At 34.2% G+C, this 144,179-nt stretch overlaps 1 pseudogene; it reads right to left on the minus strand.

Moving 5' to 3' along the window:
• Positions 1 to 40,206: 40,206 nt before the first annotated feature.
• On the minus strand, positions 40,207 to 108,613 carry LOC123608604 (annotated as a pseudogene).
• Between the last annotated feature and the right edge of the window lie 35,566 nt (positions 108,614 to 144,179).

A 144,179-nucleotide genomic window follows, 5' to 3' on the forward strand; every position in this document is an offset into this window, starting at 1 on the left:
AATGCAGAAAAAGCACTTGACAAAGTACAGCATCCATTCTTGATAAAAAAAACCCTCAACAAAGTAGGTATAGATAGAACATACTCAAGATCATAAAGGTCTTATCCGAAAGACCCACGGCTGATATCCTCAATGGGGAAAAACTCAGAGCATTTTCTTCATAGTCAGGAACAAGACAATGATGACCACTCTCACCATTACTATTTAATATAGTGCTGGAAATTTTAGCTTCAGCAATCAGAAAAAATAAATAAAGGGCATACAAATAGGCAAAGAAGAAGTCAAACTTTCACTATTTGCAGATGACATGATATTCTATGTAGAAAACTCAAAAGACTCCACCAAAAAATCGCTACCCAATGAATTCAGCCAAGTCACAGGATATAAAATCAACGTGCAGAAATCTGTTGCATTTCTATACACCAATAACGAAGCAGCAGAAAAAGAAAGCAAGGAATCAATTCCATTTACAATTTCACCAAAAACAATAAGATACCTAGGAATAAACCTAATCAAAGAGGTGAAATATCTGTACTTTGAAAACTGTAGAAGACTTATGAATATATTGAAGAGGACACAAGGAAATGGGAAAAAAATTCATGCTCATGGGTTGGAACTATAAACATTGTTAAAATGTCTATACTACCCAAAGGAATCTATACATTTAATGCAGTCCCTATCAAAACACCACCAGCATTCTTCACAAAGCTAGATCAAACAATCCTAAAATATGTATAGAACCACAAAAGACCCCAAATAGCCAAAGCAATCCTGGAAAAGAAAAACAAACGTGGAGGCGTCATGATTCCAGAATTCAAGCTATATTACAAAGCTGTAGTTATCAAGATAGCATGGTACTGGCACAAAAGCAACTACACAGATCAATGGCACAGAACAGAAAACCCAGAAATGGATGCACAGCTATATGGACAACTAATCTTTGACAAAGCAGGAAAGAATATGCAATGGAAAAAAGACAGTCTCTTTAACAACTGGTGTTGGGAAACTGGACAGTGACATATAGAATAATGAAATTGGACCGCTTTCTTACACCATACACAAAATAAATTCCAAATGGATGAAAGACCTATATGTAAAACAGGAAATCATCAAAATACTAAAGGAGAACACAGGCAGAAACCTGTTTGACCTCAGCTAGAGCAACTTTTTACTAGACTTGTCACTGAGGGCAAGGGAAATGAAAGCAAACATGAACTATTCGGACCTCATCAAGATAAAAATCTTTTGCACAATGTAGGAAACAATCCCAAAACTCAAAGGCAACCTACGGAATGGGAGAAGATATTAGCAAATGACATATCCGATAAAAGGTTAGTATTCAAAATTTATGAAGAACTTATCAAACTCAACACCCAGAAATCAAACAACCTAGCTAAGAAATGGGCAGAAGATATGAATAGACACTTTTACCAAGAAAACATCCAGATGGCTAACAGACACATGAAAAGATGCTCAACATCACTCATCATCAGGGAAATACAAATCAAAACCACAATGAGATACTACTTCACACCTGTCAGAATGGTAAAAAATAACAACACAAGAAACAACAGGTGTTGATGAGGATGTGGAGAAAGGGGAACCCTCTTGCACTGCTGGTAGGAATGCAAACTGGTGCAGCCACTCTGGAGGACACTATGGTTGTTCCTCAAAAAACTAAAAATAGAAGTACCCTATGATCCAGCATTTGCACTATTAGGTATTTACCCAAAGGATACAGAAATACAGACTCATAGGTATACATGCACCCCAATAATTATAGCAGCATTATCAATAATAGCCAAACTATGGAGAGAACCCAAATATCCATCGACTGATAAGTGGATAAGGAGAGGTGGTATATATATCCAATGGAATATTACTCAGACATTCAAAAAACAAAATGAAAGCTTGCCATTTGCAATAACGTGAATGGAGCTAAAATGTATCATGCTAAGCAAAATATGTCAATGAGAGAAAGACAAAGATCATACGATTTCACTCCTATGTGGAATTTAAGAAACAAAACTGATGAATATATGGGAGGGTGGGGATGAGAGCGGAAAGGGAAACAAACCACAAGAGACTCTTAAAGATAGAGAACAGTGTTGATGTAGGGAAGTAGGTGGGAGATTGGCTAGATGGGTGATGGGTAGTAAGAAGGGCACTGGTTGTGATGAGCACTGGGTGTTGCGTGTTAAGTGATGAATCGCCAAATCCTACTAAAACCAATGTTACATTGTATATTAACTAAGATATAAAAATAAAATGAAATGTGTTTCCAGGAAATGTTTTCTTTTGAATATGATTATGTTTTCTATTAGGTATCAATAATTTGGATCATTAAATAAGATGTTTAAGAACAAATCTTCTTTGTAAGTAAATAACTTCTATAACATAATAAAAATTTACAATTTCTGTTACATATAGTATATTCTTATAGTTCAATATGGAAGTTTTACTTAAAGGAAATTAACATGTACATCTTTTTCTTAATATACCTTATTGTCAAACTGGCTAACATACAGTGTGTAAAGTGTGCTCTTGGTTTTTGGGGTAGATTCCCATGGTTCATTGCTTACATACAACACCCAGTGCTCATCCCAACAAGTGCCCTTCTCAATGCCCATCACCCATTTTCCTCTCTCCCCGACCCCTCCATCCCTCAGTTTGTTCTCTGTGTTTAAGAGTCTCTTATGGTTTACCTCCCTCCCTCTCTGTAATTATTTCTTTCCCCTTCCCTTCCCCCCATGGTCTTCTGTGAAGTAACTTTATTGACAAAGCACACCATTTTCGATTAATCTGATTTTTAAAAATTATTTTACAGTAGGCTAGCAATAAACAAACTCTTGCTTAAATTATGTATACCACCGTTTTCCAAGAAGGCAAACAGCAGATGGGTAATTAACACTCTTTGCAATGAAAAATATATTTCAAAAATTATTGGCTTGTTCTGTATAGAACACTGCAAGTGGCAAGGATCTCCAATTATTCTGAAGTGCCTGGCTTATTGCTACTTCATGAACATGATAGTTATGAAAACGGTTGATGCATACTTACTCCCCACTTCCTGTTATTCGTAATATAGTTCTAAATAGTACTGTATGCTTTTCAATTTAAAATAATTTTTTACTGTTTTATGATATAAATCATATGCTTCATTCTAATGTTTTAGAGATATGTAGCTAAAACACATAAAACCATTTCTATGTAGGGCAGTTAGCAATACAGTGAATAACCACATGGTGCCCTCATAGACATAAAGTGCAATTTATGTCAATTTAATTTTAATAATACCAAAAATTGTTCTAGAGGAGGAACACACATAAAAATTAAAAATTACCAATTAATTCTGTGATGCTTAAAGTTATTTGAAATGCATACTGTGGACTTTAATAGTGCCTGTAGTTCTAGAAAAAGACATGAAGCAGCACAATCTGTTCATCTATATTATTGTCTCCTACAATGTGGAGTGGGAAAGAGTGCTTCTTGGGAACTTCTATTGAATGCCCCAACTTCGGATTTTGTTGACCTCACGTCATATTGGTTACTATACCATAAAATCGTGTCAAATTTTATTAGTTACCTTCTATGCAGTAATTATTCAAGACCCCAGTGTATGTGTGTAGATATAGATGGTCGACAGGTGATTGATAGATATAGAGATACACAGACAAATGTTATTTTTTTAAGTTTTCAGTTAGATTCTGTTTAGTTATCATACAGTGTAATATCCAATTTCAGATGTACAGTATAATGATTCATCATTTCCATGCTAGCTTTTAAATGGGATAAGGCTTTATTAGATTCAAACATGAAAATACAAATTTTGAGATACCTCTTTTTTGTGCTGTTTGCCCTCTGACCCCGCTGCACTTCTTTTTTTTTTTTTTTTTTCAACGTTTATTTATTTTTGGGACAGAGAGAGACAGAGCATGAATGGGGGAGGGTCAGAGAGAGAGGGAGACACAGAATCGGAAACAGGCTCCAGGCTCTGAGCCATCAGCCCAGAGCCCGACGCGGGGCTCGAACTCACGGACCGCGAGATCGTCACCTGGCTGAAATCGGACGCTTAACCGACTGTGCCACCCAGGCGCCCCTGACCCCGCTGCACTTCTTAATTTCTTAGGTATTTTATATCAGCATCCTGATAGTACGTATCCCTAAGAGGTACTTGTATGCTGTCTAAGTGTAGGTCCTATTTTTTTTTTTCTGTATTATATACACAATATCTGTGTGTTGACCAATTATTTTTACACTTTGAATATATAAAAGTGAGAAAGACTCACATCTGCTATCAAAGGGCTTTTGCCATATTTTGTTGGGATTTGCTCCTTACTTTTAGGCCCTTGTGTATATCCTTTTTCCTTTTATTGCGCAATATAAACATTTCCTTTAAAATGCACTCATTCCTATAAAATTTAAGGTACCCAATGGTACATATGAAGGACTATCAGTAGACTAACATATTTAGAGTTTCCTCACTATACAATAGCTTAGTGGTGGTCAAGATAAAGACGTTAAACAGAAGATGAGTCTACAAACTGATATTTTATAACTTTCCTATTGTATGTCATAAGTTTATTTAACTTGTTTCTTCCTGAAGCTAAGTACTCATTTTTCAATGCATCTGGATGCCAAACAATTTATAAAAACCAATTAGTTGGGAGTTTTTATGTATTGTCTGATTTAGAGCCACTAACCCATTTTAATGTCTCAGGTTCACAATTTCTAAGTCAAGGGTAAAAATAATCACACACTGAGTGATATTTAATGGGTAATAAAAGTACCATTTGAACAGAGAATTAGTAGTATAACCTTTAAGCTCAGACTCTCCTAGGTGTAATATATAGCCATAAGAGAAATGGCTTGTAATTAATTGTGTAATTTCAGGTTTTGTCTTTTTCATCACCAACTCTGTTCCCTTTTCAGAGAGGTGTCTGTGTAATAACAGAATCAGTTGAACAGTTACTTGTTTCAAGTACATGTGACCAAGAAAAAGTCCAGAAGGCTGAGTTTATACTATTTACTGATTGTCTGTATTTTGTCTCTCTCATTCCCCAAAGAGAATGCAAGAATTTTCTTTGTCCCCTCTCAGTCCCTCACGTCATTATTCTTTCAGAGCATCATGACTAGCAGGCCATAAGGGTAACCATTAAGTCTGAATAGAGCATGAGTCACTTTATTGCTCTAATTAATTTGGAGATGGCATTATGATTTGAATGAAATAATACTGTAATTTATGAGAACAAATATCAAATAGTTTCTCAAAAAAAATGAGTCTTCTTTTCTTTTTTCTTTCCTTTTCTTTTCTTTTTCTTTTAGTGTTTATTAATTTTTTGAAAGTGAGAGAGTGTGAGCAGGAGAGGTGCAGAGAGAGAGGGAGACACAGAATCCGAAGCAGGCTCCAGGCTCCAAGCTGTCACCACAGAGCCTGATGCGGGGCTCGAACCCACAAGCCGTGAGATCACGACCTGAGCCGAAGTCAGCCGTTTAACTGACTGAGCCACCTAGGCGCCCCAAAATTAGCCTTATTTTCATAAAAGAATTTTAAAAATTTACATTTGTTTACAAATCCCATCACTTGAGAGATAAAGTTTCTATCTGGTCATAATAAACATCTCAAATAGTGTATTAATAGGTCATAATTTTCAACTGCCTTTGCTTATACATTTAAACAATCTAAACTATTTGTATCAAAAATATGTCACTATGGAAAATTATCTGAAAACAACACATTTGAAAATAAGCATTTTCAAACTATAAATATCTTTTGTTTAACAAAGAGAAGCAAGGTTGAAGGAAAATCATTATGACCATTTATGTCTCTGGCAGTCACAATAACAAACCCAGACTGTAATCACTGGTTACTTCTAATCCAGTTCATGTTATATATGCCAGAGTTGTACTAGACATAAAGTAACTTGCCTATCTGAGTATCATGTGGTCCAAAAATTATATCAGGTTGATTTAAAAGCAAAAAGCACTATAAATAGCTGAATATTACAAACTGTGTAACTATTATTTCCTGGAATAATATTTCTTCTCAGATTCTCTTTATATATTTTTGAATTTTTCTTCAATTCCAGATTCACATTTCATTATGTTTTAAGCATGTACTATAAATGGATCTTTTATAGCTGATTTTTGTCTGTATTATAAAAATCCTTTTCAAAAACCACTATCAAACAGTTGAGGACAGGGAGTTGTTTTAAGTGTGATGTTAGGAACAAAAACTTGGCTGATCTTATCTAGTGAATAGACTGTTTTGACTTGGAAGGAGCAAAACTGATAATGCTATTTTAATAATAGTAATGAAACCTAACAGATGCACATTTAATAGTCAGCTGGAAACACTATCTGCTATTTCTAATGAAGCTGGTTGATCAGATATGATTGGAATATATTTTTCCACTTAGTAACAGCAGAAAATAATGCACTATTTAGAATACCTTTTGGAATTTGTGATCTTTGAGTTGCTATTTAATTCTGTAATCTAATCATGCAGACTCTTCTGGGTTCATATTTTATACGATTTTTGAAAAGCTCTTACGGGCCTTCGGGGAGAAAGTGACACAACACTATAATATTACTTTTGCGTATTCTTATTTATATTAATTGTGCTCTCCTTCCAGTCTTGCATTCTTCCAAACCTTTGTTTTCACAAAAGCTAAGGTACACATGTTATCATGTCATCCCCTTGTTTGCAATATTCTACTGTACTTCCGTTCCATACAGGATAAATCCATCCACTAATGTCATGTTCAAAAAGCTTCATCAACCTGCCCTAGACTTTCTTCCCAAAATTATCTCTTCCCTCTCGACCCCCATTGGTATTTGTGCTCCTGTCTCACAGAACTACTACTGATCTGTGCTTCTTCGTGTGTACAGTTTCAGTTCTGCTTCCCCTGCCTAGATGCTCTCCCTTCCTCCCACTTGAAGCATCTCGTTTAGTGACATGCTATTTGACTTTTACAGCACATTCTAGGCTTCCCCTTCTCTAGATTAACTTCATTCATCAGCAGTAAGTGACTATTTTGTGGCCGCTTACCTATTATGCATTTTTTGGTGTGGCACTTATGCCAGTGAAATAGAATAATCTTTTCACTTGTCTGCCTCTTAAGTGATTGTGTATTCCTTGAGAGTAGAGAATTTTCATATTCCAAACTTTTCCTCAATACCTAGAATAAGCTTGTTATGTAGGAAACTTCAAAATACTTTGATGAATACACATTTGATTTAGCATTGCCTATATGATATTTTACATATATATTTCCATTTGTATAGTCAGTGGTATCAATGAATGATGAAATTTAAAAAAAAACATTTATATTCAGATGAGGTTAAAAAAATACCAGCTAATAGGTAAAAGCTTACATATCTAAATAGTTTTAAAGGAACAGAAGATTCAGTCTCATTTTTTAAATAGAAAGCATTTGTGAGTAAAGATATTAAAACCAAAAGACGGTTTATGAGAAATAGTTCTGGCATATTGAAGTGTTTGTACTTTTTTTTTTTTTATAAGCTAAGGAGAAGGAATTTTAAACAATTTGTCGATACTCTTCACTGTGGTATTTTTGAGAACATATTTCACACTGCTATAAGTTTATTATTTGAATTGAAATGTTGCTTTCTATGGAACCGACTTTTCTTAAAGCAGGGGAAAGATAGGTTAAGAGGTTAATTTGTTTATGGCAAAAAAAAAGTCCAAATGTTAACCAGCATAAAACAAAATGACTTCATGAATTCAATTTGGATGTAGGTGAGGTAAAGCCCAATAGAAATATTAAAATCTGTCAGAAGTGAGAAGAAACTAGTTAACTGAGAAGACAGGTGAAATGGGAAGACCAGTGTTGACGTCTTATAATTACACCAAGGAATTACACAACTTCTGGAACGAAGAGTAAACATAAATGTGAGGGCAACTAAATGTTCATTTGTTTTTCAATTTAAGAGAAAACCTTGCTATCAGGGACAGAATTCTTCAAGCGAATCACAGGTATCTGATTATGAAAATGAGGCAAATGGTATTTCTTGGTAACTTCGGAACAATGTTTACCAAAAAATCATTCCAAACTTGACTTAAAGTTTATTTTGAGGTTCTTATTTTAACTTGGGAAAATGTTATTAATTTGTATTAAAATTTTACTAGATCCTAATTCATGCTTAATTGAAATTATAATCATTTATATAAGCTCATATGCCACTGAATCTTTTATTCTCCTAAATATTTTGGACCAAACTAAAACTTATAGCATCTTTTGAAATTGTTGAATTTTGTAAATTAAATTATTCTAATACAAACAACTTCTGGACTTCCAGCGCAGCCAAAACCAGATTGACCAATTTGCCTAAAAAAAACAAAAACAGTAGATAAAACATACGAAACAATGTTTTTACTGATAATTAAGAACTGTTGGGAAACAGTTTTTTCAGTGTTGCCCCCCAAAAAGAAGAAATCTGTAGTTGAAGTTTCCAAGCTCCTTTTGGCTTTTCCAGCTCCAAATATATCATTCCACCTCAGAGGTACCCGAACCAGTCCTATGAGGCTCCCCATGTGATATTCTAGTTTATGATACCCCAATTCTCTTTAATTCCTCTAGGGTTGGTGCTGGGAGTGCTTCCTGCACTTAATATCTACATTAAGTAGATACTTCCTTTACTTAATAATATTTGCATCACGTTGGCATTCCCTTTTTGCTTTTTCAGCATTGTACCTTGTGGGATTTTATACAGTCAAGAATAAACACAGACAATAAAAATTTTGCCATATTTTTCTTTCTCCTTGGACATGAAATTTAAATTCCATGGGATTATTCTGTTAGTGAGGCATGATTATGAATTTCCAACTCATCTGACTGATTTAACTGGGATGTATGTTTTCACATGTGTTTCTTTGGTATCATCAAACTTCTATTATGCCAACTCCTGCTCTTTCTCCTTGTGAGTGTTGAAAGATCCACTTACAGGGGATTTTCTGCTGAGATAATTTCTTAGCTCCCCTTGGGAGCATGGGAAAAAAGTTGTATGCTTCCATAGGATCTAATCAAACCTGTCTGCTTCAGAAACATTGTTCCAAAATATCTTGAAAATCTTGATAATTTCTAAACAAGACCACCTAGAATTCTTAATGAGAATTGTGACAGAAATGTGAAATAAAGCTTGACTACATTTCACAGTTGAAGTATAATTAACGTTCATCCTCTAAGTTTCTTAATTCTGATAGTTAATATAGTTATCTCCACATTCACACAAAATTTTGATGCAATTTTGAACCTTATTAGTTTTGTATCTTTGGATATAGTACTTATAGTTCAATTTCTTTATCTCTAAAATGGGAAAAATGATAGACCTTCTACAAGAATATCTGCATGATTCCCTGCTTATCCTATATATTTATTTTTGCCTTCCCCCCAAATTTTCCTCCATCTAAAGTCATTAAACATTGTTTTCCCTAATTCGCTATATAATTTCTAAGCTAAATACTTAAAACTAATGCTCTCATCAGATTAAAAAGTCAGTAATTATTAAAAAGTGGCATAACAATATTTCATATAATTATAACCATTTTAATTATTTTATTTAATTATAACCATTTTGATTGTACTTTCCTAAATTGTACCTATGTATACAACTTTTTTTTATTTTTTTATTTATCAAATTACTTTTCTGCTATAGAGGAATTTAGGTTATTTCCTTAGGGCTTTTTTTCCTTAATATCATTGTTATTTTAGCCAATGTTGGATATATATTTTAAATGTTTTATTTGATTACCTATAGCCATTTTCTTTAAAATTTGATGAAACCTTAATTGGAATATGCAATCTTGTTAACCCACCTGTAAACTCCATGAGTAAATTGAACATTACAGGGATTAAGAAGATTGTTAAATGTTGAATATCTACTAAATGTTTGAGTTGGAATCCAAATAAACCCAATTCTGTCTTCTTCCAAACCCATATTATTAAACATAATTTAAATATTAAATAGTATGCTGAATCAAAAACAAAGGAGAATAAGTAGCTTATAGTGACTACACGTTTAATGGTGAAATGGCATTAACAGATGTTAAACTGTTTATAACAAAATATCAACCATGATTTCATTTTTCCATACTTTTTTTTTCAATTTTTTTAACGTTTATTCATTTTTGAGAGACAGAGACAGAGCATGAGTGGGGAAAGGGCAGAGAGAGGGAGACACAGAATCTGAAACAGGCTCCAGGTTCTGAGCTGTCAGCACAGAGCCCGACATGGGGCTCAAACTCACGGACTGTGAGATCATGACCTGAGCTGAAGTCGGACACTCAACCGACTGAGCCACCCAGGTGCCCCATTTTGCCATACTTTTTAAACCAACTTTGGTGGTTTATAAATGTGGTTCACTTTTGGACTAGAAGAGATTCAAGACATCTATATTACAACCTTCTCTTAAGTGCAAATTAAGGGGTTTAGGAGGGAGGGTTAAGTATGTGATGATGTGAAAACAGTCTCATGTTTCTGAATTGAATTGTTACTATTATTATATGGACTATCTTAAAGTTACATTCCATTTATGCAGTGAATTGTTACAAATCTTATCATCATGTAGGACAGTAAAAAAAAAATGTCCAGATGGATTGTCCAGTAAGAAAACTAATACAAGAAAATCATGAACTGCCCTTGAGAAATATTTTAGGGTTCTTTTTCTGTGAGTTTTATCTTCTAGACTAGATAGGCCTGCCACAAGGATGGTGAAATGATTACCTAGGATACAATTCTCATTTTAGAATCTAAAAGTTCTTATATGAGAGGCACTGCGATGGGAGGCTCAAGCGATTTATAAAAATCATAGTGAGGGGCTCCTGGGTGGCGCAGTCTGTTGAGCGTCCGACTTCAGCCAAGTCACGATCTCGCGGTCCGTGAGTTCAAGCCCTGCGTCAGGCTCTGGGCTGATGGCTCAGAGCCTGGAGCCTGTTTCCGATTCTGTGTCTCCCTCTCTCTCTGCCCCTCCCCCGTTCATGCTCTGTCTCTCTCTGTCCCAAAAATAAATAAACGTTGAAAAAGAAAATTAAAAAAAAAAATCATAGTGAATGTAGAAAGAGTATTTGTAGTGTAGATTGATAAAATTTGAAAGAAACTGACAACAGGGAAGCAATGGTTAATCTGTTCACTAGATACTTTGACTTATAATTAAAGGTTATGTCGAGTAAAAGAATTAGTCAAAAACAAACTATTGGTTCTGGTTTTCAGTTCCACATGTAGGGAACTTGGAAATCTCCACTCTGGCCTGACAGGTGGAAAGCCCAACAGACTGAAAATAACAACTGTCCTTTGCTCCCTAAGAGAGGGGATGACACAGAGTAAATGAAACCTCTGCCCCCCAAATTGGAAAGACACAGGTGAAAACAGTCATGGCTTACTGGAGCAGAGACTCAGGGGCAGAAACAGCTGTGGGAACCAGAGCCCAAGTTGCAAAACCTGACTTGTAACTGTGAATTGCCGGAGGCTCAGTGCAGACCACTCCAGACCTACTCTTTGAAGGCCACCATGATATTGTGATACCTCCAGGAACTGGACCAGGTTCCCACAGTAAATATCAGAGAGAAATCCACTCATGCTTCTGGCAAGAGGGAGAGGAAAAGGAACCGTTTAGAAATATGCCAGATCATTCTGTTCTTTTTTAAGAAGCCTAACCTGTAGGGGTATTATCTGAGCCTGGCGATGGGAAACACTAGACTCCAGCCCACAATAGCTAACCTGTCCCAACTAAGGGAAGAGAAAAAAAACTGAGAAACAATTGTGAAGCTCACAGTCCAGAGGCCTATACTCACTAAAAAACTAAGACCTAGGGGCACCTTGGTGGCCCAGTCGGTTAAGCATCTGACCTTAGCTCAGGTCATGGGTTTGAGCCCCCTGTTGGGCTCTGTGCTGACAGCTCAGAGCCTGGAGCCTGCTTCGGATTCTATGTCTCCCTCTCTCTCTCTCTCTGCCCCTCCCCCACTCACACTCTGTCTTTCTCAAAAAATAAACATTAAATTTTTTTAATTAAAAAAATTAAAAAAAAAAAAACAACTAAGACCTAATAAGACCATAGAATGCTTCCCCTCTTCCCACACATTACCACCACATTACTAAAGGCTTATTTACAGCAGTTTTATTTACCTGGTACTATGTGTCTGGCTCTCAAGAAAATATTAAGTCATCCTGAAAGAAAAAAAAATACAATGTGGACAGGGAAAGCATCAGAACCAGACATGACAGGAGTGTTGGAATTATCTGAGCAGGAATTTAAAACAACTATTGTTAATATTCCAAGGACTCTACTGGATAAAGTAGACAACAGGCAAGAACAGATTGGCAGTGTAAGCAGAGAGATGGAAATCCTAAGAAAGAACTAAAAAAAAAAAAAAAATGTTAGAGATAAAAAACACAAAGAAATTAAGGATGTCTTTGGTAGTCTAAGTGATTTAAAAGATTAAAGCAAATTTACTGATTCCTTATACATCTGAGTTGAATAAGGATATTATTTATATTTAAGCAAGGTAAATAATATTGTTAGAAACCATGGAGCTTTCTCATGTCTTCTACAATCAACTGTCCACATCCACCAATGTGACCATCCACATTGGTCAGTAGGTGGCAGAATCCTGCAGCTGGTCTGATATCCTACTGTACATACAGAAATGGTCTGCCTGAATTGTAGTAGCAATATCTGCATCAGGGTTCTGCTTCCAGTTTTGAGACAATGGTATATTTTGTAGTGCAGAGTTACTAAACTGGCCCAGGTTTGATCTCGTGATCTAGCTTCCCAGCAACCCATGTCTTGTGAAGTAGAATAGATTATTTCCCAATTGCAAAAGGATTCTTGTTTTGTTTGTTTGTTTTTTTAAGGCTTTAATTTAGGGGAAGCTTGGTAAATAAACTTTTAGATTATTGTAGAATCTGTACTTCCCTCTCTGTTTTAGTTAAGATCTTCCATACCTTCTCCAAAAAGAAGCACCACATTCTATTCACTTTATTGATTGCATGCTAAGCACATTGTAAGGAAAACAGTTGTGTAATGGGAACTGAGAGTAAAGATTTTGTCCATACTTGGGCCAGAGCTGACAACAATAGGAATAATAAGTATCATAACAAATTCTTAGTGAATGTGATCTCTAATGGGACTATTAGTTCTGGTGTTTTCCTGCTTTTTTTTAAGTATACAAAGATGAGCAGTGTTTGGAAAAATAAAATACAGAAACCTAGTCATGAAACATTGACATGGAGTGTTCACTTGAACACTCCAACTCGCCAATGATCCAACTTGCCAATGATGTTGTTTTGAAACTGAAAATCATACATATTTTAAGAGTTATTTATGTATATTTCTACTTATAGAAATATTTCCAACTCGCCAATGATGTTGTTTCATCCAACTTGCCAATGATGTTGTTTTGAAACTGAAAATCATACATATTTTAAGAGTTATGTATATTTCTACTTATAATCTAATTATATTTCAATTAAGCAAACTTAGTATTTCTTCCCACTTCTTCCCAAATTCATCTCTTTTGGCACTAAATAGTTACACTGACTTAAATCCAAAGTTACAGGAAGAGCTTATATTCTTACCATGAAACTAGAACAATCAGCTGTGCCTCTAGGTTGCTTGAGGCAGATGTCATTCTGACCGACTTAAAAGAGATAATGACCTTCTGGGACCTTGACATTAATCATACAACCTGAATGAAATAGGCCTCTTTGGAAAACTCTGTATTTGTCCAATATTGGAAAATAACCTTCTTGTAAGAAAGTTAAAGCCCAGATCCCCAAAAGACTTGGCCTCCTCACTTCCGTGAGGAAGTAGAGTGCAAAGTGGGGGCAGATAAAATGCTACCTTTGTTGTTTATAAAATTCTCTGAAGTTTGGAAAGCACTTCTTTAGCTCCAAAAGAATTTCTTAAAAACCAGATAGAGGATAGCTGAAAACATTCACTAACTTTTGGGGAGAATTCACGGAAAAAAAAAGAATTAAAATAATATATTAAAACATGACTAAAATTATAGTAATAATTTTTTTCTTTGTAAAACTAAAATAGGAAGTATTTTAATTGAAATTGATTATAATTACCATATTGGAGATGTAGAATGGAAACTTTCTGCTACAGTTTTTAATATTACATGACTATGGTTTATTAAGTATATTAGTGAAAACAATTTCTCTGATATTTTTCCTTTTAGGACATTTTCATAGTAAAAAAAAATGCTTTCCCTTTGTATATAGTCAGTACTTTGTTTAAGCTAGTTTAAAATTGTATTCATTATTCTTATTTTAGAAACCATGCAAGTTCATCTCTGGCCAAACATGCTATCTAAATACTTTAACTCAAAATATGCCTTCCACCTGGCATATTTTTTCATCAGATATGTGTCTTTAACAATAATTGCTGTCATCCAATGGCAAGCTTCTCACTAAGAATCCTTTGATTAACTGCCCACAGCAAAACAAATTCTTCTTCCCCTGAAAGCATGTCTATACTTTTACACACAGCACTTCTGTACATTTTTATTTACACACTTTATTTTACTATTTAAAGACATCATATTCACATTTACATTATCTATGTGAGCTAGCAGAAAAAAACAGAGTGGTATAAAGGAAAGAAGGTGTGTTTTGTTTTGTTTTGGTTTTGCATACAAATTCTTCCTGCTTATTATGTATCATTAAGGTAATTATTTACTCTCTCTGAATTTTGTCTGTCTTATTAATAAATTGGTGATATTAATGCCTGTCTCAGAGCATGCCTTTGACGATTAAATAACAATAGCATACCTTTCACATAAAGTCAGTCTTTGAATATTTATTCCTTCCCCATATTTATTACATACTTATTGAATGAATGGTGGATAAAATTATTACAAATGTATTGCATATCACTGGTTTTTGAGATGGTAGGGAGCTTGTTATGGGGAAAGATGTTTGGAATTTCTAGGATTTACCAAAAATGCGGGACAGAAAGATGATTTTCACTGTAAATTGGAGATTACAGTATAAGGGTGGCAATTGTTTTCTGTCTTCTCTGAAAATATGATGACAGTATGGATTAACTAATTTCTTTAATGTCACTAAAAATATAAATTAGGATAATTTCAAAAATAAGCTATAGATGAAAAGACTTTTGGCAATTCAGTTTTTTTTTTTTTAATATCAATCCCTTCACATCATCAGTGGGATTTGTTAGTCACATTTTCCTTTACTCTCCTACTGAATATACTGATATTTAATCCAAGCAAATCTATTAAGATTATTTCCAGGGAATCTCAATTTTAAACAAGCAAAAGTTCTAGTTACTCTTTTTCACACAAGGATTCAGAAAATCATGTCCACAGAGTCTACAAACTTTCAATTCCTTTTCTGGATCATTTCCTTCCCACAATATTTCTTTGATTTTGAGAATCACCCCATATTATTTCTTACTATTTAACTTTTTAGCTTTAATTTAACTTGATTTTATGCCTGTTTTTATAATCAAAGAATCCTAAACAAGTAATAATATAGCTTTACAATCAATAATCAACTTTACAAAGCAATGGGCAATTTCCATTCTTGTTTCCAGTGGATATCTCCTTGTCTATTAATAAGCAGGTTCAATTCTTATACTTGAGAAATTAACCTTCTTATATAATGTCACCCACCCATAACACAATCATATATAGCTTTTACTTCTGCTTATGTTGAAAAATATATTTAAAATACAGTTTTAGGGGTTCCAGGGTGGCTCAGTCAGTTGAATGACCAACTCTTTGATTCCAGCTCAGGCCATGATCCCAGGGTCTTGGGATCAAGCCCTGCGTCAGGTTTCACACTGAGTGTGGAGTCTCCGTAAGATTCTCTTTCTCTCTACCTTTGCCCCTCTACCCCATTTGCACTTTCTATAACATAATGTAGCATAGCATAACATAACATAGCATAACATAAAATAATAAAAAGTAAAATATTTAAATGTACTGCCTTAATAAGATACATCTATCCAAAAAGGCCAAAATTATTCATTACTTTAAAAATTAGTCAGATGTAATTTAACAATATATTGTCCTATATCATATATTTTACTTATGAAATCTTATGAAATTCTCTCAAATTTGAATATGATATGTAACTCTAATGATGGTGCATGAGCTAATAGAATCTATTTTAATCTGTTAAACTGAAATTTGAATTATTTTTTTCTTTTTTTTTTTTTTTTTATTTAAAAAAAATTTTTTTTTTTTCAACGTTTATTTATTTTTGGGACAGAGAGAGACAGAGTATGAACAGGGGAGGGGCAGAGAGAGAGGGAGACACAGAATCGGAAACAGGCTCCAGGCTCTGAGCCATCAGCCCAGAGACTGACGCGGGGCTCGAACTCACGGACCGCGAGATCGTGACCTGGCTGAAGTCGGACGCCCAACTGACTGCGCCACCCAGGCGCCCCTGAATTATTTTTTTCTTAAAAGCTAGTATGCAAGAACATACAAAATGTTGTATCTTCAAAGGCAAGTATTAGCAAACTTTTGTTGTAAAAGGCCAAATATTTCAAGCTATATAAATAGTTTTAACAAATATTAAATATTTTGGGTTTGGGAGCCAGAAGGTCTCTGGTGCAACTACCTACTCAGCTTTGCCATAATCAAATCTGCAGTGGCTATGGTTAAGTTACCCTTTAGTTTTATATAAAAAGGCTATAGGCCCAATTTGGTACCAACCTGTTTTGGAAAACTCTGTCATTCCTTACCTTTGCTTGTGACTGAGTCAACATAGTTTTCTCATTTTTAAACCCATGGAAATAGTAATTATTTCAAAAGTTTTACAGAGTAGTGAATGTTTAGATTTAAATAATATAATTCTGGTAATACTGAAAACTGATATTTTCGTGTTTTTCAGTATATCATAGCAGGAGGCACAATATATCGGTTTGCACAGTATTGGTGATGTTAGCTTTGATCACTTGGTTAAGGATATGTCCCTGAGGTTCCTCCACTCTAATGGGAAGTATTTATCCTTTATGAATTAAAAAAAAGTTTTTTTGGTAAGAGCCATCTGACACTATATAAATACTCTGCATCTTATCAGATTTTTACACATTAATTTTAAAATCAATTTTTAAATCATTCCATAATTTGTTTTTACTGTCATTTTACTGTGAGAACTTTCACTGTTCATTGGTTTATATATTTGTGTCTTTATATTCAAACAGGATTTTTATTTCTTATTCAATGTATTATAATTAATTACTATCACATTTATTTTCATGCTCAAATTGTTCCAGATTTTGCCAATAGGAAACCACTTCACTTAAGTTGTTGAACTGACTGGCCTAAAGCTTTTCACAATAATCCTTTGTCATCGTTCTGATCCTTACTGCAAGGAGTTTGAAATTTTACCCACTTGGAGGCTAATAAGTTAGGCTGATGTGGGGACAAGTCCCTGGATAAGAGACAAAGACAGTTTGTTACTGAAAAAATAAATAAATAAACGTAAACCTCTAGGAGAAATATCTAATGTCAGCCCAGTCCTCAAGGATGATGAAATAAGGGCCAGAGGTAACCTGCACTTGTAGTGGGTGCACCAGAGAAGAGAAACGCGAAGATGTGGAGTCTGAATTTACATGGAGCTTCTCGCACATCTGCTTGTCCTCCTCTCCAGGGCAAGAGTTCAGACGTTATCCTAGAATGTGAGCAAGTGTCTCCAGGTAGAAGGAGAATTCTTTCTTTTTACTATTGCAGGACATCTTTAAAGACGTACATCTCTAAATATCTTTGGAGGGATACACTATTTCTTTTTCTTAATATATTTTTTAATGTTAATTTATTTTGAGAGAGAGAGAGAGAGAGAGAGAGAGCGAGCAAGTAGAGGAAAGGCAGACAGAGAGGGAGAGAGAGAATCCCAAGCAGGCTCTGAACTGTCAGCACAAAGCCCGATGTGGGGCTCGAACACACGAACCATGAGATCATGACCTGAGCCGAAATCTAAAGTCGGACACTTAACCGACTGAGCCACCCAGGTACCCTAGTATATACTATTTCTAATGTTCAGGTCTATTTGCTTATTCAAACATGGGCTTTGCCCAAGTCTAGGGTGTGCAAGAAATATATTAAGAACTGTCTCCTAAACGTTATCATTCTAAAGTTCATAGGATTTGTAGTAAGAAATCCTCTTAGATTTTTGATATTGATGGTAGTATTTTCTCTCTTTTTTCCTTTATAATTTTCTCTGGGATTTACTTATATTTGTTAAGTTCATAAAAGCAACAACATTGGTGTATTTTAATCTTTTTCTCCTATGGCTCGTCTATTTTCTATTTTGGTGCTTTCTACTCTTATTTGCCTTTCTTTCTTCATTCTACACACTTTGATAGTAACTTGCTCACACATTTTTTTTTTTAAGTCTGTAAACTGCAAGCATAGATAGTTACTTTAAACTTTTCATTTATCCTAAAATAAACATTTAGAGCTGTAAATGTTAATATAAGCACTGGCTTAATTGCATCTCACAAATTTTCATGTGTTGTATTTTCATTACCATATGTTTCTAACTAGTTTGTTTCCTTTTTTTATTTCCTCTGGGATCCATTAATGATTTTAAAGTGTATTACCTAATTTCCAAATATTTGTAAACTTCTAAGATACATTATTGATTTGTGATTTACAGTTTTTTTCCCCCAAAGAATATATTCTGCAAGATTTAAATTCTGGAAAAAAATAATATAATTTATTTAAAGGGTAACGTGTAGCCTACCATAGTGAATGTTCCATGAAGACTTGAAAAAAATTAATTCTTCAGTATTGAATATTATTCTGTAAATGTAAATTAATCATTAGTGTTCAGATTTGTATATGATGATTTTTTGGATAGATATTTGTGGCACTTTTTGGTAAAGAGTTGTTAATATCTTTAATGCTGTAGGTTGGCTTATTTCCTACTTAGGTTTTCTTGTTTTTCTTTATTAATTGTTCTCATTAGATGTGTATGCATTAAGAATCATTTTGTCTTCCTGACAAGTTCACAGTTTTATAATTAAGAAATTATGTCCATCCTTATTTCAGGTAATGCCTTTTGTGTCTTCAGTTTTAATATTTCTGACTTTAATATAACCAAATTATCTTTCTTATTCTCAATGTTTTCATAGCATTTTCTCATTTTATCATTCTTTAGCCTTAAATCTATCAGTATTTTTATATTTACATTGCATTTCATGGAGGAAGAGTATAAGTGGCTCTTAATATTTTGTGTCTAGAATGACAATTCCTGGTTTTAAGTTGAAGTAGTTAATTCATTTACATTCAAATTAACTATCAATATTGTTAAATTTTTATGCTACTATTTTGTTATTTTTCCCAATTGGTTCCCAACTTAATTTTGCTATTGGCTTTTAGATCATCTTCTTTAGGGGGCGCCTGGGTGGCGCAGTCGGTTGGGCGTCCGACTTCAGCCAGGTCACCATCTCGCGGTCCGTGAGTTCGAGCCCCGCGTCGGGCTCTGGGCTGATGGCTCAGAGCCTGGAGCCTGTTTCCGATTCTGTGTCTCCCTCTCTCTCTGCCCCTCCCCCGTTCATGCTCTGTCTCTCTCTGTCCCAAAAATAAATAAACGTTGAAAAAAAAAAAATTAGATCATCTTCTTTAGGTTAAAATATGTACCCTTAACATGCCAAATTCTGATGGGAATTATTATTTTACCACTTTATGAAAATATAAATATTTCAGAAACATATAGTTCTATTACAACTTGCTATTTTTATTTGCTAGTTTTGTTTTGATTTAAACAATCATACTTCATTAAAAGTTTTCTATTGCTGCTGTAACGAATTGCCATGAACTTAATTTGGGGGATTAAAAAGCCTACAAATTTATCATTTTACAGTTCTGTAGGTTAGATGTTTGGACATAGATCTCACTGGACTAAAATTAAAGTGTTGGTAGAGCTGTGTTACTTTTGGGCGCCTCTAGGGAAGAATCTGTTTCTTTGTCTGTTTAGCCATTAGATGCTGCCCATATTCTTTGGTTCTTGGTTCCCTTCTTCTGTTTTCAAAGTCAGCAATTTTGCATCTCTCTGTACCTCCCTTCCATAGTCACAATTCGCTCCAAGTTGAAGCCCCCATGTGATTAAATTAGGCACATTTTTGGTAATCCAGGATAATCCTCTCATCTCAGGTCCTTAATTACATCTGCAGAGACCTTTTGTCATGTAAGGTAACAAATTTATAGATATCTGAGATTAAGACAGGACCATTTTTGGGAGATTATTATCCTGTTTACCATAAAAGGAAAAAGCAAGTTACTCTGTTCAGGGAAATAGAGTTAGGAAAGCAATAAAGACATAGAGAATATGGTTATAACAAAATTCATGTAGGAGAGTAAGGAGAGGTTTTCCTAGACAATGGTATCCTTTGAGTAACCTAGGGAAATACACTAATTCTTGAACTAGGAGGTCATCTAATTGCCATTTATTTTATCGAATGTTGTTAGGTTTTACATATATGTTTTATCTGTTTTTATATTAAAAATAATAAATAATAGAATATATGAGGTTACAAATTGAGACAGGGAAACTAATTTAGAGACTTTGCTTTTACTTACAGTAAGATGGGGTGGTCTGAACTATGTTTGTGACAGTGTAGAGGGAAAGATGGAAAGGATTAATGAGATGTTAAAAGTATAAATAGGGGCACCTGGGTGGTTCAGTGGGTTAAGCGACTGACTTCGGCTCAGGTCATGATCTCATGGTTCATGAGTTTGAACCCCATGTCAGGCTCTGTGCTGACAGCTCAGAGCCCGGAGCCTACTTCAGATTCTGTGTCTCCCTCTCTCTCACTCCCCCTCACTCTCACTCTCTCTCTCTCTCCCTCAAATAATAATTTAAAAAAAAATTGAAGTATAAATAGAAGGTTTTAATAGTTGGTAGAGTTGGAATTTTTTTATTTTTCCCTTCCTCTTCTCAGAAATTTATTTTACCCTTCTTTTTGGTCATTCGTACAACCATTGATTATATAGCCTTTTTAAGAGACATGAAATGACACTACTAAGCTACGTATGAGAGATGAAGTATTAAGCCAGACTCAGTGTGTCTGCATTTGTTGAACTTTCTTGAGCATATACTTTCCATAAGATATCCCCTCAGTTTAATAGCTTAACTATGTTAGATGATGTTTCTTATTATGTTTTCTTTTAATAAATATCACCTTCCTACATATTTGACTATAATAATCAGATAATACAAAAAGCTCTGAGACCAAATAAAACCTGATGCAGTTTAAAGTAGTCCAAAACAAACACACATTATTGACCATAAATTTTGAGTATCATATGTTTAAACATTTTAAATAATTTTAGCTAATCATGCACATATTTTCTAAAAGCAATAACCTTTTTCAATCAATAGATTTCTGCATTTTTGTTAATTTAAAGTTATATAACAGCAATTTTTTTCTGTAGTTCAATTTTTAAACAAACCCGAGTGTTACATGTTTTCATCTTATCGATATCCATAAATCTGCAATACAAAAAATAGAAAATATTGTATTTGACTAGAAGACAGGGGAACAACAGTACAAAAAATAATATCAAACGGGGGTTGAGAATAATGATCCTAATGTAGCCAAGCTCTTCATCTCTTCCATAATTCTAAATCATAAAACCTGGAAATATATTACTATATGCTAAGATTTGTTGTGAGGTCAGGTGAGAAAAAAAAGGTCTTTTAAAACAAATCAATTGGATGAAAGGGTTAAATAACCTAGTATGACTGGTAGTGAACAGTGGGTTGTAAATGGGAAAAATTATTTTTAAAAGAATAGTTCATATTTTTTCTTCAAAAAATACAACATATATATTTATTTAATAGTTAAATATTCTCAAATGTTTATATAAATATTCAATAAATAATACTCATTTAAAACTTAGTCAAATCAGTTTGAAGTCAGTTAAACCAGTTTTGATATGACTGGTTTGTACTTTCTTTATGGACTATATTGATTAACTATAAATATTTTTTTTTTCTTTTGTAGCTTTTAGTGTTCAATAGGCTTATTAGGAACTAGAATGGCAAAGATTTTCTATTATAATGCAAACTCCTTTAGTGTTATAGCCCAAATGTTTAGAGATAGTCCCTTGCAAATATTTGCTAGGGAAAGGAAAAGAAGAAAGGAGAAAGACAAGAGAAGGGAAGAGAAGAGAAAGAAAAGAGGAAAGAGAAGGAATTCGATTCTGATCCCAGCTATAAAGAGAGTGATAGATAAATAATAAGCAAAGATGATCATAAGGGCAAAAAAAAAAAAAAAAAAGGGAATTATGGCACACATTTGATAAAGTGCATGTGTTGTTTCTAAACGAATTTTAAACCGATGTCACATAAATCAGATGCGTGCAGGTTACATGAATATACGCTCAGTCTGGGCTTAACAAACTAATGAGTGGTGCTACCCACAGCAAACACGGAAATTGTTTGCTCTTTCTTTCTTCCTTTCTTCCTTCCTTCCTTTCTTTCTTTTTTTTTCAAATGGTGCCTGAATAAAATGACCACTTGGACTGAATTTGGCCCTTACAATGCTTTACCACCTCTTTGAGAAGGAAAGAACTTAAAAATTTTTATCCTCCCTGTGCTTAGGAGGAATTTTGTCATCAATATTTGTGGACAAGAGACAGAAAGAAAGAAAACTTATTCACACTTGAGGCTAGTAATCCATGATATCAAGTCACTGAAACTAGTATCTACTTTGTATGAGAAATAAACCATTTCCTGGACCTGATTTGAAACTGTCCAGGGGCTCCTACCTGGCTCAGTTGGTTGAGTGTCGGACACTTGATTTCAGCTCAGGTAATTATCTCACGGTGCTTGAGTTGAAGCTCCACATCGGAGCCCTGTGCTGACAGCACGCAGCCTGCTTGAGATTCTTGCTCTCTCCCTCTCTCTGCCCTTGCCCTGCTTGTGCTCTCTCTCAAAAATAAATAAACATAAGGGGCGCCTGGGTGGCTCAGTCAGTTAAGCGTCCGACTTCGGTTCAGGTCATGATCTCGTGGTTTGTGAATTCCAGTCCCGAGTCAGGCTCTGTGCTGACAGCTTGGAGCTTGGAGCCTGCTTCAGATTGTGTCTTCCTCTCTCTCTGCCCCTCCCCTGTTCTCTCTCTCTCTCTCAAGAATAAATAAACATTAAAAAATTATAAATAAATAAACAAACAAACACACTTAATAAAAAAAGAAAAAGGAGCTTTCCAATTAGGGGAGTTGTCCTCTTTCTCCCCAAAGCTCTAGTACACAAAAGAGTTAAGCATCCTGTGTCTTTTGATGAAGAGAAATTCTTAATTTTAATGATACCATGCTTAATTTTTATCCTCCTGGAATTGATTTAATCATGTTGCCTGCGGAAGGGAGGAAAGCATATTTTCCTATAAGAATACCCAGTTTTCCTGGTATCAGTTGTTTAAAAGGATATTGTATCCATATGGTTACACAATGGAATTACTCTTGTAATCAAATGACATCTATATGTAAATCTATTTTGGAGCCTTTGTTATTTGAATATTTGTTCAGAGTTCAAAATTGAATCCTCATTTCCTAGAATTCTATGTACAGGAAATTTTTCTTATGATTCTAGGTTTCAAATGCTATTAGACTATTCAGTTTTATGTTTTTCATTGAGTTAGTTTCAGTTAAGATGTATTCTCCTAGGAAATAATAATTTCATCTAAGTTTCCTTACTACCAGTCACAAAATCATAATGAAATGTGATACTCTATTCAATTTTAATCTTTTGATATATATTGTGGCTTTGTTTTCTGCCCAGAATGTTGTCCATCTTGGTAAATATTTCAAGTATACTTAACTATGTGTATTTTGCAGTTGTTGGGTATAGAATGTTCGTGTGTCAGATTTTTGTGGTTCATAATATTTCTATCTTCTAGATATTTGTCCTGAAATTTTGTTTAGTCTTTATTCAATCATTGAGTGAAATACATAATATATCTCTCCAACTGTGATTGTGGATTTGTCTATTTCTCTCTTTAGTTTTTGCAACTTCTACTTCATGTGTTTTGAAGCACTGTTATTAGGCACATGTACACATATAATTGTTATTGTCTTATCCTCTTGACAGAATTAGTCTTTATTAAGTTTTGTTCTTTCTCTCTATAATATTCATGTTTTGAAGTCTGCTTTATCTGGTATAATGTGGGCACTACGTTTTTCTTATGTTTACTGTTACATGGTTAGCCCTTCACTTTGAACTTCCTTGTGTCTTTGAATTAATGTGTTATCTCTTGTAGACAGCACACAGTCCATTCTTGTTTTTCTTTTTACCCAGTCTGACACTGTTTTCATTTTGATTAGGAAATTTAGTTCATTTTTATTTTGTGTAGCTATCAAAAGTGTTGTATCTAGATGTGCCACTTTTCTAACTGTGTGTAGATTGCTCATCTGTTACGTGTTTCTGCAGTCCGCTTTTCCTAACATCTTTGTCCATAGCTTCTTTTTCTTAGTATTCCATTCCATTCACTTTTTAAGCTACATCTCTTTGCATTTTTTTTTTAGCTGTTAGTTAGGGTTTTATGATATAAATGTTTTAAATGATGATAATCAAATTAAAGTTAATTTTCAATTACTTGAATAGTTGCAAGTATTTACCTCCATTTCTTCTCCTTCTTTCCTGCCTTATGTAATACATTTCAAATCTATATGTATGTGAACTCAACAACACAGTCATATGTATTTCAAAATAAAGAGGACTTGTGTGTGTGTGTGTGTGTGTGTGTGTGTGTGTGTGTGTATAGTTCTTTAGATATAGAATTCTTGGTTCATGGTTTGTGTTTTTATTTCCCCTTAAACATTTTTAATATGGAATTCCAGTGTCTCTGGACTCCTTCCTTTGTTTCTGTGAAAAATCAGCCATTAATCATAATATTCTTTCCTCTAAGTAAAGTTTATTTCTTGTTGGCTCATTTTAAGTTTTCTTTCTCTTTGGCTTTCAGCATTTTGACAGTGATGGGCCATTGTATTTAGACTGGAGTCTCTGTGATCTCTAAGTCAATATTTTCCACAAAATTTTATAAGTGTCTATCATTATTTTTTCAAATATTTTGCTTTTTTTTCTTTCTCCTTCTGGCAACACAATTATAAATATGTTGAATTTTTGATGTTGTTTCACATGTATTTCATGTATATTTATCTACTTTTTTTGTCTCTGATATTTAGATTGGTCTTTTTTTTTTTTTTTTTTTTTTTGACAACGAGAGAGAGAGAGAGACAGAGTGTGAGCAGGGGAGGCACAGAGAGGGGGAGACACAGAATCTAAAGCAGGCTCCAGGCTCTGAGCTGTCAGCACAGAGTCCAACGCGGGGTTCAAACTCATCAACCATGAGATCATGACCTGAGTCAAAGTCAGCACTTAACTGACTGAGCCACCCAGGAGCCCCTAGATTGGTCTATTTTTATGTTTAATGATTCCTCTGCCATCCTTGGTCTCCCCCTGAGCCCATATAGTAATGTTTTTTTTTTTCTTTTAATTTATTGGACATTTAGCTCTAAAATTCCATTTTTGTTTCCTTTCCATTTATATTGTAGTCTCTTCTCTGTTCACTCATTAAGACCATTTAAAACCATTTTTCTTTCATCTTTGGGCATAATTTAAAAATTATTTGAATATAGACTGATACTTTCTGTGAATTTTTCTTTTATAAATCCAAAATTTGCTGTCATTTTGAGTCTGTTTTTATTCAGTGCATTTTTTTCTTAACTGTAAGGTGTCACTTCCCTGTTTCTTTGCAAGCATAGGAACTTCTGTTGGAAATTAAAAATTGTAAATAACGTATTGTAGCAAATATAAATTATTATTAATAATAATAATTATAGGAAATTTTTATTTCTTTTTGTGGTAAACAATAACCTTGCCTGGTTGACAATGGATGTAGATTGTATCTATCATGTGTTAGACAGCAGCTTCCATGTCTGCCCAATGCTTGTGCCTTACAGAAGCTGCCTGTACTGTTTCTCTCTAATTTGTCTTTTAGCCTAATAGATAATGGAGATTGTATTTAAATTTTGAGATCAGACCTCTCTGTCATTCTCTTGTTTGTAGGGATTCCTCATAGTTTCTAACTGCTCCACCAGTCTTAGCTTTTTTCCTCTGAATCTTTCAGTTATTAGGCTCTAGCTTTTTGCTGTTCCAGGTGCATATATTTGGGGAATGATATTAATAAGGCACCAAAGACACAAAACTCACCTGGCACAGTTTTATCTTATAAAGAGATTACTTTCTGGTGTCTGTATATTTTTTTTAATTGGGTCTCTAATGCATATGTGTAGTTTTGTGATCATCCAGAGATTTAAACAGTTTATGCCTATACTATGGATCACACACTGTGGTTCTGTCACTTCAAGGCTGTCCCCTCTTAAATTATTCAGTCTTGAATTCTTTTCTGCCGTCTTCAGCTGGTAAGGCTGCACTATTTCAATGCGATTTTTTTCTCTGTTGTAGCCACAGCATTGGAGAATACACTCAAGAAAAAGCCATGAATATGAATTCTTACACTTTATTGTTGCTACTTTTCAAGAATAAACTGTCCTCTGACCTCTTCTTTTTTGGATACTTTCTTTTAAATAGTTTTTTTTATTCTATATTTTTTGTCCAAATGTTACAATTTTTATCCCAAAAGTTTTAGCTTGGCCCTTTTACTCAGTCACTGTTACCATTAAGAATGAGTCATTACTTATTTATTTTTCCCTCAATATTAATTGGGCAGCCATGTTATGCTCAGAACTATTATAGGGACTTGAGATATATCAATGAATGAAGCAGTCAGAAATAATTGCCCTAAAGGAGCCAAACTGTGTTTGAAAAGTAGACGTAACATAAAGCATAAACATAATAGAAAATGAAATTAACAATACTGTAGTAGTGCATAAGATTACTGGCAGAGAATAATTAGTAGTAAGAAAAGATTTGGAATGTGAAGTTGAGGAGAGTACCAGTTTTAAAGATCAAGTCATTGTTAGGCTTATTGGCAACACAACATTTGAGTAAATAATTGAGGAAAGTTCAAGGAATTAGTAATAGGAATATTTGGTGGTCGAACAGGCTAGCCAGAGGGATGAGTCAGTGCAAAGATCATCAAGCAATATTGTGCTTGAATATTTGAGGAAAAATAAGGAGGAAAAGTGTGTTTGAAAAGGGTGAGCAAGTTAAAGAATAGCTGATGATGATATCAGGAAGTCAGTGGGCATCAGAAATAATAAAGCTTTGAACCTCAATGAAAGAACTTTGACATTGGGTGAAATAGGAATCAATGTTCATTGTTAAGAATAGAGAGTAGGAGCAGGTAGAACAATTAGGAAATCATTGCAATAATGTGATAGTAAGTTATTATTAAATTGGATTTTGATAGTAGCAGTAGAGATATGCAGAAGCATTAATAGTCTGAATATACCTTTATGATTACACAACACGATGTCTTAACTGAAATTTCATTGTGTGTGTGTTTTCAGGTTTGTGTACAACTGAAAACCGAGAGAGAGAGAGAGAGAGAGAGAGAGAGAGATTACACTTAGATGTCTAGTCTATAGGCAAACTCTGATGTTTCATAAACTTATGAGGACTATAAATTCTTAAATATGAGCTTGCCCATCTCTTTTTCATAGTTCTTATTACAATCTTTTATAGTTACTTGTTTATTTTTCCACATTTTCTAATAGATGATAAGTTCCTGATGTCTTTTTAAAGGTATCAGAGATATTAAAGCTGAATTATTGATTAAATGGGTAATTATATGAATAATTGGTAAATAATAGGTGCATAAAATAATATTAAAATGTTAAAGGGTACCTAGATAGCTCAGTCAGTTAAGCATCTGACTGTGGCTCAGGTCATGATCTCATGGTTTGTGAGTTTGAGTCCCACATTGTTCGAGCCCCGCATTGGGGGCGCTCTCAGCACAAAGCCTGCTTCAGATCCTCTGTGTCCTTCTCTCTCTGCCCCTCCCCGCTTGTGTGCGCGCGCGAGCACACACACACACACACACACACACTCTCTCTCTCTCTCTCTCTCTCTCTCTCTCAAAAAATAAATAAACATTAAAAAAATAATACTAGGGGCACCTGGGTGGCTCAGTCAGTTAAGCCTCCAACTTTGGCTCAGGTCATGATCTCATAGCTTGTGGGTTCGAGTCCTGTATCTGGCTCTGTGCTGACAGCTCAGAGCCTGGAGCCTGCTTCAGATTCTCTGTCTCCCTCTCTTTCTGCCCCTCACCTGTTTACACTCTGTCTCTCTCTCTCTCTCAAAAGTAAACATTAAAAAATAATACTAAAAAGTTAATATCATGTAAAATTAAGGTTTACTAGAAATTCATTTGAAAGGATCACTTAAAAATATTTGCATGTCTCTAATGATATGTTGGATTTTTGGAAAATGATCAAGTAAGATAAAAATAGAGAAATCATTACACTTTTATATACCCATACACCAAGCCATTATTAGAAAAGAATAGTCAGGAAAGTCCCATGGACTTATAACCACCAATATAAAAGAAATTGAACTTTTTGGAAATTTCATAGTTGAAAGTAGTTGCAAATGATCCAGTTGAATTTCATGCAAAAAAAAAAAAAAGATTGTGATTTCTTGTTAAGAAGATAGCATCTGTGATATGCTAATGGTTGGAGCAACAGGATTAAGATAAGGCAAATAGACTACCTACATACATGCTTTGGTTAGGGTGGAGGTTCACTTCCCAGCTCTATTACTTTGTGACCAGAGACATGATGTAAAATTGTTGTTCACCATTTCTTTATACTTAAAATGGGATTGTTAATAGCACACACGTTGTAGATTTACTTTTAGAATGAAATGAGTTTAACATTTAGAAAAATGTGTACCAAATGTTAACACTGAATATACATATATGATATGTATGTGATTACGTCTATGTCTATATCATCTGTATCTACAGATATCACAACATTGACTCATACCACTACTGAGGCACAAGGAGTCAAAGAACCTTCTTTTTTCTTCCTATTGACTAACTGGAGCACCACAAGTAGGCTATCCTGAGAAAAATCTGTTTTTATATTTCACTAATGTAATGTGACTCTGAATATGCAAAAAATTAAATGATGGCTTTGAAAACATGTAAACACGGAGGTTAAGTCTGTGGGCCACAGCTATAGTATAGCTTTATAAAAATTTATTTTGAGACCATGAGACATAAGTGCAGTCACATTTCTTGACATGTGGTAAGCTGCTGTGTAGATAATCTGGGTTGTAATGCGGGGCCGTGTTTAAGTTACCACAGAAGAATAAGCTTCTTGAACTATCAGGGTTGATATTTCCTTTAACATATTATTCCACCTTTTGCTTTTAAACCTTTCACACCAAATTTCTGCTCTTTTGAAGTGTAAGAGCTGTATTTCGACATTTAAAAAGCAGAAGTCCTGAGGGATTCACTGGTAAAAGCCATTAGTGAATTTGCTGATATAAAAATTGCATGATACCATAAATCTTTCATAGAGCATCTTTGGAAAATTTGTGTGTGTGTGTGTGTGTGTGTGTGTGTGTGTGTGTGTGTGTGAGAGAGAGAGAGAGAGAGAGACAGAGAGACAGAGACAGACAGAGAGGGAGACAGAGAGAGACACACAGAGAGAGAGAGATTAGGTGAAAATGGCAAATTGCATTACATATAGCCTTCAACATTATACTTTGTGACATTTAATAAAATGGGATCAAAAAGTGATATCCTCAGGGGACTTGTTATGCCGTCATGTGAATGAACTGAATAACCATGCCATATGTTCAGAGAAGTAAATGTATATATTTGATTTAGGAAAACTTATTTCAGTTTCCTTTGCTGGAAAAATGAACATTCACTCTCTATATGCTGTAAGTGTCATAACAATAATACTTCACATCAGTTCTCTGTATATCATAGGTATAAAAGATTAAGTTAAATTTATATCCACATGTACATTTCTATATTATTTTGATTATCTGGATGCTCAGAAATAAAGCAGAGTAAATGAGAAGTACACAGTTTGAAGTAATAATTATTTCTAAGTTCTGTGGTTATATGTATGGTATTTTTTTAATGTTTACTTATTTTTGAGAGGGAGAGACAGAGCATGAGCAGGAGAGGAGCAGAGAGAGACGGAGACACAGAATCCGAAACAGGCTCCAGGCTCTGAGCTGTCAGCATAGAGCCCGATGTGGGCCTCAAACTCACGAACCATGAGATTATGACCTCAGCGGAAACCGGATGCTTAACCAACTGAACTATCCAGGTGCCCCATATGTGTGGTATTTTTAGCAGAAGAGTTCTGTATGCAGGTAATTTTATAATAACTTCAAATAGTCATAATTAGACTTTCAGTTTTGGGAGAAGTTTATATAGGCTCACTTTTCCCTGCCCCTCTCCTCCAAGTATTCCTAAATAACCTGGAAATAATTCAATAGATATAATCATAAAAAGACTCTGAAAGTGGAAAGAAGAAGGCAGACTGGCTGCAAATGTAAAAGATCAATTTACAATTCCTCAAAATAGTGACTATCAGAATAATATTATAATAGGATGTTAGGAAAAACAATATCCATGATGTATAAAACATATTTGGCTGTCATTTTATAAAGTATTTTAAAAGTTTTCACATCCATCTCTAGCTTTCTGTGCAATAGAATTATCTCTAACAAATTCCATTCTCTTAAAAATATTTTAAATTATACCAGTTATTGGTCATTTACTTCTATTTGAAGATCTTTATAGGCTTTAGTTTCATAAGATTCCTTATCTAGGGCAATATTACAAAACATTTTAAATTTCAGGTTATTGTGAAATACTGCTTTTAATAGGAAATTTACATTAAATTCTGTGCAATACTAGGCACTTTGTAATAATCATGTTGAAAATGCATAAAAGTTTAAATTCCAAGATGGTTATAGGTTGTTATTAGTTCTTTTTCTCTGTCATTCCTTCAATGTCACACAGAAAATGTAAAGTCCTTATGATCAAATTGTATTTGATCTGTACATAAGTTACCTCTCTGACTTATCTCTTAACTGCCCTCTTGCTCTACCTAAGCTACAGTGATTTCCTCACTCTTCTTCAAGCATGTCACATACTCACATTTCTTAGAGCCTCAGATGACCTGTATTCTCTATAAAACATTCTTCTCCTGATGTATTCATGACCAAATTCCTCAGTAGTTTTATGCCTTTGTTCTAATGTCACTTTTTAATCAGCCTCACCTGAGTACCTAACCCTACACACACACACACACACACACACACACACACACGCACGCACACACACAATCCTGACTCCCTTTTGCCTGCTCTTCTTTTTCCACATTTCTCTTTATCTCATATGATAAACATTTTGTTAATTTATCTTTATGATTGTTTATTATACCGCCAAAACACCAAAGTGGAAGTTTCATATGAACAATGATCTTTGGTTTATTCTGTGCCCAATTCCAAGTATCTAGAACATAGTAGATTCTCATTAAATATTTATTGTACATTGAAAATGGATAGACATAAATAGCATGAATAGAAGCTATTTTCATTTTTCCCAATATGAATACATAAGCAGTTTTCCAGTCTGAATACATAAACGCTTCGGTAAAATAACTACATTAAGGGACCAATCAAAATTGTAAAACATCATATATATGTATATACTAGTCTCATACTCTTTCCCTAGTACAGGATAATTTATGTATTTATACTGGGTCACTCAATATACCTCTGTATTTTAGCAAGGCATCTCTTCTAATTGGGATTATTTTTACTCTTTGCACAATATTTAAAATTTTAAAGAGTTCATTGACTTAATAGTGCAGAATGTAATATCCGGATACTAGTTGTATGTAAATTATAAGATTCATCATAAAAGAAGAAATTATCTGAGTCAAGATGCTACCCTAAGTAAGTAAAAAGTTTATGCTTTTTAGTTTTTTTTCCCTTCTCATTTTATGTTTCACTCATCACAGAATTTTCAGATAATCTTGAATCAGGAATAATCTTATCCAGACTAAAGGTGTTTTCTTCAGGTAGAAAAAGGCATAGCTGTATAATAGATTGACATAGCATACACATAGTATGTACAAGCGGTGAAATACTAAGATCTCTCGATAGATAGATAGATAGATAGATAGATAGATAGATAATAGAATAAAGGCAGATACATATAGCTATAAATATCTACCCCATCTGTATAGATACAAATTCTATCAATTTATAAGGTATCTAATCACACAGAACATATGATATATCAAACACAGTAGTGAAGATAGAAAGATATTCATATGCTCAAATGTATATACAAATATAGTTAGGTGGTGGTCAGCTAGATAGGTTAATTTTTTGATAGCCATTTAAATAAACAGAAAATCAATTCTTTTGACAGAGCTGAAATAGAGTGTTCTGAGTAAAAACACTCAAATCATTTGATTCTATCAAAGTTAAAATTGAAAAATTGATTGAGTGCTTGTATTGAAATGACCTATGCTTGATTTTGTTCTCTTGGAGATACAGCCTTTGATAAATGAAATAGTTTAAGACATCAATAGTGTTGTGAAGCAGGGCAAGGGATTCTGTGAACATTCAAATATCAGTGTGAGATTGAGTTATGCCAGTAAATGTCAACTTTGGTCAGATAGCTCTTGGTTTCAGAACAACATAGTCTTTTAGTCCTGAAGCCAAACTGCACACATTCAGGTCGTGCTGAATGATCGAAATGCCACCGAGTGAAAACAAGCTGAGATTCGCTGCAATCACACTACGCAGGGTATTCCACAGGTGTTTTGGATGATGTGATTTCAGCTGGAAATTTTATAAAAGCTTTAGACAGAAGAAATCCTATTTGCCATTGTGTAAAGTTAGGAATTGCTGCCACTCAGGAATTCTCAGTCCTCATATTTGATCTAACCAGATTTCTTTTTTTTTTTTTTCATCTAAAACTTGTCCCCAGACAACCTGCACCAGAATAACCTGGGTGCTTATTTACAAGGCACATTTAACAGACCCTTCCATGGTGTTGTTGAATCCAGGTCTCTGCAGGGGCCTGGTTATCTGCACGTAAATAAATATTTCAGGTAATATATGCATACCTGCACTCAAGGGACCATGAACTAAACTCCAAAAACTGTTGGGAACGGTTATTAAGTTTTTTTTTTCTTTTGTTTCCTCAGTATCTATTTACTTCATGGCAAATGGATCAAATATATTTTTGAGTAATTCATTGTTTCCTTTTATATAATGAACTTTTGATTTCTATGAAAAGTATTTTTCATAAGGAAGGAGAAATTAGATAGGATTCAGTTTTTAAAAAGTGAGTCATGTTGTATTAAATCCTTTTTTTTTTAATTTTTCCTGAAGGCAGTCTCTTGCTCATTAGATACAGAACTCAGAGCAAGTGTTGTTGGAATGAGAAATCAGAAATTAAACTTCAGTGATGCCAGACCAGCTGGAAATTGAAGGTAACATCACAGAATGAAGTGAGCCACAAAAGGGAAAGGGGGGATACTCTGAAATCTGTGAATAAACTCTCTTCAAAACTTGGCCTGTGCCAAAAAATGTACATTTAAGAACTACTGAACTATACCAGCCTGACAATTCAAGATACACAATAGACAACATTCTCTGTAGGCCAAAAGAGATGGGCAAAAATTTCAACAGCTTCATTGTGCTAGAAAGAAGAGCTAGGTAAACCCCTTTGGCTTTTCATTTAAACCTTAGATTTGCCACTTCTAAGCCTAGGTTAAGGAATTCACTTAGTACTAAAGGAAAAACCATAATAACCACTCTCTCATAAAGCTTAAAACCAAGATTCCATAAGATCAAAGTATTCACCCATAATTTAACAGTTTGCAAGAGCAAAATCCAGTGCTCTTCACATGATAATATAGAGACCTAGAAGGTCTACAGCATATAAATCACAGTGTCAAGTGTACATTGAAAAGCTACTAGACGTGCGGAAACAGGAAAATGTTAGCTATGATTAAGAAAAATAGCAGTTAATACAAATAAACATCCAGAACTAATTGCTGGTATTAGCAGCAGAAGGACTTTAGAATAAGTGATCATTATTTTAAACTACATACAGGAAAAAATGGATGTGAAGGGTACAACGATGTGTAGTTTCAGAACTGAGAAAAAACTCTATACAGAACCAAATGAATCTGGGTTATACACCTGAATTAGATATAAGCTTTGAAAAACTTCAGTGAGATCCGCAAATGGCTACCCTTCTTTCTTAGTGGTAGCATGCAAAAGGTAGCAAAGTAAATTTTGTTTGGGAAGGGAATATCCTCAGGCCATAGACCTTCCAAACTTCAGAAAATTTAGTGAATAAAGAGTTTGTTTGTTTGTTTGTTTGTTTGTTTGTTTTGAGATTGATTTCTTACATTGTATTATCCACAGGTCTTATAGAGTCATATTTAGTACCTATTTTCTTCTACTTTTGGGGGTCTGCCAGTGCAATGTTCTGTGGGGTGATAAAATGGTTAATAATGCTGCCAAATAAATCAATACAAAGTCAGATGGTTGAAAATACTCTGATGCAGAAAAAAGTGAGTTGTACTGCTGCCTTGGTAAGGTGGTCAGGTAAAGATAATTTTGAAATTCTCTGATTATTGCGTTACAGGGAAACATTTTTGCTAATATGATCAATAAACTACATGTGCCAGAGCCTTGGTTCCTTCTTGCCCTTGGGTAAAGTGTCTCTTCCAACACTGAAACATTTCAGGGCTATGGAAGTGACTAAACTTTGTATATAAATCTCAAAAATATAATTAAGTAAAAATAGCCAGATGTATAATGATGAAAGTCATACTATAACTTCTGGGAAAAGTTAAATGAATATGCAAATTAATATGATGCCATAGATAAATATGTCCAGAAGTGATTAGTAAAATAATTTGCTAATAATTAATGTTATTAATAGTGTTGAAACACAAAGATACAAAGGGGCTATTTGTATCTATAAGTGTTCATTTAAAAATAAAGGATGTGAATCAAATACAATTACACATTAACATTTATTTAATCTAAATGACGGTTAATGGGTTTTTTCTTCAGCGCTTTAAATGTTTGGCATGTTTTTATAAAAAGATTATAACATTAATTATAGACTATACTTTTTATAAAAATTAGCAATCCTTTTACCCAATTAGGGTATTATGACTTAAATTACATTGTCTGTTTGCACATTATTTTTAACTTTTCTGTTTCATTATCTTTTAATTTGTAAATAACATATGGAGTTGTATAATAGGAGAGTTTAAAAACTTTTTTTTGCACATACATATTTATTCTTACTTACATATTTATTCTTCCATGAAATGGCATTTTATTTTTAGTTTCTTTTATATTTTATCACATTCCTTCTGCTAGTAATAACATATTCTTCTAAAAATTGTCAATTAACAAGGAACAAATTCTTATTTAATTGCCAATATTGCTTACTTTTTAAGATATTTTCATCCCAACTCTAATTGAAAGTGTCCACTTTTGCAGGTGGTCTCTAAGCTGGAACTCACCTATTGTAGATTTCCCTGTACTCAGTATGCGATCTAATCTAGTTCACTTGCAAGCCAGGGTGATCCAGACCTCTATGCCTGTTTTCAGTGGCCTTGATATTCTGATAATGCAAATGGTCAGTTCCAGTCACATCATCACTGAATTTTTATGACTAGATTCTCAATCTCAATGAGGATCACGTGGTAGGCAAAATTCTAAGGTGGCCTCCAATATTCTTGTGGCCAGTCATGTATACACCCTGTATAATCCCCTCCCCTGATTGTGGAGATGGCCTGTGAAAATGACAGGGTTTCATCTCTCTGATTAGGCTATAACAAATGGAAAGTATGAAGAGATTTTACATGTGTGATTAAAGTCCCAAGTCAGCCTGAGTTAATTAAAAAGAAGATTATCCTGGATGGGCCAGGATTAATTAGGTGAAGGAGCTTAAAAGAGGGCCCGAGTTCCTTACTGAAGGGAGAATGATTCTCCAACAGTCTTTGAAGAAGAAAGTTTCCCTGTTGTGAGCCGGCTGTCTTAATAGGACTTGAGGGTGGCCTCTTGGAGCCTTGAGCAACCCCAGTCCAAAAGCCAGAAAGAAAATACAGGCATACCTCATTTATTGCACTTCACTTTAATTTGTTTTATAGCTATTGTGTGTGTGTGTGTGTGTGTGTGTGTGTGTGTGTGTGTGTGTTTTACAAAGTTTCATTCTGCATTCTGCATCAAGCAAGCCCATTGGCACCATTTTCCCAAAAGCATTTGCTCATTTTGTGTCTCTGTGTCACATTTGGGTAATTCTCACAATATTTCAAACATTTTCAAACATTTTATTTCATATTATTATATTTTTATGGTGATTTGTGATCAGTGATCTTTGATGTTACTACCATAATTGTTTTGGAGTGCCACAAATCGTGTCCACATGAGACTCAAACTTAATCAATAGATGTTGTGTATCTTCTGCCTGCAGATGTGGTCAAAATAATGAAAGAACTGGAATTAGAAGGGAAGCTTGAAGATGTGACTGAATTGCTGTAATCTCATGATGAAACTTTAATGGATGGGGAGTTGCTTCTTATACATGAGCAAAGAAAGCGGTTTCTTGAGATGGTATCTACTCCTGGTGAAGATTGTTGAAATGACAACAAATGATGTAGAATGTTACAGAAGCATAGTTGTTTAAGCAGCAGCAGGGTTTGAGAGGACTGAGTCCAATTTTGAAAGTTTTACTGTGGATAAAGTGCTATTAAACAGCATCACATGCTACAGAGTAATCATAAGTGAAAGGGAGATTCAATTGATGTAGCAAACTTCATCACTGTCTTACTTAAAGAAATTGCCACTGGGGTGCTTGGGTGGCTCAGTTGGTTAAATGTCCAACTCTTGATTTCAGCTCAGGTCATGATCTCAATCATGAGAGGGAGTCCCATGTTGGGCTCCTCACAACATTGATAGTGAAGCCTGCTTGGGATTCTCTCCCTCTGCCACTCCCCCACTCATTCATTCTCTCTCTCTCTCTCTCTCTCTCTCTCTCTCTCTAAAAAAATGTCACAGCAACCCCAACCTTCAGCAGCCCCCACCCTAGTTAGTCAGCAGCCATCAACATTGAATCAAGAAAAAAGATTATGACTGGCTAAAAGCTCAGATTGGTGGTTAACATTTTTAGCAATAAAGTGTTTTTAAAACAAGGTACATAATTTTTGAGACATAATGCTTTTGCACACTTAATAGACTACAATATAGTATAAATGACTTTTATATACACTGGGAAACCCAAAATAATTTGACTCGCTTTATTGGGATAGTTGCTTTACTGTGGTGGTCTGGAACTGAACTCACTGTAATAGCTCTGAGGTACACCTGTGGAATCTCAGTCTCACAATCACAAAGAACTAAATTATTCCAACAACCTGATGGGCTCAGAAAAGGATCCTGAACTGCAGATGAAAATGTGGCCCAGCTAACATCTTGATTTTCACCTTGTGAGAACCTAAGCAGAGAATCTATTTATACTGTGTCTGGATTTCTGATCTACAGCAACAGATAAGTGACTGTTGTTTTAATCTGATAATTTAGTGATAATTTGCTGTACAGCATACAAAAGTAATACAGATCATTAGCACACAACAAGATTCTTTCTTAATATCAAACAGGTTATTCTCTATTGAAGAAGATATTGCCCAAGGATTGAAGGATTTTTTTTTTTCTGGAAACTTTTTATTATTATGTCTTCAGAGACTGCTTTGGCCTGATTTTCCTCTTTCTTCACACAATGTTCTACCCATCTCTTACACTTACCTTTATATTTCTTTTACCTTTGGTTGGTATCTCCTTATTAATTTATCTTTCAGGTCACTATTTGCATTATTTTCCCATTTCAAATATTTGAGAGGACTCTCCAGACACCTGAGTGTGTACCCACATGAGATTTTTATTTAAAGTGAAAGACGTGGTGCTGTAAGAAAGAGAGAACACAGCCAAGTTTGAAGATCTGAGGGACCTTCACAGCATGAGCCTCCTCTTGGGCCTAAGTTTTGCAAGCTGGACTATAATGAGTCTGAATCTTCAGAATCTAGTGAGGAATCTTGTTGGCTTGGAGAAAGTTCATTTAAAAAGCTCTCTGACTCTTCCAGCAGTCAAACCAGGTTTGTCAAACCAGCCAAGGTAGTTACAAAACATTAGTAAAGTGGGGCACCTGGGTGGATCAGTCGGTTAAGCATCCAACTTCAGCTCAGGTCATGATCTCGTGGTCCGTGAGTTCGAGCCCCGCGTCGGGCTCTGTGCTGACAGCTCAGAGCCTGGAGCCTGTTTCAGATTCTGTGTCTCCCTCTCTCTCTGGCCCTCCCCCTTTCATGCTCTGTCTCTCTTTGTCTCAAAAATAAAATAAACGTTAAAAAAATTAAAAACAAACAAACAAAAAAAAACATTAGTAAAGTAACGAGCACTGAGTGTAACCAGAAAAGTTTCATATATTGAAGAGTATATCAAAAATACCATTTCCCTTATCTTGGCCAGTTGTAAGTCCAACAAACCAAACAATCTAACCAAAAAAGCAGGCATCTAGTATCCCCAGAGATAAAGGCAGAAATTCTCTTGCCTAGCTTTAAAATAGTTCTGCATCCATATTAATCATTGCAGATGGCAGGTTGCTATCTCTAGTCCTCTGCTAAATCCACCAATAACTAGAATTTGGATTTCTATTGTTGATATAGTTTAGTGAACCCAAATATTTGTTAAACTTTCCATCTTTTCTCCCTTTTAACCCACCTTCTCTATTTTCTTGACTGTATTAATAATAGCAATTTAAAATCTTTATCAGTTCTCATCAACTCAATCTCTAGCAGATTGTTCCTCTCGAATTCTGGGTACTCGAACATATTTTTTAGCATGTTTCACAATTTTTTGCATTGGTACTTTGCATTATAGTAATAATTATAGGGAATTTGGAAGGTGATATTTCTGACAAAAGACAGTTAATTATTTTTTAAAACATACTAGTGTGTCTTTCTAATTCTGCACAGGATTGACACTTAGGTTTATAAGATCTATTATTTTTATATTATTATTATTTTCTCTTCATAATTTCTCTTAAATTTTTAACAAAAGGTGTTTCAAACTCCTGGTCATATTACTTTTTTGCATCTATTTTTCCTCCCAGTCTTCAGGAAAGTGCTCTATGCTTTTGATGCCTTTGTTATTTTTATTTATTTTTTTTTATTTTTTACTACTTTTAACTTTTTATTTTAGAATTATCATCAAAATTAATCAACGGTCCTTTTGAAACTCAATACAGAGGTTACATGAAGGAAAAGTTCCATCCTTGTCCTGCTCGGCCCCTCCCCAGATCCTACCCAACTATCAGAGGCCCAAACCTCTTTGATCAGTTGGGTCCTGGGCTGGCTAATATGGTTATCCCTCTAGATGGACTTTCCAGTCTCACCACTCTGCTCTGTGCCCTAGGAGGCGGATATACATAGATGGTGTCACAGGGCTCCCTTGGTCTGGCTTACAGTTGGTCCCTGCCAGTGGGGGAGATGGCCATTATTTATCCTGCCTACCACTCCTGTAGCCCACTCAAGAGTCCCTCTGGGGCTGCACTTTTCAAAGGTATATTCCCATGATTCATCACTTACATACAACACCCAGTGCTCATCCCAGCAAGTGTCCTCCTCAATGCCCATCACCCATTTTCCCCTCTCTCCCTCACCCCCGCCAATCAACTCTCAGTTTGTTCTCTGTATTTAAGAGTCTCTTATGGTTTGCCTTCCTTCTGTTTGTAACTATTTTTTTCCCTTCCCCCAGGGTCTTCTGTTAAGTTTCTCAAATTCCACATATGAGTGAAAACATACAATATCTGTCTGTCTCTGACTGACTTATTTCACTTAGCATAATACCCTCCAGTTCCATACCTGTTGTTGCAAATGCCAATGTTTATAGCAGTGCTATCAACAATGGCCAAATTATGGAAAGAACCCAAATGTCCATCGACTGATGAATGATAAAGAAGATTTGGTTTATATATACAATGGAATACTACTTTGCAATGAGAAAGAATAAAAGCCTTTGTTATTTTTATTTGAATGTTAAGCATTAGGCATGGAAAGACAATTTGAGGCTTGGATAATGTTAATGTCCTCTAGTGTTGATTTCTTTGCTTTTGGCAAACATTTGTTGTAAAGTTGGAACACCTGAAGACAATCTGTAGTAAAGGTCATTGTGAAGACTGGTGCACTTCAGATATACCCTTTACAAGATGTAAGCTTAGAACTTGAGGTGTGAAGTCTCTTCTTTCTTGGTGGACACTGGAGTCCAATTTTGCATTCTCTGCAAGCTTCATAAGAATATGGACAGCACTTTTCACTTTCTCATCAACACTGATGTCATTTTCAAATTGTTGTATATCTAAAGAGGGGAAAGGGCAACAATAATTTGACAACAAAATTATTTCTCTAGTTATCCCTTCTTTCTTACATTTTAGCTTCACAAATTCCTGTTGTCTTATTAGCTTGCCAGTGCTTTTATGCACATTTATAAATATTTTTATCTCATTTTTCTATTTGCTGTGAATGAGCATGCTATAAAATAAGCTAGACTTTCATTTATGGTAATGTAAAAGGATGAATAGATTATCCATTAGTTTTGAGATTATAATATTTACTTATGATACATAATTGGAACCCAAAAATAGAGGAAAGAAGAAGGACAGGAATACATTTGAAGAAACATGAAGAAATGGCCAAACATTTCCAAAGTATAGAAACTAAAATGGACATGAATAACAAAGATTACCCCAAAACTTCCAAATGCACATCAATGAATGTCGTAGACACTGTCTAAAGTTCTCTTTTGGCCAGCAAAAGAGAAGGATGCAGAATGAAAAGTGACAGATAGCTAATGTCCGGGAAAAGACAAGATCCCTGAATAAGGGTCGTTGCCCCGTTTTTATTAGGATCATAAAGGCTTACAAACATGGTGATGGACGTGCATCAAGAAGCAATGAATCTGTGAGCATTAACTAGTGGACGTGAGGGAAAGGGGGTCTTGAAGATGTTTGGGGTTAGGCGTTTGGGTTAATACAAAACAAAATATTGGCGCCGAGCAGTCAGGCATGAGGCACCACCTCTGTTTATCTTAGCTAGCCTAGGGGATGAGACAGATAGGGGAAATAACCAGAGTTAACAAGGCACCTTTTCTTTTGTTAAGCATCTCAGCTCTGGGCTGCTTCACCTGCAGCAGTCTATAGCTCAATTTACCTGTTTACCTAACTTGGTCCTTCCTTCCTGTGAAAGCAGCTTCTGCTATAGTACTGAATTGGGGGTGCTTCCACCCTGAACACCTAATCTTGTTTATTTCATGTAGCTATGTATTGGGTGCCTTTATACCTCCCTATTCTTGGTTGCCTTGTCTTCTTTACCCAAACACGGGTGTGAGCATCCTATGGCTTTCTGCTTCTTTACACCTTGTTAACCCATTGGTGTAAGCCCAGGGAATGTCTAAGCTTATTCCCCACAGTTGAAAAACAGCTGATCATATAAAAGGTACAAAAGAGCCTTTGGGGTCCTTAGGTGGCTCAGTTAGTTGAGTATCCAAATCTTGATTTTGGCTCAGGTCAGGATCCCAGGGTCATGGGATTGAGCCCTGCATCAAGTTCTGTGCTGAGTGTGGAGCCTGCTTAAAATTTTCTCTTTCTCTCCCTCTGCCTCTCTCTCTCTCAAATTAAAAAAACAAACAAACAAAAAAACAAAAAAACCCTTGAAAACAGCCAATTAAAAAAAAATGACACTTTACATGGGGGATAAAAACAACACAGCTGGTGGTGAGCTCCTAATTAGACATAAGGAGGCCAGAAGAAAATGAAAATAATATATTTTTAAACTCTTTAAAGGAATAAAAAGAATTGTCAACTTAGAATTCTGTGTCAGGCTAAAATATCTTTAAAATATGATTAAGTAATACCATCTTTGATCAATTAAAATTGAAATAATTTATTGACAGCAAACCTATGCCATAAGACATAACAAAGGAAATTCTTCATGATAAGAAAAAAATTGGCACAAGTGAAAATGTGTGTCAACAAGAAAGAAAGAGCATTATACATAGTAAATATGTGGGTATACATAAAAGATCGTATATATTTTTAATTTCTTTAAAGTTATATGAATATTTAATGAGAAAATTCTAAGATTGTATTTTGGCATTTATATCAAACATTAAATGTAAATAGACTGAAAGTTAAGTATGCAAATTTTAATCACTAGAACTACCACTGAAATTTAACGCAAAATTTATAGTTGAAAAGTCAACAAATAAATTTTTTAAAAATATTAGTTTGGAATGGAGATGAGATGATCCTAAAGTAGACGGGTCAAACAAAAACAACTGACAAAATATTTGAAAAAAAAAAACAGTCTCAGTTTTTACATACAAATAGGTTAATCTTCGCAAACAAGACCAGAATTGGTTAGACTTGGGAAAAAATGCCAAGAGCCAAGTGTGTGCTATCAATAAGAGACACTTGAAGCATAAAATTACACAGAGGTTGATGCAAAAAACCACAAAAGCCAAAAAATATATCAGACAGTACTACTGGGAAACAGACAAACCCACAGTAATATTTAGTTAACAGTCCCTTTCAGAAACTAATTTTTAAAATAACAACAGAAGTAGTAAATAAATAAACAATCTGGACACTCAGATGTCTTTATTCAGTTGAGGTATTGAAAACTAAATTCAAGAACTAGAATAAAATCATTTCAAGTCCACATGATATGCTCACTAAGTTAGACCACATACTGTGTCAAGAAGTAAATCACAATTTATCAAAACATTAAAATCTTATAGAGTGTTCTCTATTCATGAGATAATTAAATTACTAATCAATAACAAGAAGACATTTAGAAAATCCCCACTTGATTTTAAATTAAATGACACTTGTAAATAATACCGAGTCAAAGATAATAAGCACGAGGGGAATTAGAAAATGTGTCAAGCTGAATGATAATAAAATCACAACATACACACAAAAACATTGTGGTATGCTGCCAGCACAGTGCTTAGAAATAAATTTATAGATATAAATACATTTAGTCATTGAATTATTCTACATTAGTCATTCTGTTATTCTATGACTCCTAAATATATACTGTATTATGTACTGTAGATCTTTTTTTGTAAGAATTCTTATTAAATAATGCAATTTCTGTCATCTGTATTTTATTTTAAAATGCTACAAGATAGGCTTTTTCATTATTAAACTTGTTTTTAATGTATTTTGGCAGTCTATATCTTAAATTAGTGCTGTGCGGAGGAGATAAGGAAACAGTCTCTCTCATAAGCACAGAACCAAAGAATGAGTGTTCCTCCCGGTTTTGCTGACCGTGGCTCCTCTGGTGCCTTCATATCATGAACTCCAGATCAGGGATTTGGGGACAAGAGATTTGTTCAGCACAATTACCTCTAGTAGATAGTGCTACTTAGCCGTGCTGGGCTGTAGTTTGCAATAAATAATAAATAATAGACAAAACCTCAATACAGCTGAACAGCTGTCGCCACAGCTAACAGTGGAGCAAATCACGAGGTCAGACAAGAAATATAACTGGGGAGCACACAGATACCCAGCTGCCAGGGCTAACAGAGCACATATCTTCACATCTGCAGGGCTGTAGCTGCCAAACCTTTCCCATAAGCAGCTTTGTGTATTGACTTCAGTCAGGCCTGGTAGACAGAGAAATAAAATTTTGTATATTCAACACTGTTAGAATGAAGAGTGTATCAAGTTAATGTTGCAATTGTGAATGAATGGCTATGATTTTATTTTTGTCAAAGAAGAAATATACTCTTAAAATATTTAAGTTCTTTTGTTCAAGGGCTATGTCTATTTCTTTTTTTTACTATCTAAACAACTGTAATAAGCATTTAATATCTTTAAAATTGCAAAGCTCACATTGTGTTCAATTATAGTTTCACATGGAAGCTGAACTATTTCATTAATAGATATATTTTACTGAAAATTATTTACTGAATTGAGAGACTTTGATACTCTTTTTGATTTTTTATCAAATCTATAGTCTAAAACATTCTTTTGTATCATGTTACTTGTTATTGTTGGCATAATATTTATGTTACATTACTAAGTAAAAAAGATAACACTTTCATGGTTGGCGCAAGAGTAAATTTGTTACACGAAAAGAAAACATAGATGCAAGTGAAAGATAACATTTCTTAAAATATTTGATATCCATCCAAGTGTGGGATAATAGTTGGTATATATATATATTTTTATTTGGTATATTCCTTAGGTCAAACAGATACCAAAGAGGGGATTGAGTTGATGACCCTGTGAGGTAATTCTAGGAGCAACTACCCACCCATTTCAGATGGGCTCTTGACCACACGTGACATTTCTAGATGCTGGCTACGTGTCTGCCACTCTAAATGGGCCAACGCAGTAATGGGGGAAATTGTACACATATAGGTGTTTGCTGAGAGCTGGAGTGCATTGAAAATCAAATGGCCAGTCCTAAAATGGGCCTGAGGTTTTTTTTCTACAGCCTTTTTTAAGAGAAGATACATTTGCTATTATATTCATATTGTTAAGACAAATGCAGATTTTGAAATTCTACAATTAGAAACTATTTCAAGGTGCTCTCAACTGCTCTGAAAATGAATATCCCTATTACAAAGATACTCTGTGAACCCATTTCCTACTTTTAATAGCCAGTTGAATCATAGAACTGTTCTTTGTTGTGTTCTGATCAAATTCCTGTTTATGATATGGATCTTTATGTAAATTGTCCTAGGGAATTAGTATGCCTCTATCTCCTTACTGTTCCTTTAGAAAATCATAGTTTTCATTATAAATGAATATACTAAAATTGTGTTTAATACATAAGCTTCTTATGAATTATTTACTGACCATTGTCTTTCATGTGTTCTCTAAAATGACTTTCATGCCCAAAAACATGGAGTATATTTATGGGTATGTTTAGATATCAGTATAACCAAACTCAGACTGAGAGGTCTTTTCTCCATCGTTCATCTGCTTATCAACTGGCAATCCCCACACATTGTTCCACAAACCTCTCGTTGTATGACTCTCAACATTAGTGTATACAGTTTGTCAACTTTGAATAGATGAGGAGATACAATAATGTACTGAAAACAAACCAACTAGAAACGTATGGAAACTAAGAGAAACTAATGAAAGAATGTTTTTACAAGGGTAAAAACATAAGAAATGTAATTTTAATATTGTTCTATATGTTTTATCATAATCCACTGCTTATAGGTATCTGAGAAAGTTATCTATTATGTCTTTGAAGCCATATTTCAGTTGGGAATGTTTAATAAACTTTGCTTTTCTTAATTAATTTTAGGCACTCTATTGTGTATACACTGGTGTTTTAGTGTCGTTTCATTTTGAGGATATGCCTTTTGTGAAACTCCTGATAAAATTCTTCACCTATTTTTCTGTCTATATATTTTATTGGTATCTCCATATATAGATTTTTCTGCATTTTCTAGGTCCTGGAGATGTAAAGTTAGGTGTGTGCATGCACGTGTGTGTGTATGTGTGTGTGATCTTTTTCTTTTTTTAATGTAGTGGACATCTATTATAAACTTTTTCCCTTAGAACTGATTTCATTATATCCTATAAGTTTGGGGTATGTTGTTTTTCATTTTCATTTGTTTTGAGATATTTTATTTTTCTTATGGTTTCTTCTTTGACCTATTAGTTTCATTTCCACACAGTAGTGAATTTTCTGGTTTTCCATCTGCCATTGTTTTTTAGTTTCATACCATCGTGCTCAGAAAAGACACTTGGTATTATTTCAGTCTTCTTACATTTGCTAAAATTTGTTTGGGGACCTGACATGTAATCTGCCCTAGAGAATGTCCCATGTGCACTAGAGAAGAATGTGTACTCTGCCGCTGTTGTGTGGAATGTTCTACATATGTCTGTTAGGTCCATAGGAACTTTAAAATATAGTTCAAGTCATGGGGCATCTGGGTGGCTCAGTCAGGTGGGCATCCAGCTGCGGCTCAGGTCATGATCTTACAGTTTGTGAATTTGAGCCCCGCATCGGGCTCTGTGCTAACGGAGCCTGGAGCTCAGAGACTGGAGCTTGCTTCGAGTTCTGTGTCTCCCTCTCTCTCTGCTCCTCCCCGCTCGTGCTCTCTCTCTCTCTCTCCTTCAAAAATAAATAAAAACATTAAAACTTTTTTTAATGTAGTTCAGGTCAGTTTTTTCTTGTTGATTTTCTGTCTGGATGATCTATCCATTGTTGAAGTAGGGGTATTAGGGGTATCCCTAATATTATTGTATTACTGTCTATTTCTCTCTGTTAGTATTTGCTTAATATATTTAGGTGCTTCAATATTAGGGGCATGTACATTTACAATTGTTATATCCTCTTGATGACTTGACCCCTTTATCATTAATTAATAGCCTTCTTTGTCTCTTACAGTTTTTGACTTAAAGTCTACTTCTTCTGATACAAATATAGGTACTCCTGCTCCCTCTCATGTACTATTTTCCTCATTTCAATTAGTTGTTCATAAGTGTTTCCTTATACTTCACTGAATTTCTTTAAGAGGATTACTTTGAATTCTTTGTCATACAACTGATAAATATCCATTTCTTTAAGGTTAGTCATTGGAGTTTTATTAGTTTTCTTTGGTGGTATCATATTTCCTTGATTAATCATGATCCCTGTGGCTTTGTGTTGGTGTCTCCGATTTCAAGGAAGTAGGCTCTTCTTTTAATCTTTATGTACTGGCTTTGATAGATAAACTCTTCACCAGTCAGCCCATCAAGAAGTTGAATGAGCCATTTTTTGGTTCATGGGTAGGCTTGTTGCTCAAGTCCTTGGGTAGTCCAGTCTGGTGCCTGGGTCAGCAGATGAGCAGGCCTGGTGCTTGAACACATGGCAACCAGCCTGGTTCCTGGACCGGTGAGAACAGGCTTGGCCCTGGGGACCACTGAAGTAGGCTTAGCATCTGGGTCCATGGAGATGCTTCAGTACCAAAATAGGTAGGCCAGGGCCTGGGTTCATGGGAGACCCCTGGGAGCCTGGTACCATGGAGTCACAGGGGGCATACTGGCTCTCACTTCACTTTCTTTTTCTCTTACGGTGAATCTCTTTCTGTCTTGGCACTGGGCTGCCTGGGCTTGCTAGAGTGGTGATGGGGGGGTGGCGGGGAATGTGAATATCTTTTTACCCTTCTCAGTGTGTGTGTGTGTGTGTGTGTGTGTGTGTGTGTGTGTGTGTGTGTGTGTGTATCATTCTGGTGATGTAATGACTCACCTGGAATTGTTAGCTCTTGTGAAGGTATTTTTGGTTGTGGATAGTTATTTAAATTAATGTTTCTGAGAGGAACTGTTGCTAACTTCACTCAAACTAAATAATTTAAGTGTATTTGAAATCATCAGCCATTTACTTTGTGGTTTATTATTTTTATGTCTTTATTATTCAAGGTCACGAAGATGTTTTACATTTCTTTCTAAAGAAAGAAAGAATGCACCTGAGTGAAGAAAGAGTATAGCTGAACAAAGGAGATAATACATTTCATTAAGAAAAAGTGAAATTTGGATGTATTATTTTACTCATTAAGCAGAAAATTAAAAAAAAAATCTTACTGCTTTCCTCGCAATTTAGGAATAAGTCTACCAAACGTTTTAGATAATCATACTTATGTGTCAATGTATATTTGATTATGGAATATTTAAGCTAATAGTTTATCATATATAAAAAATGTATGACTTTTATTTTCTTTTCTAACTTCTAGAATGCATTGCTGAGGTACTGAGGAAAATCGAATTATATCTGATAGTTCAAGTTCAAACTATGACTTTTACTTTAATGTAACAGATATGAATTCTAAGTAATATTGTTATTTGAACTCTATGAATTTTACTTCAATTATTTTTTTCAAATAATTCTATTAATATAATCATAAATGACATCTTTTCATGTTGTCTAGGTTCAATTCCTTTTGCCCATGAAATATTCATTTTATTTTGTCCTTGGCTACTTTATAGATATTAAATTAATTTGGTAGAAAATTATTATGAAACATTTTACAAAATATTCTCTCCTTTAAATTATGAGCCTAATTATCATGTGAATATGGAGATTGTGAAACACATATGCAGCAAGTTTCAAAACTTCTTGTATCTTTTATTACTATATTTACCAAATTCTTACTACCTCTCCCTTTCTTTGTACCTCTCAGAGCCACAGAGCCATAGAACAGTGTGATATTAAGAGAAGAAAAAATGCATTTAAATAATAAGACTTGTTCTTTAAATCTTGTATTAAATTAATTTTTTGGATATACTTTTTATCAAAAAAACATAAGAAGAGAAATTAACAGAATATTGTGCCAGATATTGTTCTGAAAGTAATTTATAGAAATGCCTTCTAATTAAAAAATGAGCATATTGATTTGAGTCAAGAATAGAGTTTTCATATTTTGAAACAGTAAACTGTCTTTAGTTTGTTAAGATAAATGGAAGAGAGAGGACTTGTGCTTGAAACCCAGATCTGTTACTCACTGCTTACAAGATGCTGAATATTATTTAATTTCTTTAATGCTCAGTTGTCTTTTTAATCTCTTTATTAAAATATATACAAAATAAGATAAGATAAAACCAGAGAGGGAGGCAAACCATAAGAGACTCTTAACGATAGAAAAGAAACTGAGGGTTCCTGCAGGGGTGGTGGGCAGGGTACGGACTAAATGTGTGATGAACATTAGGGAGGGCACTTGTTGGATGAGCGCTAGTGTTATATATAAGTGATGAATCACTAAATTCTACTCTGGAAACCAATACTACACTATATGTTAACTAACTTGAATTTAAATAAAATCTTGGAAAGAAAAAAAAAGGATAGATAGATAGAGATAGATATAGATATAGATATAGATATAGATTATATAGTTATCAACGATGGAAATGAGTATAAATAAGTGTGATTAGACCCATATAATCATATAGATGCATAAATGTTCAGGTGGGCCTGGTAAATATTCAAATATACACAAGCACCACAAGTTTCTCTATTGCTGTCTTTTTTAATGTTAATAATAAGTGGCCATTGAAAAGTGTTCAAATAGTTACATGTTGGAAAATTGAAGATGACCTTTTATGTTGATTTAAAAAATATAGTGGTAAAACCTATATATAGTGGTAAAACCTGGTATATGTAGGTAAAACCTATATATAGTGGTAAAACCAAAAAAGTAGTTTTGACACCTTTTAAACTGCTGTGTATGAGCTGTTTTAATTGAATTCTTATGTACAGGCATCATATACAAAATTCAAGTTAGGTTCAAGATAGATAGTAAGATAGATACAAAGAAAATGGGAAGAAGTTGATAAAAAAGTATAAAAGGGGAAAAAAGAAAAAAAATAGAGCTATAGAAATCTAAATAAAAATATAGACCGGCAGCCTTATTTTACAATATGAGCTATGGGTGACAAGTATTTCAGAAACATAGCTGTTAGTACTTGACCAGCCTATTGACTTTTAATATTACAAACTTGAATTGAAATAATGGCCAGCTGCAACTTCTAATGAAGAGTATTGCTATAATAATCTAAAGGAGCAGAACATTACTTAGAAATTCTGACATCTCTTTAACACAAATTGAGAAAGTAAAGAATAGTATTAATAAGCATTAGTATAAACAAAAGCAAAACAAAACAAGATTTTAGATCAGCAGACCACTTTTATAGGAAACAATAACAATGAGATTGCTATGGTTTTGATGTTGTTTTAATGCATTCATTATATGTAAAATAACATCTCTAAAAATTTGGGCAATATCACTAATTTTCAATTTCTATAGATGAATTAAGGCTCTCACAGTACCCTTGCTTTTACTTCTTCAAATATAAGTGATCTGGTTTTAGATAAATGACAACACTTACAGCAGACTTTAGACAGTGGTGATCTGTTGTGTTTTTGTTTTTATTTTTGCTTATTTCAGAAATTTGCTATTTTTATTTTTATTTTTATTTTATTTTTATTTTTTTAAATATAATTTATTGTCAAATTGGCTAACATACAGTGTATAAAATGTGCTCTTGGTTTTTGGGGTAGATTCCCGTGGTTCAACGCTTACATACAATACCCAGTGTTCATCCCAACAAGTGCCCTCCTCAATGCCTATCATCCATTTTCTCCTCTTCCCCACCTCCCCCATCCACCCTCAGTTTGTTCTGTGTGTTTAAGACTCTCTTGTGGTTTGCCTTCCTCCCTCTCTGTTTGTAACTATTTTTTCCCCTTCCCTTCTCCCATGGTTTTCTGTTAAATTTCTCAAGATCCACATATGAGTGAAAACATATATCTGTCTGTCTCTGACTGACGTATTTCACTTAGCATAATAGCCTCCAGTTCTACCCATGCTATTGCAAATGGCAAGATTACATTCTTTCCATTGCCAAGTAGTATTCCATTGTGTATATAAACCACATCTTTTTATCCATTCATCAGTTTATGGTCATTTGACTCTTTCCATAATTCTGGCTATTGTTGGTAGTGCTGCTATAAACATTGGGGTACACCTGCCCTTATGTGTAGAAAGGTTCTAATAAGATTTAAGCATAGGCTACATGGCAGAGTCTACTGAGACAATGACTGCACAGTTAAACAACAACAAAAAATCATGGAGAGCCATGTACACTGAGACAAGGAATTTAAATTTTCTTTTAAAGGCAATGTAGAATTAGATCATATAAGTAAAATTGTTGGCTTCCTGGGTTAGAAAGATTGCTGTATTAGAAATATAGAGCGTGCTTGGAGAGAGGCAAGGATAATCTGGAGGTTAACATAGCCTCTGAGAATTACATTTGTGACATTAGTCTAAATTAGGGGTGTGAGGGGTGCTTGGGTGGCTCAGTGGGTTAGCTGAGCATCTGACTCTTGATTTCAGCTCAAGTCATGATCTTAGGGTCTTGGGGTTGAGCCCTGCATTAGGCTCTCTCTCCCTCTCCCTTTGCCCACCCTCCCTCATTTGCACGTGCAAGCATGCGCGCTCTCTCTCTCTCAAAATAAATGAATGAATGAATGAATGAATGAATGAATGAATAAATAAATAAATAAGAGGTGTGAGACTTAGCATGGAAAGGAGGGGCATATTTTATGGAGCACAAGCTCATACTGTACCTATCATTTCTAAGAGTGACTACATTTCCTTTTATTGACTAACAGCCACAAAATACTTTGTTCTCAGATGTGTTTATGAATCTCTTAATGATCTGCAAGAGTTTTGGCAATGCTAAAGTAAGTTTAGAGGAACTATTGTTGAGAGTGTATTCATCTGTGAGGGTGTGTTTTCAGTGACAACTTGTATGAATTGTTTAGTGGGTCAAAAGAAGTCAGAACTGTGAGAAACTGGGAACCGTATGTTCCTAATATCATAGTTGTTACAAGGTACACATGCGTGGAAGCCTTTATCTCCATGACTATCTGAAAATGGCGACTTGATAAATGTGACTTTCCTTCCATCCCTCTTTTATTCCCTCTTTTACTCTTACTGGAATCTGCAAGTGCCTAAGTCTGCTGAATTACATTAAAAGGAAATAATGCTTCAGGATGCCTGGGTGGCTCATTTGGTTTCATGTCCAACTATTAGTCCCAGGTCATGATCTCAGGGTTCAAACCCCATATTGGGCTCCACACTGGGTGTGAAGCCTACAAAAAGAAAAAAAAAGAGGTGTACCTGGGTTGCTCGCTTGGTTAAGCATCCAACTCTTAATTTTGGCTCAGGTCATGATCTCAAGGTTGAGATCAAGCCCCACTTTGGGGATTGGGATTCTCTCTCTCTCTCCCTCACTTGCAGCCAAGCTCTTTCTCTCTCTCTCTCAAAACATTTTTAAAAAAAGGAAATAGTGCTTGAATTGTAAATAATTGTTTTCTATGAGTTAGGAATCTCTTTTGTTTTATGTCCATCTGTTACTGGGTTGCTTAGTTCTTGTTCCAAATGCAGTTGGAGACCTGAGACCAGAATGGGGAAATAGATTTTATGGAGTAGATAAGTATAGTATGCTTTCAAAAGTGAAAGGGAGACACTGCCAGTGGCAATGGCACCTGGAAGCTGTAGCTACATCCTTTTAAGCTTCCTTTCTGCATACGTAAATTTGGCTTTAATTGATATTTTTGATTGACAGCTGGTGGTTGTATAATATTTTGGCTTCTGCACCATGCGCCTAAAGGGCAAATTGCACCTTTTGTGCACAGGCTCAGATTTTAGAAGTCCCCTTGGGGCGCTTGAGCCAGCTCTGGCTCTTCCTGTTCTGTTAACCCTGGTGGGGGGGGGGGGGGCTCTGAGGGTGTGGTCAGCACATGCTTTATCTCTCCTAGCTCTTGCCTAACAACTGCCTAACAAGTCCATTTCAACTTCCATTGTATTTTGTGATGTGTGGGTATGTAGCTATATAGAAAAGTAGAGTGATAAGAAACAATGGTATTTCTTCTCCATTGATGTAAACATGATATTAAAAAAGTGTTGTTTTAGTTAACAAACTGAGGTACTTATATCTACTTGATTGGTATAATAATACCTCATTCTCATACTTGCCTGTTAAAAAACATAAGAATGTACAATAATATTTTTTGCCAACCTATTTTACAGAAGCTCATTTATTCATCTATTCACTTGTAGAAATATTGAGAGACCTCTAACCTCAGAGACTTCTAAACCTCTGAAGAAGACTTTCTTTAGGTCAATTTATTTGAATAATTGGTTAGGAAAGCTTACAGAAAAAGATCACTCTGTATATAAAACATGCTTACTAGAAATACGTTGTCTAAGGAGAAAATGAATATTGCATAAATTTTTAGGTTGTTCTCCAAAGCAGCATCTAAGAAGGGGGAAATGGGTTTTCTATTCAAAGGACTTTTCAACAAACACAGCAGAAAGGAGACTTTTCATTTATGATCGATAAAAGTCTACATAACAAACAACACTTTGCTCTCTCCCTAAGAAAGACTGTTTTCTTCTCAGGGACCAATACCTAACAAACAAGGCTGGAAGATAAAGATGTATTGTTCAGACCAATTATACTAAAGAGAAACATGAGTAAAGGCTGTGGCTTTGTGTCAGTTTCAGGCACATCTCTTGGACAAGAAACGTGAAACACTATAGCTATGAAGCCTCAACAAAGCAAAGTAGAACATTTTTAAAAATAGTTATGTTAATCTATTTTTCTTTTATGTTCCTATCTTGAATTTAAAGATTAAGAATAAATAAAGCAATGCCATAAACTTAAAACGATATATCCTTTGATTGAAAAGATCAAAAAGTTTATAAGTAAAAGAACCACATACTATGATTTGGAATTTGCCTAAAAGCGTATTTCTTGAGTTGCATAAATTATTTGACTAAGGCATTTTATTTTTTCATTTTCCCCTAACGCACCTCATTGCAGCATTTTGCCTAAGATATTTGTTTCTTAAATCTGATGTTAAATTTCTCTATATCTCTCTGTTTATTTCTCTCTCTATATATATATCTAATCTGTATTTGGGCAGAAGGATTTTGCTGGATTTTTTTTCTACGTATAGTATTCGATACTATATTAACAGAACTTAGTGATTGTTAGGCATGTGTGATGGGAAGAAGTCAGTGTTGATGTCTCAGCTCCTGGTGGCATTATCATTTAGTGTGTGTTAGAATGCCAAAGAAGAAGCAGGTTTTCCAGAGAAGTTAATGACTTCAGTTTTGGAAACTTGGATTCTGTGGTTCTTGAAGCTCTTCTAATTGCAAATGTCGATATATAGGTTAGAAAGCAATTTTTGGATCTCAAGGAAAAAATATGAACTAGAAATCACTGCATGAAGAATATTAAGTACAGGTATTGTGCTTAGTGTGAAAATAAATGAATAAATTCTAAGATAAACTGCAGTTTTATTATCTCTATATATCTATATATTATTTTAATAGGCTTAATGAGCCCACTTATGTGACCTATACCATGAAGAACTAACATATTTTGTTTATAAATTATTTCTGTGACTCTTATATAGTATGTTACAAAGTTAACAGTAATTAAAACAGTACATTTCTGGCATAAAGACAGAGATAAAGACTAATGGAATAGAATAGAGACCAGAATTAAACCCATGCATATATAGTCAATTGATATCCAGCAACGGTATCAAGAATACATAATAAACAAAAGATAGCTTTTTTAACGAATAGAGTTGGGAAAACTGGATGTCAACATGCAAAAGAATAAAATTGGACCCCTATCTAAACATCATACACAAAAGTGCACTCAAAATGAGTTAAAGACTTAACAATAAGACCTAAAACTGTAAAACATATGTAAAACCTAACAGTATGGAGGCTCCTCAGAAGACTAAAGGTAAACTACCCTACGATTTAGCAATCCCATTTCTGAGTATCTATCCAAAAATTGAAATCAGAATCTCAAGGAGATATCAACACTCCCATGTACATTGCAGCACTATTCACAATAACCAAGATATGGAAACAATCCAAATGTCTGTCAACAGATGCGGGGGAAATATGTGGTATATACGTATAGTGGAATACTATTCAGCCTTAAAATATAAGAAAATCCTGCCATTTTCTACTACATAGATGAAACTGAAGGACATTATGCTGAATGAAATAGGCCAGACAGAAAGACAAATACTGCATGATTCCACTGACATTTGGTACCTAAAATATTTAAACTCATAGAAGCAGAAAATACAGAATAGAATAGAATAGAATAGGGTAGAATAGAATAAAACCATATTATGGTTACCATATTTTAGGGCGGAAGGAAGGAGGAAATCAAGACTTGTTCAATTGGCATGAAGTTTGGAGATCTGCTATACAGTACAATACCTGTAATAAACAATACTGTATTGTTCATTTAAAAATTTGTAAGAGAGTAGTTCTCATGTTAAGTGTTCTTACCACACACGCAAAAGGGGACACATAAAAATTTTGGAAGTGTTAGGCACATTTATTGTCTTAATCGTGGTGATGGTTTCATATGTTTATGCTAATGTCTAAACTCATCAAATCATGTATGTTAAATATGTGCAGATTTTTGTATATCAATTATACTGCAATAAATCTGTTTAAAATTTTTAAAGAATATTGATAAATATATGCTGTCTAAATGAATAGATTAAGAACTGAGTTTCAATGTTAAAATGTAGAAGTGGTTGATGGTATAAGGAATTATGGTAAAACCTTGGTTTGTGAACATAATTCATTCTGGAAATATGCTTGTAATCCAAAGCACATGTATATCAAAGTGAATTTCCCCTTAAGAAATCATGGAAACTCAGATGATTCATTCCACAATCCAAAAATATTCATATAAATGATTATAATACTGTATTATAATACAAAATAATAAAGAAAATGCAAAATATAAAGAAAAATAAATTAACCTGCTCTTACCTTTGAAAACCCTTGTGGCCGGTGTGAGGGAGACAAGAGAGAGCAGGGTAATTGTGTAGGATGACATTCACTATCACTAACGGAATGACTGCTATCTATTGGCTCATAGAATCTTTTTCTTTTTGTACAACTTTAACGAGGAACCTATCCGATGACACTTGGTTTGGCCTCCTTTTGAGGATTTTGCGGAAATGTAACATTGCATTGTCATTAAACAGATTCATCACTCGCACTGTTACATACAGACTTATTCAGGTGGTGCTTTTGTACAAAATTTTGCATTGTCTCCCACATTTTACGTTTCTCCCCAATCTCACTTGCAGTGAGGGATTCCTTCGCCTTTTTCTCCTCCTCTGCAGATGAGATGCAGACAGACACTTCTTATAAAATGTTGCAATTTCAGCCACTTGTATACCTCCTTTGTACTTCTCAATGTGGTTTCCTTCTTAACTTCCACCATAATCATCTTCTTCTTGCCACCTTTCTTTTTAATCTTTTTCTGCATGTGGGCCATTGTATACACTCACACGGATGTTGACTACAGTACAGTATTAATAAACTCTTTTCATATAATGTATTTAATATAACTGGCAGTAAGTCAGCAGAAGAAAGTGTCTGTACCTGCAGGCAGCCTGGCCTAGAATGAAGCGCAAAGCGTTCCTAAGCTTACTCTTGTGTGGGAAAGCAAAGGACTGTCCATAGGTGCCTTGAAGTGACAAAAAATACACTAGTGCCAGTTGTGGGCACCTTCCAGCGTTCTGAAGAATCACTGATTTCTTCCAAACACCAACCACATCCTGAGACCAAGCATCTGAGCACGGGAGACAATCACCCACAATTTCACAGAGAGAAAGAGAGAGAGAGAGAAGAACCATTGGCTCAGTTGTGGTCATGTGACACTTGGCATCACGTACTATTCATATTACAAGACATCACTTGTTTATCAAGTTAAAATTTATTAGAAATATTTTCTCATCTTGCAAAACACTTGTAGAACAAGTTACAATTCAAGATTTTACTGGATATTTTTAATCACTCATCACTAAAAGTTTATTTTGCTGGATATGAGACAAAAGGCCTGATTCAGTATCAACATATTCTTATGTTCATGTGTTGGACATTTTTTATATTAAAGGAATCTGTATAGTTTCAGAAAATACACAATATTCCCTGTGGCTACCTAATGCCAATCCAGCCCAGTCCCAAAATTCTTTGGCTGCTATTGCTTTTACCTGCTGAATCTACAGAACTGTTTTGTTGTTATTGTTGTCGAAAATATTACAGAAACAAATTAGTTATATTGATAGATATTTGAGAGTTTTTATCTGGGATATACCCCCCAAAATGGTAGGGTAAGTGTGAAAATGTGATAGAGATTTATTAGGGTGTTTTCATTTCTTATATTAAGTCCTTCTATAGACCTCAAATTAAAATAAAATTTAGATACAAAAGTTTTTATAAGGTAAGGATTCCCAGTCATAGGAAACATTAATATACATACAAGTCATGAACTAACTCAGGGAACACTTGCTTATCTCTCCTTGAGAGTTCTTTAAACCTATAGGGATAATACCATAGTTAATTTTATATCTGTAATCTATCTTTGGATCTTCTGCCAAGATTGCTAAGAAGGCAGTCATATCAATTATGCAGATTTGTTTCATGATCTGGCTATTTCTACTTTAATAATTGGACTTTACGATGAATTCCTTTCACATAGGCCAATAAACATTCAACAGTTCTAACCACAAAATATTGTACATGCAAGGATTTTCAAAACTTTTTAATACAATTTTTTAAATCTAAGTGAAGGGAACAATAGTTTCCTTTGATGAATAATAACCTGATATTATTTGTAGGGCTTTTTAGTACTTTTATCACTGTCTTCCTGTTGGAAGAGAGTATATTTATTCATTTGTGGTTTCACTATATACAGAAGGTATAAGATGATTAGAAGAGGAGCAAAATTTGAATGGTTCCCTTATTTATTTATTTATTTATTTATTTATTTATTTATTTATTTATTTATTTATTTTACATCCAAGTTAGTTAGCATATGTGCAATAATGATTTCAGGAGTAGAATCCAGTGATTCATCCCCAACATATAACACCCAGTGCTCATCTCAGGTGTCTTCCTTAATTTCCCTTACCCACAACCCCTCCAGCAACCCTCAGTTTATTCTCTGTATTTAAGAGTCTCTTATGTTTTGTCCCCCTCCCTGTTTTTATATTATTTTTGCTTCCCTTCCCTTATGTTCATCTGTTGTGTATCTTAAATTCCACATATGAGTGAAGTCATATGATATTTGTCCATCTTTGACTAATTTTTTTTTAGCATAATCCCCTCTAGTTCTATCCATGCTGTTGCAAATGGCGAGATTTAAAAAAAAAAAAGGCTCATGACTAAAGCTATGTAATATTCTATTAGGGACGATAGTGAGACAGAATAATAAAATGGGGTTTAAGAGTGAAAATAAAATGGTTTCCTTAAATTGTTTATAAACAGATAAAATTAAATTCAATATGAATAAATTCGTTGAATCAGGAAAATAGAAGGTTAAGCAAAATTTCCTAGGATAATATCTGGGCTCATAATTAAAATCATGGCATCATGAGTCAATAATATATTTCTATGTTTAGCAGACCTATAAATATTACTGTACATTGGGGCTCAAATGAGCTAAAAGGGATAGTGTAACACTTTGCAGAACTGCCAACCAATCCAGAATTCAAAGTTATATATAACTAACTACGTCCTTTGGCCTTGGAAAGATTACTAAATTCACAGACTTAATTTCTTTCTCTCTACAATAGTTTAATCACAACTATTGTGATTACTTTGCAGGGATCTTGTGAGATGAATAACATTATTGCTGATTCAAGGTCAAGACAAAAGTGAGATTATAATATTTCGTGTTTCAGTGAAGATATTTTATGTACTTATCAAGTATTATATCCTGGAGGGTGGTTCAAAGTTAAACAAGTCTTGTTCTCTGGAAGGAACTAGTGATCTTGTTTTTTGGAGTAGGGAGTAACTGGAAGAACAAAAGAAATCCTCACAAATAAACTAATGAGATATGCACCAAAAACTCCAAAAGGGTAATCTGCTTGAGGACGTTTGATTGAGGGAGTTAAAATTGAAGAAGTTTCCATATATAAGGTATAATTTGAACTGGACTTTGAAAGATTAGTAAAAATTCAGTTATCAAGAGGTGAGGTAGACTGTGGTAATTTATTTTTTTTTTAATGTTTGTTTATTTCTGAGACAGAGACAGAGCATGAGTTGGGGAGGGGCAGAGAGAGAGGGAGACACAGAAGCAGAAGCAGGCTCCAGGCTCTGAGCTGTCAGCACAGAGCCCTTTGGTGTGCTCAAACCTGACCTGAGCCGAAGTCAGCCGCTCAACCAAGTGAGCCACCCAGGCACCCCTAGGTGGTGATAATTAAAAAAAAAATATGATGAACCAAATGGTTTTGGAGTTTTGGTATGCAGTGAGCGTGGTAGAAGAAAACATGAATATCATCCTGGCATGATGGAATTTTTCCTATAGGCAATAAAAGATTCTATAAGGAATAGTATTTTTCACTTTGCTGTAGAACATTAATGGACTGGAAGTAACAGAGTAAAAGAACAAACCAAAAGAAACAATAGGTGTCATAATTCTGGCTGCAAAATTCTCATTGTAATTGTTGTTGCTTTCCTTGGGCTTCCTAAAATTCCTTCACACCCTCTAAATCTAAACCCAGAAACATAATGTGTAGTCCAACTGCTAGAGATTGTAGGCACTATTAAAATCTATTATAAATTGCAGTTCAGTGGGTATTGGTGTTTAATTATTAAGGAAATATAAAAGAAAATAATTTTCTAGTAATGAAAGTATGAGAAAGCATATTAGGGTAAATCGCAAAACAGAGACGAATTTAGGTTCTGGCTCAGGCAAACGTGGCACATCCGGGTTTCAGTCCCAATATGATTTCCACTTGCCATGTCACCTTGTGCAAATCTCTTAAGGTCTTTTAGGCCTTTGTTGTTTTTTCTTTTTTTGTAGACTTGGTTTCATAAAACCTATCAGAGACATTGGTAAAAAAAATTAAATTAGACACTGTATGGAAAGTGTTGAGATAGAGTATTCTTTAATTAAATTATCATTGTGATTCATGAGTCCATGAAAATATCTGTAATATGGAGGTTGATTATAATTCTCTCATTTAGTATTCTATATAGTGCAATTATAGGCCAATTATATTTCTCAGCTTCAGGAAGCACCAAAAAAAAACTTAAAAAGGTAAGATTTATGGCTATCTGCAAAACTGGATTTGACATCTTTCATCACATTTTTTACTGTTAGTTTTCATAGCAGAGACTTGTCAAGTGAATAATCCTAAAAATGGTAACTAGAAAATGCAACTGAAGTTGTTACTAAAAGTAAAATACCAGAAAAGAATGCCCATTAATATGTTGAGCCACAACCTTACAAATGTTGAGAGAAAATCTGAAATATGCTTAACAAATACTTTATTTTTTTAAACAAGCTTTGCATTTATTAAACACTTCTTCTGGTAGTTGTTGGTTTTCTTTTTAACTTTTCCCTCTTCTTAAACCCTACCTATTTCAATATGTTCATTGACCTCAAGAAACAATTGATACCTTGGTTGAAATCACCTTGGCATATTTAAACAATATTAACCTGCTTTAAAATATTCACTAACTGGTAGGGTGCCTGGGTGGCTTAGTCAGTTAAGCAAGCGCCCAACTCTGAATTTCCACTCAGGTCATGATCTCACGGTTCATGAATTTGTGCCCTGTGTCTTGCCCCGTGTCAGGCTCTGTGCTAACAATGCAGAGCCTGCTTGGGATTCTCTCTCTCCCTCTCTCTTTGTCCCTCCCCTACTGGTGCATGCTGTCTCTCTCTCTCAAAATAAATAAATAAACTTAAAAAAGAAAGATGAGTGTATTCTTAATCCCTCCTCAACTATTTCACCCATGCCCCTACCCACCTCCTCTCTTGTAACCATCTGTTCTCTATAGTTAAGAGTCTATTTTTTGATTTGTATCTGTTTTTTTCGTTTGTTCAGTTGTTGTATTCCTTAAATTCCACATATGAGTGAAATAATATGGTATTTGTCTTTCTCAGACTGACTTATTTTGCTTAGCGTTACCTACTCTAGATCCATTCATGTTATTGAAAATGGCAAGATTTCAATTCCTTTTTATGGCTTAATAATATTTTATTGTACATATACATACCACCTCTTTTTATCCATTCATATATCGACAGGCCTTTGGGCTGCTTCCTTAATTTGGCTGTTGTAAATAATGCTGCAGTAAACGTAGGAGTGCATATATCCTTTCAAGTTAGTGTTTTTGTATTCTTTGGGTAAATTCTCAGTAGTGTGATTACTAAATCATGTAGTAATTCATTTTTAATTTTTTTGAAGAGCCTCCATGCTGTTTTCCACAGTGGCTGCACCAGTTTGCATTCCCACCAACAGTGTACAAGTTTGCTTCTTCTCTGCATCCTCACCAACTCTTGTTGTTTCTTGTGTTCTTGATTTTAGCCATTCTGACAGGTGTGAAGTTATATCTCATTGTGTTTTGATTTGCGTTTCCCTGATGATGAGTGATGTTGAGCATCTTTTCATGTACTGGTTGACCATCTGTATGTATGTCTTCTTTGGAAAAATGTCTGCTCATGTCTTCCCATTTCGAATTTTGAATTTCCCATATTGAATTCTACTGGCAATTTTTAAAAAAATCCTTACCTCAGATATTTCCTCAACAGAAATATATTCCAGAAAAAAATTAAAAGTATGTCTCAAGATAATTAATAATATAGGAGTATATATGTTTTCAGCAATGGACATTATAAAGCATGTGTGGGTAACATAACAGAGTCCTTCATTTTCATTTTTGTTTTTCAAGAATATCCATTAATATATATAGACAGACACCCAAAAAGAGAATGAGGCAGACATGGAGAGGCAGAGAGAGAGATAAACAGAGACAGAGATACAGAGAAAGAAAAATAAGTCTATGATCTGGATTCTGTTATGAGTAAAAGACTGGCAATTGTATGCCACTCCATTCTTTCCTTTCCCTTATGAAAAGACTAAGTAATTATACTCATTTTAAGACCAGTTTTTTTCAAGTTTTTACTTTCCTTGATGTTATTATCTTTGAAACTCATCATCAGTACCCTGTAAACATTTAAAACTACAGACCTTCTCTTTACCCCAGTTTCTGTCATTCTTGTTGACAATAGTGGATCATAAATTTAATACCATGTCTCAGTTTTTGATCTTGTTTCCAGTGACTACTCCTCCCCATGACTTTCAGACAGCCATTCCGTGGGCATATCTATTTATTATCTGTAGCTCTTTGGCTGGAAAATTAATTCTGCTAATATTCATACCATAACCATCCCATATCCCACCTTACAGCTAATTAGTTCAGCTACTCCTACTCTCTGATTTTTATCAGAAGCTCTAATTCATTAAACTTTATGCTATCTCCCATTTCAAAAATTCTCTTCTTTCTTAGTGTGCCGTTTTTCCAGTTGTATTCCATGACTCATTTTTTAATAATATTCTCTCATTATTCTAAAGCCCCATACTTTTTTCCTTTTCCATTACACTAATCTGGAGAACCAAGTTATCTGATTTCTGTCTACATAAAATATCAGGACATATTATTCCCAGTATGAAACAATCATCATAAAATTGAAATAATCCCTCATCACCTCAATTCTATGCAAGGTATCTGGTCAATTAATCTTCATCCTATTTCACTCAACTCTTTCAAAAATTGTTCGTGCACTTCAAAATCTATTTCCATATTTTCTATTAGATACGTATTCATTGCCTCCAAAAATCAAACATACACACACACTTTTACATCATTTGGATGCAGTGTATCCTGTTATAACAAAGCGGCTGTTTCTTTTATCTAATCTTTGTACTGGATTACATTTCTTCTTGTCTCTCAGGAAAATTATTCTATCAATTTCTTTCTCTCTCTCTCTCTCTCTCTCTCATTCTTTCTCCCCCTACTTAATTTCTTCCTTGGAAGTTTTCTGGGAAATACTTTCCTTTTTTAGTTTTATATCCCCACCATATAAGAAATATGTTAGTTATGGGAAGACACATGCTGTTTTATTTAGAGGTAAACTTCTTTATAAATTATTTCAAAGATGATAATTAGCTGCTACAAATTAGGAAACTTTAGGGGCACCTAGGTGGCTCAGTCGGTTGATCATCTGACTCTTGATTTGAACTCAGGTTATGATCTCATGGTTCGTGAGATCGAGCCCTGTGTCAGGCTCTGCACTGACAGTATGGAGCCTGCTTGGGATTCTCTCTCTGCCCCTTTCCTGCTGATCTCTCTCTCTCTCTCAAAATAAATAAATAAATATTTAAAAATAAATAAATTAAGAAACTTTAATTGTATGCTGATTCTAAGTGGTCAAGTAATGTTACCTTTCAAGAGATTCATGTTCTTTGCACATCACTTGTGAATTTTATATACGTATAACTTTTTTTTGGAATTTTATTTTTTCTTCTTATTGTGTTACATATATATCAAATAAAATTTGCCATTTGGATCATTTTTACGTGTGCAAGTTAGAGGCATTAATTCCATTCACAATTTTGTGAAATCCTTACCACTATTTCCAAAGCTTTTTAGACAGCACAAAAAGCAGTAATTCTCCCTTTTCCCCTCTACAAGCCCCTGGAAACCTGTAACCTACTTTCTGTCTCTAAGAATTTACCTGTTCTAGGCATTTTGTACAAGTACAATGGTACACTATTTTTTCCATTTTGCCTGACTTATTTCACTTAAAATAATGTTTTCAAGGTTCATCTGTTATGTCGCATGCATCAGAATTTCATTCTGTTCTATGGCTGAATAAACATTCTATTTGTATACATACACCACATTTTGTTCATCCATCCCTCTATTGTTGAACACTTGGGTTGTTTCCACCTTTGGCTGTTATGAATTATGCCACAATTAGAAGTGGCATAAAGATATCTGTTTAAGTGCTTGTGTTCATTTCTTTGAGGTGTATATCTAGGAGGAGAATTTCTGGGTATGGTAATTCTGTCTTTAACTAGGGGGAACTGTTAACCTATTTTCCCCAGTGGCTGTGTACTATTTACATTCATACTAACAGCACACAGATTTCCATTCAATTTCTCCACATAATTGCCTACACTTGTTTTTTTTTCTTTTTTAATTTAATTTATTTTCTTTTTTTAAATATGAAATTTATTGTCAAATTGGTTTCCATACAACACCCAGTGTTCATCCCAACAGGAGCCCTCCTCAGTACCCCTCACCCACCCTCCCCTCCCGCCCACCCCCCATCAACCCTGTTTATTCTCAGTTTTTTTTTTAAATTTTTTTTTAATGTTTATTTATTTTTGACAGAGACAGAATGCGAGTGGGTTAGGGGCAGAGAGAGAGAGGGAGACACAGAATCTGAAACAGGCTCCAGGCTCTGAGCTGTCAGCCCAGAGCCCGATGCAGGGCTCGAACTCACGAGCTGTGAGATCATGACCTGAGCCAAAGTCAGACGCTCAACCGACTGAGCCACCCAGGCACCCCTATTCTCAGTTTTTAAAAGTCTTATGTTTTGGCTCCCTCCCTCTCTTACTTTTTTCTCCCCCTTCCCCTCCCCCGTGGTCTTCTGTTAAGTTTCTCAGGATCCACATAAGAGTGAAAACATATGGTATCTGTCTTTCTCTGTATGACTTATTTCAGAATTTGTTTTCTTTTTTAATTTTACCCATCCTAGTAGGTATGAAGTAGTATCTCACTGTGGTGTTGATTTGTATTTCTGTAATGACTAATGATGTTGAGCATCTTTTCATGTGCTTTTTGGCCATTTGTATACCTCCTTTGGAGAAATGTCTGTTCAAGTAATTTGATTAATTTTAATTGGGTTGTATATTGTTTTGTTGTAAATGCCATTATTAATGGAATTGCTTTATATTCATTTTTATTTAAGAAAAACTTTTTAATGCTTATTTATTTTTTTTTTTATTTTTTTTTTTTCAACGTTTATTTATTTTTGGGACAGAGAGAGACAGAGCATGAACGGGGGAGGGGCAGAGAGAGAGGGAGACACAGAATCGGAAACAGGCTCCAGGCTCTGAGCCCTCAGCCCAGAGCCCGACGCGGGGCTCGAACTCACGGACCGCGAGATCGTGACCTGGCTGAAGTCGGATGCTTAACCGACTGCGCCACCCAGGCGCCCCTTTAATGCTTATTTTTAAGAGAGAGACAGACAATATGACTGGGGAAGGGGCAGAGAGAAAGGGAAACATGGAACATGAAGCAGGCTCCAGGTTCTGAGCTGTCAGCCCAGAGCCTTACACGGGGATCGAACTCACGAACTGTGAGATCATTACCTGAGCCCAAGTCAGACACTCAACCGACTGAGCCACCCAGGCTCCCCAAATGGAATTGCTTTTAAATTTTATTTCCAGATTGTTCTTTACTGATGTATAGAAATACATAAGATTTTTGTGTGTTGATTTTTCAGTCTTTGACTTTGCTGAGTTTTTTTCTTAGATCTAGTATCTTTCTTATAGATATTTCAGAGGATTTTCTATATATAGGATCGTGTCATCTGCAAATAGATATAGTTTAACTTCTTAAAAGGCATTAGGTATGCCTTTTATTTATTTTACCTGCCTAATTGGTTAAAGTAGGCATCATTGTGTATTCCTGTATTTAGTGGAAGATTTTCTTTTTGACTTTTGGCTACAATATACAGAAAATAATAAAGAATAACAGATTTTTTAAAATCTTGTAACAAAATTGATTAAACACTTAACAATACCTTATTTTTAAAGGAAAGCAAACAAATGCTGATTTTATATCATATAGGTATAGGAACCATTTACTGAAATACTAGAAATTTTATAAACATTGGAACAGTTACTTGCAACCAAGTTTACTCAATATATAATTCTTAAATTCTGCAAATGTCAAAGTTTGTAAAATCTCCCTACTTTGCTCCATATCTTATAAGATCTCATGTATCTCAGTGGAAATGCTTACAATTAGAGTCCTTACCAGGATCTGAGTATTTTTAGTTTTGAGTAGTCTTTAACCCATGTTTCAAATGTCACTGTTTTATCACTGAGTTTATACTTGTATACAAAGTTACCTTCACTTCATTGCTAAGGATTAAAATAACTTTGAAATTTTATCTAGGCCCTTATAGTACGTACTACAAATTAGCATACAATGCAACTGAATTAACAAAAAGTTAGATAAAATGGTGATGCAATTAGAATGTTTTGGAAATTCAGTTGTTCCAAACAATACAGAGCATAGCTGAAAGTGCTTTGATTCTTTGAATGAATAATAGAAATACTTCACAAACTTTTAAACTGCAAAAATAAATAGGGAAAAAGGATGCTTTAGAGGTTTTAGATACTCATAACAATTCAAGGGTCTCAAATCCTTAAGGCAAATTAGAAAGAAAAGGAAAAGAAAAGAAAAGAAAAGAAAAGAAAAGAAAAGAAAAGAAAAGAAAAGAAAAGAAAAGAAAAAAAGAAAGAAAGAAAGAAAAAAGAAGGAAGGAAGGAAGAGAGGGAGGGAGGAGGCATAGTGCTCTCAGGTAGCTGGACAAATATGAAATTTTAAAAACTATGTATAAGCCTTGGGAATTAGTTTGTGGTTTTGATGGATAAATTAAAATCTCAAGACTAGTTTCTTTTTATTTAGAGTTGCAGACATTTGCAAAATATTACAATAACCAATACCATAATGAAATGGAAGTGTAATTATATCAAAAAAGTTTACATTTGAAAATATTGCCGCAAACAGCATTAAGTTCCTTATCAAAGATATATTTTATTTCCTAGTATGAGTATATATATTACATTATCAACAGTTTACATGTTTTTGTAAACATTTTGTACACATTTTTGTAAAACTGTGACTTAATTTTCAAAATTCCATTTATGTAGGATTTCAAAGTTGCCAATGTAAACTATTAGTTCACTGATATAATTAAAGACAATCTTGTTCACAAGTCAGTTACAGAGGAAAAGCATATAAGCAAATCTCCATGTCATTTATCAATATTACATTTTCTTAAAAAGATTTGTGTCTAGAAATGTAGATTCCTTATAAGGTTAATATTGATCTATCTTGTATTAGGACCCACACTGTTTTTACTCTGTCATCCAGTGGGGCTTTCTGCCTGGGATATGTGTGTTAATGGAGCAGATTTCCATCAGCTGGTTTGATTTAACTAATTTTTGTATATTAGCAACTTGTTTTAAACTTAACCATTTGGATTGCTCTTTTTGAATATATTACAAACAGATTATTAAGCATTTTACCATGGTAATTTCCATAATTTTACAAATGATTCTGTATTGTTTAAGTCATCAAATCATTTCTCCCATTCCCCACTTAAATGAAAATACTTCAATGTATAGCTTTACTAGAAGCTTCATTAAGTATCTGACCCTCACTGAGAAGAGCTGCATTGGGAATTGCATTTATTTCATCTCTAATAATACACACAAGATGCTGTATAATAAGAAATTTTCAGGAGAATAATTTAGAATAGCTCATATTATTACCATGGCAAGGCAATTCCTTATTAACGCATAGAGAATGTCAAAAGAAAGTGGAATTCTTTCATTTGTCTTTTACTGTTTAACAATCCTACCTAAATAAGAGGTCCCAGAGAGAATGTAGCAGGTTTGGGTATACACTCAGCCAAACCTTTTAGATTCGGATAAACTTAGGGGCACCTGGGTGGCTCAGTCAGTTAAGCGACCGACTTCGGCTCAGGTCATGATCTCACAGTTTGTGGGTTCGAGCCCCACATCAGGCTCTGTGCTGGCAGCTTGGGGCCTGGAGCCTGCTTTGGATTCTGTGTGTGTCTCTCTCTGCCCCCACCCCCACTCACACTCTGTCTCTCCCTCTCTCAAAAATAAACATTAAAAACAATTTAGATTCAGATAAATTTATCGTTTTCTCAAAAGATTACCAATAAAGAGTTAATCCATTATAAAATTTACTTACTTTTTTGGTATGTGTGTGTGATTTTACATATAAAGATTATCCTTGCCAATTAAAGATATTGTTTAATGTAAGAATTTCAAAAATGGATCATTACTAATACTAACAATTATATTTACACTAATCATGGTGATTCCATGATTCAAATCATAATATGTAAGTTCTAGGCACCATGCTACATGCTTTATAAACTTTTCATATAATCAAACCTTGCAGTGCATCCAATAATAACACATTTTGCATATGATGATATATACTTCAGGTTAAGTATACTTTTTTAAGGTTATAAAGCTATCAGGTATTGGAATAGAGATTCCAATAGCAGTCTGATCCAAGAAATTGTATAATAAATAAAGAAATGTATTTTTAAAAATGCAGGCCATGATTTTTTAATAGTTAATAAAATCAATTAGAATTCATCACCAGCATTGCTTAAAAATATAATAAATTAAATATCATACCATATCATAATAGCAAGGATATAATCGCCTTACATGCTTATTTTTAGTTATACTCAGTCAATGAACTAAGCACTCTACCAGAATGTACAAAGTTGAGTCTATTAACTGCATCAAACAATATATACACAATTTAAAAAAATTAGTCTGCAGAGGGCAAAAAGTCAGTTATTGAAGTGCTAGAAAGTGAGAGTTCATGAAAGTTGTGCTAATTAAGTATTAAAACTGGTACCCTGGAGAAGATAGAATAAGTCCATTGATCTGTATGTAGTTGAATAAAATGAGTTTCATTGTTCATTGATCAGGAAAGGGTCTTCACTTTATATCAAGTAAGGGTTTGTAGTCTCAGAGTTGCTCAATAGACATATTCTTTACAAGCCCCAGATGATTAATTCTGTGGCAAAAAAAAAAAAAAAAAAAAAAAACCAAAAAAAAAACCCAAAAAAAAAAAAAACCCACAGTAGTCAGTTTTGATATTTCCTAGGCAAGGACTGCTGTGAGCTGTTTGTTTAAAGTAAGCAAAGTTTTCCTTACAGTCCTTTTCCTTAATCTCTTTTGGCTGAGATAATAGAATGATGACACAAATGACAGACAAATCACGGATTATTTGGTCAACATTTCTATCTTGCTTTTAGATTTTTAATGCATAGTGTTGTGTTTATGTAGAAAATAGTCTCCTTTTCATGCACAGCCATCTGGTATACAAACTTTACATGATAGCAACTCAATTACAATATGTAAGATCCTAATAACAATACACTTGACAACAGCAACAATTACTAATGTCCTTTCATTTAGTGATTGTTATACAACAAGATCCTGCCTGAGTCCTTGAGGTTCATGATACTTCTTCCAGAATACTTAATTGCTTGAAGCTTGTTGCAGGAACATCAGCCAAGAATAAAAGAAAAAAACAAATAAATAAAAAACATAACATGAAAAACAAAAACTGCCTATGACTGTTAAGCTGAAAGAACCTAGTGAACTTGTAGTCATAAATAGTAACAGAGTGTTGGAAAGTAGAATCATCTATATAATACAAATCAAATTACAGGGATTTGCTCACTAATCATTTTAGAGTAATAACTGACAGTGGAAGCATTGACAAATATTTAGTACCCTTTTTTTAAGGAAATTCTATTTAAATTTTTTTATTTTTTAATGTTTATTCATTTTTTGAGAGAGAGAAAAAAAAAAAAAAAACATGAGCAAGAGAGGGGCAGAGAGAGAGGGAGACACCGAATCTGAAGCAGCCTTCAGACTCTGAGCTGTCAGCACAGACCCAGACATGGGCTTGAACTCACGAATTGTGAGATCATGACCTGAGCCGTAGTTGGAGACTTAACCAACTGAGCCATCCAGGTGTCCCTAGTGCCTTTAATTCGTATCATAAGTTTTTTTTCAACCAATAAGAATATTTAGAGCTAGAAAACAAATTTGTCCTAAAACAAATCAATCCGTAGATATTTATTGTATCAGTATTTTTACAGGAATATAAGTATAATTTTCTCAATATGAAAACAATGCATTCACTAAAGCATTACGTGACTATCAAGTTACTTCTGTATAATTAAGTTAGAAAGACTCTGTTGTCTTGGTTGATTCATTAATCAAAGTTTCCATATAAAAATTAAAATAACATTATAGAAATAAACATAACAATAATTAAGAATGTTAGAATTTCTTACAAAGAAGGATCCTTTCAGTTTCACTTAAATGATCTATAAGCACAGAAAGAAGTGTATATGAAGAATATACTATATATACAAGTTCATAATTTCTTTTTAATTATAAGTCCACTAATTTTTGTCCTGATATTATATATAAGTATATAAACACACACACACATATATAAACAGTCTACGTATAGAGTCTGTATACTGACTGTACACACACACACACACACACACACACACACACACACACACACATGCACAGAGTCATCCTGCACAATTTCAGGATAAAGTTATTGAAAACTTCTCATTTCAATCTTAAATAGAATTAACCTCATTAAAATAATATACAAAAATTACATAAATTCTACCATTTTGATTTAAGCTTTACATGCAACCAATATGGGTATGTAATATATAAGAATATTGTCAGAAAACAATTAAAAATATAAGTAAAATATTATAGAATGTAAATATGTAATATAAAAATAAGTAAAAATGATTGTAATATATTTGTTCACATTCCTTGATAAGTTTTGATATTCCTATAAATTTTTTTTAGTAATAGACACTTCTTTAAAACTTTTCAAGATTTGGGGGCATCTGGGTAGATCTGTCAGTTAAGTGTCTGACTCTTAATTCTGGCTCAGATCATGATTTCATGGTTCATTGGTTCAAGCCCCGCATCTGGCTGTGCACTGACAGTGCAGAGCCTGCTTGGGATTCTCTCTCTGACCTTCCCCTGCTTGCTTACTCTCTCTCTCAAAACAAAACAAAACAAAGCAAAACAAAACAAAAAACAACCTTTCAAGATTTTAAAATAAATCAGATATTTTAGAAATTGAAGTTACCCTCAAAGAGTATGGGTATCACAGATTATTTTGTCATTGTTATAATTCAGTTTAGTTGAACATACACGCTTGCATTTTTAAAACCCTAAACATTTATGAAAGTAACATTTTCTTTCAGGATAAAAAACTTAAGATGTTAATTTTATTTATGTTTTGTATGAGACATTAAACCAAGTATCTCATAAACTAGAATTTTAATTAAGTAGACATCCTTATACCATGATAAAATCATGGAGAAGTCAGAACATTAACTTTTAAAAAATCATCTTGATTAGATACAGTTTATAGAAATGTTCACATATTTTTACATATACAGTACACAAGTTATAATCATTTAATATATTGCATCTTGTCTCTTAGTCAAGAGATAAGTCACCAAGGTGTTACCTTAACTACAGCTAAACTTTTTGTTTTGTTTTAGATATTTCCCATAGTTGAAGACTCAACCAGGCAGTTTCTTAGAAGAAGCAAAACACTAAAATCCGTAGTTAATTTTGAAAGTTCTTTAGAAATGTTTATGTTCTATATTTAAAGTACATGAGTATTTACAACTTTCTATAAACTTGCAGAAGTTTCTATAAACTTATAATTAATATCGGAGCTACCATGAAATTTAAGAGATAAACAGTTCACTTACTTTTTTCTTCTACTTGGTGTGATTTAGACTTAGTCTAGGTATTACTAAAGTGTACATATATATCGACAAACTTAAAAACCAGTTAGAAAGGCAAACTGTTGTAGAATTGAAAGGAAAGGATGGTAAGGATCAGGGTGGTGCTGTTTCAACGTGCGGTGCCTATGTTCACCCCACACAAGACAAGAAGTGATTCCTTTATTGGCCAAAAGACAAACTCAAGAATTCCCTGGAAAACAATTACAGGAAAAAAGAAAACACACTCAGACTGAAAGCTCAGTGTCAGACGAGTGGTGGTCCAAATTATAAAATAGGTCATGAGCTATACTGATTCAGAGTTAGAATTTGTCAAACAATCTCAGTTGAAATAAGTGTAGGGAAGGCTCAAAAAGGACTCAGATCTCAGTCGGTCACCACTGGACTTCTCACCCACCGCACGGCTCACTGAAGCCCTAAACTGAGCACTCAGGAGGCACGTGTAAGCATTTGTTTCCATTCGCAAGTCAGTCAGTGAAGGCAACTAGACAATTTGGTAAGACTCCTAGAATGTCTAAGAATAAAACAAAGACCAGAGATAAAATACTATGACTACCAGTGCTGCTGCTATTGTTACTACTGCTGTTACTACTCACAATAATAATAATTACAAAGCTGAATCAATTAACTTGCCAAGCAAGGGAACACACACCAGTTAAAAATTTTACTAGGTTGCTGAGGTGGATAATCAGGGTTTTTTAAGTAATTAAAAAAAAAAAGAAGGGTTCATGGTGGTTGTGCTAATTAAGTGCTGAAACTAGCACAATGAACAAAATGAAATGAGTTCATATATCTGCACTGTCCATTAGCCAGGAAAGTATCCTTCGTTTGGTCTAATAAGTGAGTGTTCATTCAGGTCACTCAAATCCATGGCATTTTGTCAGCTTCAGCTGTTTAGAGTCAGATATAATGAAACACAACACTCAGTTTTGTTATAGCTTAGGGAAGTGTTCTTGTATATATATTTAAGTATGAACTGAACTTTTTAGTATGCATCTCTGTCAAAAAAGTTTGAGCACCACTGGTTTAGATATTGGCAAAATGATTTATTTGTCATATATATACTGGCTCTTCTCTAGACCCTGAATGCCCAGAAAGTTCACCATTTTAAAATCCCAGGTTTCTTTAAAGATTAAAAGAAGAAAAAATCACTGAGAGTTTTTTGAAGAGTTATTTGCTAAAATTAGGTTAGTGTAAATGCAATGTTTTCTTTCCCTTGCTGATCTGTTTGTATTAAAGAAGAGAGATATAAGAAAATGAGCTTCTCATAAATTATTTCATGAGCAAAATAAAGGAGAATGGCCAGATAACGGCTATCACTGTTGCACATTGTTAAAAGGAGCTTTACTAATCTTGGGATAAGAAAGATGTCCCAGGTGCTTATCATCAAATTCAATTACAAATGCAAAGCCAAGGAGAAGTTTATAACTGCAAAGCTAAAGTCAGGTTTACATCATTTTGAGGTATCTGGGTTGCTTTTTCATGGGTCTATACCTAAGCTTGACGAGACAGGAGTAAAATGGAAATCGTGTATTCATGGGCAAGGGCACATACATTAAAAATAATGAAATTGGTCTGCATGGAGTAGCTTAGCTAGCAGATTGTCACAGCATGTTCCCTCATTAGGATATTTCCTTGAAGCTTAAGATTGTTAACATAAGCAAGGCGGAAATATCCAGGTGATAGTGGCTAGACATAGGTATTCATCTTCAAACTAAACTGTTCTTTGAAGAATGATGTGGTCCACAGAAATTCTAATACTTTTGAATACTCTAAATACCGGTCCCAATAAATATTACCGCAAACTTTAAATGAGCACAGTTTGCTCTAGCTTACCTACACTGAACCTTTGAGAGTAGTTGTTTTCTCTTACATGCAGATATTTGGATAAGCAATGTCTAAAGTACTCTTTCCTTTTGGAAATTATTTTTGCTTTACTTAGATCCAATGTCTGGTTTTGCAGTCAAGAGATACTCATGTCAATATCATACTTGTCACAAATCTCGATGTCACAGAATTGGCCACCGATCTCAAAATTCCTTTTTAGTCCTGAGTACTTCAGTATTTTTATGTTTTTGAAATACTTCAATACAATTCAAATAATTCTGATAATTTTACTTTGCAAAATATGATTTTCTAATATTAGCACTCTGACATATTAAATCTAGGAAGAATTTTCACCCCCACCATTGATTTCAGAGAATTTGATTTTGATTATTTTGTGCATCAGTTCACTTGGAAATTACTTACTTTTTGATGTGGCAAGATCCATGTTAAATAATATCATAGACCTCTATTGATATAAATGCTTTGTCTCTTCCTTTAGAAAAAATTTATAATTTACATGCTGGAAATCTGACATACACTTGTTATATTCCTTTTTCTGGCTATTATTGACTTTTGAATTGCATTTTATAATTGATTATTGGTTATAGGGAGCTTACTGATACCTTATATACTTATTTATAACTACCCACCTTCACAAACTCTCATTGTGAAAACTTGTTTCTGTTTAATGTTCATTTTTCACTCATTTTACATTGGTTAAACCTCTTTATTTTATCAAGGCCTATACTAGAATAAAAATGACGTGACATCCTTATGTTTCCCTCAAATTTAATGGGATGGCTGTCACAATTAAACTCTAAGTATAGTGTTTACTGTTCAAAGTAAGTATTTTGAATACAGTTCTTCTTTTATAAAGTATTCATATTGAATTTTATTAAACAAAGTATTCTGATGAAATTGTTTATGCCTTGAAAAAATATATTTGATGGAATGCAGGATGGATGGAGAAACTATTTTTCCTCTTTTAGATTTGAATAAAAGACCATGGTTTTTAAGGAGGATAGTAAAGTTGTGTCTTTAGATTTGATATTTCCTTTGAATACCAGACTCATAAACAAACTGCCTTCTCAGCACCACCTCAGAGATGCCTATTAGCCACCCAGAATGCCAATTTGATCTGATCACCTCTGAAATCGATGCCTATCTTTCTCAATTAAGTTAGAGATAACCCCATGATTCCTGTTGCTAAGGGCCAAATGTTAGTGTGTGTTACTTTTTCTCACATTATATTTTCACTTATCAGAAAAGCTGCTGGCTTCTTCTTCAACAATAAATCTAGATTAGACCACTTCTCTCTATCTCTAGTTTCCTCCACCTTAGAGTCAGTATTGTGTCTTTCCTAGATTCCTGTGAGATCTCCCTAACTGACTTCCTTTTTACCATTCTTGACTCCCAAAGTCTGTTCTCAATTTTGCTGCCAAAGTGTCTTTCAAGTTATGTTACATCATGTTATCACTCTGTTCAACACCGTCCAATAACTTCTCCACTCATTCAGAGTGAAATTCAAAATCATCGTAATGCTATAAGACACACCCTCATCCATTATTTATATTTATCTAACCTTATCTCCTGCTATTCCTGATATTCTCTTGCTCTTCCCTGAACTTCCTAGTTTATTCCTATCTCAGGATCATTCTACTTACTGGTTTTTTTCTACCTACAGTGTTCTTCCTCACAACATGAACATGGCTCATTCCCTCATAGTCCATTTTTGGTCAATAGTATCTTTTCATTGAGGTCTTCCCTTACCATCCTGTTTTAAATTGTAGCCGTTAACAATCCTATTTCTCTTTTCTTTCTTTCTTTTCCTCTATTATACATATATCTAACATACTTTTATTATATTGATTGCCTCTTTTTCAAGGTAAAAATGTAAGCACCATGATGCCAAAGATAATGTTATTTATACACTGTATCATGCCAAGAAAGAGAGAATTGTTAATAAAAATTTGTTGAACGGATAAAACATTGTGAACACATGAATGATTAAACAAATGAATGATTTGACTGTTGGTGACCACCAAGACCAAGTGGATCAGCGTGGAGAAATGAATGGTATGGGCAGGAGAATGGTGTCCAATGTTGTCAGCATTGCAAAAGCCAGACTCCTCACCTACTCTGCCCCCAGGTAGAGTCAGCCACAAAATGAGTAGAAAGGTGAAAAACCTGAATTATCAGAGGCTTACTTTGAAACTGACGGGGAAAAATCTGATGTGACAAATTTTCCAATAGGATAGAGTAAGTTCTTTTTACTTGAAAAAAAAACCCATGGTAGAGACAGAAACCAAATCTTGTAAGGAAGAATAAGGAAAATTACATTCATTACACATCTGTATTTTGTGATTTCAATGTATCATATTTACTGTATGTGAGGTTCATTTCTGATTTCAAAAAGTTTAAGAAAGCTGAACATTTATAGCATGGGCATATTTGAAAACCCAGGACTAAAACTGAAGGGTTCACCATATCAAGAGAATGTCTATCTTATATACACAAACACACTCACACAGTGTTAGCTTGATTGTGGTGATCTTTACATAATGTATACGTATATCTAAACATCAACTTGTGTACCTTAAATATATACAACTTTTATATGGCAAAGATATCTCAATAAAATTGTTAAGGAAAAGAAAGAAAGGCAGCTGTCAGTGCTTGCAAGAATTTTGACTACTTAGTGATATTGCTGTGCAAATAGTGTCCCAGTCAGAATTTACTGTATTCAGGAGAATAGATTCTGATAACATTGACTCTGAAAGTCTTCTTGGCTGCTTTAAATATTTGTCAAGAGAGACTGCAAAAGGAAAGGAAAACAATGCACCGTTTTAGAGTACGTTGATGAATCTAAAATGTTCAGTCTCATTGGGACACAAAAAGTTATAAAAAAGAAGCATCTTTCCAGTTTTTGAAAACAACAACAACAATTTTGATCTTTAATTTCTATACTAAGTGAACAGGGTCAAAGCAAATATTGTACTGGACATAGTTAAACAGGCACAAGAGACTTTATTCAATGCTTTTGCAGTAGGGGAAATAGGCCAGCATTCAGTGTAATTCTACTGAAACAAGGGTCAGAAAGTTTGTAAGAGCTAGGGTGGTGCAATCATAGACCATCTGTGTTTGATAATTGGCTTTACCTAAAGGAAAAGTAAACTTTCTTATATCTTCCTGACAGGAGGTAGTTTTACAACTTGACCCAAGGCAGCCCTACCATGGAAACTGGGAGAAAGGTGCACTAACTCTTACATTTCAAAAGGATGGCTCCTGGGTGCTTCAGAAAGATGCTCCCGGATGGTAAAATAGGCAAGAAGCTGGAGAAGATTTACATCTCAAAGGGGCAGAGAAAGAATTGACAATTGCAAGTATTCTAAAGTAAATGATCTGAGAAAAGGGAGGTCAGTGGCCTGGAGACAGGAAGAAGCCTGTCTAAAAGTTACTCAAACTGAGGGGAACATTAACGCTTAACTCTGTCTTGGTCAGCATTTTAACGAAGAGGTAACATCAGCTTATCCTTAAAGGCAGAGCAACCCTGCCAGCCCAGCAAACTGGCATGCCTTTATTATCTTGTGGTTTGTAACTGACTAGGAACCATATGCTATAAATATTTTATTTTTTCACAATAGTGACATCTCAGGATGACAACTTTTACACTTTGAACGTTATAGACGGTTTCCTTTGTTGATTTTTGTTTCCACATGACACACTTTTTAGTAACTCAGTGGGATAAGAAATAACTGGACTGCAATGAGTGACCCCAACCTGATAACTCCAGTCTTCATTTATAATGGTGGGTAGGTTTGGAGGATATGCAAGAGGGTAGAGAAGAAAAATGTATTTGACCTTCATATTTTTCCTTCACACTAATGACAGTTTATGTTAGAAGGGCTATCATCAAGAGAGTTTTTGTAATTCACTTCAAGCAATTGCCTGTGGTGGCTTTACATTTTATTAGATTGAACCCATCCTGTATCTAGACATCTTTCTTTAGCACATGGCCAAGAATTCCACAAGGTGGCTCTGTGTCTCACTGTTGGAGCTGAGTGTAATTCCAGTCTCCATGCAAGTTTCTCATTTGTTTACACCATTTATTTCTCGCAGGAGAATAAAGTCAAATTTTTCTAATCAAGTTAGAAGACATCAATTGAAAAGCACATCGCTTTTTAATGTATCTGAAACTTAGCATTTGGAATTAGGAAAAGTTGTCATTACTGAATTAAATTGATAATACCTAAAAATAATAACAACTTTATAGTGCTTATTATGTACCAGGCATTAGCTAACTAATTTGTTCTTTACAGTCACACTAAGGGCAACTTAATTATTATTGTTATTTTGAAAATGAGGAAACTGAGGCACAATATGTTAAGTAATTTGCCTAAAGTCATACACTGAGTATTTGAAAAGTTGATTTTTTATCCTCAGTTGTCTGAAATTGATATATGAACCAAAGTCCATAGCTTGTTCTGCATCTCCTAAAATACAGCTACTAAGAAAACTATACATTGCAATTATGGTTTGGAATATGTCATTTTCTGAGTGTCTAAGTCATATATAATATTTAATACCAAAGTGGAGTAGATTTTGATGACTCTTTAATAACTTATTTTCCTTTTAGGTCACAGATGGTAAAAAACACTATAAGCACACGTTGCATGCATTTGATCATTACCCCAAGACTTTTACCGTTTAACATGTTGATACCATGTAGAATGCAATTAGTGGAAGTGTTTTTGTTTCAAATGCAACTATGTAAAACTTCTATGATATTCACATATTCACTTGAATTTTATGTCTTCTTTAGCTAATTTAAATTTGAGGGGATCCAATATTTTATAAACAGTAAAACCAAACTTCCTATCATTAGTGGACACCCTAAATCCATATTTGTAAATATCACTATTTTATTTTTTAATATACTGACTGTAAAAGAAAGGGCATATTAAAAGATAAAGTAATATTTTTAAATATATAATTTGAAAATCAATACGAAAGCTACACTTTAAATGCCTGTGACTTATAAAAACAGTTCTACTTTTATTTTGGATTGAAACGAATATGTTATTTTTAAAATATAATTCTGCATATTGTAAAATATTTTATTTGTTTTTAAAAAGCATTGTGTGATTTGCGATTCTTTTCCTAGTTAATTTCTTGTCTTGTTTGTATTACTAGATACTTCATTTATTGGCACATCCTGTGTATGTGCCTACATGTATAAAGGTGGCATGATTTTTTGTTTGTTTGTTTTGTTTTTTTCACTTTAGGCTCTAGATTAATTGGAAAACCAAGTATATTTGAATTTAAGGGTCAGAGTTTTCTGGTGTCTCTCTTAACAGTTGCCAAGGGGATTCTTCTTACTACAGAAATTTCACATTCAATCACAGCAAACTCTGGGGACATTTGTCATGATCTTGACAGGTTAGATAAACGGTTAGTTAAAACCATGGGTGAAGGTCAATAAGGACAAGCGTGAAGTGGCTAAATTAAAAGCAAAATACCAGTTACAACTCTACTCATTATGGAAAGCCTAGCTAAGTTCAAATACAGCAGAATCACTAATGTCAGGTTATGGAAATACAAAAGTAAATTTTGACTCTACTGTAATAGGCAATTAAAATCAAAACTTTATTTTTATACAGGGTTATTTTCAGGACCTATTGTCATCATCCTGTCATATTTATGGTAGATTGAATAGTATTAATAAATAAAATGAATTAAGGAAACAAAAACCAAAGTACAAAAGAAAATTGAAAGAGTACATGATAAGTGAGTACTATGAGTAAATTCAAGGTGAAGTGTTAGTTTCTTATTTCTGACTTACAAGTTTTAGGAGCAAGTAGAACGTAATCATTCATTTTACAAATTTTAATATGTATTAATCACTTTTACTAAGAGCATGTAATAGTCTCTACATTCAGAAAGTATAAGCTACTGTGGGACACATTAATTCATCCATTAATTTAAAAAATATTGTGCTTTTTCAAAGTATTTCTATAGGGAAAATGGGAGACCAATTGTTAATAAATACACAAATAAATACATTTATTTTACATAACGATTACAACTTTGAAGACCATTTAAATATGGAGATATTATTTGCAGACGCTGGTGGGGTGGGAAGCACTTGGTATGGTTCTCAGAGAAGGTCTTTCTGAGGAGCGAGTGTTACTTCTGAGATCAAAATTATGAGAAATATCCAGATATTTGAACAACTGGAAGATAAGAGGTTCAGACAGAAAGTTTATCCACAGCAAAAAGGCTGTAAGACAAAGAAGAATTCGTGTTGAAAGTAAGAAGGAGCAATGTGGAGGTAGCAGTGTGAAAGTTGCCCAGGACCACAAAGTGGGGTTCAGAAAAGTAGGCAAAAAAATTCAGTTAATCAAGAGTCATACAGACAGTAGGAAAGTGTTTAAATTTTATTCTCTGTCTGAAACACTGTTCAAAAGGCACACAGATCATAAAGGGAAATTGCTCTGAAAGGTCCTAGTTGTTTGGACCTACGTAGAAGGTTAGGTAAAATTTTCCTAATAAGAATACTTGAGTTGGTAATTTATGAGAAGCAGTCAATAACAAAGTGAGGTACAAAGTTTTTGTTTTCTGAAAAGGATAAACTAGTAAAAGTTTCAGGCTTTTTGGGCCAAGAAACAAAATTTAGGATGCTTCCACAACAAGGGAGATGACATGTTTCCACAGGTTTTTATTGGCAAAATCCAAAATATAATAATTGAGTAGATTTCTTTTGTAGTACAGGTCTACTAATGGGAACAATGGAGTTCTTTATTGGGGAGTAACATTTTACTTAAGTGGGATTCATAATTTATTTTTCCTGTTACCAAAATTGATTGTAAATACTTGTATTACCTGTTAATACTCATCTATAATGAGATTTTACATACTTCATCTTTGAAATTTTTTTAACACAGAGATACTGGCAAATATTGATATCGGTCCACAAGCGTATTATTTTAATTGAGCTTATGCAACACTTGGAAAGCATTTAAAGTATTCTATTAGGTTTTTCTCTTGGTATTTGCCTTTTAGCATATCATATTGCAGAATAATCGCTCCCAAATGAAGGTTACGTGGAAGATTTTCAACTGTACAGTTAAATAGATTTTGAAATATGGAAATTTCCTTTAAAGTTAAATAAATTAAAAAAAAAAGCAATACTGGAACTATAGTTTGAACTCAACAGAAAATATATCTGCTCCAAATTTGTATAGCAATGGAAAATATGCTTCTTTGACTTGTAACAGCAGAAGTGTGTAAGCAACTTGACATTACTTAAATAATTCAAACTTTAGTTGTTGAAATAACATTACAGCAGTAGAAGTTTTGCATATAAGCACTTTCTTGCTTTGTAATTTTCAGATGAATTCATTTAGAAATGTTATCTGCAAAAATCAGCAGCAAGAGCTAATTTCAAAGCCATTCAATGTAGGGGTTGAGGTTGGTTCTTGTTCAAAATAATTTCATACTTGGCTGTTGGCTCAAATAACTACTACAATAAAACTTTATGGCTACTGAGTGAACCATTGTGTGGTAGGTCAGGGTATTCAGCTTCTATTTCTGACAAACATTCATGGAATTCACAACGGTCGTCCATACGAGTGAATGAAATGAAATAAGGATATATACCAATATATACGCAATGGCAGATGAATGCACTAGACCCATGTGGTATTCACAGATAATACCCTAAGATGTATTTTTTCCTTAGCTAAGAGAGAACCTTAATTTTTTTAAAAGGCAACAATGTATCCAGCTTAAAAAGAAAACATATCTCTCAGATTCTTTGTAGCTAAGAATAGCCAGGTGACACAGTTATGCCAATGAAATAGAAGTAAAACTCACTGGATAAGGTTTTTTTTTTCTTTCCAGCTTTTTTTTTCTTTTTTTTTCAATATATGAAATTTATTGTCAAATTGGTTTCCATATAACACCCAGTGCTCATCCCAACATGTGCCCGCCTCAATGCCCATCTCCAACCCTCCCCTCCTTCCCAACCCCATCAACCCTCAGTTTATTCTCAGTTTTTAAGAGTCCTCTCTTAAATATGACAAAATTGACTGGCATGTACCATTTTGAACTCTTTCAGTTCTGGAACACAGATGTAATGTTGAGATGGAGGAGCCTTGCTAAGACCATGTGGCAACAAACTGCAGACAAAGGAGGGCTGAAAATAATTTTATAAAGAGTCTCAGATTTTTGTAGTAAAAGGGCTTCTCTAAATATCTTGGCCTACTTTCACCCAAAGAAAAAAATGCCTAATTTATTTAGACCATGTTTCATTCAGAGGAGGATAGGGTGGAACTTTCCTCATGAAGAGGATAGGATAGAATTGACTAAAGTTGACACATAGTCTGAATTCGGATTAACTTTCCTACCTACTGTTTCTGCCAACATCATTGTATTTTTGTATCACAAAATACAGCTTTTGATCAATTAATTCCATTTATAATGTAGGAATCAAAGCTATAGAATTATTTACAAGAAGAAAGACTGTAAGATTTTGTGATCTGTGTAATATGAAGCCACTGGACTATCTATAGAGAAGAAAAGTTGTCTGTTGGAGACCCAATTACTGAAATATTTGCAAAGTGGAAGTTCCATTAAAGTGTCACAATTCCAGGGGCACCTGGGTGGCTCAGTTGCTGAAACATCGACTTTGTCTCAGTTCATGATCTCACAGTTGAAGCCCGGCGTCAGGCTCTGTGCTGACAGCTGGGAACTTGGAGCCTGCTTAGGATTCTCTATCTCCCTCTCTCTCTGCCCCTCCCCCGTTCACGCTCGGTCTCTCTCTGTCTCTCAAAAATAAATAAATGTTAGAAAAAAAATTTTTTAAGTGCCAGAGTTCCAGATAAATGATCGTTGGAGTGATGAACGCTGGTGTGTATTGCCTGTTTTAATGTCACCGGCTTTGCTGTGATATTGTACCATAATTTTGCAAGATGTATCATTGGGGGAAACTGGGTTAAGGGAACCTGGGAAATCTGTATGTTATTTCTTAAAACTGAATGTGAGTCTACAATGATCTCAAACTTAAAGTTTAATTTTAAAAGGAGGTTTTGAAAAATACTCCTTTAGTGATAATGGGTTCGTCAGAGGCCGGCATACTGGGGTAGATTTGCATGGGTCTTTGACTTTCTGTGATACCATAGTACTTGGCCAAAGAAAAGCTTCAAAAACTTTATTTTCACCTTAGTAACAAAAAGAGCAATTTTTATCTTCTCAGACATCAGTTTTCAAAGAATAATGCCTTCCTGATTGAATATTTACTTTTTTCTATTCCAATGTGAATGTTATATATTTATATATGTCCCCCTTTTTATGTATATATAGATGTGCTTATCGAACTGTATTATATTTTAAAACATAATTATCTGATTTGAAGAATTGTAAATCATATAATGCAAAATTTACTTAATCTCAGATGTTATAATGTATGCATATAAATATTAGGAATCATTTACAATATTATTTAACTAATTTCATCTTGATATGCAGAAAACAGATCCTACCTTAAAAATTTTTTTTAATTAATTTATTTATTTTGAAAGAGAAAGAGTCCATGAGAGGGTCAGAGAGAGGGGGAGAGAAAGAATCCCAAGCAGACTATACACTGTCAGCCCAGAGCCCCACATGGGGCTCAAACTCAGGAACCATGACATCATAACAGGAGCCAAAACCAAGAGTTGGCAGCATAACTGACTGAGCCACTGAGGCACCCCTCAGACCCCACTTTTTAATACTTGATCTCATTGAATTTTGGTTTTCACAGTGACTTTCATGGTCAGGCCCACCCTAAAAAAATATCATATATTTAGACTTTTTCACAATTAATTTTAAGAATTAATGGAACTAAATTAAATTTAGGAATTATATGAACTATTTTACCAAATCTATAGTCATACTTACTTTATTAGTACATATGTGCTCCCTTATTCAATTAAATTTATCAGATTTATAGGGTGTGAAGAATTATTTATTGTTCTGGTGTCAAATGTCGAAGAGTAGATTATGTCACCTTTTCATAAAAAGACTTTGTTAAAACATTAATGATTATAACATTTTATGAAATATACTCATATTTGTTTATTGTATAACCTAGCATGTGAAGGCTTTGCAGAAAACTCAGGGAGCCTGGGTGGCTCCATCAGTTAAGCATCAGCCTTTGGCTCAGCTCATGATCTCGAGGTTTGTGAGTTCTAGCCCTCCATTGGGCTCCACAGCTCAGAGCCTGGAGCCTGCTTCGGATTCTGTGTCTCCCTCTCTCTCTGTCCCTCCCCTGCTTGCGCTCTTTCTCTCTGTCTCAAAAATAAACATAAAAAATAAAGAAAAATATAATTGCTCTTGTAATGCTTATCAGATAACAATATCACAGATTGTGATTTGGATTCTGATTTATTTATCCTTTAGATCTGCTTACAATGTACTTACAAAGTTTCACTACAATTGATGAAATTGAGCAAATACTTTGCTCACTGGTTTGTTGTCTCATGGAAGTTTTTCTTTCTACCCTCTGATTTTTTGCCATTACCAGTCAGGAGAAGAAATGTTGATATAACAGATGAAGGTCAAGAATATAGAGTAGCCTATCTACTTATCTGCATCTATCTAGTTTTATGACTGCTTGACTCTTTTTTTTTTTTTTTTTTTTTTTTTTTTTTTTGCTAGCATCTGGAATGTTAAGCACTTGAACTATTTCTTGCTAGAATATCATACCTTCCTTCATCACGTAGAGATGGAAAATCTAAGGCAAATACTGTTCTGGTCCATATGAACATATAAATCTATTTTCTTTTTCCAGACTTACACTTTTCTTTGGTTTTATTTTTCTTCAACATGAAATCTTAATATTTTGAGGCAGAGATTCAGTTACAGGCCTAAAAGGATATTATTACAAAAATAAGCGTATTCTAGATCATATACCTTCATACTCAAGCAAGAGAAGTCTTGACATCACATGGCCAATGAACCGGAAAATACTAAGTTTGTCTATGTATCTCTTTCATTCGTCTATGATCACCTATCATAGTTTCTAAGGAATAGCTGTCCCAGTGCCTATTCCAGAATAGTAAAATCACTTGGTTACAGTCATATACACATGAAATATGAAAATAATAATATAGGAAAAATGGACATACTGTCAAAGAATAAGGCAAACTCTGCTACACAGAACGTTGAGTCTAATACAAATCCAAGAAAGATAGATCATGTTGAAGGAGAAAATTGCTGTGTTGCTCACTGAGGGAGAATGATCAGGAGTTTTAAGGTGGAGTTTGTGATGGTTATGCTCTTTATGGATTTAAAGTTGACTTCTGCATTGACCAAAGTGAATCCATAGATTTGCACATGGGAGATTAAAACTATTTGTTTTACTTGTTTACTGAACAGGGATACTTGTATATAAGCTTCAGCTAGTGAGAGAATGAGTTGTAATGAAAACCAGCAGTCAGGTTTCATATCTCTTACGCAAATGCAGTAAGTGAAAAACATTCCTTTTAAAATAGATGTCAGTTACTTCACTGGATATAATCTGTCAAACAAGCACATTTCTGAATACATGTTCAAATTTAGATCAGACATTGACCTCCATAATTATTTAAATATTTTAAAGCTGTAATTCCAAATAGTTCCAAATACTCCAAGGAATATTTTATTTTAGCATCATAAAGTCCCTCCAGTATTAATGACCATGCCAACATCTTGTGTTTCAAACTGCAATATACAGATATGGATTAAAAGTAATTTATTAAGATACGTAATCCCCATATAAATTAGGTATTTCTTCTAGCTTCATATATTTCCTCTTATATTCAATAAAATTGCCATGATAGAATATTTATGTTTAGAAATGCAACAACATCCACATAGTCATTAAAATTATTTTATTGAAACCATCTTAAGCAATTCCGAAACAACAGCTAATTGTCTATGTAATTAATGTCCTTAATGAATCTACTTAGTCTTTAATTTCCAATAATGAATAACAAATTTTCAAACATTTGCTCATAATGAAAGTTATTCCCTTGAGTTTATGGCTTCGTGATGAAGGTAGCTAAATCTTTTTAATTCATCCTCTGAGGAAAATAAGTAGTAAATCTCTGGGGAGACTCACCTGCTAATGTGAATTACTTGTATTGACACAATTCCATTTCTCAGCAGTATTGTTCCGTAAATTCTCCTTTGTGATTTTTATTATCATGCAAAAGTATTCATTGTAAGTCAATAGCCATGCTGAAAACTAAGCTAAACAGAAGGTCAATGAATACCTAAATTTGATGCAATGTTAAATGTCACTTATTTTATGCTGGTGAATATACTATATCATGTATTTATTTTGCTTTTATTTTTACAAGATGCAATTTTCCCATTCAGGCTAGATAATTTTAAAAACTTCTGTTCAACTACAGAAACTATGTTTGAATTATAGTTCTTGATAGTATGAAGAAACAAGGGGCTTGTATCCCTAACATGCATACTGTAGTGTAGAACATACTATATTTTCTCACTTCAAAAATCAAACAGTTAATAAAGCAGTAATCTTCTTGAAAGAACCAATAATTCCATTCATGCATTTGAAAAGTCTGGAAGTTGTAATACCAAACTACTTATTCCAGGTCAATTAGTTCAACAATCCATATGAAATTTTTGAGTAATACTTAAAAAAATCTGAGACTTGGCAAAATGGGATGTATGTGCTCTATAAGTTGTTTACATAAAATTACTTTCCAGGTTTCTTATTTGCAAACTATAGATATACTATTTCCTACAGTTCTCTTGGTGAGATTGTGCCCACAGACAGAAGAGCTCGTTCCATAGCGGCCAGTTAGACTAGAGAACGTTAGAGAATCAGAGTCTAGGTAGGAAGTCAAAACTAACAACCTTGCGTTTATTGCTTTATGAGTCTATAGGAGATGATATAAATAGTAATTGAAAGCATATGGGTATATACATTAGTAGATAAATTGATGGATTTCTTTCAAAATAATTTAACTATTTTCAATGTGATTAACCAATTGAGAAAAAAAATATTTTTACGTATAAGTTGTATAATCAAAGTAATTTATAACTTCAAGCCAATCTTTTTTTTTTTTTTTTTTAATTTTTTTTTTTCAGCATTTATTTATTTTTGGGACAGAGAGAGACAGAGCATGAACGGGGGAGGGGCAGAGAGAGAGGGAGACACAGAATCGGAAACAGGCTCCAGGCTCTGAGCCATCAGCCCAGAGCCTGACGCGGGGCTCGAACTCACGGACCGCGAGATCGTGACCTGGCTGAAGTCGGACGCTTAACCGACTGCGCCACCCAGGCGCCCCTAACTTCAAGCCAATCTAATAGATTTTAAGATACTAAGGGTGTTAAAATTTTTGTTCATTCAGAAGTGTTTTAGAGAAAAAGCCTTACTCACAGTCTTAGACTAGGAGATCTGAAAAAGATTTGACTCCTACCGATGGAAGGCTCATTGGATATTTGGAGTAAGGTGGCACCATTGAAGTCAGTATCATAAAAGTTTCTAACATGTGCACAGAGATGATTAACTGCAGGACTGAGCCAGAAAGTAACTAAATTCTGTGGACTGAGATTGCCACTTAGATGTGATCATAATAGACTTAGTTTAAGACATCTAATGAGCAAAGAAACCAGTTTCCAGAGGAATAAAGATTAAATGTTGGCACGTAGAAACAGACAAGCAGCTAGGGAGAGAAATGAGATGGAGAGAAAGAAAGAAAAGTTTGACAGTGACTTTACAGCTCAGAATGGACTATTACCTTCTATCTCCAAGGGATCCCTCTTTATTCTTTTATATAAATCCACATATTTATTTCCATATTAATGATTATATGTCTGTGTCTTTGTAAACTAATAATTCCTTTTTAAAAGAATTTTCCTGGGGCACCTGGGTGGCTCAGTTGGTTGAGTGTCCCAACTTCAGCTCAGGTCATGATCTTGAGGTTTGTGAGTTCAAGCTCCAGATTGGGCTCGCTGGTGTGTGTGGAGCCTGCTTGGGATTCTCTGCCCTTCCCTGACTTGTGCTCTTTCAAAGAAAAACATTAAACAAAACAAAACAAAAATAATTTTCCTATGAATATTAGATACATTATTGGGTTTTGCTCTGCATTTGTCACTTCTATCAGTCTCTCTTCCTTTCTCTCTCTCTCTGAAATTACCAAATACTATCTAGATTTATTGAGCAGTACCAAGGTTTTACCTTGTTAACATAGCTAAAAATCAGAGTTCTATATTCTCGTTTGCATGGTGTAATAAATAAAAGTAGATATGAATTCCAATATTGAATATCATTTAGCTTACCTTTTTTAATAGTTTACAATTTTGATATTTAGAATTTGTTTAGAATTGGGGACACGGATGTGAGAAGAATCCTTTCAAAATCTATTTCTACTTTTATTTATTAGTAATTACTGGGATTTGAATTAATTCAAAAGTATAAAATATGATATAGATTTCACATGAACAAATTAAAAGATATGGCCAACTTTACCATGTTTTTTAATGCTGCTTGAAAATTTGAAAGTGAAACAAATGGTGAAATACATATTTACAAATGTGGATATCATGTATGTGAATATTTCACTTTGGACTCTGGATATTGGTTCCATTAAACTTTTATTGTGGTCAAACCAAAGTTACAATCTGAGAAAGACTACTGGGTGTGTAGGGAGTTTGTCTGGAAGAATCTGTAGAGTCCACATGCTATCATTTTATTCATAGTCTTTGCTTCTGGAAATAACAAGCCTTAACTTCAGTTTCTAATGTGCTATAGAATTCCCATGAGAACATTACAAAAAATAAATTAACCTTTGCTAATTTTCTTTTTTTCCATCATAAGTTGGATAGCATGCACACAGGAAGAAACTGATTCCAAACAAAACACTTAGACTATCTCTATAGTGTTTTTAGAAACCTTTTTTAACAATTGGAACTAAAATTAATGAAGAACTTTCTCTTTCTTTCTAAGAAGATTCTGTCTTTCCTAAGTTGGTAATTTTTATTCAGATGATATTGCATTTTGATTTTTTTCTACTTTCCCCAAAATGGAGATTGATTTTTGTTTGGCTGAAAAAATAGCATATGATTCTAAAGTATAACCCTAACTTGTTATTTTGATATGAAGAATACCTTATGTTGCATAAGAGCTATTTTTGTTGTTCCATCTATTCAGAGACAATTTTCGTTAGTAGTAAAAATAGCCCAGGATAAACCAAGTACAAAACATAGTTTTTTTTTTTCCCCTAAAATTTCAAGTCCTTATTAAGAAGGAAAAAAAAGGACAAAAGGTTGTTATTGAAATCTTAGGTACATACTTATGTTTATACTAATGTCCTTTAATTACAAGGTGCCTCGAATTACACAAAAAGACATTTATTTTCGAAGGGCATGATAAGGTAAAAGAAGGAAAAGAATGTCTTAGATTTATTTAGCATAGTCACAGCATTCATTTCATTCATTTATTCCCATTCATCCAGTCATTCAGTCAAATTTTCATTGAATAACTATCATGTTCCAGGAAATGTGGTAAATGCTGGAGATATAGTACCATGAAATAACCAGCCCTCATAAACAGGCCAGACTTTCAAGTTAGTACTTGATTGAGGATTCTGAAAACAAGAAGAGGATAAGGGGGAACAAGTAACTTATTGTCCTATCTATTCATTGGCAGGCATGGGGGCTACATAACTTTTCGTTGATGATGCCTCTGTGATGACAACAAAAACATGCCAAGACTAAGCTAAGGACATTTGTGCTATAGACAGAAGTGGGAATGCTGGGTCCTAGATGACAAAAAAGGATGTTTTTGGGAATTATGTACTTACTGCAAAAATAGAAGACATATTTTTTAAAATATTCAGTTTTATACAATAGAAATTCAAGAGTCAAGAGTTAAAAAGTAAGACCTATAACACTAGAAACTACTGATAATGTTATTTAGAAACATTCAAACACACGTTAAACCGCATTTAAAACACCATTCAAAACTATGTTTTTAAAGAGTTTTATCAGTGATGGATTTCAAATTCAGATATAGATAATGCTACATAAGATAAATATTTCAAAGGCCATATTTTATTTCCCTCCCTTCTCCTCCACTGCCCTCCCCTCCTCTCCCCTCGCCTCCTCCTTCTTGCCTCCCCTCCCCTTCCATTCCCATCCTATCCTATTGTAATTTTGAGAGTTCAGCTAATCTTTCCATGCCATCACAATAGACATACAGCTTGATTCTGAAACAGTAGTCAGACATTACTTCAGTAGTCATGGATGCTAGAATTTTATGAATAATGAAAACAAATCTGACTTTTATAATCTTAGGATATCTTAATGGATTTTGGTATCTTGCATTAACTTTTGAGTAGGATGTGTCAGGTTTCAATATCAGATAAAAAGAATACTGTTTGATAAATGCTACAAAAAAAGTTTCCCTTTCTTTTTCAAGTAATTGTTTAATTTCCTTCCAAGGTTTCATAGCTTCACCATGACAATCCACAGCCAAAAATAAGTGGCCAGGGCATCACCAAAAAACAGTATAAAAATGAGCTTGTCTATTGGGACATGATTAAAGTTTCAACAAGGGTATCTTATTTTGTTGAAAGTCATTGACATTTAGTGACATGTGACATAATGATATGCTCCCAAATAGTGTAAAAGTTGCCAGATAAGTCTGGGTAATTGTAACATCTTGTAGCCATGATATATGCTCTACTCCAAGTCTATTATAATTGGGAAATACTATAAAGAAGGAGGTAAGCTTTGCACAGTGGCAGTAGCATAGCCAAAGTGGTTTATCCAAGGTGAGATTATTGCTAAAAGAAAGAGGTAATATATTGTGAACTGTGTGCACTGAGATCTAATTCTTAATTTTGAGGAATTGAATTCACATTACCATTATGAAATTTTGATAATTAAACAAAGTAATTTACTTATAAGTAAACTGCAAATGAAATAAATTGAATGCCAGCATTAAAACTGTATCAAATATTATTAAATGTACAGTTGGGAGAATATTTGTATTTAAAATAACCACGTAAATTTTGTTCACAATTTTATATTTTGTAGTATAACTCATTACATTTGTTTTGGAATTCAGTAGTTTCACTCACATTTATGTGTGCTTCATTATTTTAAGAGGCAATTCTTGAAACATTTTTATGGAAATCAAGTTTTATATACTAAATAATATTAAAACAATTATATATTAGGATAAAACAGCATATGTTATTTTTCTTTTATAAAGCAACATATTCTTTCATTTCAGTATCAAAAATCCCTGAGAATAGAGTGAAATAGCATTCTTTAAAAAGTAGAATATAACCCCTTAGTGTTGAATGGAATCTAAGTATTTTAGATTAGATTTACAACTGTAAGAATGTTTTTTCTTATATATCATCCATTTCTGTAAATTAACAGGCTTTCTTAATTTAGAAATTATGACATCCTTTTAATTGTGTTTTGTTATACAATACTTCTACAAATTCAATGCAATATAGAATGAGTGGAAATTAATATGGAGAAAAATACATCTTAGTTACAGATTCTGCCAATGATAGCTTAGAGGGTCAAATACTGATAAAAGACATATATTCCTAAAAAAAAAAAAAACTGCTTTATCCAATCTGCCTGAACTAATATTCATATGGTCTTCATTTCTCTCAAAGGGTTATTAACATTTTAAATGATTGTAGATTTAATTTTAACAGGAGAGCAGTGTGTAATTAAAATTTAAAATGCATTATTAATTCTAATTAGGTTTGTGGTGATCTTTATTTTATAGACGATAATGCCATTTTAAAAGACACTGCTTCCAAATATAAATAAAGCAAGCGTTTCAGACATACTGTAAAGTCAAATCCCTATCTGTATCATCTATCTTCAAGGAAGAGGAGATATGTTTTAAACACAAATTACTGCAGATAAAGTAGGAGTGTGATACTAACTCATTTGTAATCAGAAGACTAGACCAAATATTAACTTAGAAAAAGAGATGGACTCTTCCGAAGCAAAACTTTTTTTTAAAGGTCAAGTAGAGTGGTCACTTTCATGAGAGCTCTTTCTCTCTCTTTTTTTAAATTTTTATTTTTTAAAAACATTTATTTTTGAGAGAGGGAGACAGAGCACCAGCGGGAAAGGGGTAGAGAGCAAGGGAGAAACAGTAGCCAAAGCAGGTTCTAGGCTCTGAGCTGTCAGCACAGAGCCCAATGCAAGCCTTGAACCCATGAACCATGACACCGTGACTTGGTTTGCTTAAAAGCAAACTTTTAATAAAAACTAGAACATAGATATTTAGTTTTGCCCTAAAGGCACTATTGCCCACATCTCATTTATATTAAGTGATTACTAAAAATTGCATATAATATGCATAAATAAGCAATTTCATACACCATTAATATATCCTTATGCAAAATATTATGATTTTATACATTTATTATTTTAAAAAAAAATTTTTTTTTCAACGTTTATTTATTTTTGGGACAGAGAGAGACAGAGCATGAACGGGGGAGGGGCAGAGAGAGAGGGAGACACAGAATCGGAAACAGGCTCAAGGCTCTGAGCCATCAGCTCAGAGCTTGACGCGGGGCTCGAACTCACGGACCGCGAGATCGTGACCTGGCTGAAGTCGGACGCTTAACCGACTGCGCCACCCAGGCGCCCCTACATTTATTATTTTAAAATGAGTACTTTTTAGACACTTTGAGATTTTATTACCAGAGATTAAAATGCTTTATTCTTTCTGGATTTACACAAAAATCATAAATATCATTATATTCACATGATCCATAATTTATAATCTGTCTGTACTTTAAACTCTCAAAATTTCTTGTTTATTTGAAGATTGGTATTTAATTAAAGAAAATCTTCATTGTATTCTTTTAGAGACCATATTGGTAAACATTCTGAAATTTTTCACTATGAAAGAATTTTCCTTGGTTATCATATCATCCACTACATTAAGTAATATTTGGTGTGTTTTTTTTCCTCAAGCATAGGAAAATATATTTATTTATTCACATAAAGATAGTTATCCTGCATCTCATCTAATTTTCATGTAAGCATAATTCCATTTTTGAGCCAGTGTCTACATTAAATGCAGGACTTACAACATCAGAAGAAAACACTCATGCCCAATACTTCTCAGTTCTTAGTATGAATTAAAAATAATTATGTAGACAGCAAACTACTCTTACTCTTTTTTTTGGAGGGGGTGTTAAGAAACAAAACAGGTAAACATAAGGGAAGGGGAAAAAAAAGGAAAGCAAAACCGTAAGAGACTCTTATAGAAAACAAACTGAGAGTTGCTGGAGTGGGAGGTGGGCAGGGAATGGGCTAAATGGGTGATGGGCATTAAGGAGGGCTCTTGTGATGAGTGCTAGGTGTTTTATGTAAGTGATAAATCACTAAATTCTACTCCTGAAATCAATATTACACTATATATTAACCAACTAGAATTTAAATAAAAATTTGAAAACAAGATACATTCTGAGTACTTATGTATGATGCAATGTGAAACATAAATCTGTTACTAATAAAAGGGACTGGATGATCATTTTCTCATAAAAAAATACTTTTAAATTGGAAAATGCACTTGTTTTGGAAAATGTTACTGATTCTTTCCATCAAACTTGATGTGGCTTCCTTCCTCACTTTGCTCAGTTCTGTTTTCAAATACTTCTATTTCAGTGAGAACTTTTCTCTCCTTTGCACATAAAATATCCTTGTCCCATCACTTAACACTTCCTTAATACACTTCATCTTTATTCTTAGAAATTTTAATTGTCTCAATTCCTTCCATACTTATTTGTTCCTAGGAACTTTTTCTCTTACTGATAGGAATGTAAACTCCATAAAATAAAGACTATGTGCCTAGTCTGCATCTCTCTTCCTACTTAAATGATTACTTGGCACATAGCAAACAATCAGCTCACATATGTGAATGCATAAATAGTGGAAGTGAATGTAGACGAATGTAAGCACTTTCTCATAAAATTTTAATAATCCAATGACAGTAGTTTCAGTAATCCTTTGCATTTTAGCATCTTTAGTATAATTTTCCCAGGAGAAATTGACAAGCTGAATGTTAGGCACGTTTAATATGACCTTCAAGGGGCGCCTGGGTGGCTCAGTCGGTTAAGCATCTAACTCTTGATTTTAGCTCAGTTCACGATCTGATGGCTTGTGGTATCCAGCCTTATGTCAGACTCTGTGCTGACAACATGGGGATTATTTCTTGCTCTCTCCCTCTCTTTCTGCCCACCCCCTCAAAATAAATAAAAACAAAAAACAAAAGAAACTAAAGGAATTGGTATGACTGCCAGGGAGATTATATAAAATAAGAAGAAAGAATATAGACAATGTTAAAAAACACCAATATGTGTGTTGTTGACAGAAGAGAGGAGAATGAGGGGTTGATTCATCCTGTCCATGGAATTTTCTGCAGGATGGGAGCTCCCCACACTTTCTGCTGCCAGGAGCCAAAAGGTAGCCACCATGCCTTTCTTGTTCCTCTACTATCAAATCCAGAGACTTAAATGCTTCTTCTGCCAATAAGAAGAAATAACGAAGTTGAAAAACTATTAGGGGTTATTATTATGTAAATCAAAGAGGGAGACTTTTTCAGGAAGAAAGGGTTATCAAATATTGTGGAGAAATGGCAAAGTCAGAAAATTGTTTCTTGATTGTTAAAATACTAATTGGCTAAAATTATGACAGAGGCCATTTTTCGTTTATGTCATTTTTTTCCCAAGTTGGTCCTGTTGGTGTGACTCTGTTATGTATCTCTTTCATGCATGTTCTCTTTAAATCATTTCTCTTACCAATGAGCTGGCTGATACCGGTTCTGGTGAAAACAAACCCAAAATCTGTGATCCTCCTGTGCCCTACTTTTTATAATAATTTCAGTTATTTTGCCTTTTCTGGGTTTACACATTTACAGAAATTCTGAAGGGCTAGAGGAAAAGTTACATTAAGTAGAAGGAAGAGTATATCTATTTTGCTAGATTTAATTGTACCTTGAACTTGCTAAATTCTTCCCTCCTTTTATTTCACTTACCAGCCCTCATAAGACTCTCCTGTGCAGACACTAAGGTCCACTTTCCTTTTGCCCTGGGAGTACAATCCTGTTCCTAAATTCCAACTGCTTCACTATTGCATACAGTGAGCAGACCAGCCTGTTTCTTTTCCCATTCTCCCTCATTCAATTCTGTTAAACAAAGAGTTTATTTTCATGTTAGGTATCGTCTAATGTTATGTGGGTTTTTTGTTTGTTTGTTTGTTTGTTTAGTTCAAATTCATCTGAATCATGAGAGGCATGATGTGGGTCCAACAGAGAAGACTGAGTTCATAGCATACTACCTGGAAACAGTATTAAAATAATTTCAATATTTAAGAAAAATATGAATTTATTTTATAGCAGACTTCTCTCTCCTCATTCTGTAAATGAAAAATGTCCTGTCATTTGGCTTCATCATTTTCCTCCCTCTCCTCTTTCCCTCCTCTCCTCACCATGAATGCTTCCCTTTATTATATACACTTGTGCTTACATATTCCTAGGACAAAGAAATCTTTCTAAAATAACAAAAAGAAAATATGTTTGGAGGCAAGCTGCTGTGATAATACCAGTTGGGAGCATAGGTACTAATGACCATTATTAACACCAGTGGAATTCACAAACCCAAAAGACATCAATAATCTTTATTTACAATGTACACTAATTGCAGAGTATATTTGAAAAGCACAGAGCATGTTAAATTCTGCTTGGGTGTCAGCTAGAATATGAGAGATACTACTGGTCATTTGGAGTAATAGAGGAAGCAGAGGGCGCGAGGATACAGAATAACCTGGATACCAGTCCTCAAAATATTCTTTGGGGAATCTCAGTGTTGTTTGTATGACATTTAAGTAAGGCTTGCATTTCTACAGAAAGTGGATCAAAGAGTGAACAAATATCTTTTTTTTCAGCAATTGTTCTTATTGACCTAAGAATGGTATACTCTTAGACAGCTTTGTTACATCTAAATCAGTTAGAGTGTTGGATGTGTTGGGATAGGGGCCAATTTAATTTAGAGGTAAATACAACCATTTATATAAGCTGCTTACACACACACACACACACAAAGATTTTCTTCATGATATTTATCTTTCTTAAGTTTCACACTTTTATAACATTATTATTTTTTCCACTTGCAGGTATGAGAACCACTGTTTAGGTTAATAACCTTTTTTTTTTCTGTTACCAAAATTACTAAAAAATTCTGTTTTAATAAAATTTTTAAACCAGAAAATATATGTAATATATATACAAATAAACAAATATATCCCAAAATATAAACAAGTAAACAAACGATAGATGTTACTGTAGAGCACAATGAAATAAATCTTAAGAAGTTCCCAAGGGGCGCCTGGGTGGCTCATTTGGTTGAGCATCCGACTTCCGCTCAGATCTCTCAGTTTGTGAGTTCGAGCCCACGTTGGGCTCTGTGCTGACAGCTCAGAGCCTGGAGCCTGCTTCAGATTGTGTCTCCCCCTCTCTATGCCCCTCCCATGCTCATGCTCTGTTTCTCTCTGTCTCTCAATAATAAATAAACGTTAAAAAAAAAAAAAGAAAGAAAGAAAAAAGAAGTTCCCAGAAAGCAGGCACCAGGATGACTCAGTACCCTCAGGTCAGGATCTCATGACTTGACTTGGTTCCTGCATTTGAGCCACATTGGGCTGTGCGCTGTTAGTGCAGAGCCTGCTTCAGATCCTCAGTCCCTCCCTCTCTCCCCTGCTCATGCTCTCTCTCAAAAATAAAAAAAACATTTAAAAAAGAAGTCTCCCTGCACCCCAAAAAAACAAAAAAAATCCCAGAAAGCATGTGACATACAGTGCACATTGAGATCAGTAAAGGGCATGTTGTTGCATAGTTGGCAATGTCTTTTTTTTTTTAAGTTTATTTATTTATTTTGAGCGAGTCAGAGAAAGCATGAGTTGCGGAGGGTGAGAGAAAGAGCAAGAGAGAGAATCCCAAGCAGGCTCCTTTCTGTCAGTGCAGAGCCCAACATGGGGCTTGAACCCATGAACTGTGAGATCATGACCTGAGCCAAAACCAAGAGTCCCCTGCTTAACTGATGGAGCCATCCAGGTACCCGCATAGTTCACAATGTCTAAACAAGCTATCATGCTCACAGTAGTCATAAGAATTAACTCTGAATGTTGAACCAAAATAAAACATATTCTCCTCACAAATGTTGTGGCATATATGTATATTTTTCATTGATATTGTTTGATATTTTTTGATAGTGACTGAGCCATCCAGGCACCCCAATAGAGACATATTTAACAAGACATTTGTAGACTCTGAATATGTGCATAATGGAGGAAGTGGGTGTTATACTAGAATGTATAGAAAGGGCACCTAACATAATTTGGGGGCTTGGGAATTTATTCCCAGTATATATAATGTCTACCTTGATCATGAAGTGTACATCATAGTTTGTCGGGTGATGACTGAATGAAGTTCGGGAGGACCAAATCTGATATGAAAAAAGTGGAAGCAAGAGAGCAGATTAAGGTCAGGCAATTTAAAAAATGTTGTCATGGCCAATAAAATGAGACAATAATGTCCCTTCTGGAAGCACAGGAGGGACCACATGTATTTTAAAGCATAATACAGAAAAAAATACTCATTAGAACAATAGAATTTCAAGACATAAGAATCATGAACTGTTGAGAATTTTAGATAGTTATATCTAATTTTCATAGCATATTCACGCATTCAGAATGTTTCATGTCAGTGTAACAAACTCCATTCTTATTATAAAAAGGATTTTCAATGTCAAAGAATGTTCTCCTGATGAAGTTGATAAAGGTGAGCAAAAGTTTTGCAGTTAATCTAAACCTACTTTTATAAAAAAAAGTCAATGTATAGTCATAATCTATAGTCTTTATTCATTAGCTATACTTTTTATATAGCAACACTTTCACAGATTATAAATTAACTGTACACATTGAATTAAGTTCTTTGCAGAAATGAGGTACACTTTTTTTTTTAAGGAGTCATGAAGATATTTTCAGGTCACTTGTAGATGTGTGGTTTGTTTTTGGTTTGCAATTGGGATGACAAAGCTAAGATTTTGATTTTAAATGTTTTAGAAACTACTTATTTTATATTTTTATATTTTTATAATCTTCCAAATTTTCTTATTATAAATCGTGAACTGAACAAGTGTTTTAAGTCTGCTTTTGCTAACCCTACCAAAATGACACATTAATCTTGCAAAGGCTTTTATCGCAAGGAGATGAAAGCATTAAAAAACTGAGATTGAGGAAAAAAAATGTTGAACCCAGTGACAGAGTGAGAGTCCTGAAAATTAACTATTTTTCCCCTCAGGAACTTTTAGTGGTTCCATGATTATAAGAGCCAAATACCTTGAAAGGGGAGTGTTAAAATAGCCTCAAACCAATGGATTGTTGAAATCTTTTAAAGAAGCCCCTAGATTCTCTAGGCATCTTACATTGCTCAGGGAAAAGACTGGATGTTTCTTTTCTGGAGAAGCTGAAAACATGGGAGTTGTGAACTACATTCATATATATTGCAGTATTTTGTTTGCTTTTTGTCATTCAATTTTGTTTATTGGGTTGAGGGTGTTTTTTTTTCTTTAAGTTGGGGAGTCTGACTTGATCTTTTTCTTTATAGTTTTTGAGTCATCATCATGGATAAAATATTATTTATCCATTTATCTATCAAAATACACAGGTTGTTTCTAAATCGTGCATATTATAAATAATGCGCAATGAACATGAAGGTACAGATTTCTCTTAGAGGTAGCAATTTAATTTCCTTTGAACATATACCCAGAAATTAGATTCCTGGATCATATGCTAATCTATTTTTAAATTTTTGAAGAACTTCCCACTGTTTTTCATAGTGCCTGTACCAATTTACATTTGCACTAACAGTGTACAAGAGTTTCCCTTTCTCTATACCCTTGTCAACATTTGTTATCTCTTGTATTTTACATAATAGCCATCTAATAGACATAAGTTGTTCGTTTATTATTGTTTTGATTTGCACTACCTTGATGATTAGTGAAATTGAGTATCTTTTCATATACCTATATGTTGGCCTTTTTATATGCCTTCTTTGGAAAATGTGTATTGAGGCCCTTTGCCCATTAAAATCAGCAACTATTTATTGTATTTTTTTTTTTTTTAGAGAGAGAGAAAGAGAGCATGAGTGACAGGGAGGGGCAGAGAGAGAGAGAGAGAGAGATTTATTGAGAATCTTAAGCAGGCTCCATGCTCAGCACTGATGTGGGACTCAGTCCCACAACCCTGGGATCATGACCTAAGCCGAAATCAAGAGTTGGAAACTCCACCAACTGAGCCACCCAGGCACCTCTAATTTTTGTATTTTGACATTGTATCCTGCAACTTTACTGAATTCATTATTCATCACTATTAGTTTAAATTTTTGATGGAGTCCTTAGCTTTCTATATACAAGATCACATCTTCTTTCCAAAAAGACAATTTAACTAATTCCTTTCTGATTTCAGTGAATTTTATTTATTTTTCTTGCCTAATTGCTCTGGCTTGAACTTACAGTATTATGTTGAGTTGAAGTGATGAGAGTGAGTACACTTGTTCCTGATCTTGGAGAAAAAGCTTTTAGCTTTTCACCATTGAGTATGATGTCAACTTGGGTTTGTCACATATGGAATTTTTTATTGACATTTAAAAAAAATATTTCATAGTTGCCCCATATATGGTGCCACTGGTGACTTATTATATGTAAAGAAAAGAATGAAAATAAAAGCCTCACAGTAAGTCTCATCATCATGAAAATTCAGAGGACTGAGGAAGAGAAGATAGTAAAACTTGGGGAGAAAAAAACAACTTCTAACATCAAAATTACCACAGAATTCTCTATGGTAATTCTGGAATCTAGAAGGAAATATTTAACACAATTGTAATGGAGGAGGGTGAAGAAACATAAACAGACATAGGTTTCTATATATCATTTGAACGGGTAGAGTGACAACATCAGTAGACTGTTTATTAGTGTATCTGTTTGTATAGATTTTAAGTGGTTGTTCTATTATTATTGGCTAGTATTATTGGCTAGTAATTAAATTAGTAATTAAATTAAAAGAAAATGAAAGTTGAAGAAAGTTTAGGTAGTTCAAAATAAGGTAGGTAAAAGAAAACAGAGAAACAAAAACTAGAATACACAGCAAAACAAGCCGACTTAAATTCTAAAGTATTAATAATTACATGAAATGTAATTTTATTAAATACCAATGAAAAGAAAAAGATTGGCAGAGTGAATTTGAATACATACTCCAAGTATCCACAAAATAAACTCACTTCAAACAAAACAATATAATCGAATTGAAACTAAAATGATGGAAAAAAACGTATAACATGCAAATATAAATTTTAAAAAAAGATTGAGAGGTCTTCAAATAAAGTAGTCTTCAGAGCAAATAAAATTACCAGAGACGTTAAGGGATATAATATTATGATGAAAGGGACAACCCTTCAAGAAGACATAGCTGTTCTATATATGTACCAAGCATTCAAGCTGCAAAATACAAAGCAGTTTTATGTGGATTCAGCTGCTGATTATATGTTATTTAATGCAGACAATCAAAAGTTTATAATATAATTATTGATTGTATCCAAATATTCAAATATTCATATAATTTTCCTCATGCATTAATTATGTGGTAGTGTTGTTTTATTCTGGGTGCTTGATTTTTTTAAAAAATAAAAGCAAAGCAACATTTTCAAAGACCTCTGGTGTTAAGCTGTCACCTGATTTACAGTAGTTGCAGAATTCCTGGACAGTTAGAAAGCTTTTTCAGTAAAGGTACCAACTTCAGAAAATGATGTGAAATAAGTGCTTTTAAGAGCTAAAAGCAGCGGCCACATGGAACAAAAGAATGAATGGTGAGGGTTCTGTATGATGTTCATATTGAAGTTCTATTCTTTTATAGTTCAACAGATCAAATGTGATGAGCCACTTGTTACTAAATAAAAGGACATGGGGCTTTCACTTTCACAAAGCCAAAGAATCCAATTGGTCTTTCTTTTATAAGTACTACGAGGGATTAAATATTTGGATTGAAAAAAAAAAAAAAAAAAGAAGAAAAAAGCGACATCCTAACTTCTGCCACCAGCTATGGGTTGTGAGTTACTAATGCCCTACATAAAATAAAAGGCACCTAAAGGTGCTATAGTATTGTAATTTCCCATTTTGTCACCAAGAGATGAAGTTCTCTTAGATAAAATCTGAATAAGGACACCTGATCTTTTTCCACTATCTTCTGATTCTGAACTTGTCAACTGAATAAAGCATACTACAGTTTCCATTATTATCTCTGTGAGATTAAATTTCCTTAACTGTAAGTTTATTCTTCTAAGTTCATGTTTTCAAATCGTAGAATTAATAGTCTATATATTATCCTTTATAAAATATGTAATAAATATTACCGAATATCTTTGTAAAATATCCATGTTTTTGCCCTCTTTCTCTATTCCTCAGTCCAGCATCCTCTCTGACCTCCTTGCTGATTCTTGAACACACCTTATAACCTGACATACAAGTAAATATCACTCTACTTCCAATACTCTATAATTGTAACTTTCTCCTCTTCCCAGTATTCCTGAACTCACTTTCTTTGCATCATGTCCTACAAGACACTTACTATCTTCAATATAAATTTTTATAATATTTTTTTTATTTTTTAGTGTTTTATTATTTATTTTTGAGAAAGAGAGACAGAGTGTGGGTGGGAGAGGGGCAGAGAGAGAGGGAGACAGAGTCCAAACAGACTCCAGGCTCTGAGCCAGCACAGAGCCTGACACGGGGCTTAAACTCACAAGCTGTGAGATCATGACCTTAGTCAAAGTCAGATGCTTAACCGACTGAGCCACCCACGTGCCCCATCTTCAATATATAATATTTTATTTATTACGTCCATTTTGCTTATTGCATATTTCCCACTAATGGAAGGTAAGTTACTTGAAGGCAGGGGTGTTCATCTATCTTGATCACAGATACAGATCTAAGTCTCCTCTACAGTTCCTGGCATATCATGGGTACTCATAAAATACATTTGAATGAATGATGTTGTAAAATATAATATACTCATTTGAATGGATTATAGGAAAATGTTTCACTTAGAGTCCTGCTTCGTATTTTGCATAACCTGCATCTGTCATGTCTCTATAAACAATAATGTGTTTAGTGTCTTCTCCTCTTACTTGACTTAATATTTTTGTTACTTATATTCCCATAAACTGCAAAAGAACAAATGACTAACATAGCTTTCTTAAATATAAATAATAATATATATGGCCAAGTCACATACAGTCTCTATCATAGCTTCAAGAGCTGTTTAAAATGATAGAGCTATACTGTATATTTTAAGATCATTTGCAGATCTAAGGTTTGGGATCATTTATATATACATTTATATGTAATGCAAGTATTATAAATCTATTATATATAATTACAGCATGTAAATAAATATATATTTATAATTTTGATTAAAATACTTACTAAAATATCTTTATAAGAGAACTATTTCATCTATAGCATTGTACTGGGTATCTATTTGAGATGAAATGTTTAAGTATGCTTCCATTCATAAACTCAGCATACATGTATTGAGTATCTACTAAGTGTTGAGCATTTGACTATGGTACAGAAGCACACAAGACAGGCAAGACTGCTATCCTCATGAAACTCTTATTTGGAGGGATTAAAATAAAAATATTTGGAAATAAAATAAAAATAAATGGAAATTTCATTATAATAATATAAAATTCAGATACAAAAATCTTTTTTTTCCCAAAGGAGAAATGGCTAAAACTAATGTTTATAAGGAGGTATGCTATTAGTAGATGGATTTTTGAAGGATAATGTAATATATATGTACATTTTATTAGAATAAAATGACACAATATTTTTGTTTCTTTACAGATAGTGTTGTGGTTATTTAATCACTTTAAAATTTCTTTTTGAGATTGCAATATTGTGCTGCCTGCTGTCCAATGCCTAAAAGAAATTGCTTCATATATTTTGTTCAGTTTCATTTTTGATTATACATCGAGGGTTATTGAAATACCAATTATTCCATCATAGCCAGAAGAAGAGGTATCTACTTTTTCATAAAATAAAATTTTATCTGATATTGTTTTTGTAGAAAAAAGTGTACAATTTTTGAAAAATGTTTCAAAACTACTGAGTAGACATGAAGAAGCCATGTTATTCTGACAAGTAAAGCCACATGAAGTACATATAGTTTCATAGAAAGGTGACCTGAGGCAGGACAGATCCAGTAAGAGACCGACCATCTGAGAAGCAGTTGAAGTTATATAAACAAGCAATGATTAGGATGTCAAAAGGGCAGTAGTTGTAGGAATGAAAAGTAATAGCATGTTCAATATTGTAATATAAAAATGTAATATAATTTGTCATTTCCAGTATATTTCAGCATTTGCGATATACAAAACTATAGTGATTTGGAAATGCCTGGAGCAGGACTGTGTTGTCGTAAGACTATTTATATTAACACAGAGCATGGAATTTTAAACCCAACTAATAACCATGACAGTTCTAAAGTCCCTTAGGGTTCCCAAATTGTTAAAAATGTTTCCTCAGTCCTTATGCTATTCCATGAGTCTATATATTGCAATTTCTCTTTATAGGCTAATTAGAGAAGTAAGATTTACAAAGGACCAGAGGTCAAATCAATGTGGTAGAACACTATAATTTGTTTCACTGGGTCATATTGGTGAGTTGTGATCAAGAGTGAGAAAATTATGGTTGAAACTATTTTTGGTGACAGATTAACACTCAGAGGATTAGAACTTTAGATAAGCCACTCTGCTAAAGCAAGCAAGTGAGCAGGTCATTGACCAGTACATAATTAATGTTATGGGCTACAGGTATTGACAAATGAAGATATGAGCCCACTAGTTTCTGAGAAATTACAGATCCAGGGCTCATGAGTTTTACTCCAGATACTATCGCAATGCCCAATTCATAGTTTGAATGCAGTACATTGTTGCTCACTATCAAATGAATGCTCTTTCTCTTCTAAAAAACAAAACAAAACAAAAACAAAAAGACAAAAAGGTCTAATGAGAGATGCGAATCACATTGTTAGAAAAAGTTCACATTTTCCTAATAGCTGTTCTCCTCACTGGATATTCATGTAACAAGTACTAGGTCAATTGGATTATATTTGGGATTACTCAAATTTCTTTGTGTGACCTGGTGATAGCCGTTCTTAGTTAAAATGATGATAAGGTTGTGTGTTTCTTGGAATGAAAAGGTCCCTTCTTTGGAATAGCTATTAAGCCTGGCAGTACAAGATCAGTGAATTCATGGTCATGAGCCCATTCCTGCATATCTTTTTTCTGTAAAGTAGGTCCCCTGTGCAATTGAAGTATTATCTGATGCCAATAGGTCAAATAAATCTTTGGATACACTGAGGCTGTGCATATATATATGTATATATATGTATATACATATATATGTGTATATATATGTATATACATATATATGTGTATATATATGTATATATGTATATGCATATATATGTATGTATATATGTGTGTATATATATACGTATATGTATGTGTATATATATATATATGTATATATCCAGATACATACCTAATCTTTGAGAATAAACCAGTGGTCCTTTATCATCAAGCTGCTGTTGGTTTCCTCAGGAGATGATGCCATAGCCTGCAACTGTTTCTCTTCCTAGCAGATTGAACACTGGCTTAGCTATAGTGAGACTAGCAGTGGTAATACGAAAGCATGAGCCAATGCTGTTGGACCCTGGCATTGCCTTCATGGCTGTCACCATGGCCACTTCCTTCATGTGCCTGCTATGCCAGGCTGGCAGTTGCCAATTACAAAGGCTTTCAAAAGCCCCTTTGCTGGGTCATTTTAGCTTTTTAATGGATTGGTCCTTTTTCAGAGGTGGACACATTCTGGTTAAACATAATATGTGACACATTTTTACATCATTTGCCTATGTATAAGACCTCTTTTTTTTTTTTCTCAATATTGCAATACTTTATCGATCCAGGATCCTGAATAACTTCTCTGACATTTTCTATTGTCTGTGACTCTATTTTTATTCTCTCCTGAGGCCACTACTCTGTCCATGTAGAGTGGATGACCATGTTCACAGTCTGAAGTTATGCCCACTGAGAAGATTTTCCTTTGTCACTACTTTTCAAGGCTAACCCTTATAGTAGTATAATTCAATTGTTATTGATTTTGACTTGCACCCTCATACTGAGACAAACCATCAATAAACAAAATAAGGATTTCTTATCCTCTTTTGTCTAGTCATAAGAGAGCCCCATAGACACAAGATGAAGAAAGGACACTGGTGCCACAATGGTGGGGATCATGGCTGTGTAGGCTTCCTGCACGTGTCTGACTTGTGTACTCTACCACTCATTGTAATGCATTACACATATAACACTTCACTCATTATTAGTGTTTCATTGATGTTTATGGACTATGCAGATAGTCCATATCTCTTCTGACTAACTGATGGCTAAGATGGAAGAGCTAACAGAGCACTGGAACAAAACTGTAAGTTTCATTTATTCCATGTGGATGTGAACTGGTTTTATTTATATTTTCTTAGAGGGAGAGAAAAGAGTAAATTTTTCAGATAAGCCACACATCCTATGACTGAGGCTACATCAAATTTTAGCAAAGGTATTTGAGGTTTGGACTACAGTTAGGTTGAACTTGCAGTAGTATACAGACATCATCCAGTACCCATCCAGCACCAGTCAGACTGGTGAATCAAAGGACCACTATCCTTGCCCCTTGTAAATTATTGAGGGTAACAATTGTGTTTTCTAAGCCACATGGGATGCAACATAAAATTTTTGAATTACTTTCTTATCCAGGAAAGAGTAGTTTCTGAAGACTTGCCCTAAAATTTCCTTCCAAGATAATTCTTCGGACTTAAGAAACGTAGTGATAAAATGGCAACCGTATCCTCAAGATAAGGTCTGTAGCCAGCCCCTTGGCCAGGATCTATTTATTACCTCCCCTCCCCACATATTTACCAAATATACTCCATATATAATAGAGAAGGGGCACAATGACATGATAATGCTTTAGGTCTCCAGGTGCTAGTATCAACACAGACCCTATTTCTAACATACCTCAACCTGTTTGGCAATCTACTCCCCAGTCCACAGTTACCAGAGGAAATGACTAAGGGATTCTTTAGTGAAGGACTAGTGTATCCATTTTGTGTGTAATAGATAAGGTTTTGCACGGTCCTTTCTCCTGCATAACTATCTCTTCCAGCAATGGTTTCAATGTCAGATAACTGGCTTAACACTCGAATCTTGGCAAGGGGTCATGACTCTTAAAAGGACTAAATGTTTTCAGCCACCTGAGCTCCCATCCTTGATTTCTTCTGTTAGCACAAATTGAATAGTAACTTGTTGGCTGCCCACCTGTCTTTTTCCTGAGGAGGTTGTGTTCCATAGCATATGGTTGTGAAGTGCATTCATTATCCTTTTCATGCTACATCCTCTTGGCTATTACTTAAACCTTGTCAGTCATTATTATGATTGGTTGTGATCACTTCTCTTCTGGGGGTGAAACACTTAAGCCTGGCCTCTATTTTCTTGCTATTAGTGAGACAAGTTCTTTTTTTCTTTTCTCTTTTCTTTTTCCTTTTCTTTTCTTTTCTGACATACATAGGTGTTATATACATATAAATGTTTCTTTATTGAAGCAAGATTCCTGACCAGTATGGAGTGATGCATTTATTAAACAGAAACCAGTGCAGAAACTACTACATACCACCTGTCTAGACAGGTTTTGGTTACATTGTACCTATTGATGGAATAGTCCCACTAGTAAAGTTTTATATGTCAAAAAGCTTTGAATTTGAGCAAGGTGTCCATTAATTCACCTCTGAAAAAGTTAAGTGGCATTAAATTTTGGCTAATATATTTTATAGCATTAAAAATCTTATGCTTAGCTTAAGCTAAATTTCTCAAAATGTTATTCTATGCACAATAGCCCTTAGCAGACAGAGTCTGTCATTGCATCCAAATTCACACAGATGAGTCTCATTTGAGAAATATATGCTAAATAGCTGGTACTTAGAGACAAAAATACTTATAACTTGAGTTTCTTATAGTCAACACAGACTTCTTTCTCTGAGTGCCTGTCTTGGCCACATTTCAGAGGGAAAGTGAAGACATACCAGCAGTGTCCCTGTGTAACTTGGAATTAAATCACCAGATCTGTCTGATGGTGAAGGTGGCACTATTAGCAGGTAAATAAAGGCCCATATAAAAAAAGCCAATTTGATGGGGCACCTGGGTGACTCAGTTGGTTAAGTGTCTGACTTTGACTTAGGTCATGATCTCACTGTTTGTGGGTTTGAGCTCCGCATCAGGCTCTGTGCTGACAGCTCATAGTCTGAAGCTTGCTTTGGACTCTACGTCTCCCTCTCCACCTCCCCCAACATGCTCTGTCTCTGTCCCTGTCTCTCTCTCTTTCTCTCTAAATAAATAAATAAATAAATAAATAAATAAATAAATAAATAAATGAATAAATAGAAATTTTTAAAGCCAATTCAAGATACAAATCAAGGATGGATACACTATACTCAGAACTGAATTTTGATGGATCTGGTATCCTAAATAATGTGGTAAGTTTTAGAAACTGATGGCAAATTTTACCCATGATGTTCTCAAGCTGAGAAGACATTAATCCATTGATTCAAATCCCTCTACTGCATCCACATAGCTCTGAGGTCATCCTGCAAGTTGGGAATCAAAAACTACAGAGTTAGGGTAACAAAGTTTGACAATACGTTATACAAGTCAAATTTGCAAAGATATATTAAGTATATCTGTTCTGAGAGGAAAGCATCAAATTCTTTGTGTACATTTTGGTAGTTTTATTGTAACAAAGACCTGGTACACTTCTAATGTTTAAAACTGAGCATCATCTTTCCTATCTAGTGAAACAAACAAAAAATAAATAGGAACAAAATTACAATAGATATGTCTATTTCAAATAAGATTCTACAGATTCTACTGATTTGTCAATTGGGTGGCAAGGTTCATGTCATCATTAAGAGAGAATTTGATTTCAAAATTGTCATTTTAAACTGCAAGGATGTCAAACATCGTAATTTAACATGCCAAAGAAAAAACCATGTTTTAAAAATGCCCACTTAAACCACCCAAATATCTCAAACCCACCATTTGCTGACCTTCTGTAACCCCAGTTTTTAAGTTTTTTTCTCTTTCTTTCTTTCTTTCTTTCTTTTTTGTAATCAAGGGAAAGAAGACAAATACAAGTTGGTAAATGATAACTGTCCATTTTCACATAGAGAGGCAGTGTGATTTCTGAGCCCAATACACAGAGGAAAAAGAAAAACAGAGTTCTATGCACTACTGTACAGGAGCCTCGTATCCTCCAGATTCCAGCAGAAATAAGGAAGCAGAGGGATTTCTTTTTTCCCATAGAGCAGGGTGGTGTAAATTCCATAGTTTTTTAGTTGAGACAGGAAGAGATAAAAACGAATTTGGAACAGGAAGGGGTAGAGATTCTATTCCCACTGTATTCTGCTCAAGGTATACCCCACCCCTAAATAATTAGAGAACCATGATAAAATGGAAAGAAAGGAGACCTCAAAAATAGAGTCACAAGGCACAAGAGGAAGAAGGAATGAAAGAAACAAAAACAATTGTGACTCGTTCCTCTCATCATTCATGTCAGAAACTATATTGTAATGGATTTGGCCAAGTAACTCTTTGATGACCTCTCCTAACTCATTTGCACCTGCATCAGAATGGTCAGTAAACCAGGGTAAGAAAGGTTCTGGTTCCTCATGCTGTCTCTTCCTGGCTTTATTTTGTGTTTGACATGAAAATTTTGGTCAGATCCTTTCCAGATTTCCATTTGATTTCAGCGGACTTTGAACATGGATTACTACTCTCATTCATATGAAATTCTTTGGAGAGAACTTTATTTTGGAAGTAAGGGTTTTCATCAAAACAAAAATCTATTCTGTAACGTGATTTAATATCTCTAAATTCTGTCACTGCTACTCTTGTATAAAAGTGCCTCCCCAAGCAGGCAGACAACATCCAACTTGTGGATGTTGACAAATGCGATTCCCCCCAAATGTGGGATTATGGTGCTTAATTCCAGCCTCTTCTGGGGAAAAAGAAACGAAAAGAAAAGAAAAAAGAAAAGAAAAAAGATTGTCAGAGGTTTTTTATATTTTTGTTCTACTTTCAAAATATCCTTACTGGCTTGTTCATTAAATCTTTTTCATTTGTATTTATTTCATCAGTATGTTCACTTGCTTTTTACTGTTCTTTTTCTGAGGTCTTTATTCCAGTGTGGCTGGAGCGGAGCTCCTTTTTAGCGACCCTGATGGCAGTGCCTACCTGGTGCTGTTCTTCATGGGGGTTGAGAGAAGTGCAGCAGGGAGGGGACAAGAAGGGAAGGTGAAAAGGGAGGCAGCTTCCCTGAGCCACATTGCCGCGCGTGCCACTTGGCCCCGCCTCCTCCCGGGTGCTGGCTGCGCGCGCAACCATCCCAGCCTGCCCTGCGGCGCAGGGAGGAGCACCGCGTGCTGCTAGCCTGGTTCCTGCTTTTGGAGGTTTGGCGACAAAGTGACAGCTGGCCGGTTTGGCTCCTCCCCTCACTCCTGGCGCTCTGGCTCTCCCTGTTTTTCCTCTCCTAGGAACCACCTCCTCCTCACGGCAGCAGCAAGGGGTCCTGTGTTATCTTAAAGTAGGTGTTATTTCTCTTAATTTTGAAAAATTAAGTGTTTTTATCGGAGTAAGAAAACTTAACATGAGGTCTACCTCTCAACAAATTTTAAAGTGTACAGTACAGTAAACTATAGGCATAACATTGTGCAGTATATCTCTAGAACTTATCTTGAATAAGTGAAACTTTATAGCCTTTGAACAGCAACTTCCCATAATCCTTCTTCCAGCCCCTAGAAACCACCATTTGTTTGTTTCAGAGTTTGGCTATTTTAATACTTGATACAAATAGAATCATTCCTGATTTGCCTTCCTGTGACTAGCTTATTCCACTTAGCATTATGGCCCATAGGTTCATACATGTTGCTGTAAATGGTGGGATTTCTTTTTTGTGTAAGCCTGAATAATATTTTGCATGTAAATGCCACATTTTCTTTATCCATCAATTCTTCCATGGTATCAAAAGTTCAGAAACAGCACAAAACCAGTGAATCACCAAAATGGAATTTGTTGAAGCTTATTGTGCACACACCAAAAAGATAGTTTGTGAATTGAGAGTACTCAAGCCAAAACACGGAATAAAACTCAGGGTTATGTTGTTATAAAGCAGCTTATATAGTGAGAAGGCATTAAATGTTTATTCTTTACAGAGATTGGTTATAATATTGTAATTTCCCAAAATGATAGGTAAATTGGTCAGTAATTACCTTATATTAACCTTGGGAGACAGTGTAAGTTTTGCCCATGATTTCCAGAGGCATAAATAAGAAATGACCCAGGTCAAGCTAGTTTTGCAAAGTAAGTTAAATTATACTTTGTATGACTAAATTGGTTTTATCTGCTCATAGAGTTTTCAAGTTTGTTTTGATTTTAACAGTGGATATTTGGGTTGTTTTCATACCTTGGCTATTGTGAATAATGCTGCAGTGACCATGGGAGTGCGGGACTTGAATTCAATTCTTTTGGATACATACCCAAAAATAGGATTGCTAGAGCAAATGATAGTTCTATTTTTAATTTTTTTCAGGAAGCACCATACTGTTTCCCATGGTGGCTATACCGTTTTATAATCCACCAGCAACATACATGGTTACAAATTTCTCCACATCCTCACCAACACTTGTTATTTTTTTATTTTTGATAATAGCTGGCCTACGAAATGTAGAATGACATCTCATTATGTTGTTGATTGCCATTTCTCTGATGACTAGTAATATTGAGCTTCTTTTTATATACTTGTTGACCATTTGCATATCTTCTGCAGAGGAATGTCTATTAAGATTCTTTGCTCATTTTTTAATCAGGACGTTTGGCTTGTTTTTGTTGTTTTGGGGGTTTTCTTCTGTTTTTTGTTTGTTTTTGCTATTGACTTGAGGTCTTCTTTATGTGTTTTGAACATTAACCCCATATGAGATATATGGTTTGCAAATATTTTCTTCCATTCCATAGGTTGTCCTTTCATTGTGTTTGTGGTTTTCTTTTCTTTGTAGAAGCTTTTTGCTTTCATATAGTTTCATTTGTCTATTTTTGCTTCTAATGTCTATTCTTTTAGTGTCATATCCAAGAAATCATTGCCAAGAAGACTAATGCCATAAAGCTCTTGCTATGTTTTCTTATAGAAGTTTTATACTTACAGGTTTAATGTTTCAGTCTATAATCCATTTTAGGGTTGCTTGGGTGGCTCAGTCAGTTGAGCATCCGACATTGGCTCAGGTCGTGATCTCTTGGCTCATGAGTTCCAGCCCCACATTGGGCTCTGTGCTGACATCTCAGTGCCTGGAGCCTGCTTCGGATTCTGTAGCTCCCTCTTTCTGTGCCCCTTCCCTGCTCACTCACACTCTGCCTCTCTGTCTCTCTGTCAAAAATAAATAAACATTAAAAAAAAAGTCTTTAGTCCATTTTGAGTTCATCTTTTGTGGATGGTATAAGACACCGATTTCATTCTTTTACATATGAGTATCCAGTTTTCCGGCACCATTTGTTGAAGAGACTTTCCTTTCTCTCTTATGGGTTCTTGACACTCTTGTCAAAGAAGAATTGACAGAATATGCCTGTCTCCGGAACAGTCCACGAACTTGGGGCATTCTCTATTTATTTGTGTCTTCTTTAATTTCTTTCAGCAATGTTTTATAATTTTCAATTTACAAATCTTTTACATTCATAATTATATTTACACTGAAGTATCTTTTTCTTTTCAGTGCTATTGCAGGTATGATTTTTTCTTAATTAAAAAAATTTTTTAGGATTTTATTTTTTATTGTTGAGAGAGAGTGAGCGAGCGAGCAGGTGAAGGACAGAAAGAGAGGGAGACACAGAATCCAAAGCAGGCTCCAGGCTCTGAGTTGTCAGCACAGAGCCTGACGCGGGGCTTGAACCCACAACTGTGAGATCATGACCTGAGCCAAAGTCAGGACGCTCAACCAACTGAGCCACTCAGGTGCCCCAGATTTTTTTTTAATTTTTAAAAATTTTCCTAATTTTCTAATTTTCAGATAGTTGGTTTTGATGTATAGAAATGTAACTGATTTTTGTATGTTGATATGGAATCCCGTAACTTTACTGAATTCATTTATTGATTTTAACCCTTTTTTTATTGAAGTCTTTAGGGTTTTCTATATACAAAATCATGTCATCTGCAAACAGAGGTAATTTAACTTCTTTCCAAATTAGGTATAATTTATTTATTTCTCTTGCCCAGTTGCTCTAGCTAGGATTTCCAGTACTGTGTGATACAGAATTAGTGAGAAGGGGTATCTTTGCTTTGTTCTTGATTTTAGAGAAAAAGCCTTCAAGTTTTCTACATTGAGTATGATGTTAGTTGTAGAGTTTTCATATATGGCCTTTATTATTTTGTTTTAATTTTCTTCCATTCCTAGTTTGTTGAGAGATTTTATAATAAAAGTATTGAATTTTTGTCAAATATTTTTTTTGTATCTTTTGAAACGATCATGTGATTTTTAACCTTCATTCTGTTAATTTGCATTTGCATGTTTGTTAATTTGCATTTTTTGAAGCATCTTCACATCCCAGAGATAAATCCTATTTGGTCATGGTGTAGGATCCTTACAGTAGTGTCAGTGAATTCAGTGTGCTAACATTTTGTTGAGGATTTTTGCATCTATGCTTATAAGGGATGTTGGATTTTGTCGTCCTTCCTTCCTTCCTTCCTTCCTTCCAGTGTCTTTGTCTGGATTTGCTATCAAGGTAAATCTGTCCTCACAAAACGAGTGATAATATTTACTCCTCTTCATTTTTTTGGCCAAGTTTGAGAAGGATTGGCATTAAATCTTCATTGATGTGTTTAGTAGAATGCAGCAGTGAGATTTTCTTTGTAGGGAGGTTTAACTAGTGTTTCATTCTCCTTACTCATTATTGATCTGCACATTTTTCTTTTTTATTTCTTCACAATTCAGTCTTGATAGGTTGTGAGTTTCTAGGAATTTATCCATTTCCACTAAGTTGTCCAATTTGTTGGTATACAGTTGTTCATAGCAGTTTCTTGTGATCCTTTTATATTTCTATGGCATCAGTTGTAGTGTCTCTTTTATTTCCTATATCTTTTGAGTTTTCACCCTTTTTTCCCAGTTTGGCCAAAAATTTGTCTATTTTTTTAATTTATCTATTTTGTAAGCTTGATATTTTTCTATTTTTCTGTTATCTGTTTTATGTCTGTTCTGTGTAAAATTTTCTTCTATTAGCTTTAGGCTAGTTTGTTGTTCTTTTAGTTCTTCAGGTGTAAAGTTAGGTTGTTTATTTGAGTTTTTTTTAATGTGGACATTTATCACTGTAAACTTCCCTTTTAGTACTGCTTATACTGCATCCCATACATTTTGATATGTAATGTTTTCATTTGTCTCAAGATTTTTTTCTAATTTGTCTTGTGATTCCTTGTGTGTACTGTTGGTTTTTCAAGAGTGTGTGGTTTAATTTTTACATATTTTGAATTTTCATGTTTTCTTCTGCTGTTGATTTCTAGCTTCATTTAATGGTAGTTGGGAAAAGATTCCTGCTGTGATTTCAATCTTTGTAAATTTGTTAAGACTTTGTTTTTAACCTAACATGTGATCCGTACTGAAGAATGTTCCATATGTGGTTGAAAGGAATGTATATGCCCCTGCCATTTGGGTAGAATGTTCTCTGAGCATATCTGTTAGGTCCATTTGACCTGTAATGTTGTTCAAGTTCTCTATCTCCTTATTGGCTTTGTATCTGGATATTCTATGCATTATTGAGGGTAGTGTCTTGAAGTGTCCTATTATTATTGTGTGTCTGTCTCTCTTTTCATTTCTGGTAGTGTCTGCTTTATATATTTAGGCGCTCTGATGTTGGGTGCATATATATTTATAATTATAAATAAATTCATCTTCCTGGTGAATTTACCTTCTTATCATTATATAATGTTCTTTGTCTCTTGGGGCAGATTTTGACTTAAAATAATTTTTTTTTTCTGATAGAAGTATAGCCACTGCTGCCCTCATTTGTTTGCAGTATTGATGGAATTATTTATAAGTGTTGAATTTAACATATTTCTACCCTTGGGTTTTGGAAAATGTCAAGCTAAGGCAGAAATCACAAGGAAAAAAGATACTAAGTAGATCGAGACAATGTGATAAATTAAGGATTAGAGAGATATCAATTTGAGTGGGATAGGCAAAATAATCACGATGGAAGAGATCATAGGTAGCATACAAGAGAAGAATCCTGCTTCATAGATGAAAGGATAAAACAGCTCAATGGGGAAATGCATTAAAATTCTATTACCATTTTGATTAAAAAGCCTATCTATTTATCTTTTCTTTGGCTATTTACCCTGACATTTAATTTAGCATAAGTTTAAAAAAGTAATACCAATATGGAAACTGACAGCTACTTTTTTGCCTGTGTTATCAGAACCCAAAAAGCTTTGTTGTGAAATATCATGTAGTACCCCCTTGGAGAATTCTGTCTTCATATGGCTTATTTATGTTTGTGCATGCTTTGAGTTACAGATGTTCAGCACACACACATGCACTGAATAAATCATTATCATAAAACAGCAAAACTATTCTTACTCGCAGATAGAATTGACTGCTTGTTGTTACTGGTTTCAGATGGGTGCTATGCAAACCTTTGTAATAGCCCCTTTGATAATTTAGTAAACTTACTCATTTGAATACATTCATGTACCCAAGTACTGTTAAAGTATACTATATTTTCCTGGAGGGAAAGACCTGAGTCCCATCATTGTGGTTTTCTTAGAAATGTCAGCATATTGCTAAATCAATGAGTGCTTATTAAATGAATGAAAAGAAAGAATGAATAAAATAGCTGTGACATGAAAACTTTGCCTTTTGTAATTTTCTTAAACTTTCTAATAATGCATTATTATTTTAAGTGGGTTTTACACTGGAATGAAAATCATTTGGCCTGCATAGGAAAAACATAAAAGTACAGTCCAGAGTAGAAGGAAATTAAATGTTCATTTCACATCTGTAACATCAGTCGTGTTGTCAGACTGTGGTAGTATTGAAGTGGGTAAAACACATCGCTTCTCGGCCTTTTGGCTAAGATCAAGTGAAGTGGGTAAAACAACAGTTTCCTCAGGTATTCTCCAAAATATGTCCACTTTTTTTTTTTTAATGTTTATTTATTTTGAGAGAGAGACAGGGGAGAGGAGCATTAATGGGGGAGGGGCAGAGAGAGAGGGAGAGAGAAAGAATCCCAAGCAGACTGTGTGCTGTCAGCACAGAGCTGGAAGCAGGGCTAGATCCCACGCACTGTGCGATCATGACCTGAGCTGAAATCAAGAGCTGGATGCTTAACTGACTGAGCCACCCAGGCATCTCAAAATATGTACACTTTCAAATTTGCTTTTCTACTATCTCTTTTTCCTGTATACTAACCTAGAGCAATATATTCTTGTTGGCTGAATTGGTATTTATAGTTTTGAATAATTTAGGAAACAAAGAGGTGGACTCTATGACATTTTAAGCTGCTTCTATATCATATTTCCAAGAATGAAAAAGACAAATTATGGAAACGATAAAGAGAAAATAAAACTTTTAAAATATTTTTAGGTTTTCATGTAATCTTATATTTTTAGAAAAGAGAAATGAATTTTTATGTTGAAATAAAACTGCAGTACTATTACAATATTTGAAATAGACCAGATGTTTATTTGGTTGGTTTATTAAAATTTGATTACTCATGGATATTATCACTGATAATTTGGCTTTCTATTCTATGAAAAAAAATTTAATGAACTGCAAAGTTTTCATTGAGCTTTGCAAATTGCTGGGAGTTGGATTCTCTCTAGAGACCTTGTCTCATCACAGCACATCAACTGAAAGTATAAATATCTAATACACTGAACTGTCTACAACTGCACAGCCTCAGCAGTGTTAGGTCCAGGGCAAATTGTTAGAGAAATGGAGGAAGAATTTAGATAACTTGAATGGGATATCGTTTGGCGTAGGACACATCACTCAGTTCACTCAAATATTTTTAAAAATACATTCAACAATAAATATAAAGGGTATATAGTTTCATAATTTCATGTTAACTTATGTTTTAGGAAAGAGAAATAAATTTTATGTTGATAAAACAGCAATGCTATTATAATATTTGAAATAGACCAGACATTTGTTTTGTTGGTTTTATTAAAATATACAAATTTGAGGAAATTACACAACACACTCTTAAAAAATCAGTGCGTCCAAGAAGATATCACAAGGGAAATTAGAAAATAGAGACAAATTAAAATGAGAACACAGTATCCCAAAACTTATGGGACACAGAAAATGCAATGCCAAAGAGGAAACTTACAGCTATAAAAAAGCTCACATTAAAAAAGAAGACAGGTCTTAATTTAAGGTGCCTGAATGGCTCAGTCAGTTAAGTATCTGACTCTTGGTTTCGACTCAGGTTATGATCTCATGGTTCATGGGTTTGAGCCCCACATCAGGCTTCATTCTGACATTGCGGAGCCTGCTTGGGATTCTCTCTCCTTTTCTCCGCCCCTCCCCTACTTGCTCTGTCTCTCAAAATACGTAAATAAAACTTAAAAAATAAATAAAAAAGACAGGTCTTAAATCAATAAACTATCTTTGTAACTTGTGGAAGTAAAGGAAGAGGAACAAACTAAATACAAAGCTAGATAAAAAGGAGGAAATAATAAAAATTAGAGCAGACTAGGGGCTCCTGGGTGGCTCAGTCGGTTAAGTGTCCGACTTCGGCTCAGGTCATGATCTCACGGTCTGTGAGTTTGAGCCCCGCGTCGGGCTCTGTGCTGACAGCTCAGAGCCTGGAGCCTGTTTCAGATTCTGTCTCTCTCTCTCTCTCTTTCTCTCTCTGACCCTCCCCCATTCATGCTTTGTCTCTCTCTGTCTCAAAAATGAATAAACGCTAAAAAAAATTTAAAAAAATTACAGCAGACTAAAATAGAGAAAACAATAGAGAAAATCAACAAAACCAAAAATTAGTTCTTCAAAAATATCAACAAAATTGACAGATTGTTACCTAGATTGACAAAAAAAAGAACACTTAAATTACTAAAATCAGAAATGAAAATGGAGACATTAGTATCTATATTACAAAAATAAAAAAATATATGAGATGATTTTCAAAAACGGTGCCAACAAATTGGATGACCTTGATGAAATGGAGAAATTTCGGTAAATACAAAAGCAAGAAAGACTGAGGGCTCACACTTTATTTTAAAGTTAATACAAAGCTATGGTAATCAAAGCATAGTGGTACTGAGCCCAAAATTAACTCTTGCATATGTGGCTAAATGATTTTTGACAAGGGTACCAAGACAACTCAATGGAGAAAGGACAGTCTCTTCAACTGGAGAAAGCTGGATATCCACAGTGTAGAAGAAAAAGGCTGGATCCTTACTTAAAGTTACATACCAAAATTAACTTAAAATGGATCCCAAGCTCTTTTTGTAACACCTAAAACTATAAACGTCTTAGAAGAAAACATAGGGGAAAAGATTCACAGCATTGGATTTAGTAGTGATTTCTTGGATCTGATACCAAAGGCAAAGGCGCACACACACACACACACACACACATACATAACTACATACATACATAAATACATAAATAAATAAATATAATAATTAGACAAATCAGATTAATGAAAATTTAAACAGATAATATCAACAGAGTAAAAGCCAACCTACAGAATGGGAGAGAGTATTTGCAAAGTAATAATGGGAATATTTGCAGAGTAATAATGGGACAGGATATTTGCAAATTGTGTATCTGATATTACTATTCCGAAAATACAGAAACCCCTAAAACTCAACAACAAAAAACCAAACACCTGCATTAAAAAATGGACAAAGTACTTGACTGTAAATTTCTCTAAAGAAGATATGCAAATACACACTAAGCACATGAAAAGATGTTCAATGTCACTAAATACTACAGAAATGACAATGAAGACTGTAATGAGATACGTCTTCATACCCATTAGGATCGGTACTATGAAAAACAGAAAATAAGAGTTGTCAAGGATTTGGAGAAATTGGAAGTCCTGTGCACTATTTATGAGAATCTAAAATGATACAGCTACTGTGGAAAACATTGGGGTGGCTTCTCAAAAAAGTTAAAAATAAATTTACGGAATGATTAAGTGATCCCACTTGTGGTATATACTCAAAATTTGAAAGCAGGGTGTCAGAGATATCTGCCCTTTGATATTTATAGCAGGTGTATCAACTGTAGTTAAAGTGTGGAAGGAAGTCAAGTATCTGTAGGTAAATAGATAAGCAAACTGTGATGTATGCATACAATGGAATATTATTTAGGCTTTAGAAGAAGGAAATTCTGACACACTACAATGTGGAGGAACCTTGAGGACATTAGGAAATAAGTCAATCACAAAAAGACAAATACTGTGTGTGTCTACTTATATGAGGTACTTAGTGTAATAAAATCATAGTCAGAAAGTAGAATGATGGTTGCCAGAGGCTGAGGAGAAGGGCGAGTGGGGAGCCATTGTTTAATCTGTATAGATTTTCAGTTTTTTGAGATGAAAATAGTTTTGGAGATGGATGGTAGTTGATGGTTGTACTATAGTATGAATTTACCTGATATCACTGAATTATACACTTAGAAATGCTTTGATGATGAATTTCATGTTTTTGTATTTTATCACAATTTTTTTTAATTGAAAGAAAAAGATGATTAGGGAAATTTGAATAGGGAATGGTTATTAGGTGAAATCTACAAATTAATCATTGTGTTAGAAGAATATAGAACAATATTTTGGTTATGTTAGAAAATATTATGTTTTAATGATGAATACTGAAGTATTTAGGAGTGAAATGTCTTGGTATCTTTAATATACTTCAACACAACAATGAAATAAGATAATTGTGACATAATGTCAGCAACTGTTAAATCTAAGTGATGTGTACAGGTATTTATTATACTGTGCTCTCTATTTTTTGTTTAAACATCTCCATAATACAAATTTTAAAAAATATTCCATCATTTGTAGAGTTTATATACTCCATGAGTTTGTCCTTTATGTGTGTGTGTATGTATTATATGTTCATAGAAACAACATGTTCAGAAATAAAACATGAGAGAAGTAAATACTATTTCTTATCACTCAAAGGCAATTCTTGCTAATACTGTAACATATATCTTTAAATTTTTTTCTATGCTTATTCATTTGGTTATGAACAAAACAATTTTTGTGGTAAACTCTTTGTAAATATCATTAAAATGTTCCATTAAACTTCCTTGTAATTATTTTCTGGTATATGGATAGAGAAACTCCCTGAAGTGGGATTGTTGGCCTAAAGAGTATGCATATTTGTAACTGTAATTGATGCTGCCAGGTATATTCCTAAGAACGTTATAACACTACATGTATTAGTTCTTGATTTTTAAGGATGCAAATATTACATATTCTTCGTATTCAGACACATGATTTGCAGTGAAAACTTTTCAGTGTACATAAGACACTAGTGTTTCTGCCTGTAACAGATGCTGTTGCATTGCCCAGACGCCATTTACCAGGCCTGGACACTAATTTTCCAGCAGTAATAGCTGTTGCCTGTTAGTAGCTCACATCTGCACCCTACTGTGGAGGACGATGTTGGGCTGATAAGAACTATATTACTCAGAGATGCTTGAAAGATAGACTATCTGGCAACCTTCATGGGTTATGGGCCGCTGTGGTCAATGACCAACCCAAAAGGTGATAGCTGTGCCAAACACGATTTTCTGGATATGATGGCTTTACGTAATTCACATAGGAGTATTGTCCCTGGATTTAGGGTGATGCTGGATATCTCCTAAAGTCACATTTTTGTTTAATTCAGGGTGGGTGAAGTTTACCTCTATAGAGAAAAATAGTAAATATTTTAGGCTCTTTAAGCTATGTGATCTCAAGCTACAGGTATTATAACATTGTAACAGTGGCATAGAAACAGACATACAGAGCAGTGGAATAGAATAGAGATCCCAGAAATAAACTCATACCTATATGGTCAGTTGATCTTCAATAAAGTTGTCATGGGGAAAGGATAGTTTCTTCAAAAAATGATGCTGGGAAAACTGCGTACCCACATGCAAAAAAAAAATGAAATTGAATCCTTAAATAGCAAACCTAAAATTGAACCCCCCAGAAGAAAACATTGGAACATAGGCAGAAGATTTACGATACTGTTCTTGACATAGATTTTTTGGATAAAATACCAAATGAAAGACAAAAAAGGCAAAAATAGACAGTGGGAACTACATTAAAGTAAAAAGCTTCTGCACTGAAAAGGGAACAGTCAACCTATGGAAAGACAACCTATGCAATGGGAGAAATTCTTTGCAAACCATATGAATTGCAAACCATACCACAAGTGTCCAAAATACTTATGGAAGTCAATGGCAAAAAAAGCAAATAACCTGATTAAAACATGAGGAAAGGAGTTGAATAGACATTTTTTTTTCCAAAGAAGACATATGAATGGCTAGCAGGTATATGAACAAAAAGCTCAGCATAACTAATTGTCAGGAAAATACAAATTAAAGCCACCAGGAGATATTATCTTACACCTGTTAGGATGGCTTTTACCAATAATAATAATAATAATAATTATTATTATTATTATTATTATTATAATAAGTGTTAGGATCTGAAGAAATTGGAACCCTTACATACTCTTGATGAGAATGTCACATGGTGCAGCTGCCATGGAAATCTGTGTGGAAGTTCCTGAAAAAATAAAAAATAGAACTACCATGTGATCTAGTAATTCCCTTGCGAAGTACATATCCAAAGGAATTAAAACCAGAATCTGGAAGATACATCTGCATTTCTGTGTTCACTGCAGCATTTTTCACAACAGCCTAGATATGGAAACAATCTGAATGTCTGTAGCAAACTAATAGATACAGAAAATTTGACACGCACATGCACACTCATGTACACACAATGGAATTATATTTACCTTTGAAAAGTAAGGAAATCCTACCATTTTCAATAACATAGATGAACCTGTAGGATGTTATTCTACATAAAATAATTTGGCTATAGAAGGACAAGTACTGTATGACTCCACTCAGATGAGGGATCTAAAATAGTCAAACCCAGAAACAGAAGGTAGACTGATGCCAGGGAGGAGACAAAGATAAAGGAGTTTTTCAGTAGTGATAGTTTTAACAGAGGTGGAATTTTTTTGTCTACATTTCATTTATAAATCTCTTATTTTCCAATGTGAGCAGCCACATGTTCAAATAAGCAAACATTATTTATTTGGTTGCCTTGGATTTATATTTTAAAATATTTGTATGTGTTTTTTCCTGTTATATTGAGGCATGTAATGAGATGACAGTTGCTATTCACAAAAAGATAGACTGAAGTCTGGAAGACATCACTACCTCTTCCATGAGTTGTTAATGTAGCATGAGAATGTACATACAGTTTAGTGAAATGCCATTCCATATATCTTGTGTATCCTGTATACACATATCATAGTTTTGTGAGATTAGTTTAGCTCAGCAAACCAGCACTTTTCCTTTAAAAAAATGTTGAACATAGCTGCTAAGATAAATTAATATTCTTTACTAGTTATAAGATTTTGGCAGCAAGTAGTAGGTTATTGGACCAACAGTGGCTCCCTTACTCAAGATATTCCATTATTTCACATTACAAAATATCTGGAGGAAGGGAGCTTGTCTCATGTTTATAATAAAGCTGCTGCAGCTCAAGTTACCATGTCACACATTCCATCTTGAAGGTCTACGCAAAAATGGATTTTTCTTTTCATATAAAACTAGTCTTATGTTTTTTCATCTTTTTATCTTAAGTGAAATCTGTTCCAGAATTTTTCTATAGAATTATTCTTAGGACTCATCTAACTTGGTCACACATATCCTATCACTTGTGATTAAAATACATCAAAAGATAGTGGACTAAAAAGATGGGTTCAGAGTGAATATGCCTCTTCCTCATTTAGAAGAAAAGGTTAACATGTTATTTTAAATATTAAATTGAAAATGAAAGGTCTAGAGTAAAATTGAGTAAATAGAGTAAAATTGAGACAGGCATTTTTATAGTTAATAAATTTTGAATCCAGAGATTTAATCATTCTTCCCACCTACATCCCCCAAAGACTTTAATCCTAGTGTCAGGTAAATATAAATAGTTAATTATACATCTAAAACTTTCAGAAATATTTCTATTTAACATCACAATTTATTAGGATAAATGATTTTGATGTCATTTTATTGCTACATGGCAATATATTGAATTGTTAAATACAGAGGTAAGCAGAATGATGAAAGTCTTCCAACTTAAACATTAGTGAAAATTAGAGAATAAGGCATGGACTCTAATTCCTTAATATAATCCTATATAATTCATGAATAAATAAAGCTCAACAATGGCTTTTTGAGGCAGACATAAGTTCATTAAAATATTCTTTTATAAAACAATATCTGTGCCAAGGCACATATCAGGGATTAGCTGTAGTTAAGGCAATTTCCCAAAGAGTTGTTTGCTTTCCTTCACAATATTTTATATTTTAATAGAGGCACATTACAGACAGAGATCGAGAGAAATTTCAGTAACTTAAAGTCACAAACTAATGGGTAGTAGAGATGATGTTAAAATCTAGGCATGACTCATTCACTCTTTTCTGAGTTTAAATTAGAATCCTCTCTTTTACCAGTATATTAACAATAAAAGTTGTTTTGTTATTAACTCTAAAGGAAAAAAGCCAGAGATATCTATTTTATCTTTTAAATCACCATTTCCCCCCCTAACGTCTCAAAATCTTCAGAGAGTGCTTGATGTTTTAAAACAGTGGTTTTTAAATAATGTTTTTAGGGCTAGCAGCCTCAGTATTACCTATAAGAGTATTAGAAATGTAGATTCATGGCACCCAACTTGCCATACTGCAACCTGAGTTATCTGGGGGTGAGTCAAGAAATTCTTGTAACAAGTTCTCCATATGATTCTTAGGCATTGTAGAATCTGAGAACCACCATTTTAGTGTGTATGTTTTTAAGTAAATTTTATACTGACTCAACAATATTTTTAAGCTGATTTTAATTTTGGTACCTTAATGAAGATTTACAAGTATTAGTTTGGATTTATTCTTCAGCATACATTGAAATTCATCTTCTATCATGAGACAATTAAAAACTGTTTATTATTTCTGTTGGTAGTTTAGAGAATGGAATAAAATAATGCCAAGAAATTAGATTAACTCAAGAACTGCTCGATTGGCAGTAATTTTCATATATCATGAAAAATTAGAACAGGGGCGCCTGGGTGGCGCAGTCGGTTGAGCGTCCGACTTCAGCCAGGTCACGATCTCACGGTCCGTGAGTTCGAGCCCCGCGTCGGGCTCTGGGCTGATGGCTCGGAGCCTGGAGCCTGTTTCCGATTCTGTGTCTCCCTCTCTCTCGGCCCCTCCCCCGTTCATGCTCTGTCTCTCTCTGTCCCAAAAATAAATAAACGTTGAAAAAAAAAATTTAAAAAAAAAATAAAAAAAAAAATTAGAACAAAATTTACTCTTATGCAATTATTATACAGATATGTGTGTTCGTATATAAGACATATATCCACTATTTGATATATATGTATATATATATGTATATATATATATGTACATATATATACACACACACACACACACACACACACATATATATATATATATATATATATATATATATATATATATATACTCCCTTATTAAATATAAAACAGTAATGATTGGCTTATGTAGAATTTTGTGTTTACAAATTGTTTTGGTTTGATTGCAATGTATTTAGGATTAACATTTTACCTTTGATGGCCTTTGTGGTCTGATTAGATAAAATTTCTTTGTTTTGCTATTCCTTACACATTTAAAAATGCTACAAGATATGCAAAATTAGTGTTCTTTTACATTATTGCTAGCAAAGTTATTTGTGTTATAATGACTATGACTATTAAAGCATAAGGAACTTAGAGAAAAATCTACTCTATTTTCATAATTTATAGATAAGGTAATTTCAACTTCATTGAGTTTGAATTATTTTCCCAGATACCTTGAAGAGTTTAATCACATTGACTACACTATAAGTTCTCTTGTAAAAGAAATCATTTTACACTCAGCTTCACTGGGGGACTAGGGTCTTTAAGGAAAAGCAGTGTTTGTGCACTTACAGCTTGGGGCTCAGGTTGGTTGTCTGAATGCAGGAAGTTTGCAATGTGTTAAGTCTGGACTGATTTTGATCCATGAATTGACTTGTGGAGAAATGCTGAGTTGAAATGAGTAAAAATAGATTATTATTGGCCACCTTTTTTTTCCCCTCCCATGAATAAATGCTGCAAAAAGCCTGATTGAGGGAGATATATGGGGGTATGGGAGGATAAGGAGAGAAGGAAAGAGAAGCAAAAATACACGAAGAAGCTCATTAATGGAAAAATAGAGCACAGATTCAAGAATTTAACCACAAGTGCATTAACTATAGAAATTGACTTAGATCTTGAATTACCTCCCAACTTAAATACTAATTAGAATTTTATTTAGGAAAATTCCTGCTATTCATAATACAGTTCTATAAGCACACTCACACCATACCACCATTACTTTATCAAGTCTCAGTGGTTCTGCGTCTTTTAATGAAAGGATTCTAAAATGCATATCCTACAGATTAAGGTAGGAATAAGTCACAAATCTACTAGTTATTCTATAATTGGATATACTTAATTTCGTATCCGTTACAAGGACTGTTAGTAAGACAAGATGTGTAAATATTTAGACAGTCATTTTTCTAGGGAGAAGAGCCATTATTTTATTACAATGAAAAATATTAATGACTAATATAAAACACGTTATCTGAAGGCTATTTATCCAATTTTGTATCAGCATGTCTCAGATTCTGTTTCATGGATGTCCAAACTCAGAATTCTTTGTACTGCTTGCTTAGAATGTAGGTTTATGGCTTAATCTCCTATTTAATGGGTCATGGTCTGGACAGATGAGGCTGAAATCTGTAACTTCATAAACTCTTTGTATATTTTTAGGCACAAAATATCTTGAATACCACATGAAAATAAAGTGAATTTTTCTATATGTATATCATCAGCATTAACCTTGTGACGACAGAACATTTTTGTTTTGTCAGTTATGCTAAGAACACTTATGAGATCTATCCTCTTAAATTTTTTTAATGCTCTTAAATTTTTAAATGTACAATAATGTATTTTTAACTCTTTGGCACAATGTTGTACAACAGCTCTCTAGAACTCACTCATCTCACATAACTAACACTTTATACCCGTTGAACAGAAGCACCTCATGAGTTTGAGGTAAGTGTGATACTCATTCAGTGCTAACGTGTTTTTGTGAAGCAATCTGTGTCAGACAGAAGTCACTAACAATTTCGTTTATATTTGACAGGGTAGAAACCTAGTCAAACCCATGTTAGCACCCATAAAATTGGTATTGATTGGTGCCGATTGTGTGAATAAATGATCCTTAAAGAACTCAATCATATAAGAAGTAGAGCTCCACAGTGCTTATCTGTCTTTCATTTACAATATCCAGAATGCCACTAGGGACATACCAGGACACATTTTGCTTGGATACTTAGTGTAATAGTTTTCCTTAGAAACTCACTCTGGTTTAGAAAATGTAGCTGACCCAATGCTTGATTGTATATAGGTATGAAAGAGGTTTCTAGGATATTAATTGATATCAAGCAGCTTGGAATAAGGGATATGAGCTGGTGACAAAAATATAATAGAACATATAGACTATTGTAAAAGTGAACTGGGGACTGTTTTATATACATGTAGCAAAAAGTGGCTTCATTCATCACTGTATATATGAAACTATCTGTAAAATATTTGCTAGTTGATTATTTTTAACTGATTATTTGTTTTAGTAAGCTTGTGTTCCTTGAAAAACTAATGATAATTAAGAAAGTCAATAAGAAATAACATTTTTACTTGTAATACTTTGTGTTATCTTTGCCCTTATAATTTATGCAACATTAACTTCAGTCACATTTGAGAATGTTTTATTTACAGATAAGCTTGAATAGACTAATTCATAAAAAAAAAATAAAACTCTTTATTCCTTATAATTGTAAGCTCATGTGTAACTTATTCTTTGAGAGGCACTATAAATTCCCACTTGTGATAGCAACATTGTATTTTAAATATGTGAAGTGGGTGATACTTTTATTTTGTGAATTTTAAGGCAACTATTCTCTCCATCACCTAAAATGTATCTCACTGTACTCTAAATGCGTGAAGTTTTCAATTGCATACCTTCTTTAATAATAATAAAAAAACCCTGATAGCTCCCCTAAAAAGTAAATATGTAAAATATGGAATAAACATGTATCTAAATTTTTGAAGGATTGTAGGAAAGCATCTCTTGAGTTCATATTGTGTTAATGGAAAGAATAACAATGATATCCTGGAAATGGACACTGTATGGAATAAAGGAGTGATTCCGATTTCAAATACTGAACTCTTGAGTGTACTTCAAATACTCAGCATTAATTACCCTATACATTAAATAAGAGTAAGAATAGGGCCTCTTGGAATTGTTCTAATTATACAATTCAGAATAAATAATATGAATTACTGATTCCTAATAGCTGTTCAATTTTGCCACTTTCAGGAGTATCATTTATATCAAGGTTTAGCAACCTTCTTCTGAAAGGATTAGGTAACAAATATCTTTGATTTTGTGTGCCATATGCTGTCTTCACAACTCTGACCATTCATACAGAAAAGCAGGCATGGCCAAAATGTAATTGAATGAGTCTGACTGTGTTTTAGTAAAACTCTATTTACAAAAACCAGTATTAGGCCAGATTTGACTTGTGGCCTTTAGTTTGTTGACATCCAAACTACAGATTAAAGTGATAACCTTTTGGTTAATTGGTATTAATGGAAAATGAATACTAGGGAGTTGGTATTAACTTTTAACAAAATCTCTAGTAGCTCTTGCATGCCAAGAGTTTGGATCTCTCTCATGAAATAATTTCTATCATAAATAATTTTTTCACTGCTAGCATAGTCATAAAACTTGCATATTTAATGAAGCAGGAATAAGCATTAAAACACTGAAGAAATATACATATTTCTATATATATTTATGTTTTATATGTGCATCATTATAATTAAATAATATGTTGTATTATACTAAGTAATGTGAGATAATTACATATTGTATTATTTTATACATATGTATAAATACATATTGTATTTATATAATCATAAGTTATGTTATATGTTTTATATATAATTATATGTGTGTGTGTGTGTGTGTGTGTGTGTGTGTGTGTGTGTGTGTAAAGGAAAAGTTGAATGTGATGATCAGAATCTTAAACTCAGTAAATTGGAATGGTAACACATATTTATTATTAAACAATATATTGACAATATAAAAACAAATACATGGTTAATATAACTAACTGTGTAGGTAGAGGAAAAAGGGAGGTATCACTTAAAAGAGCATTTATGAAAAAATACATATAGTCTGATATAATTGCTAGAATAATGAATTTTTGATTAGGACGAAATAAAGAATATTAGAAGACCTGCTCTCTAATTTGGGTTCTGCTGCTTGAGCCAACATTTCATTCATCTGAGACAGTTTCCTTATCTATAAAACTAACTTGAGATACCTGCTTCATTATGCATTAACGGGTATCTCACTTTTTATGTAGCAAACATTTATCTTGATCAAAACTCATGGCTATTTCTACCTATCTGAGTAGGACAAATATAAAATTTACATATTGGTTTCTTGATTACAGCTCTTCATGTACATCTCAGACCTGTACACTTGTTCATATATAACATCAATGTGTTATAATTTTCAGTGTATAGGTGTTTCACCTCATTGGTTAAGTTTATACCTAAGTTTTTATTCTTTTTGATACTATGGTAAATGGGAGTTTGCTTTATTTCTTTTTTTTTTTTTTAATTTTTTTTTCAACGTTTATTTATTTTTTTTGGGACAGAGAGAGACAGAGCATGAACGGGGGAGGGGCAGAGAGAGAGGGAGACACAGAATCGGAAACAGGCTCCAGGCTCTGAACCATCAGCCCAGAGCCCGACGCGGGGCTCGAACTCCCGGACCGCGAGATCGTGACCTGGCTGAAGTCGGATGCTTAACCGACTGCGCCACCCAGGCGCCCCATTATTTCTTTTAGATAGAAACATAACTGATTTTTGTATGTTGGTTTTGTATCCTGCAACTTTACTGAATTCATTTATTCCAGCAGTCTTTTGGTGTAGTCTTTAGGTTTTATTCTATATAAGATCATATCATCTGAAAATAGAGACAATTTTACTTGCTCATTTTAAAATTAGATGTCCTCTATTTCTTGTTTGCCTAATTGCTCTGGCTCAGATATTCAATCCTGTGTTGAATATATTGGTGGGAGTTTGCATCTTTGTCATATTCCAGATCTTAAAGAAGAAGCTTTTGACTTTCACCATTGTGTATGATGTTAGCTGTGGACTTGTCATATATGACCTTTATTATATTGAGCTACATTCCTTCTGTGCCCAATTTATTGAGAGTTTTTAATCATAAAACTGTGTTGGATTTTATCAAATGCTTTTCGTGCATCTGCTGAAATGATCTTATGATTTTTGTCTTTTATTAATGTACTGTATCACATTGATTGAATTGCATATATTCAACTATCCTTGTATCCCTGGGAAACATCCCATTTAATGATGAGGTGCAATTTTTTTAATGTGCCATTGAATTTTGTTTGAGAATTTTGCATTTATATTTTATTGATAATTTTGTTGACAATATATTCATCAGGAATATTGGCCTGTAGTTTACTCTTTTTGTAGTGTCCTTAACTGGGTTTGATGTCAAGGTAATGCTGGCCTCATAAAATGAGCTTGAGAGTGTTCCTTTTCCTTCAGTTTTTTAGAAGAGTATTAGGATTGGTATTTTTATTTAAATGTTTGGTAAAATTCATCAGTGAAACCATCTGGTCCTGGGTTCTTTGGTGTTGTTGGAAGATTTGTTTTTAATTACTGCTTTAACATCCTTACTTATAATTGGTTTGTTCATATTTAGTTTTTTCATGATTCAGTCCTCATAAATTGTATGTTTCTAAGAATGTATCCATTTCTTGTAGATTTGTAGATTGTCTAATTGTTGGCATATAATCGTTAGTATTGGTTTGATGGTTTCTTTCCACTGTGCAGGAGTTTTCTTTTCTTTTTCTTTTTTAATATAGTCCCATTTACTTATTTCAGTTTGTTCCCTTGTCTTTTGAATCAAATCCAAAAATATATCACTCAGACCAATGTACAGGAGCTCATCACCTATGTATTCTTAGAGGAGTTTTATGCTTTCAGGTCTTACATTGAAGTCTTTAATCCATTTTTAACTAATTTTTGTATATGGTGTAGGATAATGGTCCAGGTTCATTCTTTTGCATTTATTGCATTCAATGCATTCAACACCACTTATTGAAGAGATTGTCTTTCTCCATTGTCTATTCTTGCCTCCTTTGTCATAGATTAACCGACCGTATATATGTATGGGTTTATTTCAGGGCTCTCTATTCTGTTCTTTTGATCTATATATCTGTTTATTTTGCCAGTATCCTACTGTTTTGATTACTATAGCTTTGTAATATAGTTTGAAATCAGGGAGCATGATACCTCTGGCTTTGTTCTTCTTGATGTTGTTTTGGCTATTCAGGGTCTTTTGCAGTTCCATGCACATTTTAGAACAATTGATTCTAGTTCTGTGAAAAATGCCATTGGATTTTTGATAGGGATTGTATTAAATATTTAGATTACTTTGGGTAATATGTACATTTTGACAATATTACTTCTTCCATTCCATGAAATGAAATATTTTCCATTATTTGTGTCTTTTCAATTTCTTTCATCAGTGTCTTAGAGTTTTCAGAGTACATGCTTTTCACCTCCTTGATTAAATTCATTCTTAGGCATTTTATATATTTTTTGATACAAATGTAAATGGGATTTTTTTTAATTTCTCATATAGTTTGTTATTAGTGTTTAAAAATGCAACAGATTTTTGTATATTTTGTATCTTGTAACTTTACAGTATTCATTTATTCTAACAGTTTTTTTTTTTTTTCTTTTTCTGCTGAGTCTTTAGGGTTTTCTGTATGTAGTAGCAGGTTATTGGCTAATAGTGACAGTTTTACTTTTTTCTGATTTGGATGCCTTTTATTTATTTTTCTTGCCCAATTGCTCTGGTTAGGATTTTTCAATACTACATTGAATAAATGTGGGTATGGGCATACTTGTCTCATTCCTGATATTAAAGGTGAAGCTTTCAGCTTTTTACAGTTGAGTATGATAGCTGTGCATTTGTCATATATGGCCTTTATTAGGTTGAAGTATGTTCCCTGTATACCTACTTTATTGAGGGTTTTTGTTATAAATGGTTGTTACATTTTGTCGAGTACTTTTTTCAGTAGCATTCTGTTTATTCTCTCTCTTTTGGTAGTTTTTCCAGTTTTCTTATTGAAATTTATTTCTACCATTGTTATTGGAAAAGATACTTCATACAGTTTCCATGTTCTTGAGTTTATTGAGACTTGTTTTGTGATGTAACATGTGATCCATTTTGGGGAATGTTTTATGTGCTCTGAGAAGAATGTGTATTCTGCTTTGGGATGGCATGTTCTGTATGTATCTATTGAGCCCATCTGGTCTAATGTGTCATTTAAGACTTATTTTTCCATATTGCTTTTCTGTCTGGATGATCCATTCATTAATGTAATTGGGGTGTTAGAGTCTCATACTAGTACCGCTGTCAATTTTTCCTAACTTTAGAGCTATTGATATTCTATTAATATGTTTTGGTCCTCCAACATTAGGTGCATATGTATTTATACATGTTATACCTTCTTGCTAGATTTGACTCCTTATCATTATGTAGTGCCCCCCTTTGTCTTTTATTATAGTCTTTGTCTTAAAATCTGTTTTGGCTGATAAGAGTATAGCTACACCACCTTTCTTTTTGTTTCCATTTTCATGAAATATCTTCTTTCATCCCTTCACTTTCAATTTGTGTGCATCTTTACTTCTGAAGTGAATGTCTTGTAGGCAGCATGTAGATGGTCTTTTTTTTTTTTTTATTCAGCCATTCTATGTCTTTTGATTGGAGAATTTAGTCTATTTACAGTTACAGTAATTATTGATAAGTATGTATTGTCATTTTTAAAAACTGTTTTCTGGCTGTGTTTGTAGTTCCTCTCTATTTCTTCTTCTCCTCTTTTCTTGATTACTTTCTTCAGTGTTATGTTTAGATTGCTTTTTCATTTTCTTTTCTGTATTTACTATGTTTTTGCTTTGTGGTTATCATGAGATTGACAGATATCTTCCTATGTATGTAATAGTCTATTTCACATAAGTCAATAATAACTTCAATTAGAACATATTCCAAAACTACATTTTTACTCCTTCCTTCACATTTTATGCTTTTGATGACACTTTTTACATCTTTTATTTTAATGTTTTCCATAATAAATATTGTAGTTTTGATTTTGATATTTTTGTCTTTTTAGTAGCTTTCTAGTAGCTCTATAAGTGATTAATTTACCACCTATACTATACATTTACCTTTTCCATGGGATTTTTACTTTCATACTTTTTTTGTTATTAATTAGTGTCATTTCTTTTCAGCTTAAATAGGTCTCTTTAATATTTTTTGTAAGTCCAGCTTAGTAATGATGAAGTCTAGGTTTTGCTTGTCTGGAAAACTTTTAATCTCTCCCTCAAATCTGAACAATAACCTTGCTAGATATAGTATTTTTTATTGGATTTTTTTTCTTTTAGCACTTTGATTATGGTATGTTACCCCTTTAGGCTTGCAGCATTTGTGTTGAGAATTCTACTGATAGCCTTATGGAATTTCCTATGTACATAAAAATGTGTTTTTCTCTTACTGCTTTTAAGATTCTTCTTTAACTTCTGACATTTTAATTGTAATGTGTCTTATTGTGCCTTTCATTGGGTTTATCTTATTTGGGATCCCTAGATCTGGATTTCTGTTCCCTTCCCCAGGTTAGGGAAGTTTTTAGTCATTATTTCTTCAAACAAGGTTTCTTTCCATTTCTCTCTCTTCTTTTGGGACCCCAGTGATGCAAATGTTACTCTGCTTGATGCTGTCCCAGAGACCTTTAAGTTATCTTCCTTTTTTTAAATTCTTTTTTTCTTTTTGGTTCCTATGTATGAGTTCCAATACTTTATCTTACTTTTTGCTCCTGTCCTTCTACTTTATCCAGTCCACTGTTGAACAACTAATGTATTTTTCAGTTCAGTTATTGTATTCTTAAACTGTTTGAATTCTGTTTGGTACCTTATGTTTTTTCTTTCTTTGTGAAGTTCTCATTGTTTTGATCCATTCTTCTTCTATGTATCCATAAGATACTCAGAGTTCATTGAGTATCTTTATGACCATTACTTTGAATTCTTTGTCAAGTATATTACTTATCTCCATGTCAGTGAGGCCTTCTACTGAGGTCTTGTCGTATTCTTTTATTTGGAACATATTTGTTTCCTCAGTTCCTCTTCTAGAGAGAGAGAGAGCAACAGAGAACGAGAGACAGTGAGAGAGTGTGCGCCTTGTAGATCCTTCCTGGCCACCACACCAGGAGATCTGTAGGTATTCCCTTGGAGACAATTTCAAAAATTGAGGCTGCAGATGTATAAGCTCCTTTCTGGGAAGTCTCATTAAGATGTAGCTAGCCCGGTGGGGGCATGCACAAGGATGGCGTCTCCCTTCCTGTGTTCTCCAGGAGTGCCTCCTTAGCCTCTAGATGTATGGGAAACCTGAAGCCTGTCCCTCAGGCTGAATCTTCAAAGTGAGTAAAAATAGGCCTTTTTCACAGGAAGCCTAGGGTTATGTTTCATTCTACTCTCTGTGCAGTGCCGTGTGGGTGGTGGCTGGCCAAGAACTGTCTTCCCAATTGTTACAGGCCTCTGGAGCTCAGGAACACCAGCACTCATGGCCACCAGGACCAGTCAAAGTTTGTTCCCTGTGTATTCTTGCTGGCTTTAGTAAAATAGCAGGAGAGCATGGTGGGCAGGGCACACTCCCCAATTTTAGAAAGACATTAGGGAAAATGCCCTGACTTTGCACATTGGTGGGCTTTGGCAGTGCAGCTAGAGAATTCTTTGTCTGTTGTGTGCATGGGCTTTAAGCTTTGGGGGGTTGAGAGGGAGTGTCATAACTACCCACTTGCTCACAGACTTTAACTAGGGAGCAGGAGAGCTCTGAGACCATTTGGACTCACCCACTGCAGCCAGAAAGTGAGGGAGTGCTGCAAATGCCCATAGTCTCTTGCCTTGGCAAGTGCTACCACTGCTCATTCTTGCCCATCCCAGCAAAGCAGGAAGAAGATGCCATATCCAAGCTTGCCTGCCTGTGTTAGCAGGCTATGTGAAGAGTGAAACGATGGTGTCCACCAGCATCTCTGTCTCCATGGAGCGTCTCAGCTGATTCCATCCCTCTAGATGATGTACCCAGATCAGCAAATGAATCTCCCTCACAGATAATCTTGGTGATTTTCAAACTACTGTTTTTTTTCACTGTGTCTCAGGGCAAGTGTGACTGCACACAAACCCTCCAAAGGGGGAACCTCAGTTTCCTCTAGCACTTTGGGACTCCTAGATGTCAATCTCATTGGTTTTCTAAGCCAGACATTCTGGGGGCTGGTCTCTCTCATGAAGATCCCAGGAGCTTGGGTGCCGAATGTGGAGCATCAACTTCTCTTTCTTCTGGATGAAGTACCTCACTAATGAGATCCCTCCCTATTTTGTCTTAGCATGATGGGGGTGGGTTTTTTGTGAGACAGTGTCTCTGCCTGTCCTACCCATCTCAGTGTGGTTCTTTTGTTATTTGTTCTGGAGGAGCTGTTTATCTAGTTTTCACACCTTTTTTTCAGAGGGAAATCATATATATGTAGCTCTAGATTTGGTATGTCTATGGGAGGAGGTGAGTTTAGGATCTTACTGTACCTCCAGTATACTACACTTGGACCCTTCTCTTTCATGAATTACTGATTTTCTGTAGTAGTATGTTTTGATTTTTTTTTTTTTTTAACTTTTTGGGTGTCTACAGTGGTTTTTTGCTTGTGGTTACCATGAGGCTTATATAAAATATTTTATAGATGTAACAGCCTAATTTAAGCTGTTAACAACTTAGATTGTACACAGAAACTGTATCTTTTATCTCCCCCAAGCCATTTTATGTTTTTGATGTCATAATTTACCTTTTTGAATTATGTATAATTAACAAATTATTGTAGCTAATAGTTATTATCAATATTTTTGTCCTTTAACCTTTGTAGTACAATTGTAAAATACTACCATATTGCCATATTAGTATACTCTCAATTTCACTGTATACTTAGTTATACCAGTGTATTTTATGTTTTCCTGTGTTTTCATGTTAGGCATCCTTTTATTTCAATTTGATCAACCCCTCTTGGCATTTCTTGTAAGGTGAGTCTCATGGTGATTAACTCCCTCAACTTTTATTTGAAAAATTTTTATTTCTCCTCCACTTCTGAAGGACATATTTGGTGGGCAAAGTGTTCTTGGTTGGATGTTATTTTATTTCAACACTTTATATCATCCTATCTCTCCTGGCCTCCAAGGTTTCTGCTGAGAAAGCTAGTGATCGATAGTCTTACAGGGGTTCCCTTGTATGTGAGTTCTTTTTCTCTTGCTGTTTTACAATTCTCTTTCTCTTTGAATTTAGATGATTTTATTATAATGTGTCTTGAAGAAAAATTGTTGCTGTTAAAATTTTGGGGTGGATCTATGACCTGAATGAAAGTGCATATCCATAACTCTCCCCAGATTTGGAAAATTCTCAGCCATAATATCCTTAAATAATATGCCCCCTTTTTTTTCTCTTCTTCTTAAGGGACTTAATGCATAGATCATTTCTTTCAATGATAGGCTTTCTTCATTCTTCTATATTATTTTCCTTTGTTTTCTTCTGATTGGATAATTTTAAATAATACATCTTTATGGGTTATTTTTTTCTGTTTAAATCTTTGATGTTCTCTATTGTATTTTACATTTATGTCATTGCTTTCTTTAGCTTCAGAGTTTATGTTTATTATTTTTATCTAAATTTCTCAAGTTCGTGATTTGTTTTCTCGATTTCAATGAAATGTATTTTTGTTTTCTTGCTGCTTACTGAGATTCCTGAAAGCAACTGTTTTTGTGTCTTTATCAGGCAAATCACATATCTCCAGGTTTTGGTGTTGGTTACTAGAAAATTACATATTTTTTTTTTTTTGGTGGTGTCCTGTTTCCATGATTTTTCATGATTTTTGACACTTGTATTAGTGTCTTCACATTGAAGAAGCAGTTGCCTCCTCCAGTCTTTACTGACTGGCTTCAGGAGAGATATACCTTCCGTCAGCCCTGTCAGAGATTCTGAAGCATTCTCAGACCTTTTCTATGGATGTGCCTGCTCCAGACTTTTTATTTCTTCCTGAGGAGGAATTCTTTTTTTTTTTTTTTAAATATGAAATTTATTGTCAAATTGGTTTCCATACAACACCCAGTGCTCATTCCAACAGGTGCCCTCCTAAATGCCCATCACCCACCCTCTCCACCCTCCCACCCCCCCATCAACCCTCAGTTCGTTCTCAGTTTTTAAGAGTCTCTTATGTTTTGGCTCCCTCCCTCTCTAACCTCTTTTTTCCTCCCTCCCCCATGGTCTTCTGTTAAATTTCTTAGGATCCACATAAGAGTGAAAACATATGGTATCTGTCTTTCTCTGTATGACCTATTTCACTTAGCATAACACTCTCCAGTTCCATCCACGTTGCTACGAAAGGCCATATTTCATTCTTTCTCATTGCCACGTAGTATCTGAGGAGGAATTCTTCAGAGTGTGTGCTTGCAAAGCCAGGTTGGTTGCTGACAGTCTCTCATTTGTTTTTCCCAGTCCTGTAGAGTTGAGTTGACTTTATGTGCGTGCTCACTAACTGTTTGCAAAGGCCACTCTCAGTACTGTTGGGGACATGCACATGGAGCTGGCCATGGGGTAGGGATATGTGTGGGTGAAGTGTGTGGAGTACTGGGGTTCCTGTGGACCATGTTAGTAGGCAGATATGGCACACCCAGTAGTCCATGGTCTGGCTTCCTGATGTAGTTGTGGCTGGTTGCTCACTCACATGCTTTTACTTTCCCCTGTGGGAGAAATTATGAGCTGAGATGGTCAGTCTTAGCACTGAGCTGTGCCGCCTTTGGGGAGGGATGGTGCAAGTAATGTGAAACTCTCTTTTACCCTTTTTAATGCATTCAGTCTCAGATTTTTTTGCTCCAGCTGTGTGATAGAACTTCTCTACTGGACCATGGACCTCCACAAAGGCTCTCTTATTCTTGGGTAGTTGTCAGAATTGCTATTCTTTGAGGGGAAGATGATAGAAAACTCTTGTACCACCATTTTGATGATTTCATTTCTCTACTTGATTTTGACTCTATAAATTTAACAATGGAAGTATACTCACCCATTGTTACTATTACCCATGTTAATGGAGAAGAAAAGATGTGTTAGTAGTGTGGACATGGGCGAGTAGAAGGGGATAGGGAATATTTCTAATAAATAGTAAATTTTGAGCAAATACATAGTTAAAGGAAGCTAAATAGAACAAAAACACTAAAATCTTAGGTGTAAAGGACCTTAAGCAAGAGGTATCCTGATACAAATTGATGTCTGTCCAAGAATATCACCCTTTGCCAATTAGGAGTATAACCAATTCCTTAGTGGAGAAGATTCAGAAGCTAATTTTTATATAAAGTTATATTAAAATATGTTTACAAAATTTGTGTAATTGTAATTAATAATATCTGTGTTTCATTCTTATGCTATTTCTTAATATATATGCTATGATAAACATATTTCCAAACTATATTGCTATATTATAGTTTATGTAAAAATATATTAAAAGTTAATTTGTAAATATGTATTAGGGATACTTTAATACTTGATATTTATTTTGATTGAATATCATTTTAAGTTAATAATTTATATTGAGGATAATATGGTTGGTTCCAACACAGTTGACTAAAATTTCTGCAGTTTTGCTATTAAAGAAAAAAGGATCCATAATGAATGTATATCACAGTCAAATTCTTAAGTGCTAAGCTGCTGTTTAAGGGCACTATGATGTGAAAGCTTACTCTGGTTAATTAATAAAAACTCTAGCAGCTATTCAATAAAGTGAAGAAAATATTTATATTGAACAGTAATAGGAAGATAATACGAGAGTTACATTTTAGTACCTCAGGAACATTTTAAAAGCATAAGAAAAGTAAAATTCCACTTAAAAGCTACTAAAATTTACATTCTTATTATTTGTATATCATTTTGTTTTTCAAGTTGTTAACCTTACTTTAAAAAGCTACAAATCATTTTTCCTAACACAGACAACTTGATTTACCTCAGCATACCTACAGATACTGCAGCTTTTCTGTGAGAAATAACCAAATAAATTTCCAAATTCAAGAATCCCTAAAATTCAGAAGTCCTCATTATTGACATTACACCTCAATTGCTGACTCATTTATTGCACTATTCATGCTGAGTGGTTACTCTGAAGTTTGTGCCAGTTCAGTTGTTATCCATCTTCGTAATGAGTTCTGCTAAAATCATTTCCTTATTGAGAGTAAATTGTCCTATTCAGAAATGTCAGTCATGAATATAAAATTTAAAGTACACTTAAAAATACAGTGTAACTAGCAAAGATAGTTAATGAATGTTGTGCACTTGTAATAATCAATTTATATTAAACCTGAAATTCTTTGTAAAACATGCATGATCTTTAAGGATGATGGTAGGAGATTAAAATAAACTGGCTTTAAATTCTAAGAAACAGCTCATTACTCTGGTTATTAGGGCTGAAACCCTTTGAGATTATAGTTTTTAAATACAGGTAATTTTTATCTGAGCTCAAAGATAAAAAATATGTATATCAGTCTCTTTTGTACACACTACTTTAAAATTATATTCTTGTCTGCTTCCTATTAAGTTATTAATATATTTAGTTAGTATTAGAAGTACAGTTAAATTTTCTGTCCGATGGCATCTTGATATTGTTTAAGAGGCTATTACTACTGGACTTCTATTTCTTATGTTATCCTTATTTCCTTTATTCAAATGAACAGCTAATTAATAACCTTATTTTACATTTGAAGGGGAAACTCATTAACTGAAAGATTCCTGTCTGAAATATTGGTCTTTGAAAATATTTGCTTTGACCACATTTTTCAAATTAATTTGGCACTTTCTTCCTCTTCTCCTATCCTTTCCCACTCAGCCATGTGTGCGCATGCACACACACACACACAGACACAAACACACACTCACACATGCCGGTCTGCCTTTATACCTTTACATCCCTCATATAACTCCATGGCTCCCCTCTTTATTATTCTTTTAGGGAATACAATGTTCCAGATATTCACCAGTGTTTCTGTTTACCATCTAGAATGGTACAGAAATTATATTCATGACTAGAAGGGAGAAACACACACCCCCGCCCCCCCCCCCAAACATTTATTTTCTCTACAAAGAAGGCCCAGAGCCTCTATCCACAGTCCAACAGTTTTTACTTCATGTCTCCACTCATGGCAGTCTCCCCTCTATTTTGCTAACATACTCTCTAACTGGTCCTCCTCTTGCCATCCTCACTCCCTACTGGAGGCTGAATGTATCCCTCTAAAAGATAGGTTCAAGTCTTAACTGCAGGTGTGGGTACATGTAAATGTGACCATGTTTGGAAGCAGTGTCTTTGTAAAAGATAATCAAGTTACAATAAACTCATCCTGGCTTCAGGTAGTCCCTAATGTAATGATTGGTATCTTTATATGGAGAAGAGAACTTCAGTAGGGAGACCACTACATGGGCCGCAGCAGAGACTGCAGCAAAGCACCAACAGAGCAAGGAACTTTAAGAATGTCCGGCAACCACCAGAAGCTACGAAAAAGCAAGGAAGGATCTTCCTGTAAGAATTTCAGAGAAAGCGTGCCCAACACCTTGATTTCAGACTTCTGTCATTCAGAACTGAGAGAGAAATTATCTGCAGTTTTCAACCCCCAAGGTGTGGTATTTGTTTTGGCAGCCCTCATAAACTACTACACCTACTTTCAGTTCAGTCTCAACAGAAGAGCAGGAAGATCCTTTGTCCCCATAACATATTCTTAAGAACTCGGTGATATGTAGCATTACATACCAAATCTTGTCCCTTCTGTGCTCAGAATGCTCTCGTATCTCCACTGTTCTCTTACAGTAAAAGCCATTACATTTTAATTTCTGTTGGGCTATATTTGATCAAGTCCAAATTGGGTCTTCTGTCTTAATTTCTAGACTTTCTGCCTTGCTCACTCTGCTTTAAGAACTGGCCTTTTTCTTGTTCCTAAAATATAGCTAGAATTTCATTTTTAGGCATTAGCATTGTGGATTTTTTGTGGTTGGCATATTTTTTTGCTCAAAAGTTTATGTCTTAACTCTTCCATTCTTTGTTTTTGCAGTTTTCATTGCTTCTTTCTATACTGTTTCAACTGGAGTTTTTCTCCCAAAATTCTGTAAACTTTAATAAATTGTTTTTACTATTTCCTATCTTTCCCTGCTACAATGCATTTAAACATCATATCAATTTTCCATTTTATAACTGCTCCATCCAATACAGTAGCCACTAGCCACATGTAGGTAAGCCTTTTGATACTCAGATTTAACATGTGCTGTGTGAAGTGCACACAAGGTTCCAAAAACTTACTATAAAAAATACTGTAAACTACATTAGTAATATTTATATACTGATTCCATTTCGAAATAATATTTTAGATATATAGGGTTAAATAAAATAGAAAATTTCAATGTTTTCAACTTCTTAAAATGTGGCCTCTAGAAAATCTTAAATTGCATGTTTTTCTCACAGTTCTGGTCCACATTAAACTTTTATTCAAAGAGTGGTGATCTGGATGAAGCTGATCTTTAAAGGTTGGGAGGGGAGGTTAGATATGAATGAGTGCTAAAGTGCTCATGCTTCTTAGGAAACACATTTATGTTTTATGAAGGAATTTCTGAATGCACTTTCACAAAGACTACATTATTTCATGGTAATTTTGGTGACAATGTAAGGTCAATTGGGGGCACATTTTAAGGAGGTCTCAAATTAGAAACTGCTTATTTTGTGAGCTCAGTTTTATGAATTGAAACAGAACAAGTGTATAAAAATAGATGTATTGAAAATGTTATGTTACCCAAAACAGAATGCATAGCTTTAAATTATATCTTAATTTCAAGAGTAATGTTTTTAATGTTTCTTAATTTGTAAAACCCTGCATTACACCATAAAACTAGCTTTAAAGTGTATGGAGTGCATGTATTATACTTCTGAAGGAGCTTTTGATCGGATGATAAAATAGAATATTAGTAGTCATCTGAAAATGTAAGGGATCAGAGGTTGGTTTTTTATATGGACAGAAAGAGAAAACAAAACCATCTAAGTATTATTTTTAAACAGTGGAAATCAGAGCAATGTCATTTCATCCTTACATTTCCTGAACTAACGCACTGTGATAAAGAGTGCATTAATTTTGGTGCACTGGTGGTGTATGGAGTTGTGCAGTGACACATAAAGAAGCACACATGGATATACCAGCAAGAGGTGAAGGCTGTTGGGCATGGACCAAAATTTATCCCTCCCTTGTTCTACTATAACTGAAGATACGGCCATCTAACATTGACTGTGTTTCCAAGCCTGTTTGCTGTGAGATGTGACCTATGACTAATCTCTTGACAATGAAAAGTGAGCTAAATTATATATGAAAATTTTGGGTCCAGTCTTGAAAACATTAGTTATCCACTCTCCCATATTGTCTAAACTTTTTCACAACACTGAAACTGGTTCATAGGAAATCCAGTTTGATACCAAAAACAAAACCAATGCCCTGTGGGATAGCAGAGGCACATGGTGAAGATCTTGGTTGCTGAGTGAATCCATGAGGCAGAGTTGTCTTACCAGCCTGGACCTTTTATCTCAGGACTGTTACAAGGAAGATAAATTCCTATATTCCTTAACTCACAATGGTTTTTTGGGAGACCTCTCTGTACTTCAGCTTAGCCTTTAACCTACTGAATAAAATGTTGCATCTAGAAAATTTCTCAAAGAACAAAGAAGATAGTAATTTTTGTAGTAGTTTACTATGAATAATATGCTATCTCACATATACTTGCACAAGGAACAGATTATCTTAATTCCATTAGCATTATACTCACTTTCTGAAAACTCTATTCACCCACTCCCAATTACTGTAGTGCAGTCAAATTACTCAGCTCTTACACCTGTAAAATATTCTCACATTCCATTGAGAACTAAATGTGGTGATTTGTTTGAATGTTCTATACCCATAAAATTCAATACAGTGTGTTCTAAATTTGAGCCTATTTGTTCAAGAGCTTTTATGAGAGTTTCTTAGTTCAGTAATACCCAATTTGCCAAGTCCTCTTTCTTTTTTTTTTAAACTTTTTTTAATGTTTATTTATTTTTGAGAGAGAAAGAGAGAGAGAGGAGATCACAAGCCGGGGAGAGGCAGAGAGAGAGGGAGACATAGAATCAGAAGTAAGCTCCAGGCTCTGAGCTGTTAGTACAGATCCCAACGTGGGGCTGAAACCCAGGAATGAACCGTGAGATCATGACCTGAGCTGAAGTCAGATGCTTAACTGACTGAGCCACCCAGGGCACCCCTACCAAGTCCTCTTTCTTTGCACTTATAACAGTGATTAGGCAGTATATCATTGGAGAGGCAGCATATCATAAAGGTCAAAAATGGAGTTTGATGCCGTAGACTCTGGGTCTGGAGTTCTCTCTAGTCCAGCAAGAGAGTGGGGCACAGGATTGAAAATGCGAGAGAGGCTAATGTCTGGGAGGAGACATGAGCCCCAAGTAAGGAGGTCCTTGCTCCATTTTTATTACAATCAGAAGGCTTGTATGAGCATGATGGGCATGCACAAAGAGACAGTGAAACCATGAACATTAACTCATGGGCATGGGGAAAAGGGGGTTTTGGAGATATGCTGCGTTAGGAGTTTGGGTCAATACAAAACAAGATTCTCCTGCTGGGTGGAAGGTTGTTTACAGCAATCATGAGGCTCCACCTCTGTTTACCTAAACTGGCCTAGGGGATAAGAAAGACAGAGCATGTTACCTCAGGGTCAAAAAGGCATCTTTCTTTTGCTAATTAGCTCAGCTCTGGGTAACTTTGCCCCTCTGCAGTCTATAGCCCTATTTACCTGTTTACCTAATTAGTCCTTCCTTCCTGTGGAAGCAGCTTTCTGCTATTGTCTTATACCTTGTCCTATACTGGGGGCCTTTGCCCCATTTACCTAATCTTACTTGCCTAATCTTGTTTATCCAAACTTGGGTGTGTTCATCCTACGGCTCTCTCTAATACTTTATGCCTTATTAACCCATCAGTGCAAGCTCAGGGAATTTCCCACAGTTTGACAGTCCTGAGGCTCCAGCCTCAAATTCTATACTCTTTCCTTGGGCAAGTTGTTTTCCTTCTTTCGTGAAAATGAGGATATCACTAGCACCTGACTCATAGGTTGGCTCTGGATATTTGAAACTTTAATATGTATAAATTGTTAAACGTAGTGGTAGGTGCATAGCAAATTAATTCATTTGTTATATTTTTATATTTCTAAAAATGTTATCATTTTCTATTAGATTGCCTTTTAACCCAGTGAAGTGTTAAAAATTATTGATAAAGTATCCATTCATGTGCTTCATTGTCGTTGTTTTTTTCAAATCTTTTGGCCATTTAAAATTTTTTATATTTTTTGTTCATTTAAAAAATTATGTCAATGGCACCTGGGTGACTCAGTTGCTTAAGTGTTTGACTTTTGATTTGGGCTCAGATCATGATCTCTTGGTTCCTGAGATCGAGCCCCAAGTTGGTGTGCTGATAGCACAGAGCCTGCTAGGGATTCTTTCTCTCCCTCTGTCTCTCTCTGTTCCTCCCCTGCTCGTTCTCTCTCTCTCTCTCTCTCTCTCTCTCTCTCTCTCTCAAAATAAGTAAATAAACATTAAAAAATAATAAATTATTATTTAATTTTTCTTTTTAGCTTGTTGTATGCTTCCTTTTTATATTATGGACATCTGTCCTCTCTCAGATAAGGGTTTTGAATTTTTCTCCAGTGTATGGCCTGCTTATTCATTTCCTTAACAATGCCTATGAGGAACAGAAGTTTTTTTGTTTTTTTGTGTATGTGTGTGAAGTCAAATTTATTATTATTTTCTTTTACAGTTTACACTCTTTGTCCTACCTACAAAACCTTTAATCCAAACAAAAAAGTTTTTCTCCTACTGTTTTTTAAAATCTTACTTTTTCAGATTTTGAATTTAGCACTATGAGTCATCAAATTAATTTTTGTATGTGGAGTAGAGTGGGGGTTGACTCTTACCTTTTGCCCATTCTTAACCAGATGGTACAGTATAAATTGTGAGAAAAAAAGAAAAGTAATCTGTTCGCATTGAATTAACTTGAAACCTTTGTCATTCAGCAATTGACAATATATGTGTGGGCATATTTCTAGACTATGTATTTTATCTGTTAGTTTATCCTTACACTAATTTCACAGTGTCTTTATTGGGCTAGTTTTCAAAACTTAACCTCACTTATCATTGTTAGTGACTCTTTGTGCATTCTTTGGAATTTTATAGAGTCATCATCATGTTTACATATACATAGTTATGTTTCTTTTCAACCTCTGTGCTTTTTTCTTGTTTTATTTTACTGGGTAACACCTCTAAAAAGTACTGAATAGGAGTGATAATTGGATATTCTTTCCTTAATCCCAATCATAGTAGGAAATTAGTCTTTTACTGTTAAGTAAGATGTTAAGTGTAGGTTTCTTATAGACGGACTGTGTTAGATTGAGGAAGTCCCCTTTTATTCCTTGTTTTTGGTGAAAGTTTGCAGTTAAATTTTATATTTGATTTGCTAATACTTTAAACAATTGTTTCTATATTCTCAATAAATACATGTTTTTTATGGTGTCTTTATGATTTTAGTATATGCATATTTCTAGTCTCATAAGTTAACTTAGGAAGGGTTCTTGACTGTCATTTTTTAGGAAGATTATACAAAATTGACAACATTTATTACTTTTGGTATAATTCATAATGAAGTTACTTAATCATGGAATTTTATTTGTGGGAGGATTTTTATCTTCATGTTTAACTTAAATAATGTAGATGAGGCTATTAAAATGTGTATATATATAGTTAAATATAATACATATATGTTGTGTATATACAGGGAGAGGGAGAGATAGATATTGTAAGGTTTACTGTAATTTTTTCATATGTATTTTTTTCATATATTTTCACATTTTTCATCTGTGTTGGAATGTCATCAGTTTCTAACAAATTTCACAAATAATGTAAGATAGATAGTATTATAATCCTATTACATATCTTTTATCTTTAATATTTTAAGACTTGAAAATAGTAAATTATTTATGATTTTAAATATATGATATAATAATATTTTTCAAAATCTTTGTCATCTTTGAAAGTATTAATGGACAAAAATATCCTGTTTCAACTAGGTTGGTGTTAGGTGTATATGACTTTATTCTAGGACTATTATAATAAAAAATAAAATTTGAAAAAGCTTTAGGAAGTTAATGTGCAAATTTTTAACAAAATACAGTAAAAATAGTATGGTAAATTTGAAATATAATAGGTCACTTAAAATTTCCTTTTATTTTGCATTTGATTTCTATTGCTGCTACAACAAATAACTACAAACTCAGTGACTTAAGAGAACCCAAGTGTATTATCTTACAGTTTTGTAAGTCAGAAGTCTGCTATGGGTT

This window comes from Leopardus geoffroyi, chromosome A1 (genome assembly GCF_018350155.1).
Source record: "Leopardus geoffroyi isolate Oge1 chromosome A1, O.geoffroyi_Oge1_pat1.0, whole genome shotgun sequence".
Classification (NCBI taxonomy): Eukaryota; Metazoa; Chordata; class Mammalia; order Carnivora; family Felidae; genus Leopardus; species Leopardus geoffroyi.